Source organism: Macaca mulatta, chromosome 3, assembly GCF_049350105.2.
Source record: "Macaca mulatta isolate MMU2019108-1 chromosome 3, T2T-MMU8v2.0, whole genome shotgun sequence".
Lineage (NCBI taxonomy): Eukaryota > Metazoa > Chordata > Mammalia > Primates > Cercopithecidae > Macaca > Macaca mulatta.
In genome coordinates this window covers 62,851,770-62,995,948 of record NC_133408.1, presented here as the reverse complement: position 1 = coordinate 62,995,948, position 144,179 = coordinate 62,851,770, and positions in this window count along the sequence as shown.

The following is a 144,179-nucleotide window of genomic DNA, read 5'->3' as shown; positions in this document are numbered from 1 at the left end:
TTCCTTTTTCACCGTAGCCCTCTATGGGCTTCCAAATATCACTTTGCCAATTCCACAAGAACTATCTTAGCGAAAGGCTTCTTGAGGGGAAAGCTGTAACTCTGTGAGATGATTTCACAGAACACAAAGAAGTTTCTCAGAAAGCTTCTTTCTCTTTGTTATCGGAGGATATTTCCTTTGGCCCTATAGTCTTCAAAGGGATCCGTAATATCTGTTCTCAGATTCCACAGAAATAAGGCTAGCAAAGAGATCCACGAAATACAGATGTAACTCTGTGAGATGAATTAACAGAACAGTGAGCAGTTTCTCAGAAAGCTTCTTTCCAGCCTTCATCTGAGGATATTTCCTTTTTCACCAAAGCCCTCTAAGGGCTTCCAAATATCACTTTGCCAATTCCACAAGAACTCTGTTAGCGAAAGTCTTCCTGAGTGGAAAGCTGTAACTCTGTGAGATGATTTCACAGAACACAAAGAAGTTTCTCAGAAAGCTTCTTTCTCTTTGTTATCGGAGGATATTTCCTTTGGCCCTATAGTGTTCAAAGGAATCCGAAATATCTCTTCTCAGATTCCACAGAAATAAGGCTAGCAAAGAGATCCACGAAATACAGATGTAACTCTGTGAGATGAATTAACAGAACACTAAGCAGTTTCTCACAAAGCTTCTTTCCAGATTTCATCTGAGGATACTTCCTTTTTCACCATAGCCCTCTATGGGCTTCCAAATATCACTTTGCCAATTCCACAAGAACTGTCTTAGCGAAATTCTTAATGAGGGGAATGCTGTAACTCTGTGAGATGATTTCACAGAACACAAATAAGTTTCTCAGAAAGCTTCCTTCTCTTTGTTATCGGAGGATATTTCCTTTGGTCCTATAGTCTTCAAAGCGATCCGAAATATCTGTTCTCAGATTCCACAGAAATAAGGCTACCAAAGAGATGCACGAAATACAGCTGTAACTCTGTGAGATGACTTAACAGAACACTAAGGAGTTTCTCAGAAGGCCTTTTTCCAGATTTCATCTAAGGATATTTCCTTTTTCACCATAGCCCTCTATGGGCTTCCAAATATCACTTTGCCAATTCCACAAGAACTGTCTTAGCGAAAGGCTTCTTGAGGGGAAAGCTGTAACTCTTTGAGATGATTTCACAGAACACAAAGAAGTTTCTCAGAAAGCTTCTTTCTCTTTGTTATCGGAGGATATTTCCTTTGGCCCTATAGTCTTCAAAGGGATCCGAGATATCTGTTCTCAGATTCCACAGAAATAAGGCTAGCAAAGAGATCCACGAAATACAGATGTAACTCTGTGAGATGAATTAAAAGAACACTGCGCAGTTTCTCAGAAAGCTTCTTTCCAGATTTCATCTGAGGATATTTCCTTTTTCACCATAGCCCTCTATGGGCTTCCAAATATCACCTTGCCAATTCCACAAGAACTGTCTTAGCGAAAGGCTTCTTAAAGGGAAAGCTGTAACTCTGTGAGATGATTTCACAGAACACAAAGCAGTTTCACAGAAAGCTTCTTTCTCTTTGTTATCGGAGGATATTTCCTTTGGCCCTACAGTCTTCAAAGCGATCCGAAATATCTGTTCTCAGATTCCACAGAAATAAGGCTAGCAAGGGATCCTCGAAATAAAGATGTGACTCTGTGAGATGAATTAACAGAACAGTGAGCAGTTTCTCAGAAAGCTTCTTTCCAGATTTCATCTGAGGATATTTCCTTTTTCACCATAGCCCTCTATGGGCTTCCAAATATCACTTTGCCAATTCCACAAGAACTATCTTAGCGAAAGGCTTCTTGAGGGGAAAGCTGTAACTCTGTGAGATGATTTCACAGAACACAAAGAAGTTTCTCAGAAAGCTTCCTTCTCTTTGTTATCGGAGGATATTTCCTTTGGTCCTATAGTCTTCAAAGCGATCCGAAATATCTGTTCTCAGATTCCACAGAAATAAGGCTACCAAAGAGATGCACGAAATACAGCTGTAACTCTGTGAGATGAATTAACAGAACACTAAGCAGTTTCTCAGACAGCCTTTTTCCAGATTTCATCTAAGGATATTTCCTTTTTCACCATAGCCCTCTATGGGCTTCCAAATATCACTTTACCAATTCCACAAGAACTGTCTTATCGAAAGGCTTCTTGAGGGGAAAGCTGTAACTCTGTGAGATGATTTGATAAAACACAAAGAAGTTTCTCAGAAAGTTTCTTTCTCTTTGTTATCGGAGGATATTTCCTTTGGCCCTATAGTCTTCAAAGCGATCCGAAATATCTGTTCTCAGATTCCACAGAAATAAGGCTAGCAAAGAGATCCTCGAATTAAAGATGTAAATCTGTGAGATGAATTAACAGAACACTAAGCAGTTTCTCAGAAAGCTTCTTTCCAGATTACATCTGAGGATATTTCCTTTTTCACCATAGCCCTCTACGGGCTTCCAAATATCACTTTGCCAATTCCACAAGAACTGTCTTAGTGAAAGGCTTCTTGAAGGGAAAGCTTTAACTCTGTGAGATGATTTCACAGAACACAAAGAAGTTTCTCAGAAAGCTTCTTTCTCTTTGTTATCGGAGGATATTTCCTTTGGCCCTATAGTCTGCAAAGGGATCCGAAATATCTGTTCTCAGATTCCACAGAAATAAGGTTAGCAAAGAGATCCACGAAATACAGATGTAACTCTGTGCGATGAATTAAAGGAACACTGAGCAGTTTCTCAGAAAGCTTCTTTCCAGATTTCATCTGAGGATATTTCCTTTTTCACCATAGCCCTCTATGGGCTTCCAAATATCACTTTGCCAATTCCACAAGAACAGTCTTAGCGAAAGGCTTCTTGAGGGGAAAGCTGTAACTCTTTGAGATGATTTCACAGAACACAAAGAAGTTTCTCTGAAAGCTTCTTTCTCTTTGTTATCGGAGGATATGTCCTTTGGCCCTATAGTGTTCAAAGGAATCCGAAATATCTGTTCTCAGATTCCACAGAAATAAGGCTACCAAAGAGATCCACGAAATACAGATGTAACACTGTGAGACGAATTAAAAGAACACTGAGCAGTTTCTCAGAAAGCTTCTTTCCAGATTTCATGTGAGGATATTTCCTTTTTCACCAAAGCCCTCCATGGGCTTCCAAATATCACTTTGCCAATTCCACAAGAACTGTCTTAGCGAAAGGCTTCTTGAGGGGAAAGCTGTAACTCTGTGAGATGATTTCACAGAACACAAAGAAGTTTCTCAGAAAGCTTCTTTCTCTTTGTTATCGGAGGATATTTCCTTTGGCCTTACAGTCTTCAAAGCGATCCGAAATATCTGTTCTCAGATTCCACAGAAATAAGGCTAGCAAAGAGATCCTCGAAATAAAGATGTAACTCTGTGAGATGAATTAACAGAATACTAAGCAGTGTCTCAGAAAGCTTCTTTCCAGATTTCATCTGAGAATATTTCCTTTTTCAGCATAGCCCTCTATGGGCTTCCAAATATCACCTTGCCAATTCCACAAGAACTGTCTTAGCGAAAGGCTTCTTGAAGGGAAAGCTGTAACTCTGTGAGATGATTTCACAGAACACAAAGCAGTTTCAAAGAAAGCTTCTTTCTCTTTGTTGTCGGAGGATATTTCCTTTAGCCCTACAGTCTTCAAAGCGATCCGAAATATCTGTTCTCAGATTCCACAGAAATAAGGCTAGCAAGGGATCCTCGAAATAAAGATGTAACTCTGTGAGATGAATTAACAGAACACTAAGCAGTTTCTCAGAAAGCTTCTTTCCAGTTTTCATCTGAGGATATTTCCTTTTTCACCGTAGCCCTCTATGGGCTTCCAAATATCACTTTGCCAATTCCACAAGAACTATCTTAGCGAAAGGCTTCTTGAGGGGAAAGCTGTAACTCTGTGAGATGATTTCACAGAACACAAAGAAGTTTCTCAGAAAGCTTCTTTCTCTTTGTTATCAGAGGATATTTCCTTTGGCCCTATAGTCTTCAAAGGGTTCCGTAATATCTGTTCTCAGATTCCACAGAAATAAGGCTAGCAAAGAGATCCACGAAATACAGATGTAACTCTGTGAGATGAATTAACAGAACAGTGAGCAGTTTCTCAGAAAGCTTCTTTCCAGCCTTCATCTGAGGATATTTCCTTTTTCACCAAAGCCCTCTAAGGGCTTCCAAATATCACTTTGCCAATTCCACAAGAACTCTGTTAGCGAAAGTCTTCCTGAGTGGAAAGCTGTAAATCTGTGAGATGATTTCAAAGAACACAAAGAAGTTTCTCAGAAAGCTTCTTTCTCTTTGTTATCGGAGGATATTTCCTTTGGCCCTATAGTGTTCAAAGGAATCCGAAATATCTCTTCTCAGATTCCACAGAAATAAGGCTAGCAAAGAGATCCACGAAATACAGATGTAACTCTGTGAGATGAATTAACAGAACACTAAGCAGTTTCTCAGAAAGCTTCTTTCCAGTTTTCATCTGAGGATATTTCCTTTTTCACCGTAGCCCTCTATGGGCTTCGAAATATCACTTTGCCAATTCCACAAGAACTGTCTTAGCGAAATTCTTAATGAGGGGAATGCTGTAACTCTGTGAGATGATTTCACAGAACTCAAATAAGTTTCTCAGAAAGCTTCCTTCTCTTTGTTATCGGAGGATATTTCTTTTGGCTCTATACTCTTCAAAGCGATCCGTAATATCTGTTCTCAGATTCCACAGAAATAAGGCTAGCAAAGGGATCCTCGAAATACAGATGTAACTCTGTGAGAAGAATGAAAATAACACTGAGCAGTTTCTCAGAAAGCTTCTTTCCAGATTTCATCTGAGGATATTTCCTTTTTCACCATAGCCCTCTATGGGCTTCCAAATATCACTTTGCCAATTCCACAAGGACTGTCTTAACGAAAGGCTTCTTGAGGGGAAAGCTATAACTCTGTGAGATGGTTTCACAGAACACAAAGAAGTATCTCAGAAAGCTTTTTTCTCTTTGTTATCGGAGGATATTTCCTCTGGCCCTATAGTCTTCAAAGGGATCCGAAATATCTCTTCTCAGATTCCACAGAAATAAGGCTAGCAAAGGGATCCTCGAAATACAGATGTAACTCTGTGAGAAGAATGAAAATAACACTGAGCAGTTTCTCAGAAAGTTTCTTTCGAAATTTCATCTGAGGATATATCCTTGTTCACCGTAGCCCTCTATGGGATTCCAAATATCACTTTGCCAATTCCACAAGAACTGTCTTAGCGAAAGGCTTCTTGAGGGGAAAGCTGTAACTCTGTGAGATGATTTCACAGAACACAAAGAAGTTTCTCAGAAAGCTTCTTTCTCTTTGTTATCGGAGGATATTTCCTTTGGCCCTATAGTCTTCAAAGCGATCCGAAATATCCGTTCTCAGATTCCACAGAAATAAGGCTAGCAAATAGATCCACGAAATACAGATGTAACACTGTGAGACGAATTAAAAGAACACTGAGCAGTTTCTCAGAAAGCTTCTTTCCAGATTTCATCTGAGGATATTTCCTTTTTCACCATAGCCCTCTATGGGCTTCCAAATATCACTTTGCCAATTCCACAAGAACTGTCTTAGCGAAAGGCTTCTTGAGGGGAAAGCTGTAACTCTGTGAGATGATTTCACAGAACACAAAGAAGTTTCTCAGAAAGCTTCTTTCTCTTTGTTATCGGAGGATATTTCCTTTGGCCCTGTAGTCTTCAAAGCGATCCGAAATATCTGTTCTCAGATTCCACAGAAATAAGGCTAGCAAAGAGATCCACGAAATACAGATGTAACACTGTGAGACGAATTAAAAGAACACTGAGCAGTTTCTCAGAAAGCTTCTTTCCAGATTTCATCTGAGGATATTTCCTTTTTCACCATAGCCCTCTATGGGCTTCCAAATATCACTTTGCCAATTCCACAAGAACTGTCTTAGCGAAAGGCTTCTTGAGGGGAAAGCTGTAACTCTTTGAGATGATTTCACAGAACACAAAGAAGTTTCTCAGAAAGCTTCTTTCTCTTTGTTATCGGAGGATATTTGCTTTGGCCCTATAGTCTTCATAGGGATGCGAGATATCTGTTCTCAGATTCCACAGAAATAAGGCTAGCAAAGAGATCCACGAAATACAGATGTAACTCTGTGAGATGAATTAAAAGAACACGGAGCAGTTTCTCAGAAAGCTTCTTTCCAGATTTCATCTGAGGATATTTCCTTTTTCACCATAGCCCTCTATGGGCTTCCAAATATCACCTTGCCAATTCCACAAGAACTGTCTTAGCGAAAGGCTTCTTGAGGGGAAAGCTGTAACTCTGTGAGATGATTTCACAGAACACAAAGCAGTTTCACAGAAAGCTTCTTTCTCTTTGTTATCGGAGGATATTTCCTTTGGCCCTACAGTCTTCAAAGCGATCCGAAATATCTGTTCTCAGATTCCACAGAAATAAGGCTAGCAAAGAGATCCTCGAATTAAAGATGTAAATCTGTGAGATGAATTAACAGAACACTAAGCAGTTTCTAAGAAAGCTTCTTTACAGATTACATCTGAGGATATTTCCTTTTTCACGATAGCACTCTACGGGCTTCCAAATATCACTTTGCCAATTCCACAAGAACTGTCTTAGTGAAAGGCTTCTTGAAGGGAAAGCTTTAACTCTGTGAGATGATTTCACAGAACACAAAGAAGTTTCTCCGAAAGCTTCTTTCTCTTTGTTATCGGAGGATATTTCCTTTGGCCCTATAGTGTTCAAAGGAATCCGAAATATCTGTTCTCAGATTCCACAGAAATAAGGCTAGCAAAGAGATCCACGAAATACAGATGTAACACTGTGAGACGAATTAAAAGAACACTGAGCAGTTTCTCAGAAAGCTTCTTTCCAGATTTCATGTGAGGATATTTCCTTTTTCACCATAGCCCTCTATGGGCTTCCAAATATCACTTTGCCAATTCCACAAGAACTCTCTTAGCGAAAGGCTTCGTGAGGGGAAAGCTGTAACTCTGTGAGATGATTTCACAGAACACAAAGAAGTCTCTCAGAAAGCTACTTTCTCTTTGTTATCGGAGGATATTTCCTTTGACTCTATAGTCTTCAAAGGATCCGAAATATCTGTTCTCAGATTCCACAGAAATAAGGCTAGCAAAGAGATCCACGAAATACACATATATCTCTGTGAGATGAATTAACAGAACACTAAGCAGTTTCTCAGAAAGCCTCTTTCCAGATTTCATCTGAGGATATTTCCTTTTTCACCATAGCCCTCTAAGGGCTTCCAAATATCACTTTGCCAATTCCACAAGAACTGTCTTAGCGACAGGCTTCTTGAGGGGAAAGCTGTAACTCTGTGAGATGATTTCACAGAACACAAAGAAGTTTCTCAGAAAGCTTCTTTCTCTTTGTTATCGGAGGATATTTCCTTTGGCCCTACAGTCTTCAAAGCGATCCGAAATATCTGTTCTCAGATTCCACAGAAATAAGGATAGCAAAGAGATCCTCGAAATAAAGATGTAACTCTGTGAGATGAATTAACAGAATACTAAGCAGTGTCTCAGAAAGCTTCTTTCCAGATTTCATCTGAGAATATTTCCTTTTTCAGCATAGCCCTCTATGGGCTTCCAAATATCACTTTGCCAATTCCGCAACAACTGTCTTAGCGAAAGGCTTCTTGAGGGGAATGCTGTAATTCTGTGAGATGATTTCACAGAACACAAAGAAGTTTCTCAGAAAGCTTCTTTCTCTTTTTTATCGGAGGAGATTTTCTTTGGCCCTATAGTCTTCAAAGGGATCCGAAATATCTGTTCTCAGATTCCACAGAAATAAGGCTAGCAAAGAGATCCACGAAATACAGATGTAACTCTGTGAGATGAATTAACAGAACACTGATCAGTTTCTCAGAAAGCTTCTTTCCAGATTACATCTGAGGATATTTCCTTTTTCACCATAGCCCTCTATGGGCTTCCAAATATCACTTTGCCAATTCCACAATAACTGTCGTAGCGAAAGGCTTCTTGAGGGGAAAGCTGTAACTCTGTGAGATGATTTCACAGAACACAAAGAAGTTTCTCAGAAAGCTTCTTTCTCTTTGTTATCGGAGGATATTTCTTTTGGCTCTATACTCTTCAAAGCGATCCGTAATATCTGTTCTCAGATTCCACAGAAATAAGGCTAGCAAAGGGATCCTCGAAATGCAGATGTAACTCTGTGAGAAGAATGAAAATAACACTGAGCAGTTTCTCAGAAAGCTTCTTTCCAGATTTCATCTGAGGATATTTCCTTTTTCACCATAGCCCTCTATGGGCTTCCAAATATCACTTTGCCAATTCCACAAGGACTGTCTTAACGAAAGGCTTCTTGAGGGGAAAGCTATAACTCTGTGAGATGGTTTCACAGAACACAAAGAAGTATCTCAGAAAGCTTTTTTCTCTTTGTTATCGGAGGATATTTCCTCTGGCCCTATAGTCTTCAAAGGGATCCGAAATATCTCTTCTCAGATTCCACAGAAATAAGGCTAGCAAAGGGATCCTCGAAATACAGATGTAACTCTGTGAGAAGAATGAAAATAACACTGAGCAGTTTCTCAGAAAGCTTCTTTCCAGATTTCATCTGAGGATATTTCCTTTTTCAACATAGCCCTCTATGGGCTTCCAAATATCACTTTGCCAATTCCACAAGAACTGTGTTAGCGAAAGGCTTCTTGAGGGAAAAGCTGTAATTCTGTGAGATGGTTTCACAGAACACAAAGAAGATTCTCAGAAAGCTTCTTTCTCTTTGTTATCGGAGGATATTTCCTTTGGCCCTATAGTGTTCAAAGGGTTCCGAAATATCTGTTCTCAGATTCCACAGAAATAAGGCTAGCAAAGAGACCCACGAAATACAGATGTCACTCTGTGAGATGAATTAAGAGAACACTAAGCAGTTTCTCAGAAAGCTTCTTTCGAAATTTCATCTGAGGATATATCCTTGTTCACCGTAGCCCTCTATGGGATTCCAAATATCACTTTGCCAATTCCACAAGAACTGTCTTAGCGAAAGGCTTCTTGAGGGGAAAGCTGTAACTCTGTGAGATGATTTCACAGAACACAAAGAAGTTTCTCAGAAAGCTTCTTTCTCTTTGTTATCGGAGGATATTTCCTTTGGCCCTACAGTCTTCAAAGCGATCCGAAATATCTGTTCTCAGATTCCACAGAAATAAGGCTAGCAAAGAGATCCTCGAAATAAAGATGTAACTCTGTGAGATGAATTAACAGAATACTAAGCAGTGTCTCAGATAGCTTCTTTCCAGATTTCATCTGAGAATATTTCCTTTTTCAGCATAGCACTCTATGGGCTTCCAAATATCACTTTGCCAATTCCGCAACAACTGTCTTAGCGAAAGGCTTCTTGAGGGGAATGCTGTAATTCTGTGAGATGATTTCACAGAACACAAAGAAGTTTCTCAGAAAGCTTCTTTCTCTTTTTTATCGGAGGAGATTTTCTTTGGCCCTATAGTCTTCAAAGGGATCCGAAATATCTGTTCTCAGATTCCACAGAAATAAGGCTAGCAAAGAGATCCACGAAATACAGATGTAACTCTGTGAGATGAATTAACAGAACAGTGAGCAGTTTCTCAGAAAGCTTCTTTCCAGATTTCATCTGAGGATATTTCCTTTTTCACCATAGCCCTCTACGGGCTTCCAAATATCACTTTGCCAATTCCACAAGAACTGTCTTAGCGAAAGGCTTCCTGAGGGGAAAGCTGTAACTCTGTGAGATGATTTCACAGAACACAAAGAAGTTTCTCAGAAAGCTTCTTTCTCTTTGTTATCGGAGGATATTTCCTTTGGCCCTATAGTCTTCAAAGCGATCCGTAATATCTGTTCTCAGATTCCACAGAAATAAGGCTAGCAAAGGGATCCTCTAAATACAGATGTAACTCTGTGAGAAGAATGAAAATAACACTGAGCTGTTTCTCAGAAAGCTTCTTTCCAGATTTCATCTGAGGATATTTCCTTTTTCACCATAGCCCTCTATGGGCTTCCAAATATCACTTTGCCAATTCCACAAGGACTCTCTTAACGAAAGGCTTCTTGAGGGGAAAGCTATAACTCTGTGAGATGGTTTCACAGAACACAAAGAAGTATCTCAGAAAGCTTTTTTCTCATTGTTATCGGAGGATATTTCCTCTGGCCCTATAGTCTTCAAAGGGATCAGAAATATCTCTTCTCAGATTCCACAGAAATAAGGCTAGCAAAGGGATCCTCGAAATACAGATGTAACTCTGTGAGAAGAATGAAAATAACACTGAGCAGTTTCTCAGAAAGCTTCTTTCCAGATTTCATCTGAGGATATTTCCTTTTTCACCATAGCCCTCTATGGGCTTCCAAATATCACTTTGCCAATTCCACAAGAACTGTGTTAGCGAAAGGCTTCTTGAGGGAAAAGCTGTAATTCTGTGAGATGATTTCACAGAACACAAAGAAGATTCTCAGAAAGCTTCTTTCTCTTTGTTATCGGAGGATATTTCCTTTGGCCCTATAGTGTTCAAAGGGATCCGAAATATCTGTTCTCAGATTCCACAGAAATAAGGCTAGCAAAGAGACCCACGAAATACAGATGTAACTCTGTGAGATGAATTAAGAGAACACTAAGCAGTTTCTCAGAAAGCTTCTTTCGAAATTTCATCTGAGGATATATCCTTGTTCACCGTAGCCCTCTATGGGATTCCAAATATCACTTTGCCAATTCCACAAGAACTGTCTTAGCGAAAGGCTTCTTGAGGGGAAAGCTGTAACTCTGTGAGATGATTTCACAGAACACAAAGAAGTTTCTCAGAAAGCTTCTTTCTCTTTGTTATCGGAGGATATTTCCTTTGGCCCTATAGTCTTCAAAGCGATCCGAAATATCTGTTCTCAGATTCCACAGAAATAAGGCTAGCAAAGAGATCCACGAAATACAGATGTAACACTGTGAGACGAATTAAAAGAACACTGAGCAGTTTCTCAGAAAGCTTCTTTCCAGATTTCATCTGAGGATATTTCCTTTTTCACCATAGCCCTCTATGGGCTTCCAAATATCACTTTGCCAATTCCACAAGAACTGTCTTAGCGAAAGGCTTCTTGAGGGGAAAGCTGTAACTCTGTGAGATGATTTCACAGAACACAAAGAAGTTTCTCAGAAAGCTTCTTTCTCTTTGTTATCGGAGGATATTTCCTTTGGCCCTATAGTCTTCAAAGCGATCCGAAATATCTGTTCTCAGATTCCACAGAAATAAGGCTAGCATTGAGATCCACGAAATACAGATGTAACACTGTGAGACGAATTAAAAGAACACTGAGCAGTTTCTCAGAAAGCTTCTTTCCAGATTTCATCTGAGGATATTTCCTTTTTCACCATAGCCCTCTATGGGCTTCCAAATATCACTTTGCCAATTCCACAAGAACTGTCTTAGCGAAAGGCTTCTTGAGGGGAATGCTGTAACTCTTTGAGATGATTTCACAGAACACAAAGAAGTTTCTCAGAAAGCTTCTTTCTCTTTGTTATCGGAGGATATTTCCTTTGGCCCTATAGTCTTCATAGGGATCCGAGATATCTGTTCTCAGATTCCACAGAAATAAGGCTAGCAAAGAGATCCACGAAATACAGATGTAACTCTGTGAGATGAATTAAAAGAACACGGAGCAGTTTCTCAGAAAGCTTCTTTCCAGATTTCATCTGAGGATATTTCCTTTTTCACCATAGCCCTCTATGGGCTTCCAAATATCACCTTGCCAATTCCACAAGAACTGTCTTAGCGAAAGGCTTCTTGAGGGGAAAGCTGTAACTCTGTGAGATGATTTCACAGAACACAAAGCAGTTTCACAGAAAGCTTCTTTCTCTTTGTTATCGGAGGATATTTCCTTTGGCCCTACAGTCTTCAAAGCGATCCGAAATATCTGTTCTCAGATTCCACAGAAATAAGGCTAGCAAAGAGATCCTCGAATTAAAGATGTAAATCTGTGAGATGAATTAACAGAACACTAAGCAGTTTCTAAGAAAGCTTCTTTACAGATTACATCTGAGGATATTTCCTTTTTCACCATAGCACTCTACGGGCTTCCAAATATCACTTTGCCAATTCCACAAGAACTGTCTTAGTGAAAGGCTTCTTGAAGGGAAAGCTTTAACTCTGTGAGATGATTTCACAGAACACAAAGAAGTTTCTCCGAAAGCTTCTTTCTCTTTGTTATCGGAGGATATTTCCTTTGGCCCTATAGTGTTCAAAGGAATCCGAAATATCTGTTCTCAGATTCCACAGAAATAAGGCTAGCAAAGAGATCCACGAAATACAGATGTAACACTGTGAGACGAATTAAAAGAACACTGAGCAGTTTCTCAGAAAGCTTCTTTCCAGATTTCATGTGAGGACATTTCCTTTTTCACCATAGCCCTCTATGGGCTTCCAAATATCACTTTGCCAATTCCACAAGAACTCTCTTAGCGAAAGGCTTCTTGAGGGGAAAGCTGTAACTCTGTGAGATGATTTCACAGAACACAAAGAAGTCTCTCAGAAAGCTTCTTTCTCTTTGTTATCGGAGGATATTTCCTTTGACTCTATAGTCTTCAAATGGATCCGAAATATCTGTTCTCAGATTCCACAGAAATAAGGCTAGCAAGGAGATCCACGAAATACACATATATCTCTGTGAGATGAATTAACAGAACACTAAGCAGTTTCTCAGAAAGCCTCTTTCCAGATTTCATCTGAGGATATTTCCTTTTTCACCATAGCCCTCTAAGGGCTTCCAAATATCACTTTGCCAATTCCACAAGAACTGTCTTAGCGACAGGCTTCTTGAGGGGAAAGCTGTAACTCTGTGAGATGATTTCACAGAACACAAAGAAGTTTCTCAGAAAGCTTCTTTCTCTTTGTTATCGGAGGATATTTCCTTTGGCCCTACAGTCTTCAAAGCGATCCGAAATATCTGTTCTCAGATTCCACAGAAATAAGGATAGCAAAGAGATCCTCGAAATAAAGATGTAACTCTGTGAGATGAATTAACAGAATACTAAGCAGTGTCTCAGAAAGCTTCTTTCCAGATTTCATCTGAGAATATTTCCTTTTTCAGCATAGCCCTCTATGGGCTTCCAAATATCACTTTGCCAATTCCGCAACAACTGTCTTAGCGAAAGGCTTCTTGAGGGGAATGCTGTAATTCTGTGAGATGATTTCACAGAACACAAAGAAGTTTCTCAGAAAGCTTCTTTCTCTTTTTTATCGGAGGAGATTTTCTTTGGCCCTATAGTCTTCAAAGGGATCCGAAATATCTGTTCTTCGATTCCACAGAAATAAGGCTAGCAAAGAGATCCACGAAATACAGATGTAACTCTGTGAGATGAATTAACAGAACACTGATCAGTTTCTCAGAAAGCTTCTTTCCAGATTACATCTGAGGATATTTCCTTTTTCACCATAGCCCTCTATGGGCTTCCAAATATCACTTTGCCAATTCCACAATAACTGTCGTAGCGAAAGGCTTCTTGAGAGGAAAGCTGTAACTCTGTGAGATGATTTCACGGAACACAAAGAACTTTCTCAGAAAGCTTCTTTCTCTTTGTTATCGGAGGATATTTCTTTTGGCTCTATACTCTTCAAAGCGATCCGTAATATCTGTTCTCAGATTCCACAGAAATAAGGCTAGCAAAGGGATCCTCGAAATACAGATGTAACTCTGTGAGAAGAATGAAAAGAACACTGAGCAGTTTCTCAGAAAGCTTCTTTCCAGATTTCATCTGAGGATATTTCCTTTTTCACCATAGCCCTCTATGGGCTTCCAAATATCACTTTGCCAATTCCACAAGAACTGTCTTAACGAAAGGCTTCTTGAGGGGAAAGCTATAACTCTGTGAGATGATTTCACAGAACACAAAGAAGTTTCTCAGAAAGCTTTTTTCTCTTTGTTATCGGAGGATATTTCCTCTGGCCCTATAGTCTTCAAAGGGATCCGAAATATCTGTTCTCAGATTCCACAGAAATAGGGCTAGCAAAGGGATCCTCGAAATACAGATGTAACTCTGTGAGAAGAATGAAAATAACACTGAGCAGTTTCTCAGAAAGCTTCTTTCCAGATTTCATCTGAGGATATTTCCTTTTTCACCATAGCCCTCTATGGGCTTCCAAATATCACTTTGCCAATTCCACAAGAACTGTGTTAGCGAAAGGCTTCTTGAGGGAAAAGCTGTAATTCTGTGAGATGATTTCACAGAACACAAAGAAGATTCTCAGAAAGCTTCTTTCTCTTTGTTATCGGAGGATATTTCCTTTGGCCCTATAGTGTTCAAAGGGATCCGAAATATCTGTTCTCAGATTCCACAGAAATAAGACTAGCAAAGAGACCCACGAAATACAGATGTAACTCTGTGAGATGAATTAAGAGAACACTAAGCAGTTTCTCAGAAAGCTTCTTTCGAAATTTCATCTGAGGATATATCCTTGTTCACCGTAGCCCTCTATGGGATTCCAAATATCACTTTGCCAATTCCACAAGAACTGTGTTAGCGAAAGGCTTCTTGAGGGGAAAGCTGTAACTCTGTGAGATGATTTCACAGAACACAAAGAAGTTTCTCAGAAAGCTTCTTTCTCTTTGTTATCGGAGGATATTTCCTTTGGCCCTATAGTCTTCAAAGCGATCCGAAATATCTGTTCTCAGATTCCACAGAAATAAGGCTAGCAAAGAGATCCACGAAATACAGATGTAACACTGTGAGACGAATTAAAAGAACACTGAGCAGTTTCTCAGAAAGCTTCTTTCCAGATTTCATCTGAGGATATTTCCTTTTTCACCATAGCCCTCTATGGGCTTCCAAATATCACTTTGCCAATTCCACAAGAACTGTGTTAGCGAAAGGCTTCTTTAGGGGAAAGCTGTAACTCTTTGAGATGATTTCACAGAACACAAAGAAGTTTCTCAGAAAGCTTCTTTCTCTTTGTTATCAGAGGATATTTCCTTTGGCCCTATAGTCTTCAAAGGGATCCGAGATATCTGTTCTCAGATTAAACAGAAATAAGGCTAGCAAAGAGATCCACGAAATACAGATGTAACTCTGTGAGATGAATTAAAAGAACACTGAGCAGTTTCTCAGAAAGCTTCTTTCCAGATTTCATCTGAGGATATTTCCTTTTTCTCCATAGCCCTCTATGGGCTTCCAAATATCACCTTGCCAATTCCACAAGAACTGTCTTAGCGAAAGGCTTCTTGAGGGGAAAGCTGTAACTCTGTGAGATGATTTCACGGAACACAAAGCAGTTTCACAGAAAGCTTCTTTCTCTTTGTTATCGGAGGATATTTCCTTTGGCCCTATAGTCTTCAAAGCGATCCGAAATATCTGTTCTCAGATTCCACAGAAATAAGGCTAGCAAAGAGATCCACGAAATACAGATGTAACACTGTGAGACGAATTAAAAGAACACTGAGCAGTTTCTCAGAAAGCTTCTTTCCAGATTTCATCTGAGGATATTTCCTTTTTCACCATAGCCCTCTATGGGCTTCCAAATATCACTTTGCCAATTCCACAAGAACTGTCTTAGCGAAAGGCTTCTTGAGGGGACAGCTGTAACTCTGTGAGATGATTTCACAGAACACAAAGAAGTTTCTCAGAAAGCTTCTTTCTCTTTGTTATCGGAGGATATTTCCTTTGGCCCTATAGTCTTCAAAGGGATCCGAAATATCTGTTCTCAGATTCCACAGAAATAAGGCTAGCAAAGAGATCCACGAAATACAGATGTAACTCTGTGAGATGAATTAAGAGAACACTGAGCAGTTTCTCAGAAAGCTTCTTTCCAGATTTCATCTGAGGATATTTCCTTTTTCACCATAGCCCTCTAGGGGCTTCCAAATATCACTTTGCCAATTCCACAAGAACTGTCTTAGCGAAAGGCTTCTTGAGGGAAAAGCTGTAACTCTGTGAGATGATTTCACAGAACACAAAGCAGTTCCACAGAAAGCTTCTTTCTCTTTGTTATCGGATGATATTTCCTTTGGCCCTATCGTGTTCAAAGGGATCCGAAATATCTGTTCTCAGATTCCACAGAAATAAGGTAGCAAAGAGATCCACGAAATACAGATGTAACTCTGTGAGATGAATTCACAGACCACTAAGCACTTTCCCAGAAAGCTTCCTTCGAAATTTCATCTGAGGATATATCTTTTTTCACCATAGCCCTGTATGGGCTTCCAAATATCACTTTGCCAATTGCACAAGAACTGTCTTAGAGAAAGGTTTCTTGAGGGGAAAGCTGTAACTCTGTGAGATGATTTCACAGAACACAAAGAAGTTTCTCAGAAAGCTTTTTTCTCTTTGTTATCGGAGGATATTTCCTCTGGCCCTATAGTCTTCAAAGGGATCCGAAATATCTCTTCTCAGATTCCACAGAAATAAGGCTAGCAAAGGGATCCTCGAAATACAGATGTAACTCTGTGAGAAGAATGAAAATAACACTGAGCAGTTTCTCAGAAAGCTTCTTTCCAGATTTCATCTGAGGATATTTCCTTTTTCACCATAGCCCTCTATGGGTTTCCAAATATCACTTTGCCAATTCCACAAGAACGGTCTTAGCGAAAGGCTTCTTGAGGGGAAAGCTGTAACTCTGTGAGATGATTTCACAGAACACAAAGAAGTTTCTCAGAAAGCTTCTTTCTCTTTGCTATCGGAGGATATTTCCTTTGGCCCTATAGTCTTCAAAGCGATCCGAAATATCTGTTCTCAGATTCCACAGAAATAAGGCTAGCAAAGAGATCCTCGAAATACAGCTGTAACTCTGTGAGATGAATTAACAGAACACTAAGCAGTTTCTCAGAAAGCTTCTTTCCAGGTTTCATCTGAGGATATTTCCTTTTTCACCATAGCCCTCTATGGGCTTCGAAATATCACTTTGCCAATTCCACAAGAACTGTGTTAGCGAAAGGCTTCTTGAAGGGAAAGCTGTAATTCTGTGAGATGATTTCACAGAACACAAAGAAGATTCTCAGAAGGCTTCTTTCTCTTTGTTATCGGAGGATATTTCCTTTGGCCCTATAGTCTTCAAAGCGATCCGAAATATCTGTTCTCAGATTCCACAGAAACAAGGCTTGCAAAGGGATACTCGAAATACAGACGTAGCTCTGTGAGATGAATTAAAAGAACACTGAGGAGTTTCTCAGAAAGCTTCTTTCCAGATTTTATCTGAGGATATTTCCTTTTTCACCATAGCCCTCTAAGGGCTTCCAAATATCACTTTGCCAATTCCACAAGAACTGTCTTAGCGAAAGGCTTCTTGAGGGGAAAGCTGTAACTCTGTGAGATGATTTCAAAGAACACAAAGAAGTTTTTCACAAAGCTTCTTTCTCTTTGTTATGGGAAGATATTTCCTTTGGCCTCATAGTCTTCAAAGGGATCCAAAATATCTGTTCTCAGATTCCACAGAAATAAGGCTAGCAAAGAGATCCACGAAATACAGATGTAACTCTGTGAGATGAATTAACAGAACACTAACCAGTTTCTCAGAAAGCCTCTTTCCAGATTTCATCTGAGGATATTTCCTTTTTCACCATAGCCATCTATGGGCTTCGAAATATCACTTTGCCAATTCCACAAGAACTGTCTTAGCGAAAGGCTTCTTGAGGGGAAAGCTGTAACTCTGTGAGATGATTTCACAGAACACAAAGCAGTTTCACAGAAAGCGTCTTTCTCTTTGTTACCGGATAATATTTCCTTTGGCCCTATCGTGTTCAAAGGGATCCGAAATATCTGTTCTCAGATTCCACAGAAATAAGGCTAGCAAAGAGATCCACGAAATACAGATGTAACTCTGTGAGATGAATTAACAGAACACTAAGCAGTTTTTCAGAAAGCTTCTTTCGAAATTTCATCTGAGGATATATCTTTTTTCACCATAGCCCTGTATGGGCTTCCAAATATCACTTTGCCAATTGCACAAGAACTGTCTTAGCGAAAGGCTTCTTGAGGGGAAAGCTGTAACTCTGTGAGATGAATTCACAGAACACAAAGAAGTTTCTCAGAAAGCTTTTTTCTCTTTGTTATCGGAGGATATTTCCTCTGGCCCTATAGTCTTCAAAGTGATCCGAAATATCTCTTCTCAGATTCCACAGAAATAAGGCTAGCAAAGGGATCCTCGAAATACAGATGTAACTCTGCGAGAAGAATGAAAATAACACTGAGCAGTTTCTCAGAAAGCTTCTTTCCAGATTTCATCTGAGGATATTTCCTTTTTCACCATAGCCCTCTATGGGCTTCCAAATATCACTTTGCCAATTCCACAAGAACGGTCTTAGCGAAAGGCTTCTTGAGGGGAAAGCTGTAACTCTGTGAGATGATTTCACAGAACACAAAGAAGTTTCTCAGAAAGATTCCTTCTCTTTGTTATCGGAAGATATTTCCTTTGGCCCTATAGTCTTCAAAGCGATCTGAAATATCTGTTCTCAGATTCCACAGAAATAAGGCTAGCAAAGAGATCCTCGAAATACAGCTGTAACTCTGTGAGATGAATTAACAGAACACAAAGCAGTTTCTCAGAAAGCTTCTTTCCAGGTTTCATCTGAGGATATTTCCTTTTTCACCATAGCCCTCTATGGGCTTCCAAATATCACTTTGCCAATTCCACAAGAACTGTCTTAGCGAAAGGCTTCTTGAGGGGAAAGCTGTAATTCTGTGAGATGATTTCACAGAACACAAAGAAGATTCTCAGAAAGCTTCTTTCTCTTTGTTATCGGAGGATATTTCCTTTGGCCCTATAGTGTTCAAAGGGATCCGAAATATCTGTTCTCAGATTCCACAGAAATAAGGCTAGCAAAGAGACCCACGAAATACAGATGTGACTCTGTGAGATGAATTAACAGAACACTAAGCAGTTTCTCAGAAAGCTTCTTTCCAGATTTCATCTGAGGATACTTCCTTTTTCACCGTAGCCCTCTATGGGCTTCCAAATATCACTTTGCCAATTCCACAAGAACTGTCTTAGCGAAAGGCTTCTTGAAGGGAAAGCTGTAACTCTGTGAGATGATTTCACAGAACACAAAGCAGTTTCACAGAAAGCTTCTTTCTCTTTGTTATCGGAGGATATTTCCTTTGGCCCTATAGTCTTCAAAGCGATACGAAATATCTGTTCTCAGATTCCACAGAAACAAGGCTTGCAAAGGGATCCTCGAAATACAGATGTAACTCTGTGAGATGAATTAAAAGAACACTGAGGAGTTTCTCAGAAAGCTTCTTTCCAGATTTCATCTGAGGGTATTTCCTTTTTCACCATAGCCCTCTAAGGGCTTCCAAATATCACTTTGCCAATTCCACAAGAACTGTCTTAGCGAAAGGCTTCTTGAGGGGAAAGCTGTAACTCTGTGAGATGATTTCACAGAACACAAAGCAGTTTCACAGAAAGCTTCTTTCTCTTTGTTATCGGAGGACATTTCCTTTGGCCCTATAGTCTTCAAAGCGATCCGAAATATCTGTTCTCAGATTGCAAAGAAACAAGGCTTGCAAAGGGATCCTCGAAATACAGATGTAACTCTGTGAGATGAATTAAAAGAACACTGAGGAGTTTCTCAGAAAGCTTCTTTCCAGATTTCATCTGAGGATATTTCCTTTTTCACCATAGCCCTCTAAGGGCTTCCAAATATCACTTTGCCAATTCCACAAGAACTGTCTTAGCGAAAGGCTTCTTGAGGGGAAAGCTGTAACTCTGTGAGATGATTTCAAAGAACACAAAGAAGTTTTTCACAAAGCTTCTTTCTCTTTGTTATGGGAAGATATTTTCTTTGGCCCTATAGTCTTCAAAGGGATCCGAAATATCTGTTCTCAGATTCCACAGAAATAAGGCTAGCAAAGAGATCCACGAAATACAGATGTAACTCTGTGAGATGAATTAACAGAACACTAAGCAGTTTCTCAGAAAGCCTCTTTCCAGATTTCATCTGAGGAGATTTCCTTTTTCACCATAGCACTCTATGGGCTTCGAAATATCACTTTGCCAATTCCACAAGAACTGTCTTAGCGAAAGGCTTCTTGAGGGGAAAGCTGTAACTCTGTGAGATGATTTCACAGAACACAAAGCAGTTTCACAGAAAGCTTCTTTCTCTTTGTTATCGGATGATATTTCCTTTGGCCCTATAGTGTTCAAAGGGATCCGAAATATCTGTTCTCAGATCCAACAGAAATAAGGCTAGCAAAGAGATCCACGAAATACAGATGTAACTCTGTGAGATGAATTAACAGAACACTAAGCAGTGTCTCAGAAAGCTTCTTTCGAAATTTCATCTGAGGATATATCTTTTTTCACCATAGCCCTGTATGGGCTTCCAAATATCAATTTGCCAATTGCACAAGAACTGTCTTAGCGAAAGGCTTCTTGAGGGGAAATCTTTAATTCTGTGAGATGATTTCACAGAACACAAAGAAGTTTCTCAGAAAGCTTCTTTCTCTTTGTTATCGGAGGATATTTCCTCTGGCCCTATAGTCTTCAAAGGGATCCGAAATATCTCTTCTCAGATTCCACAGAAATAAGGCTAGCAAAGGGATCCTCGAAATACAGATGTAACTCTGTGAGAAGAATGAAAATAACACTGAGCAGTTTCTCAGAAAGCTTCTTTCCAGATTTCATCTGAGGATATTTCCTTTTTCACCATAGCCCTCTATGGGCTTCCAAATATCACTTTGCCAATTCCCCAAGAACGGTCTTAGCGAAAGGCTTCCTGAGGGCATAGCTGTAACTCTGTGAGATGATTTCACAGAACACAAAGAAGTTTCTCAGAAAGATTCTTTCTCTTTGTTATCGGAGGATATTTCCTTTGGCCCTATAGTCGTCAAAGCGATCCGAAATATCTGTTCTCAGATTCCACAGAAATAAGGCTAGCAAAGAGATCCTCGAAACAAAGATGTAACCCTGTGAGATGAATTAACAGAACACTAAGCAGTTTCTCAGAAAGCTTCTTTCCAGATTTCATCTGAGGATATTTCCTTTTTCACCATAAACCTCTATGGGCTTCCAAATATCACTCTGCCAATTCCACAAGAACTGTCTTAGCGAAAGGCTTCTTGAGGGGAAAGCTGTAACTCTGTGAGATGATTTCACAGAACACAAAGCAGTTTCACAGAAAGCTTCTTTCTCTTTGTTATCGGAGGATATTTCCTTTGGCCCTATAGTCTTCAAAGCGATCCGAAATATCTGTTCTCAGATTCCACAGAAACAAGGCTTGCAAAGGGATCCTCGAAATACAGATGTAACTCTGTGAGATGAATTAAAAGAACACTGAGGAGTTTCTCAGAAAGCTTCTTTCCAGATTTCATCTGAGGATATTTCCTTTTTCACCATAGCCCTCTAAGGGCTTCCAAATATCACTTTGCCAATTCCACAAGAACTGTCTTAGCGAAAGGCTTCTTGAGGGGAAAGCTGTAACTCTGTGAGATGATTTCACAGAACACAAAGCAGTTTCACAGAAAGCTTCTTTCTCTTTGTTATCGGAGGATATTTCCTTTGGCCCTATAGTCTTCAAAGCGATCCGAAATATCTGTTCTCAGATTGCACAGAAACAAGGCTTGCAAAGGGATCCTCGAAATACAGATGTAACTCTGTGAGATGAATTAAAAGAACACTGAGGAGTTTCTCAGAAAGCTTCTTTCCAGATTTCATCTGAGGATATTTCCTTTTTCACCATAGCCCTCTAAGGGCTTCCAAATATCACTTTGCCAATTCCACAAGAACTGTCTTAGCGAAAGGCTTCTTGAGGGGAAAGCTGTAACTCTGTGAGATGATTTCAAAGAACACAAAGAAGTTTTTCACAAAGCTTCTTTCTCTTTGTTATGGGAAGATATTTTCTTTGGCCCTATAGTCTTCAAAGGGATCCGAAATATCTGTTCTCAGATTCCACAGAAATAAGGCTAGCAAAGAGATCCACGAAATACAGATGTAACTCTGTGAGATGAATTAACAGAACACTAAGCAGTTTCTCAGAAAGCCTCTTTCCAGATTTCATCTGAGGAGATTTCCTTTTTCACCATAGCACTCTATGGGCTTCGAAATATCACTTTGCCAATTCCACAAGAACTGTCTTAGCGAAAGGCTTCTTGAGGGGAAAGCTGTAACTCTGTGAGATGATTTCACAGAACACAAAGCAGTTTCACAGAAAGCTTCTTTCTCTTTGTTATCGGATGATATTTCCTTTGGCCCTATAGTGTTCAAAGGGATCCGAAATATCTGTTCTCAGATCCAACAGAAATAAGGCTAGCAAAGAGATCCACGAAATACAGATGTAACTCTGTGAGATGAATTAACAGAACACTGAGCAGTTTCTCAGAAAGCTTCTTTCGAAATTTCATCTGAGGATATATCTTTTTTCACCATAGCCCTGTATGGGCTTCCAAATATCAATTTGCCAATTGCACAAGAACTGTCTTAGCGAAAGGCTTCTTGAGGGGAAATCTTTAATTCTGTGAGATGATTTCACAGAACACAAAGAAGTTTCTCAGAAAGCTTTTTTCTCTTTGTTATCGGAGGATATTTCCTCTGGCCCTATAGTCTTCAAAGGGATCCGAAATATCTCTTCTCAGATTCCACAGAAATAAGGCTAGCAAAGGGATCCTCGAAATACAGATGTAACTCTGTGAGAAGAATGAAAATAACACTGAGCAGTTTCTCAGAAAGCTTCTTTCCAGATTTCATCTGAGGATATTTCCTTTTTCACCATAGCCCTCTATGGGCTTCCAAATATCACTTTGCCAATTCCACAAAAACGGTCTTAGCGAAAGGCTTCCTGAGGGGATAGCTGTAACTCTGTGAGATGATTTCACAGAACACAAAGAAGTTTCTCAGAAAGATTCTTTCTCTTTGTTATCGGAGGATATTTCCTTTGGCCCTATAGTCGTCAAAGCGATCCGAAATATCTGTTCTCAGATTCCACAGAAGTAAGGCTAGCAAAGAGATCCTCGAAATAAAGATGTAACTCTGTGAGATGAATTAACAGAACACTAAGCAGTTTCTCAGAAAGCTTCTTTCCAGATTTCATCTGAGGATATTTCCTTTTTCACCATAAACCTCTATGGGCTTCCAAATATCACTTTGCCAATTCCACAAGAACTGTCTTAGCGAAAGGCTTCTTGAGGGGAAAGCTGTAACTCTGTGAGATGATTTCACAGAACACAAAGCAGTTTCACAGAAAGCTTCTTTCTCTTTGTTATCGGAGGATATTTCCTTTGGCCCTATAGTCTTCAAAGCGATCCGAAATATCTGTTCTCAGATTCCACAGAAACAAGGCTTGCAAAGGGATCCTCGAAATACAGATGTAACTCTGTGAGATGAATTAAAAGAACACTGAGGAGTTTCTCAGAAAGCTTCTTTCCAGATTTCATCTGAGGATATTTCCTTTTTCACCATAGCCCTCTAAGGGCTTCCAAATATCACTTTGCCAATTCCACAAGAACTGTCTTAGCGAAAGGCTTCTTGAGGGGAAAGCTGTAACTCTGTGAGATGATTTCAAAGAACACAAAGAAGTTTTTCACAAAGCTTCTTTCTCTTTGTTATGGGAAGATATTTTCTTTGGCCCTATAGTCTTCAAAGGGATCCGAAATATCTGTTCTCAGATTCCACAAAAAAAAGGCTAGCAAAGAGATCCACGAAATACAGATGTAACTCTGTGAGATGAATTAACAGAACACTAAGCAGTTTCTCAGAAAGCCTCTTTCCAGATTTCATCTGAGGTGATTTCCTTTTTCACCATAGCCCTCCTTGGGCTTAGAAATATCACTTTGCCAATTCCACAAGAACTGTCTTAGCGAAAGGCTTCTTGAGGAGAAAGCTGTAACTCTGTGAGATGATTTCACAGAACACAAAGAAGTTTCTCAGAAAGCTTCTTTCTCTTTGTTATCGGAGGATATTTCCTCTGGCCCTATAGTCTTCAAAGGGATCCGAAATATCTCTTCTCAGATTCCACAGAAATAAGGCTAGCAAAGGGATCCTCGAAATACAGATGTAATTCTGTGAGAAGAATGAAAATAACACTGAGCAGTTTCTCAGAAAGCTTCTTTCCAGATTTCATCTGAGGATATTTCCTTTTTCACCATAGCCCTCTATGGGCTTCCAAATATCACTTTGCCAATTCAACAAGAACGGTCTTAGCGAAAGACTTCTTGAGGGGAAAGCTGTAACTCTGTGAGATGATTTCACAGAACACAAAGAAGTTTCTCAGAAAGCTTCTTTCTCTTTGTTATCGGAGGATATTTCCTTGGGCCCTATAGTCTTCAAAGCGATCCGAAATATCTGTTCTCAGATTCCACAGAAATAAGGCTAGCAAAGAGATCCTCGAAATACTGCTGTTACTCTGTGAGATGAATTAACAGAACACGAAGCAGTTTCTCAGAAAGCTTCTTTCCAGGTTTCATCTGAGGATATTTCCTTTTTCACCATAGCCCTCTATGGGCTTCCAAATATCACTTTGCCAATTCCACAAGAACTGTGTTAGCGAAAGGCTTCTTGAGGGGAAAGCTGTAATTCTGTGAGATGATTTCACAGAACACAAAGAAGATTCTCAGAAAGCTTCTTTCTCTTTGTTATTGGAGGATATTTCCTTTGGCCCTATAGTGTTCAAAGGGATCCGAAATATCTGTTCTGAGATTCCACAGAAATAAGGTTAGCAAAGAGATCCACGAAATACAGATGTGACTCTGTGAGATGAATTAACAGAACATTAAGCAGTTTCTCAGAAAGCTTCTTTCCAGATTTCATCTGAGGATACTTCCTTTTTCACCATAGTCCTCTATGGGCTTCCAAATATCACTTTGCCAATTCCACAAGAACTGTCTTAGCGAAAGGCTTCTTGAAGGGAAAGCTGTAACTCTGTGAGATGATTTCACAGAACACAAAGAAGTTTCTCAGAAAGCTTCTTTCTCTTTGTTATCGGAGGATATTTCCTTTGGCCCTATAGTCTTCAAAGGGATCCGAAATATCTGTTCTCAGATTCCACAGAAATAAGGGTAGCAAAGAGATCCACGAAATACAGATGTAACTCTGTGAGATGAATTAACAGAACAGTGAGCAGTTTCTCAGAAAGCTTCTTTCCAGATTTCAACTGAGGATATTTCCTTTTTCACCATAGCCCTCTAAGGGCTTCCAAATATCTCTTTGCCAATTCCACAAGAACTGTCTTAGCGAAAGGCTTCCTGAGGGGAAAGCTGTAACTCTTTGAGATGATTTCACAGAACACAAAGAACTTTCTCAGAAAGCTTCTTTCTCTTTGTTATCGGAGGATATTTCCTTTGGCCCTATAGTCTTCAAACCGATCCGAAATATCTGTTCTCAGATTCCACAGAAATAAGGCTAGCAAAGAGATCCTCGAAATACATATGTAACTCTGTGAGATTAATTAACAGAACCCTAAGCAGTTTCTCAGAAAGCTTCTTTCCAGATTTCATCTGAGGATATTTCCTTTTTCACCATAGAACTCTATGGGCTTCGAAATATCGCTTTGCCAATTCAACAAGAACTGTCTTAGCGAAAGGCTTCTTGAGGGGAAAGCTGTAACTCTGTGAGATGATTTCACAGAACACAAAGAAGTTTCTCAGAAAGCTTCTTTCTCTTTGTTATCGGAGGATATTTCCTTTGGCCCTATAGTCTTCAAAGCGATCCGAAATATCTGTTCTCAGATTCCACAGAAATAAGTCTAGCAAAGAGATCCTGGAAATAAAGATGCAACTCTGTGAGATGAATTAACAGAACACTAAGCAGTTTCTCAGAAAGCTTCTTTCCAGATTTCATCTGAGGATATTTCCTTTTTCACCATAGCCCTCTATGGGATTACAAATACCACTTTGCCAATTCCACAAGAACTGTCTTAGCGATAGGCTTCTTGAAGAGAAAGCTGTAACTCTCTGAGATGATTTCACAGAACACAAAGAAGTTTCTCAGAAAGCTTCTTTCTCTTTGTTATCGGAGGATATTTCCTTTGGCCCTATAGTGTTCAAAGGCATCCGAAATATCTGTTCTCAGATTCCACAGAAATAAGGCTAGCAAAGAGATCCACGAAATACAGTTGTAACTCTGTGAGATGAATTAACAGAACACTAAGCAGTTTCTCAGAAAGCTTCTTTCCAGATTTCATCTGAGGATATTTCCTTTTTCATCATAGCCCTCTATGGGCTTCGAAATATCACTTTGCCAATTCCACAAGAACTGTCTTAGCGAAAGGCTTCTTGAGGGGAAAGCTGTAACTCTGTGAGATGATTTCACAGAACACAAAGAAGTTTCTCAGAAAGCTTCTTTCTCTTTGTTATCGGAGGATATTTCCTTTGGCCCTATAGTCTTCAAAGCGATCCGAAATATCTGTTCGCAGATTCCACAGAAATAAGTCTAGCAAAGAGATCCTCGAAATAAAGATGCAACTCTGTGAGATGAATTAACAGAACACTAAGCAGTTTCTCAGAGAGCTTCTTTCCAGATTTCATCTGAGGATACTTCCATTTTCACCATAGCCCTCTATGTGATTCCAAATATCATATTGCCAATTAAACAAGAACTGGCTTATCGAAAGGCTTATTGAGGGGAAAGCTGTAACTCTGTGAGATGATTTCACAGAACACAAAGGAGTTTCACAGAAAGCTTCTTTCTCATTGTTATCGGAGGATATTTCCTTTGGCCCTATAGTCTTCAAAGGGTTCCGAAATATCTGTTCTCAGATTCCACAGAAATAAGGCTAGCAAAGAGATCCTCGAAATACAGATGTAATTCTGTGAGATGAATTAACAGAACACTAAGCAGTTTCTCAGAAAGCTTCTTTCGAAATTTCATCTGAGGATATATCCTTATTCACCATAGCCCTCTATGGGCTTCCAAATATCACTTTGCCAATTCCACAAGAACTGTCTTAGAGAAAGGCTTCTTGAGAGGAAAGCTGTAACTCTGTGAGATGATTTCACAGAACACAAAGAAGTTTCTCAGAAAGCTTCTTTCTCTTTGTTATCGGAGGATATTTCCTTTGGCCCTATAGTCTTCAAAGGGATCCGAAATATCTGTTGTCAGATTCCACAGAAATAAGGCTAGCAAAGAGATCCTCGAAATACAGATGTAACTCTGTGAGATGAATTGACAGAACAGTGAGCAGTTTCTCAGAAAGCTTCTTTCCAGATTTCATCTGAGGATATTTCCTTTTTCACCATAGCCCTCTAAGGGCTTCCAAATATCACTTTGCCAATTCCACAAGAACTGTCTTAGCGAAAGGCTTCCTGAGTGGAAAGCTGTAACTCTGTGAGATGATTTCACAGAACACAAAGAAGTTTCTCAGAAAGCTTCTTTCTCTTTGTTATCGGAGGATTTTTCCTTTGGCCCTATAGTCTTCAAAGCGATCCGAAATATCTGTTCTCAGATTCCACAGAAATAAGGCTAGCAAAGAGATCCTCAAAATACAGATGTAACTCTGTGAGATGAATTAACAGAACACTAAGCAGTTTCTCAGAAAGCTTCTTTCCAGATTTCATCTGAGGATATTTCCTTTTTCACCATAGCCCTCTATGGGCTTCGAAATATCACTTTGCCAATTCCACAAGAACTGTCTTAGCGAAAGGCTTCTTGAGGGGAAAGCTGTAACTCTGTGAGATGATTTCACAGAACACAAAGAAGTTTCTCAGAAAGCTTCTTTCTCTTTGTTATCGGAGGATATTTCCTTTGGCCCTATAGTCTTCAAAGCGATCAGAAATATCTCTTCTCAGATTCCACAGAAATAAGGCTAGCAAAGGGATCCTCGAAATACAGATGTAACTCTGCGAGAAGAATGAAAATAACACTGAGCAGTTTCTCAGAAAGCTTCTTTCCAGATTTCATCTGAGGATATTTCCTTTTTCACCATAGCCCTCTATGGGCTTCCAAATATCACTTTGCCAATTCCACAAGAACGGTCTTAGCGAAAGGCTTCTTGAGGGGAAAGCTGTAAATCTGTGAGATGATTTCACAGAACACAAAGAAGTTTCTCAGAAAGATTCCTTCTCTTTGTTATCGGAAGATATTTCCTTTGGCCCTATAGTCTTCAAAGCGATCTGAAATATCTGTTCTCAGATTCCACAGAAATAAGGCTAGCAAAGAGATCCTCGAAATACAGCTGTAACTCTGTGAGATGAATTAACAGAACACAAAGCAGTTTCTCAGAAAGCTTCTTTCCAGGTTTCATCTGAGGATATTTCCTTTTTCACCATAGCCCTCTATGGGCTTCCAAATATCACTTTGCCAATTCCACAAGAACTGTGTTAGCGAAAGGCTTCTTGAGGGGAAAGCTGTAATTCTGTGAGATGATTTCACAGAACACAAAGAAGATTCTCAGAAAGCTTCTTTCTCTTTGTTATCGGAGGATATTTCCTTTGGCCCTATAGTGTTCAAAGGGATCCGAAATATCTGTTCTCAGATTCCACAGAAATAAGGCTAGCAAAGAGACCCACGAAATACACATGTGACTCTGTGAGATGAATTAACAGAACACTAAGCAGTTTCTCAGAAAGCTTCTTTCAAGATTTCATCTGAGGATACTTCCTTTTTCACCATAGCCCTCTATGGGCTTCCAAATATCACTTTGCCAATTCCACAAGAACTGTCTTAGCGAAAGGCTTCTTGAAGGGAAAGCTGTAACTCTGTGAGATGATTTCACAGAACACAAAGCAGTTTCACAGAAAGCTTCTTTCTCTTTGTTATCGGAGGATATTTCCTTTGGCCCTATAGTCTTCAAAGCGATACGAAATATCTGTTCTCAGATTCCACAGAAACAAGGCTTGCAAAGGGATCCTCGAAATACAGATGTAACTCTGTGAGATGAATTAAAAGAACACTGAGGAGTTTCTCAGAAAGCTTCTTTCCAGATTTCATCTGAGGATATTTCCTTTTTCACCATAGCCCTCTAAGGGCTTCCAAATATCACTTTGCCAATTCCACAAGAACTGTCTTAGCGAAAGGCTTCTTGAGGGGAAAGCTGTAACTCTGTGAGATGATTTCACAGAACACAAAGCAGTTTCACAGAAAGCTTCTTTCTCTTTGTTATCGGAGGATATTTCCTTTGGCCCTATAGTCTTCAAAGCGATCCGAAATATCTGTTCTCAGATTCCACAGAAACAAGGCTTGCAAAGGGATCCTCGAAATACAGATGTAACTCTGTGAGATGAATTAAAAGAACACTGAGGAGTTTCTCAGAAAGCTTCTTTCCAGATTTCATCTGAGGATATTTCCTTTTTCACCATAGCCCTCTAAGGGCTTCCAAATATCACTTTGCCAATTCCACAAGAACTGTCTTAGCGAAAGGCTTCTTGAGGGGAAAGCTGTAACTCTGTGAGATGATTTCAAAGAACACAAAGAAGTTTTTCACAAAGCTTCTTTCTCTTTGTTATGGGAAGATATTTTCTTTGGCCCTACAGTCTTCAAAGGGATCCGAAATATCTGTTCTCAGATTCCACAGAAATAAGGCTAGCAAAGAGATCCACGAAATACAGATGTAACTCTGTGAGATGAATTAACAGAACACTAAGCAGTTTCTCAGAAAGCCTCTTTCCAGATTTCATCTGAGGAGATTTCCTTTTTCACCATAGCATTCTATGGGCTTCGAAATATCACTTTGCCAATTCCACAAGAACTGTCTTAGCGAAAGGCTTCTTGAGGGGAAAGCTGTAACTCTGTGAGATGATTTCACAGAACACAAAGCAGTTTCACAGAAAGCTTCTTTCTCTTTGTTATCGGATGATATTTCCTTTGGCCCTATAGTGTTCAAAGGGATCCGAAATATCTGTTCTCAGATCCAACAGAAATAAGGCTAGCAAAGAGATCCACGAAATACAGATGTAACTCTGTGAGATGAATTAACAGAACACTAAGCAGTGTCTCAGAAAGCTTCTTTCGAAATTTCATCTGAGGATATATCTTTTTTCACCATAGCCCTGTATGGGCTTCCAAATATCAATTTGCCAATTGCACAAGAACTGTCTTAGCGAAAGGCTTCTTGAGGGGAAATCTTTAATTCTGTGAGATGATTTCACAGAACACAAAGAAGTTTCTCAGAAAGCTTTTTTCTCTTTGTTATCGGAGGATATTTCCTCTGGCCCTATAGTCTTCAAAGGGATCCGAAATATCTCTTCTCAGATTCCACAGAAATAAGGCTAGCAAAGGGATCCTCGAAATACAGATGTAACTCTGTGAGAAGAATGAAAATAACACTGAGCAGTTTCTCAGAAAGCTTCTTTCCAGATTTCATCTGAGGATATTTCCTTTTTCACCATAGCCCTCTATGGGCTTCCAAATATCACTTTGCCAATTCCACAAGAACGGTCTTAGCGAAAGGCTTCCTGAGGGGATAGCTGTAACTCTGTGAGATGATTTCACAGAACACAAAGAAGTTTCTCAGAAAGATTCTTTCTCTTTGTTATCGGAGGATATTTCCTTTGGCCCTATAATCGTCAAAGCGATCCGAAATATCTGTTCTCAGATTCCACAGAAATAAGGCTAGCAAAGAGATCCTCGAAATAAAGATGTATCTCTGTGAGATGAATTAACAGAACACTAAGCAGTTTCTCAGAAAGCTTCTTTCCAGATTTCATCTGAGGATATTTCCTTTTTCACCATAGACCTCTATGGGCTTCCAAATATCACTTTGCCAATTCCACAAGAACTGTCTTAGCGAAAGGCTTCTTGAGGGGAAAGCTGTAACTCTGTGAGATGATTTCACAGAACACAAAGCAGTTTCACAGAAAGCTTCTTTCTCTTTGTTATCGGAGGATATTTCCTTTGGCCCTATAGTCTTCAAAGCGATCCGAAATATCTGTTCTCAGATTCCACAGAAACAAGGCTTGCAATGGGATCCTCGAAATACAGATGTAACTCTGTGAGATGAATTAAAAGAACACTGAGGAGTTTCTCAGAAAGCTTCTTTCCAGATTTCATCTGAGGATATTTCCTTTTTCACCATAGCCCTCTAAGGGCTTCCAAATATCACTTTGCCAATTCCACAAGAACTGTCTTAGCGAAAGGCTTCTTGAGGGGAAAGCTGTAACTCTGTGAGATGATTTCAAAGAACACAAAGAAGTTTTTCACAAAGCTTCTTTCTCTTTGTTATGGGAAGATATTTTCTTTGGCCCTATAGTCTTCAAAGGGATCCGAAATATCTGTTCTCAGATTCCACAAAAAAAAGGCTAGCAAAGAGATCCACGAAATACAGATGTAACTCTGTGAGATGAATTAACAGAACACTAAGCAGTTTCTCAGAAAGCCTCTTTCCAGATTTCATCTGAGGTGATTTCCTTTTTCACCATAGCCCTCCTTGGGATTCGAAATATCACTTTGCCAATTCCACAAGAACTGTCTTAGCGAAAGGCTTCTTGAGGAGAAAGCTGTAACTCTGTGAGATGATTTCACAGAACACAAAGAAGTTTCTCAGAAAGCTTCTTTCTCTTTGTTATCGGAGGATATTTCCTCTGGCCCTATAGTCTTCAAAGGGATCCGAAATATCTCTTCTCAGATTCCACAGAAATAAGGCTAGCAAAGAGATCCTCGAAATACTGCTGTTACTCTGTGAGATGAATTAACAGAACACGAAGCAGTTTCTCAGAAAGCTTCTTTCCAGGTTTCATCTGATAATATTTCCTTTTTCACCATAGCCCTCTATGGGCTTCCAAATATCACTTTGCCAATTCCACAAGAACTGTGTTAGAGAAAGGCTTCTTGAGGGGAAAGCTGTAATTCTGTGAGATGATTTCACAGAACACAAAGAAGATTCTCAGAAAGCTTCTTTCTCTTTGTTATTGGAGGATATTTCCTTCGGACCTATAGTGTTCAAAGGGATCCGAAATATCTGTTCTGAGATTCCACAGAAATAAGGTTAGCAAAGAGATCCACGAAATACAGATGTGACTCTGTGAGATGAATTAACAGAACATTAAGCAGTTTCTCAGAAAGCTTCTTTGCAGATTTCATCTGAGGATACTTCCTTTTTCACCATAGTCCTCTACGGGCTTCCAAATATCACTTTGCCAATTCCACAAGAACTGTCTTAGCGAAAGGCTTCTTGAAGGGAAAGCTGTAACTCTGTGAGATGATTTCACAGAACACAAAGAAGTTTCTCAGAAAGCTTCTTTCTCTTTGTTATCGGAGGATATTTCCTTTGGCCCTATAGTCTTCAAAGGGATCCGAAATATCTGTTCTCAGATTCCACAGAAATAAGGGTAGCAAAGAGATCCACGAAATACAGATGTAACTCTGTGAGATGAATTAACAGAACAGTGAGCAGTTTCTCAGAAAGCTTCTTTCCAGATTTCATCTGAGGATATTTCCATTTTCACCATAGCCCTCTAAGGGCTTCCAAATATCTCTTTGCCAATTCCACAAGAACTGTCTTAGCGAAAGGCTTCCTGAGGGGAAAGCTGTAACTCTTTGAGATGATTTCACAGAACACAAAGAACTTTCTCAGAAAGCTTCTTTCTCTTTGTTATCGGAGGATATTTCCTTTGGCCCTATAGTCTTCAAAGCCATCCGAAATATCTGTTCTCAGATTCCACAGAAATAAGGCTAGCAAAGAGATCCTCGAAATACATATGTAACTCTGTGAGATTAATTAACAGAACCCTAAGCAGTTTCTCAGAAAGCTTCGTTCCAGATTTCATCTGAGGATATTTCCTTTTTCACCATAGAACTCTATGGGCTTCGAAATATCACTTTGCCAATTCAACAAGAACTGTCTTAGCGAAAGGCTTCTTGAGGGGAAAGCTGTAACTCTGTGAGATGATTTCACAGAACACAAAGAAGTTTCTCAGAAAGCTTCTTTCTCTTTGTTATCGGAGGATATTTCCTTTGGCCCTATAGTCTTCAAAGCGATCCGAAATATCTGTTCTCAGATTACACAGAAATAAGTCTAGCAAAGAGATCCTGGAAATAAAGATGCAACTCTGTGAGATGAATTAACAGAACACTAAGCAGTTTCTCAGAAAGCTTCTTTCCAGATTTCATCTGAGGATATTTCCTTTTTCACCATAGCCCTCTATGGGATTACAAATACCACTTTGCCAATTCCACAAGAACTGTCTTAGCGATAGGCTTCTTGAAGAGAAAGCTGTAACTCTCTGAGATGATTTCACAGAACACAAAGAAGTTTCTCAGAAAGCTTCTTTCTCTTTGTTATCGGAGGATATTTCCTTTGGCCCTATAGTGTTCAAAGGCATCCGAAATATCTGTTCTCAGATTCCACAGAAATAAGGCTAGCAAAGAGATCCACGAAATACAGTTGTAACTCTGTGAGATGAATTAACAGAACACTAAGCAGTTTCTCAGAAAGCTTCTTTCCAGATTTCATCTGAGGATATTTCCTTTTTCATCATAGCCCTCTATGGGCTTCGAAATATCACTTTGCCAATTCCACAAGAACTGTCTTAGCGAAAGGCTTCTTGAGGGGAAAGCTGTAACTCTGTGAGATGATTTCACAGAACACAAAGAAGTTTCTCAGAAAGCTTCTTTCTCTTTGTTATCGGAGGATATTTCCTTTGGCCCTATAGTGTTCAAAGGCATCCGAAATATCTGTTCGCAGATTCCACAGAAATAAGTCTAGCAAAGAGATCCTCGAAATAAAGATGCAACTCTGTGAGATGAATTAACAGAACACTAAGCAGTTTCTCAGAAAGCTTCTTTCCAGATTTCATCTGAGGATACTTCCATTTTCACCATAGCCCTCTATGTGATTCCAAATATCATATTGCCAATTAAACAAGAACAGGCTTATCGAAAGGCTTATTGAGGGGAAAGCTGTAACTCTGTGAGATGATTTCACAGAACACAAAGGAGTTTCACAGAAAGCTTCTTTCTCATTGTTATCGGAGGATATTTCCTTTGGCCCTATAGTCTTCAAAGGGTTCCGAAATATCTGTTCTCAGATTCCACAGAAATAAGGCTAGCAAAGAGATCCTCGAAATACAGATGTAATTCTGTGAGATGAATTAACAGAACACTAAGCAGTTTCTCAGAAAGCTTCTTTCGAAATTTCATCTGAGGATATATCCTTATTCACCATGGCCTTCTATGGGCTTCCAAACATCACTTTGCCAATTCCACAAGAACTGTCTTAGAGAAAGGCTTCTTGAGAGGAAAGCTGTAACTCTGTGAGATGATTTCACAGAACACAAAGAAGTTTCTCAGAAAGCTTCTTTCTCTTTGTTATCGGAGGATATTTCCTTTGGCCCTATAGTCTTCAAAGGGTTCCGAAATATCTGTTGTCAGATTCCACAGAAATAAGGCTAGCAAAGAGATCCTCGAAATACAGATGTAACTCTGTGAGATGAATTGACAGAACAGTGAGCAGTTTCTCAGAAAGCTTCTTTCCAGATTTCATCTGAGGATATTTCCTTTTTCACCATAGCCCTCTAAGGGCTTCCAAATATCACTTTGCCAATTCCACAAGAACTGTCTTAGCGAAAGGCTTCCTGAGTGGAAAGCTGTAACTCTGTGAGATGATTTCACAGAACACAAAGAAGTTTCTCAGAAAGCTTCTTTCTCTTTGTTATCGGAGGATTTTTCCTTTGGCCCTATAGTCTTCAAAGCGATCCGAAATATCTGTTCTCAGATTCCACAGAAATAAGGCTAGCAAAGAGATCCTCGAAATACAGATGTAACTCTGTGAGATGAATTAACAGAACACTAAGCAGTTTCTCAGAAAGCTTCTTTCCAGATTTCATCTGAGGATATTTCCTTTTTCACCATAGCCCTCTATGGGCTTCGAAATATCACTTTGCCAATTCCACAAGAACTGTCTTAGCGAAAGGCTTCTTGAGGGGAAAGCTGTAACTCTGTGAGATGATTTCACAGAACACAAAGAAGTTTCTCAGAAAGCTTCTTTCTCTTTGTTATCGGAGGATATTTCCTTTGGCCCTATAGTCTTCAAAGCGATCCGAAATATCTGTTCTCAGATTCCACAGAAATAAGTCTAGCAAAGAGATCCTCGAAATGAAGATGCAACTCTGTGAGATGAATTAACAGAACACTAAGCAGTTTCTCAGAAAGCTTCTTTCCAGATTTCATCTGAGGATATTTCCTTTTTCACCTTAGCCCTCTAAGGGATTCCAAATACCACTTTGCCAATTCCACAAGAACTGTCTTAGCGATAGGCTTCTTTAAGGGAAAGCTGTAACTCTGTGAGATGATTTCACAGAACACAAAGAAGTTTCTCAGAAAGCTTCTTTCTCTTTGTTATCGGAGGATATTTCCTTTGGCCCTATAGTGTTCAAAGGCATCCGAAATATCTGTTCTCAGATTCCACAGAAATAAGGCTAACAAAGAGATCCACGAAATACAGTTGTAACTCTGTGAGATGAATTAACGGAACACTAAGCAGTTTCTCAGAAACTTCTTTCCAGATTTCATCGGAGGATATTTCCTTTTTCACCATAGCCGTCTATGGGCTTCCAAATATCACTTTGCCAATTAAACAAGAACTGTCTTAGCGAAAGGCTTCCTGAGGGGAAAGCTGTAACTCTGTGAGATGATTTCACAGAACACAAAGGAGTTTCACAGAAAGATCTTTCTCTTTGTTATCGGAGGATATATCCTTTGGCCCTATAGTGTTCAAAGGGTTTCGAAATATCTGTTCTCAGATTCCACAGATTAAGGCTAGCAAAGAGATCCAGGAAATACAGATGTAATTCTGTGAGATGAATTAACAGAACACTAAGCAGTTTCTCAGAAACCTTCTTTCGAAATTTCATCTGAGGATATATCCTTGTTCACCCTAGCCCTCTATGGGATTCCAAATATCACTTTGCCAATTTAACAAGAACTGTCTTAGCGAAAGGCTTCTTGAGGGGAAAGCTGTAACTCTGTGAGATGATTTCACAGAACACAAAGAAGTTTCTCAGAAAGCTTCTTTCTCTTTGTTATCGGAGGATATTTCCTTTGGCCCTTTAGTCTTCAAAGCGATCCGAAATATCTGTTCTCAGATTCCACAGAAATAACGCTAGCAAAGAGATCCACGAAATACAGATGTAACTCTATGAGATTAATTAAAAGAACACTGAGCAGTTTCTCAGAAAGCTTCTTTCCAGATTTCATCTGAGGATATTTCCTTTTTCACCATAGCCCTCTATGGGCTTCCAAATTTCACATTGCCAATTCCACAAGAACTGTCTTAGCGAAAGGCTTCTTGAGGGGAAAGCTGTAACTCTGTGAGATGATTTCACAGAACACAAAGAAGTTTCTCAGAAAGGTTCTTTCTCTTTGTTATCGGAGGATATTTCCTTTGGCCCTATGGTGTTCAAAGGGATCCGAAATATCTGTTCTCAGATTCCACAGAAATAAGGCTAGCAAAGAGATGTAGGAAATACAGATGTAACTCTGTGAGATGAATTAACAGAACACTAAGCAGTTTCTCAGAAAGCTTCTTTCCAGATTTCATCTGAGCATACATCCTTATTCACCAGAGCCCTATATGGGCTTCCAAATATTACTTTCCCAATACCACAAGAACTGTCTTAGAGAAAGGCTTATTGAAGGGAAAGCTGTAACTCTGTGAGATGATTTCACAGAACACAAAGAAGTTCCTCAGAAAGCTTCTTTCTCTTTTTTATCGGAGGATATTTCCTTTGGCAATATAGTCTTCAAAGGGATCCGAAATATCTGTTCTCAGATTCCACAGAAATAAGGCTAGCAAAGAGATCCACGAAATACAGATGTAACTCTGTGAGATGAATTAACAGAACACTAAGCAGTTTCTCAGAAAGCTTCTTTCCAGATTTCATCTGAGGATATTTCCTTTTTCACCATAGCCCTCTAAGGGCTTCCAAATATCACTTTGCCAATTCCACAAGAACTGTCTTAGCGAAAGGCTTCCTGAGTGGAAAGCTGTAACTCTGTGAGATGATTTCACAGAACACAAAGAAGTTTCTCAGAAAGCTTCTTTATCTTTGTTATCGGAGGATATTTCCTTTGGTCCTATAGTGTTCAAAGGGATCCGAAATATCTGTTCTCAGATTCCACAGAAATAAGGCTAGCAAAGAGATTCTCGAAATACAGATGTAACTCTATGAGATTAATTAACAGAACACCAAGCAGTTTCTCAGAAAGCTTCTTTCCAGATTTCATCTGAGGATATTTCCTTTTTCATCATAGCCCTCTGTGGGCTTCGAAATATCACTTTGCCAATTCCACAAGAACTGTCTTAGCGAAAGGCTTCTTGAGGGGAAAGCTGTAACTCTGTGAGATGATTTCACAGAACACAAAGAAGTTTCTCAGAAAGCTTCTTTCTCTTTGTTATCGGAGGATATTTCCTTTGGCCCTATAGTCTTCAAAACGATCCGAAATATCTGTTCTCAGATTCCACAGAAATAAGGCTAGCAAAGAGATCCACGAAATACAGCTGTAACTCTGTGAGATGAATTAACAGAACACTAAGCAGTTTCTCAGAAAGCTTCTTTCCAGGTTTCATCTGAGGATATTTCCTTTTTCACCATAGTCCTCTATGGGCTTCCAAATATCACTTTGCCAATTCCACAAGAACTGTCTTAGCGAAAGGCTTCTTGAAGGGAAAGCTGTAACTCTGTGAGATGATTTCACAGAACCCAAAGAAGTTTCTCAGAAAGCTTCTTTCTCGTTGTTATCGGAGGATATTTCCTTTGGCCCTATAGTCTTCAAAGGGATCCGAAATATCTGTTCTCAGATTCCACAGAAATAACGCTAGCAAAGAGATCCACGAAATACAGATGTAACTCTATGAGATTAATTAAAAGAACACTGAGCAGTTTCTCAGAAAGCTTCTTTCCAGATTTCATCTGAGGATATTTCCTTTTTCACCATAACCCTCTATGGGCTTCCAAATTTCACATTGCCAATTCCACAAGAACTGTCTTAGCGAAAGGCTTCTTGAGGGGAAAGCTGTAACTCTGTGAGATGATTTCACAGAACACAAAGAAGTTTCTCAGAAAGGTTCTTTCTCTTTGTTATCGGAGGATATTTCCTTTGGCCCTATGGTGTTCAAAGGGATCCGAAATATCTGTTCTCAGATTCCACAGAAATAAGGCTAGCAAAGAGATGTAGGAAATACAGATGTAACTCTGTGAGATGAATTAACAGAACACTAAGCAGTTTCTCAGAAAGCTTCTTTCCAGATTTCATCTGAGCATACATCCTTATTCACCATAGCCCTATATGGGCTTCCAAATATCACTTTCCCAATACCACAAGAACTGTCTTAGAGAAAGGCTTATTGAAGGGAAAGCTGTAACTCTGTGAGATGATTTCACAGAACACAAAGAAGTTCCTCAGAAAGCTTCTTTCTCTTTGTTATCGGAGGATATTTCCTTTGGCAATATAGTCTTCAAAGGGATCTGAAATATCTGTTCTCAGATTCCACAGAAATAAGGCTAGCAAAGAGATCCACGAAATACAGATGTAACTCTGTGAGATGAATTAACAGAACACTAAGCAGTTTCTCAGAAAGCTTCTTTCCAGATTTAATCTGAGGATATTTCCTTTTTCACCATAGCCCTCTAAGGGCTTCCAAATATCACTTTGCCAATTCCACAAGAACTGTCTTAGCGAAAGGCTTCCTGAGTGGAAAGCTGTAACTCTGTGAGATGATTTCACAGAACACAAAGAAGTTTCTCAGAAAGCTTCTTTCTCTTTGTTATCGGAGGATATTTCCTTTGGACCTATAGTGTTCAAAGGGATCCGAAATATCTGTTCTCAGATTCCACAGAAATAAGGCTAGCAAAGAGATACTCGAAATACAGATGTAACTCTATGAGATTAATTAACAGAACACCAAGCAGTTTCTCAGAAAGCTTCTTTCCAGATTTCATCTGAGGATATTTCCTTTTTCATCATAGCCCTCTGTGGGCTTCGAAATATCACTTTGCCAATTCCACAAGAACTGTCTTAGCGAAAGGCTTCTTGAGGGGAAAGCTGTAACTCTGTGAGATGATTTCACAGAACACAAAGAAGTTTCTCAGAAAGCTTCTTTCTCTTTGTTATCGGAGGATATTTCCTTTGGCCCTATAGTCTTCAAAACGATCCGAAATATCTGTTCTCAGATTCTACAGAAATAAGGCTAGCAAAGATATCCTCGAAATACAGCTGTAACTCTGTGAGATGAATTAACAGAACACTAAGCAGTTTCTCAGAAAGCTTCTTTCCAGGTTTCATCTGAGGATATTTCCTTTTTCACCATAGTCCTCTATGGGCTTCCAAATATCACTTTGCCAATTCCACAAGAACTGTCTTAGCGAAAGGCTTCTTGAAGGGAAAGCTGTAACTCTGTGAGATGATTTCACAGAACCCAAAGAAGTTTCTCAGAAAGCTTCTTTCTCGTTGTTATCGGAGGATATTTCCTTTGGCCCTATAGTCTTCAAAGGGATCCGAAATATCTGTTCTCAGATTCCACAGAAATAAGGCTAGCAAAGAGATCCACGAAATACAGATGTAACTCTGTGAGATGAATTAACAGAACACTAAGCAGTTTCTCAGAAAGCTTCTTTCCAGATTTCATCTGAGGATATTTCCTTTTTCACCATAGCCCTCTATGGGCTTCCAAATATCACTTTGCCAATTCCACAAGAACTGTCTTAGCGAAAGGCTTCTTGAGGGGAAAGCTGTAACTCTGTGAGATGATTTCACAGAACACAAAGCAGTTTCACAGAAAGCTTCTTTCTCTTTGTTATCGGAGGATATTTCCTTTGGCCCTGTAGTCTTCAAAGGGATCTGAAATATCTGTTCTCAGATTCCACAGAAATAAGGCTAGCAAAGAGATCCACGACATACAGATGCATCTCTGTGAGATGAATTAACAGAACACTAAGCAGTTTCTCAGAAAGCCTCTTTCCAGATTTCATCTGAGGATATTTCCTTTTTCACCATAGCCCTCTATGGGCTTCCAAATATCACTTTGCCAATTCCACAAGAACTGTCTTAGCGAAAGCCTTCTTGAGGGGAAAGTTGTAACTCTGTGAGATGATTTCACAGAACTCAAAGAAGTTTCTCAGAAAGCTTTCTCTTTGTTATCGGAGGATATATCCTTTGGCCCTATAGTCTTCAAAGCGATCCGAAATATCTGTTCTCAGATTCCACAGAAATAAGGCTAGCAAAGAGATCCACGAAATACAGATGTAACTCTATGAGAAGAATTAACAGAACACTAAGCAGTTTCTCAGAAAGCTTCTTTCCACATTTCATCTGAGGATATTTCCTTTTTCACCATAGCCCTCTATGGGCTTCCAAATATCACTTTGCCAATTCCACAAGAACTGTGTTAGCGAAAGGCTTCTTGAGGGGAAAGCAGTAACTCTGTGAGATGATTTCACAGAACACAAAGAAGTTTCTCAGAAAGCTTCTTTCACTTTGTTATCGGAGGATATTTCCTTTGGCCTTATAGTCTTCAAAGGGATCCTAAATATCTGTTCTCAGATTCCACAGAAATAAGGCTAGCAAAGAGATCCACGAAATACAGATGTAACTCTGTGAGATGAATTAACAGTGCACTAAGTAGTTTCTCAGAAAGCTTCTTTCCAGATTTCATCTGAGGATATTTCCTTTTTCACCATAGCCCTCTATGGGCTTCCAGATATCACTTTGCCAATTCCACAAGAACTGTGTTAGCGAAAGGCTTCTTGAGGGGAAAGCTGTAACTTTGTGAGATGATTTCACAGAACACAAAGCAGTTTCACAGAAAGCTTCTTTCTCTTTGTTTTCGGAGGATATTTCCTTTGGCCCTGTAGTCTTCAAAGGGATCTGAAATATCTGTTCTCAGATTCCACAGAAATAAGGCTAGGAAAGAGATCCACGAAATACAGATGTATCTCTGTGAGATGAATTAACACAACAGTAAGCAGTTTCTCAGAAAGCCTCTTTCCAGATTTCATCTGAGGATATTTCCTTTTACACCATAGCCCTCTATGGGCTTCCAAATATCACTTTGCCAATTCCTCAAGAACTGTCTAAGCGAAAGCCTTATTGAGGGGAAAGTTGTAACTCTGTGAGATGATTTCACAGAACACAAAGAAGTTTCTCAGAAAGCTTCTTTCTCTTTGTTATCGGAGGATATTTCCTTTGGCCCTATAGTCTTCAAAGTGATCCGAAATATCTGTTCTCAGATTCCACAGAAATAAGGCTAGTAAAGAGATCCTCGAAATAAAGATGTAACTCTGTGAGATGAATTAACAGAATACTAAGCAGTTTTCAGAAAGCTTCTTTCGAAATTTCTACTGAGGATATTTTCTTTTTCACCATACCCCTCTATGGGCTTCCAAATATCACTTTGCCAATTCCACAAGAACTGTCTTAGCGAAAGGCCTCTTGAGGGGAAAGCTGTAACTCTGTGAGATGATTTCACAGAACACAAAGAAGTTTCTCAGAAAGCTTCTTTCTCTTTGTCATCGGAGGATATTTCCTTTGGCCATATAGTCTTCAAAGCGATCCGAAATATCTGTTCTCAGATTCCACAGAAATAAGGCTAGTAAAGAGATCCTCGAAATAAAGATGTAACTCTGTGAGATGAATTAACAGAACACTAAGCAGTTTCTCAGAAAGCTTCTTTCGAAATTTCAACTGAGGATATTTTCTTTTTCACCATAGCCCTCTATGGGCTTCCAAATATCACTTTGCCAATTCCACAAGAACTGTCTTAGCGAAAGGACTCTTGAGGGGAAAGCTGTAACTCTGTGAGATGATTTCACAGAACACAAAGAAGTTTCTCAGAAAGCTTCTTTCTCTTTGTTATCGGTGGATATTTCATTTGGCCATATAGTCTTCAAAGGGATCCTAAATATCTGCTCTCAGATTCCACTGAAATAAGGCTAGCAAAGAGATCCACGAAATACAGATGTCACTCTGTGAGATGAATTACCAGAACACTAAGCAGTTTCTCCGAAAGCTTCTTTCCAGATTTCATCTGAGGATATTTCCTTTTTCACCATAGCCCTCTAAGGGCTTCCAAATATCACTTTGCCAATTCCACAAGAACTGTCTTAGCGAAAGGCTTCTTGAGGGGAAAGATGTACCTCTGTGAGATGATTTCACAAAACACAAAGAAGTTTCTCAGAAAGCTTCTTTCTCTTTGTTATCGGAGGATATTTCCTTTGGCCCTATAGTCTTCTGAGGGATCCGAAATATTTGTTCTCAGATTCCACAGAAATAAGGCTAGCAAAGAGATCCACGAAATACAGATGTAACTCTGTGAGATGAATTAACAGAACACTAAGCATTTTCTCAGAAAGCTTCTTTCCAGATTTCATCTGAGGATAATTCCTTTTTCACCATAGCCCTCTATGGGCTTCCAAATATCACTTTGCCAATTCCACAAGAACTGTCTTAGCGAAAGGCTTCCTGAAGGTAAAGCTGCAACTCTGTGAGGTGATTTCACAGAACTCAAAGAAGTTTCTCAGAAAGCTTCTTTCTCTTTGTTTTCGGAGGATATTTCCTTTGGCCCTATAGTCTTCAAAGGGATCCGAAATATCTGTTCTCAGATTCCACAGTAAAAAGGCTAGCAAAGAGATCCACAAAATACAGATGTAACTCTGTGAGATGAAATAACAGAACATTGAGCAGTTTCTCAGAAAGCTTCTTTCCAGATTTCATCTGAGGATATTTCCTTTTTCACCATAGCCCTCTATGGGCTTCCAAATATCGCTTTGCCAATACCACAAGAACTGTCTTAGCGAAAGGCTTCCTGAGGCGAAAGCTGTATCTCTGTGAGATGATTTCACAGAACACAAAGAAGTTTCTCAGAAAGCTTCTTTCTCTTTGTTATCGGAGGATATTTCTTTTGGCCGTATAGTCTTCAAAGCGATCCGAATTATCTGTTCTCAGATTTCACAGAATTATCGCTAGCAAAGAGATCCTCGAAATACAGATGTAACCCTGTGAGAAGAATTAACAGAACACTGAGCAGTTTCTCAGAAAGCTTCTTTCCAGATTTCATCTGAGGATATTTCCTTTTTCACCATAGACCTCTATGGGCTTCTAAATATCACTTTGCCAATTCCACAGGAACTGTCTAAGCGAATGCCTTCTTGAGGGGAAAGTTGTAACTCTGTGAGATGATTTCACAGAACACAAAGAAGTTTCTCAGAAAGCTTCTTTCTCTTTGTTATCGGAGGTATTTCCTTTGGCCCTATAGTCTTCAAAGCGATCCGAAATATCTGTTCTCAGATTCCACAGAAATAAGGCTAGCAAAGAGATCCACGAAATACAGATGTAACTCTGTGAGATGAATTAACAGAACACTAAGCAGTTTCTCAGAAAGCTTCTTTCGAAATTTCAAATGAGGATATTTCCTTTTTCACCATAGCCCTCTATGGGCTTCCAAATATCACTTTGCCAATTCCACAAGAACTGTGTTAGCGAAAGGCTTCTTGAGGGGAAAGCTGTAACTCTGTGAGATGATTTCACAGAACAAAAAGAAGTTTCTCAGAAAGCTTCTTTCTCTTTGTTATCGGAGGATATTTCCTTTGGCCCTATGGTCTTCAAAGGGATCCTAAATATCTGTTCTCAGATTCCACAGAAATAAGGCTAGCAAAGAGATCCACGAAATACAGATGTAACTCTGTGAGATGAATTAACAGAACACTAAGCAGTTTCTCAGAAAGCTTCTTTCCAGATTTCATCTGAGGATATTTCCTTTTTCACCATAGCCCTCTATGGGCTTCAAAATATCACTTTGCCAATTCCACAAGAACTGTCTTAGCGAAAGGCTTCTTGAGGGGAAAGCTGTAACTCTGTCAGATGATTTCACAGAACACAAAGCAGTTTTACAGAAAGCTTCTTTCTCTTTGTTATCGGAGGATATTTCCTTTGGCCCTGTAGTCTTCAAAGGGTTCTGAAATATCTGTTTTCAGATTCCACAGAAATAAGGCTAGCAAAGAGATCCACGAAATACAGATGTATCTCTGTGAGATGAATTAACAGAACACTAAGCAGTTTCTCAGAAAGCTTCTTTCCAGATTTCATCTGAGGATATTTCCTTTTACACCATAGCCCTCTATGGGCTTCCAAATATCACTTTGCCAATTCCACAAGAACTGTCTTAGCGAAAGCCTTCTTGAGGGGAAAGTTGTAACTCTGTGAGATGATTTCACAGAACACAAAGAAGTTTCTCAGAAAGCTTCTTTCTCTTTGTTATCGGAGGATATTTCCTTTGGCCCTATAGTCTTCAAAGGGATCCGAAATATCTGTTCTCAGATTCCACAGAAATAAGGCTAGCAAAGAGATCCACGAAGTACAGATGTAACTCTGTGAGAAGAATTAACAGAACACTAAGCAGTGTCTCAGAAAGCTTCTTTCCAGATTTCATCTGAGGATATTTCCTTTTTCACCATAGCCCTCTATGGGCTTCCAAATACCACTTTGCCAATTCCACAAGAACTGTGTTAGCGAAAGGCTTCTTGAGGGGAAAGCAGTAATTCTGTGAAATGATTTCACAGAACACAAAGAAGTTTCTCAGAAAGCTTCTTTCTCTTTGTTATCGGAGGATATTTCCTTTGGCCATATAGTCTTCAAAGGGATCCTAAATATCTGTTCTCAGAATCCACAGAAAAAAGGCTAGCAAAGAGATCCACGAAATACAGATGTAACTCTGTGAGATGAATTAACAGAACACTAAGCAGTTTCTCAGAAAGCTTCTTTCCAGATTTCATCTGAGGATATTTCCTTTTTCACCATAGCCCTCTATGGGCTTCCAAATATCACTTTGCCAATTCCACAAGAACTGTGTTAGCGAAAGGCTTCTTGAGGGGAAAGCTGTAACTCTGTGAGATGATTTCACAGAACAAAAAGCAGTTTCTCAGAAAGCTTCTTTCTCTTTGTTATAGGAGGATATTTCCTTTGGCCCTATGGTCTTCAAAGGGATCCTAAATATCTGTTCTCAGATTCCACAGAAATAAGGCTAGCAAAGAGATCCACGAAATACAGATGTAACTCTGTGAGATGAATTAACAGAACACTAAGCAGTTTCTCAGAAAGCTTCTTTCCAGATTTCATCTGAGGATATTTCCTTTTTCACCCTAGTCCTCTATGGGCTTCAAAATATCACTTTGCCAATTCCACAAGAACTGTCTTAGCGAAAGGCTTCTTGAGGGGAAAGCTGTAACTCTGTGAGATGATTTCACAGAACACAAAGCAGTTTCACAGAAAGCTTCTTTCTCTTTGTTATCGGAGGATATTTCCTTTGGCCCTGTAGTCTTCAAAGGGTTCTGAAATATCTGTTCTCAGATTCCACAGAAATAAGGCTAGCAAAGAGATCCACGAAATTCAGATGTATCTCTGTGAGATGAATTAGCAGAACACTAAGCAGTTTCTCAGAAAGCTTCTTTCCAGATTTCTTCTGAGGATATTTCCTTTTACACCATAGCCGTCTATGGGCTTCCAAATATCACTTTGCCAATTCCAGAAGAACTGTCTTAGCGAAAGGCTTCCTGAAGGTAAACCTGCAACTCTGTGAGGTGATCAGAGAACACAAAGAAGTTTCTCAGAAAGCTTCTTTCTCTTTGTTATCGGAGGATATTTCCTTAGGCCCTATAGTCTTGAAAGGGATTCGAAATATCTGTTCTCAGATTCCACAGAAATAAGGCTAGCAAAGAGATCCACGAAATACAGATGTAACTCTGTGAGATGAAATAACAGAACACAGAGCAGTTTCTCAGAAAGCTTCTTTCCAGATTTCATCTCAGGATATTTCCTTTTTCACCATAGCCCTCTATGGGCTTCCAAATATCACTTTGCCAATTCCACAAGAACTGTGTTAGCGAAAGGCTTCCTGAGGGGAAAGCTGTATCTCTGTGAGATGATTTCACAGAACACAAAGAAGTTTCTCAGAAAGCTTCTTTCTCTTTGTTATCGGAGGATATTTCTTTTGGCCGTATAGTCTTCAAAGCGATCCGAAATATCTGTTCTCAGATACCACAGAATTAACGCTAGCAAAGAGATCCTCGAAATACAGATGTAACCCTGTGAGAAGAATTAGCAGAACACTGAGCATTTTCTCAGAAAGCTTCTTTCCAGATTTCATCTGAGGATATTTCCTTTTTCACCATAGACCTCTATGGGCTTCTAAATATCACTTTTCCAATTCCACAGGAACTGTCTAAGCGAAATCCTTCTTGAGGGGAAAGCTGTAACTCTGTGAGATGATTTCACAGAACACAAAGAAGTTTCTCAGAAAGCTTCTTTCTCTTTGTTATCGGAGGATATATCCTTTGGCCCTGTAGTCTTCAAAGCGATCCGAAATATCTGTTCTCAGATTCCACACAAATAAGGCTAGTAAAGAGATCCTCGAAATAAAGATGTAACTCTGTGAGATGAATTAACAGAACACTAAGCAGTTTCTCAGAAAGCTTCTTTCGAAATTTCAACTGAGGATATTTCCTTTTTCACCATAGCCCTCTTTGGGCTTCCAAATATCACTTTGCCAATTCCACAAGAACTGTCTTAGCGAAAGGCCTCTTGAGGGGAAAGCTGTAACTCTGTGAGATGATTTCACAGAACACAAAGAAGTTTCTCAGAAAGCTTCTTTCTCTTTGTTATCGGAGGATATTTCCTTTGGCCATATAGTCTTCAAAGGGATCCGAAATATCTGTTCTCAGATTCCACAGAAATAAGGCTAGCAAAGAAATCCACGAAATACAGATGTAACTGTGAGATGAATTACCAGAACACTAGGCAGTTTCTCAGAAAGCTTCTTTCCAGATTTCATCTGAGGATATTTCCTTTTTTACCATAGCCCTCTAAGGGCTTCCAAATATCACTTTGCCAATTCCACAAGAACTGTCTTAGCGAAAGGCTTCTTGAGGGGAAAGCTGTAACTCTGTGAGATGATTTCACAAAACACAAAGAAGTTTCTCAGAAAGCTTCTTTCTCTTTGTTATCGGAGGATATTTCCTTTGGCCCTATAGTCTTCAGAGGGATCCGAAATATCTGTTCTCAGATTCCACAGAAATAAGGCTAGCAAAGAGATCCACGAAATACAGATGTAACTCTGTGAGATGAATTAACAGAACACTAAGCATTTTCTCAGAAAGCTTCTTTCCAGATTTCATCTGAGGATAATTCCTTTTTCACCATAGCCCTCTATGGGCTTCCAAATATCACTTTGCCAATTCCACAAGAACTGTCTTAGCGAAAGGCTTCCTGAGGGGAAAGCTGTATCTCTGTGAGATGATTTCACAGAACAAAAAGAAGTTTCTCAGAAAGCTTCTTTCTCTTTGTTATCGGAGGATATTTCCTTTGGCCCTGTGGTCTTCAAAGGGATCCTAAATATCTGTTCTCAGATTCCACAGAAATAAGGCTAGCAAAGAGATCCACGAAATACAGATGTAACCCTGTAAGAGGAATTAACAGAACACCAAGCAGTTTCTCAGAAAGCTTCTTTCCAGATTTCATCTGAGGATATTTCCTTTTTCACCATAGCCCTCTATGGGCTTCAAAATATCACTTTGCCAATTCCACAAGAACTGTCTTAGCGAAAGGCTTCTTGAGGGGAAAGCTGTAACTCTGTCATATGATTTCACAGAACACAAAGCAGTTTCGCAGAAAGCTTCTTTCTCTTTGTTATCGGAGGATATTTCCTTTGGCCCTGTAGTCTTCAAAGGGTTCTGAAATATCTGTTCTCAGATTCCACAGAAATAAGGCTAGCAAAGAGATCCACGAAATACAGATGTATCTCTGTGAGATGAATAAACAGAACACTAAGCAGTTTCTCAGAAAGCTTCTTTCCAGATTTCATCTGAGGATATTTCCTTTTACACCATAGCCCTCTATGGGCTTCCAAATATCACTTTGCCAATTCCACAAGAACTGTCTTAGCGAAAGCCTTCTTGAGGGGAAAGTTGTAACTCTGTGAGATGATTTCACAGAACACAAAGAAGTTTCTCAGAAAGCTTCTTTCTCTTTGTTATCGGAGGATATTTCCTTTGGCCCTATAGTCTTCAAAGGGATCCGAAATATCTGTTCTCAGATTCCACAGAAATAAGGCTAGCAAAGAGATCCACGAAGTACAGATGTAACTCTGTGAGAAGAATTAACAGAACACTAAGCAGTTTCTCAGAAAGCTTCTTTCCAGATTTCATCTGAGGATATTTCCTTTTTCACCATAGCCCTCTATGGGCTTCCAAATATCACTTTGCCAATTCCACAAGAACTGTGTAAGCGAAAGGCTTCTTGAGGGGAAAGCAGTAACTCTGTGAGATGATTTCACAGAACACAAAGAAGTTTCTCAGAAAGCTTCTTTCTCTTTGTTATCGGAGGATATTTCCTTTGGCCATATAGTCTTCAAAGGGATCCTAAATATCTGTTCTCAGAATCCACAGAAATAAGGCTAGCAAAGAGATCCACGAAATACAGATGTAACTCTGTGGGATGAATTAACAGAACACTAAGCATTTTCTCAGAAAGCTTCTTTCCAGATTTCATCTGAGGATAATTCCTTTTTCACCATACCCTCTATGGGCTTCCAAATATCACTTTGCCAATTCCACAAGAACTGTCTTAGCGAAAGGCTTCCTGAAGGAAATGCTGCAACTCTCTGAGGTGATTTCACAGAACTCAAAGAAGTTTCTCAGAAAGCTTCTTTCTCTTTGTTTTCGGAGGATATTTCCTTTGGCCCTATAGTCTTCAAAGGGATCCGAAATATCTGTTCTCAGATTCCACAGTAATAAGGCTAGCAAAGAGATCCACAAAATACAGATGTAACTCTGTGAGATGAAATAACAGAACACTGAGCAGTTTCTCAGAAAGCTTCTTTCCAGATTTCATCTGAGGATATTTCCTTTTTCACCATAGCCCTCTAAGGGCTTCCAAATATCACTTTGCCAATTCCACAAGAAATGTCTTAGCGAAAGGCTTCTTGAGGGAAAGCTGTAACTCTGTGAGATGATTTCACAAAACACAAAGAAGTTTCTCAGAAAGCTTCTTTCTCTTTGTTATCGGAGGATATTTCCTTTGGCCCTATAGTCTTCAGAGGGATCCGAAATATCTGTTCTCAGAATCCACAGAAATAAGGCTAGCAAAGAGATCCACGAAATACAGATGTAACTCTGTGAGATGAATTAACAGAACACTAAGCATTTTCTCAGAAAGCTTCTTTCCAGATTTCATCTGAGGATAATTCCTTTTTCACCATAGCCCTCTATGGGCTTCCAAATATCACTTTGCCAATTCCACAAGAACTGTCTTAGCGAAAGGCTTCCTGAGGGGAAAGCTGTATCTCTGTGAGATGATTTCACAGAACAAAAAGAAGTTTCTCAGAAAGCTTCTTTCTCTTTGTTATCGGAGGATATTTCCTTTGGCCCTATGGTCTTCAAAGGGATCCTAAATATCTGTTCTCACATTCCACAGAAATAAGGCTAGCAAAGAGATCCACGAAATACAGATGTAACTCTGTAAGAGGAATTAACAGAACACTAAGCAGTTTCTCAGAAAGCTTCTTTCCAGATTTCATCTGAGGATATTTCCTTTTTCACCATAGCCCTCTATGGGCTTCGAAATATCACTTTGCCAATTCCACAAGAACTGTCTTAGCGAAAGGCTTCTTGAGGGGAAAGCTGTAACTCTGTCAGATGATTTCACAGAACACAAAGCAGTTTCACAGAAAGCTTCTTTCTCTTTGTTATCGGAGGATATTTCCTTTGGCCCTGTAGTCTTCAAAGGGTTCTGAAATATCTGTTCTCAGATTCCACAGAAATAAGGCTAGCAAAGAGATCCACGAAATACAGATGTATCTCTGTGAGATGAATAAACAGAACACTAAGCAGTTTCTCAGAAAGCTTCTTTCCAGATTTCATCTGAGGATATTTCCTTTTACACCATAGCCCTCTATGGGCTTCCAAATATCACTTCGCCAATTCCACAAGAACTGTCTTAGCGAAAGCCTTCTTGAGCGGAAAGTTGTAACTCTGTGAGATGATTTCACAGAACACAAAGAAGTTTCTCAGAAAGCTTCTTTCTCTTTGTTATCGGAGGATATTTCCTTTGGCCCTATAGTCTTCAAAGGGATCCGAAATATCTGTTCTCAGATTCCACAGAAATAAGGCTAGCAAAGAGATCCACGAAGTACAGATGTAACTCTGTGAGAAGAATTAACAGAACACTAAGCAGTTTCTCAGAAAGCTTCTTTCCAGATTTCATCTGAGGATATTTCCTTTTTCACCATAGCCCTCTATGGGCTTCCAAATATCACTTTGCCAATTCCACAAGAACTGTGTTAGCGAAAGGCTTCTTGAGGGGAAAGCAGTAACTCTGTGAGATGATTTCACAGAACACAAAGAAGTTTCTCAGAAAGCTTCTTTCTCTTTGTTATCGGAGGATATTTCCTTTGGCCATATAGTCTTCAAAGGGATCCTAAATATCTGTTCTCAGAATCCACAGAAATAAGGCTAGCAAAGAAATCCACGAAATACAGATGTAACTGTGAGATGAATTACCAGAACACTAGGCAGTTTCTCAGAAAGCTTCTTTCCAGATTTCATCTGAGGATATTTCCTTTTTTACCATAGCCCTCTAAGGGCTTCCAAATATCACTTTGCCAATTCCACAAGAACTGTCTTAGTGAAAGGCTTCTTGAGGGGAAAGCTGTAACTCTGTGAGATGATTTCACAAAACACAAAGAAGTTTCTCAGAAAGCTTCTTTCTCTTTGTTATCGGAGGATATTTCCTTTGGCCCTATAGTCTTCAGAGGGATCCGAAATATCTGTTCTCAGATTCCACAGAAATAAGGCTAGCAAAGAGATCCACGAAATACAGATGTAACTCTGTGAGATGAATTAACAGAACACTAAGAATTTTCTCAGAAAGCTTCTTTCCAGATTTCATCTGAGGATAATTCCTTTTTCACCATAGCCCTCTATGGGCTTCCAAATATCACTTTGCCAATTCCACAAGAACTGTCTTAGCGAAAGGCTTCCTGAGGGGAAAGCTGTATCTCTGTGAGATGATTTCACAGAACACAAAGAAGTTTCTCAGAAAGCTTCTTTCTCTTTTTTATCGGAGGATATTTCTTTTGGCCGTATAGTCTTCAAAGCGATCTGAATTATCTATTCTCAGATTCCACAGAATTAACGCTAGCAAAGAGATCCTCGAAATACAGATGTAACCCTGTGAGAAGAATTAACAGAACACTGAGCAGTTTCTCAGAAAGCTTCTTTCCAGATTTCATCTGAGGATATTTCCTTTTTCACCATAGCCCTCTATGGGCTTCCAAATATCACTTTCCCAATTCCACAAGAACTGTCTTAGCGAAAGGCTTCTTGAGGGGAAAGCTGTAACTCAGTGAGATGATTTCACAGAAGGCAAAGCAGTTTCACAGAAAGCTTCTTTCTCTTTGTTATCGGTGGATATTTCCTATGGCCCTATAGTGTTCAAAGGGATCCGAAATATCTGTTCTCAGATTCCACAGAAATAAGGCTAGCAAAGAGATCCACGAAATACAGATGTAACTCTGTGAGATGAATTAACAGAACAGTGAGCAGTTTCTCAGAAAGCTTCTTTCCAGATTTCATCTGAGGATATTTCCTTTTTCACCATAGCCCTCTATGGGCTTCCAAATATCACTTTGCCAATTCCACAAGAACTGTGTTAGCGAAAGGCTTCTTGAGGGGAAAGCTGTAACTCTGTGAGATGATTTCACAGAACAAAAAGAAATTTCTCAGAAAGCTTCTTTCTCTTTGTTATCGGAGGATATTTCCTTTGGCCCTATGGTCTTCAAAGGGATCCTAAATATCTGTTCTCAGATTCCACAGAAATAAGGCTAGCAAAGAGATCCACGAAAGGCAGATGTAACTCTGTGAGATGAATTAACAGAACACTAAGCAGTTTCTCAGAAAGCTTCTTTCCAGATTTCATCTGAGGATATTTCCTTTTTCACCATAGCCCTCTATGGGCTTCAAAATATCACTTTGCCAATTCCACAAGAACTGTCTTAGCGAAAGGCTTCTTGAGGTGAAAGCTGTAACTCTGTGAGATGATTTCACAGAACACAAAGCAGTTTCACAGAAAGCTTCTTTCTCTTTGTTATCGGAGGATATTTCCTTTGGCCCTGTAGTCTTCAAAGGGTTCTGAAATATCTGTTCTCAGATTCCACAGAAATAAGGCTAGCAAAGAGATCCACGAAATACAGATGTATCTCTGTGAGATGAATAAACAGAACACTAAGCAGTTTCTCAGAAAGCTTCTTTCCAGATTTCATCTGAGGATATTTCCTTTTACACCATAGCCCTCTATGGGCTTCCAAATATCACTTTGCCAATTCCACAAGAACTGTCTTAGCGAAAGCCTTCTTGAGGGGAAAGTTGTAACTCTGTGAGATGATTTCACAGAACACAAAGAAGTTTCTCAGAAAGCTTCTTTCTCTTTGTTATCGGAGGATATTTCCTTTGGCCCTATAGTCTTGAAAGGGATTCGAAATATCTGTTCTCAGATTCCACAGAAATAAGGCTAGCAAAGAGATCCACGAAATACAGATGTAACTCTGTGAGACGAATTAAAAGAACACTGAGCAGTTTCTCAGAAAGCTTCTTTCCAGATTTCATCTGAGGATATTTCCTTTTTCACCATAGCCCTCTATGGGCTTCCAAATATCACTTTGCCAATTCCACAAGAACTGTCTTAGCGAAAGGCTTCTTGAGGGGAAAGCTGTAACTCTGTGAGATGATTTCAGAGAACACAAAGCAGTCTCTCAGAAAGCTTCTTTCTCTTTGTTATCGGAGGATATTTCCTTTGACCCTATAGTCTTCAAAGCGATCCGAAATATCTGTTCTCAGATTCCACAGAAATAAGGCTAGCAAAGAGATCCACGAAATACAGATGTATCTCTGTGAGATGAATTACCAGAACACTAAGCAGTTTCTCAGAAAACCTCTTTCCAGATTTCATCTGAGGATATTTCCTTTTACACCATAGCCCTCTATGGGCTTCCAAATATCACTTTGCCAATTCCACAAGAACTGTCTTAGCGAAAGCCTTCTTGAGGGGAAAGTTGTAACTCTGTGAGATGATTTCACAGAACACAAAAAAGTTTCTCAGAAAGCTTCTTTCTCTTTGTTATCGGAGGATATTTCCTTTGGAACTATAGTCTTCAGAGGGATCCGAAATATCTGTTCTCAGATTCCACAGAAATAAGGCTAGCAAAGAGATCCACGAAATACAGATGTAACTCTGTGAGATGAATTAACAGAACACTAAGCATTTTCTCAGAAAGCTTCTTTCCAGATTTCATCTGAGGATAATTCCTTTTTCACCATAGCCCTCTATGGGCTTCCAAATATCACTTTGCCAATTCCACAAGAACTGTCTTAGCGAAAGGCTTCCTGAAGGTAAAGCTGCAACTCTGTGAGGTGATTTCACAGAACTCAAAGAAGTTTCTCAGAAAGCTTCTTTCTCTTTGTTTTCGGAGGATATATCCTTTGGCCCTATAGTCTTCAAAGGGATCCGAAATATCTGTTCTCAGATTCCACAGTAATAAGGCTAGCAAAGAGATCCACAAAATACAGATGTAACTCTGTGAGATGAAATAACAGAACACTGAGCAGTTTCTCAGAAAGCTTCTTTCCAGATTTCATCTGAGGATATTTCCTTTTTCACCATAGCCCTCTATGGGCTTCCAAATATCGCTTTGCCAATACCACAAGAACTGTCTTAGCGAAAGGCTTCCTGAGGGGAAAGCTGTATCTCTGTGAGATGATTTCACAGAACACAAAGAAGTTTCTCAGAAAGCTTCTTTCTCTTTGTTATCGGAGGATTTTTCTTTTGGCCGTATAGTCTTCAAAGCGATCCGAATTATCTGTTCTCAGATTCCACAGAATTAACGCTAGCAAAGAGATCCTCGAAATACAGATGTAACCCTGTGAGAAGAATTAACAGAACACTGAGCAGTTTCTCAGAAAGCTTCTTTCCAGATTTCATCTGAGGATATTTCCTTTTTCATCATAGACCTCTATGGGCTTCTAAATATCACTTTGCCAAATCCACAGGAACTGTCTAAGCGAAAGCCTTCTTGAGGGGAAAGTTGTAACTCTGTGAGATGATTTCACAGAACACAAAGAAGTTTCTCAGAAAGCTTCTTTCTCTTTGTTATCGGAGGATATTTCCTTTGGCCCTGTAGTCTTCAAAGCGATCCGAAATATCTGTTCTCAGATTCCACAGAAATAAGGCTAGTAAAGAGATCCTCGAAATAAAGATGTAACTCTGTGAGATGAATTAACAGAACACTAAGCAGTTTCTCAGAAAGCTTCTTTCGAAATTTCAACTGAGGATATTTCCTTTTTCACCATAGCCCTCTTTGGGCTTCCAAATATCACTTTGCCAATTCCACAAGAACTGTCTTAGCGAAAGGCCTCTTGAGGGGAAAGCTGTAACTCTGTGAGATGATTTCACAGAACACAAAGAAGTTTCTCAGAAAGCTTCTTTCTCTTTGTTATCGGAGGATATTTCCTTTGGCCCTATGGTCTTCAAAGGGATCCTAAATATCTGTTCTCAGATTCCACAGAAATAAGGCAAGCAAAGAGATCCACGAAATACAGATGTAACTCTGTGAGATGAATTAACAGAACACTAAGCAGTTTCTCAGAAAGCTTCTTTCCAGATTTCATCTGAGGATATTTCCTTTTTCACCATAGCCCTCTATGGGCTTCCAAATATCACTTTGCCAATTCCACAAGAAGTGTCTTAGCGAAAGGCTTCTTGAGGGGAAAGCTGTAACTCTGTGAGATGATTTCACAGAACACAAAGCAGTTTCACAGAAAGCTTCTTTCTCTTTGTTATCGGAGGATATTTCCTTTGGCCCTGTAGTCTTCAAAGGGTTCTGAAATATCTGTTCTCAGATTCCACAGAAATAAGGCTAGCAAAGAGATCCACGAAATACAGATGTATCTCTGTGAGATGAATTAACAGAACACTAAGCAGTTTCTCAGAAAGCTTCTTTCCAGATTTCATCTGAGGATATTTCCTTTTACACCATAGCCCTCTATGGGCTTCCAAATATCACTTTGCCAATTCCACAAGAACTGTCTTAGCGAAAGCCTTCTTGAGGGGAAAGTTGTAACTCTGTGAGATGATTTCACAGAACACAAAGAAGTTTCTCAGAAAGCTTCTTTCTCTTTGTTATCGGAGGATATTTCCTTTGGCCCTATAGTCTTCAAAGGGATCCGAAATATCTGTTCTCAGATTCCACAGAAATAAGGCTAGCAAAGAGATCCACGAAGTACAGATGTAACTCTGTGAGAAGAATTAACAGAACACTAAGCAGTTTCTCAGAAAGCTTCTTTCCAGATTTCATCTGAGGATATTTCCTTTTTCACCATAGCCCTCTATGGGCTTCCAAATATCACTTTGCCAATTCCACAAGAACTGTGTTAGCGAAAGGCTTCTTGAGGGGAAAGCAGTAACTCTGTGAGATGATTTCACAGAACACAAAGAAGTTTCTCAGAAAGCTTCTTTCTCTTTGTTATCGGAGGATATTTCCTTTGGTCCTATAGTCTTCAAAGGGATCCGAAATATCTGTTCTCAGATTACACAGTAATAAGGCTAGCAAAGAGATCCACAAAATACAGATGTAACTCTGTGAGATGAAATAACAGAACACTGAGCAGTTTCTCAGAAAGCTTCTTTCCAGATTTCATCTGAGGATATTTCCTTTTTCACCATAGCCCTCTATGGGCTTGCAAATATCACGTTGCCAATTCCACAAGAACTGTCTTAGCGAAAGGATTCCTGAGGGGAAAGCTGTATCTCTGTGAGATGATTTCACAGAACACAAAGAAGTTTCTCAGAAAGCTTCCTTCTCTTTGTTATCGGAGGATATTTCTTTTGGCCGTATAGTCTTCAAAGCGATCCGAATTATCTGTTCTCAGATTCCACAGTATTAACGCTATCAAAGAGATCCTCGAAATACAGATGTAACCCTGTGAGAAGAATTAACAGACAACTGAGCAGTTTCTCAGAAAGCTTCTTTCCAGATTTCATCTGAGGATATTTCCTTTTTCACCATAGACCTCTATGGGCTTCTAAATATCACTTTGCCAATTCCACAGGAACTGTCTAAGCGAAAGCCTTCTTTAGGGGAAAGCTGTAACTCTGTGAGATGATTTCACAGAACACAAAGAAGTTTCTCAGAAAGCTTCTTTCTCTTTGTTATTGGAGGATATTTCCTTTGGCCCTATAGTCTTCAAAGCGATCCGAAATATCTGTTCTCAGATTCCACACAAATAAGGCTAGTAAAGAGATCCTCGAAATAAAGATGTAACTCTGTGAGATGAATTAACAGAACACTAAGCAGTTTCTCAGAAAGCTTCTTTCGAAATTTCAACTGAGGTTATTTCCTTTTTCACCATAGCCCTCTTTGGGCTTCCAAATATCACTTTGCTAATTCCACAAGAACTGTCTTAGCGAAAGGCCTCTTGAGGGGAAAGCTGTAACTCTGTGAGATGATTTCACAGAACGCAAAGAAGTTTCTCAGAAAGCTTCTTTCTCTTTGTTATCGGAGAATATTTCCTTTAGCCATATAGTCTTCAAAGGGATCCGAAATATCTGTTCTCAGATTCCACAGAAGTAAGGCTAGCAAAGAAATCCACGAAATACAGATGTAACTGTGAGATGAATTACCAGAACACTAAGCAGTTTCTAAGAAAGCTTCTTTCCAGATTTCATCTGAGGATATTTCCTTTTTTACCATAGCCCTCTAAGGGCTTCCAAATATCACTTTGCCAATTCCACAAGAACTGTCTTAGCGAAAGGCTTCTTGAGGGGAAAGCTGTAACTCTGTGAAATGATTTCACAGAACACAAAGAAGTTTCTCAGAAAGCTTCTTTCTCTTTGTTATCGGAGGATATTTCCTTTGGCCCTATAGTCTTTAGAGGGAACCGAAATATCTGTTCTCAGATTCCACAGAAATAAGGCTAGCAAAGAGATCCACGAAATACAGATGTAACTCTGTGAGATGAATTAACAGAACACTAAGCATTTTCTCAGAAAGCTTCTTTGCAGATTTCATCTGAGGATAATTCCTTTTTCACCATAGCCCTCTATGGGCTTCCATATATCACTCTGCCAATTCCACAAGAACTGTCTTAGCGAAAGGCTTCCTGAAGGTAAACCTGCAACTCTGTGAGGTGATTTCAGAGAACACAAAGAAGTTTCTCAGAGGCTTCTTTCTCTTTGTTATCGGAGGATATTTCCTTTGGCCCTATAGTCTTGAAAGGGATTCGAAATATCTGTTCTCAGATTCCACAGAAATAAGGCTAGCAAAGAGATCCACGAAATACAGATGTACCTCTGTGAGATGAAATAACAGAACACTGAGCAGTTTCTCAGAAAGCTTCTTTCCAGATTTCATCTGAGGATATTTCCTTTTTCACCATAGCCCTCCATGGGCTTCCAAATATCACTTTGCCAATTCCACAAGAACTGTGTTAGCGAAAGGCTTCCTGAGGGGAAAGCTGTATCTCTGTGAGATGATTTCACAGAACACAAAGAAGTTTCTCAGAAAGCTTCTTCTCTTTTTTATCGGAGGATATTTCTTTTGGCCGTATAGTGTTCAAAGCGATCTGAATTATCTGTTCTCAGATTCCACAGAATTAACGCTAGCAAAGAGATCCTCGAAATACAGATGTAACCCAGTGAAAAGAATTAACAGAACACTGAGCAGTTTCTCAGAAAGCTTCTTTCCAGATTTCATCTGAGGATATTTCCTTTTTCACCATAGACCTCTATGGGCTTCTAAATATCACTTTGCCAATTCCACAGGAACTGTCTTAGCGAAAGGCTTCTTGAGGGGAAAGCTGTAACTCTGTGAGATGATTTCACAGAACACAAAGAAGTTCCTCAGAAAGCTTCTTTCTCTTTTTTATCGGAGGATATTTCCTTTGGCCCTATAGTCTTCAAAGGGATCCGAAATATCTGTTCTCAGATTCCACAGAAATAAGGCTAGCAAAGACATCCTCGAAATAAAGATATAACTCTGTGAGATGAATTAACAGGACACTAAGCAGTTTCTCATAAAGCTTCTTTCCAGATTTCATCTGAGGATATTTCCTTTTTCACCATAGCCCTCTATGGGCTTCCAAATATCACTTTCCCAATTCCACAAGAACTGTCATAGCGAAAGGCTTCTTGAGAGGAAAGCTGTAACTCTGTGAGATGATTTCACAGAACGCAAAGCAGTTTCACAGAAAGCTTCTTTCTCTTTGTTATCGGTGGATATTTCCTATGGCCCTATAGTGTTCAAAGGGATCCGAAATATCTGTTCTCAGATTCCACAGAAATAAGGCTAGAAAAGAGATCCACGAAATACAGATGTAACTCTGTGAGATGAATTAACAGACCACTAAGAAGTTTCTCAGGAAGCTTCTTTCTCTTTGTTATCGGAGGATATTTCCTTTGGCCCTATAGTCTTGAAAGGGATTCGAAAGATCTGTTCTCAGATTCCACAGAAGTAAGGCTAGCAAAGAGATCCACGAAATACAGATGTAACTCTGTGAGACGAATTAAAAGAACACTGAGCAGTTTCTCAGAAAGCTTCTTTCCAGATTTCATCTGAGGATATTTCCTTTTTCACCATAGCCCTCTATGGGCTTCCAAATATCACTTTGCCAATTCCACAAGAACTGTCTTAGCGAAAGGCTTCTTGAGGGGAAAGCTGTAACTCTGTGAGTTGATTTCAGAGAACACAAAGAAGTCTCTCAGAAAGCTTCTTTCTCTTTGTTATCGGAGGATATTTCCTTTGACCCTATAGTCTTCAAAGCGATCCGAAATATCTGTTCTCAGATTCCACAGAAATAAGGCTAGCAAAGAGATCCTCGAAATAAAGATATAACTCTGTGAGATGAATTAACAGAACACTAAGCAGTTTCTCAGAAAGCTTCTTTCCAGATTTCATCTGAGGATATTTCCTTTTTCACCATAGCCCTCTATGCGCTTCCAAATATCACTTTGCCAATTCCACAAGAACTGTCTTAGCGAAAGGCTTCTTGAGGGGAAAGCTGTAACTCTGTGAGATGATTTCACAGAACACAAAGAAGTTTCCCAGAAAGCTTCTTTCTCTTTGTTATCGGAGGATATTTCCTTTGGCCCTATAGTCTTCAAAGGGATCCGAAATATCTGTTCTCAGATTCCACAGAAATAAGGCTAGCAAAGAGATCCACGAAATACAGATGTAACTCTGTGAGAAGAATTATCAGAACAGTGAGCAGTTTCTCAGAAAGCTTCTTTCCAGATTTCATCTGAGGATAGTTCCTTTTTCACCATAGCCCTCTATGGGCTTCCAAATATCACTTTGCCAATTCCACAAGAACTGTGTTAGCGAAAGGCGTCTTGAGGGGAAAGCTGTAACTCTGTGAGATGATTTCACAGAACAAAAAGAAGTTTCTCAGAAAGCTTCTTTCTCTTTGTTATCGGAGGATATTTCCTTTGGCCCTATGGTCTTCAAAGGGATCCTAAATATCTGTTCTCAGATTCCACAGAAATAAGGCTAGCAAAGAGATCCACGAAATACAGATGTAACTCTGTGAGATGAATTAACAGAACACTAAGCAGTTTCTCAGAAAGCTTCTTTCCAGATTTCATCTGAGGATATTTCCTTTTTCACCATAGCCCTCTATGGGCTTCCAAATATCACTTTGCCAATTCCACAAGAACTGTCTTAGCGAAAGGCTTCTGGAGGGGAAAGCTGTAACTCTGTGAGATGATTTCACGGAACACAAAGCAGTTTCACAGAAAGCTTCTTTCTCTTTGTTATCGGAGGATATTTCCTTTGGCCCTGTATTCTTCAAAGGGATCTGAAATATGTGTTCTCAGATTTCACAGAAATAAGGCTAGCAAAGAGATCCACGAAATACAGATGTATCTCTGTGAGATGAATTAACAGAACACTAAGCAGTTTCTCAGAAAGCTTCTTTCCAGATTTCATCTGAGGATATTTCCTTTTACAAAATAGCCCTCTATGGGCTTCCAAATATCACTTTGCCAATTCCACAAGAACTGTCTTAGCGAAAGCCTTCTTGAGGGGAAAGTTGTAACTCTGTGAGATGATTTCACAGAACACAAAGAAGTTTCTCAGAAAGCTTCTTTCTCTTTGTTATCGGAGGATATTTCCTTTGGCCCTATAGTCTTCAAAGGGATCCGAAATATCTGTTCTCAGATTCCACAGAAATAAGGCTAGCAAAGAGATCCACGAAGTACAGATGTAACTCTGTGAGAAGAATTAACATAACACTAAGCAGTTTCTCAGAAAGCTTCTTTCCAGATTTCATCTGAGGATATTTCCTTTTTCACCATAGCCCTCTATGGGCTTCCAAATATCACTTTGCCAATTCCACAACAACTGTCTTAGCGAAAGGCTTCTTGAGGGGAAAGCTTTAACTCTGTGAGATGATTTCACAGAACACAAAGAAGTTTCTCAGAAAGCTTCTTTCTCTTTGTTATCTCAGGATAATTCCTTTGGCCCTGTAGTCTTCAAAGGGATCCGAAATATCTGTTCTCAGATTCCGCAGAAATAAGGCTAGCAAAGAGATCCACGTAATACAGATGTATCCCTGTGAGATGAATTAACAGAACACTAAGCAGTTTCTCAGAAAGCCTCTTTCCAGACTTCATCTGAGGATATTTCCTTTTTCATCATAGCCCTCTATGGGCTTCCAAATATCACTTTGCCAATTCCACAAGAACTGTCTTAGCGAAAGCCTTCTTGAGGGGGAAGGTATAACTCTTTGAGATGATTTCACAGAACACAAAGCAGTCTCTCAGAAAGCTTCTTTCTCTTTGTTATCGGAGGATATTTCCTTTGACCCTATAGTCTTCAAAGCGATCCGAAATATCTGTTCTCAGATTCCACAGAAATAAGGCTAGTAAAGAGATCCTCGAAATAAAGATGTAACTCTGTGAGATGAATTAACAGAACACTAAGCAGTTTCTCAGAAAGCTTCTTTCCAGATTTCATCTGAGGATATTTCCTTTTTCACCATAGCCCTCTATGGGCTTCCAAATATCACTTTGCCAATTCCACAAGAACTGTCTTAGCGAAAGGCTTCTTGAGGGGAAAGCTGTAACTCTGTGAGATGATTTCACAGAACACAAAGAAGTTTCTCAGAAAGCTTCTTTCTCTTTGTTATCGGAGGATATTTCCTTTGGCCCTATAGTCTTCAAAGCGATCCGAAATATCTTTTCTCAGATTCCACAGAAATAAGGCTAGTAAAGAGATCCTCGAAATAAAGATGTAACTCTGTGAGATGAATTAACAGAACACTAAGCAGTTTGTTAGAAAGCTTCTTTCGAAATTTCAACTGAGGATATTTCCTTTTTCACCATAGCCCTCTAAGGGCTTCCAAATATCACTTGTCAATTCCACAAGAACTGTCTTAGCGAAAGGCCTCTTGAGGGGAAAGCTGTAACTCTGTGAGAAGATTTCACAGAACACAAAGAAGTTTCTCAGAAAGCTTCTTTCTCTTTGTTATCGGAGGATATTTCCTCTGGCCCTATAATCTTGAAAGGGATTCAAAATATCTGTTCTCAGATTCCACAGAAATAAGGCTAGCAAAGAGATCCACGAAATACAGATGTAACTCTGTGAGACGAATTAAAAGAACACTGAGCAGTTTCTCAGAAAGCTTCTTTCCAGATTTCTTCTGAGGATGTTTCCTTTTTCACCATAGCCCTCTATGGGCTTCCAAATATCACTTTGCCAATTCCACAAGAACTGTCTTAGCGAAAGGCTTCTTGAGGGGAAAGCTGTAACTCTGTGAGATGATTTCAGAGAACACAAAGCAGTCTCTCAGAAAGCTTCTTTCTCTTTGTTATCAGAGGATATTTCCTTTGACCCTATAGTCTTCAAAGCGATCCGAAATATCTGTTCTCAGATTCCACAGAAATAAGGCAAGCAAAGAGATACTCGAAATAAAGATATAACTCTGTGAGATGAATTAACAGAACACTAAGCAGTTTCTCAGAAAGCCTCTTTCCAAATTTCATCTGAGGATATTTCCTTTTTCACCATAGCCCTCTATGCGCTTCCAAATATCACTTTGTCAATTCCACAAGAACTGTCTTAGCGAAAGGCTTCTTGAGGGGAAAGCTGTAACTCTGTGAGATGATTTCACAGAACACAAAGAAGTTTCTCAGAAACCTTCTTTCTCTTTGTTATCGGAGGATATTTCCTTTGGCCCTATAGTCTTCAAAGGGATCCGAAATATCTGTTCTCAGATTCCACAGAAATAAGGCTAGCAAAGAGATCCACGAAGTACAGATGTAACTCTGTGAGAAGAATTAACAGAACACTAAGCAGTTTCTCAGAAAGCTTCTTTCCAGATTTCATCTGAGGATATTTCCTTTTTCACCATAACCCTCTATGGGCTTCCAAATATCACTTTGCCAATTCCACAAGAACTGTGTTAGCGAAAGGCTTCTTGAGGGGAAAGCTGTAACTCTGTGAGATGATTTCACAGAACACAAAGAAGTTTCTCAGAAAGCTTCTTTCTCTTTGTTATCGGAGGATATTTCCTTTGGCCCTATAGTCTTCAAAGCGATCCGAAATATCTGTTCTCAGATTCCACAGGAATAAGGCTAGTAAAGAGATCCTCGAAATAAAGATGTAACTCTGTGAGATGAATTAACAGAACACTAAGCAGTTTCTCAGAAAGCTTCTTTGGAAATTTCAACTGAGGATAATTCCTTTTTCACCATAGACCTCTATGGGCTTCCAAATATCACTTTGCCAATTCCACAAGAACTCTCTTAGCGAAAGGCCTCTTGAGGGGAAAGCTGTAACTCTGTGAGATGATTTCACAGAACACAAAGAAGTTTCTCAGAAAGCTTCTTTCTCTTTGTTATCGGAGGATATTTCCTTTGGCCCTATAATCTTCAAAGGGATCCGAAATATCTGTTCTCAGATTCCACAGAAAAAAAAGGCTAGCAAAGAGATCCACGAAATACAGATGTAACTCTGTGAGATGAATTGAAAGAACACTGAGCAGTTTCTCAGAAAGCTTCTTTCCAGATATCATCTGAGGATATTTCCTTTTTCACCATTGCCCTCTATGGGCTTCCAAATATCACTTTGCCAATTCCACAAGAACTGTCTTAGCGAAAGGCTTCTTGAGGGGAAAGCTGTAACTCTGTGAGATGATTTCACAGAACACAAAGAAGTTTCCCAGAAAGCTTCTTTCTCTTTGTTATCGGAGGATATTTCCTTTGGCCCTATAGTCTTCAAAGGGATCCGAAATATCTGTTCTCAGATTCCACAGAAATAAGGCTAGCAAAGAGATCCACGAAATACAGATGTAACTCTGTGAGAAGAATTAACAGAACAGTGAGCAGTTTCTCAGAAAGCTTCTTTCCAGATTTCATCTGAGGATAGTTCCTTTTTCACCATAGCCCTCTATGGGCTTCCAAATATCACTTTGCCAATTCCACAAGAACTGTGTTCGCGAAAGGCTTCTTGAGGGGAAAGCTGTAACTCTGTGAGATGATTTCACAGAACAAAAAGAAGTTTCTCAGAAAGCTTCTTTCTCTTTGTTATCGGAGGATATTTCCTTTGGCCCTATGGTCTTCAAAGGGATCCTAAATATCTGTTCTCAGATTCCACAGAAATAAGGCTAGCAAAGAGATCCACGAAATACAGATGTAACTCTGTGAGATGAATTAACAGAACACTAAGCAGTTTCTCAGAAAGCTTCTTTCCAGATTTCATCTGAGGATATTTCCTTTTTTACCATAGCCCTCTATGGGCTTCCAAATATCACTTTGCCAATTCCACAAGAACTGTCTTAGCGAAAGGCTTCTTGAGGGGAAAGCTGTAACTCTGTGAGATGATTTCACGGAACACAAAGCAGTTTCACAGAAAGCTTCTTTCTCTTTGTTATCGGAGGATATTTCCTTTGGCCCTGTATTCTTCAAAGGGATCTGAAATATCTGTTCTCAGATTCCACAGAAATAAGGCTAGCAAAGAGATCCACGAAATACAGATGTATCTCTGTGAGATGAATTAACAGAACACTAAGCAGTTTCTCAGAAAGCTTCTTTCCAGATTTCATCTGAGGATATTTCCTTTTACACCATAGCCCTCTATGGGCTTCCAAATATCACTTTGCCAATTCCACAAGAACTGTCTTAGCGAAAGCCTTCTTGAGGGGAAAGTTGTAACTCTGTGAGATGATTTCACAGAACACAAAGAAGTTTCTCAGAAAGCTTCTTTCTCTTTGTTATCGGAGGATATTTCCTTTGGCCCTATAGTCTTCAAAGGGATCCGAAATATCTGTTCTCAGATTCCACAGAAATAAGGCTAGCAAAGAGATCCACGAAGTACAGATGTAACTCTGTGAGAAGAATTAACATAACACTAAGCAGTTTCTCAGAAAGCTTCTTTCCAGATTTCACCTGAGGATATTTTTTTTTTCACCATAGCCCTCTATGGGCTTCCAAATATCACTTTGCCAATTCCACAAGAACTGTGTTAGCGAAAGGCTTCTTGAGGGGAAAGCAGTAACTCTGTGAGATGATTTCACAGAACACAAAGAAGTTTCTCAGAAAGCTTCTTTCTCTTTGTTATCGGAGGATATTTCCTTTGGCCATACAGTCTTCAAAGGGATCCTAAATATCTGTTCTCAGATTCCACAGAAATAAGGCTAGCAAAGAGATCCACGAAATACAGATGTAACTCTGTGAGATGAATTAACAGAACACTAAGCATGTTCTCAGAAAGCTTCTTTCCAGATTTCATCTGAGGATAATTCCTTTTTCACCATAGCCCTCTATGGGCTTCCAAATATCACTTTGCCAATTCCACAAGAACTGTCTTAGCGAAAGGCTTCCTGAAGGTAAAGCTGCAACTCTGTGAGGTGATTTCACAGAATTCAAAGAAGTTTCTCAGAAAGCTTCTTTCTCTTTGCTTTCGGAGGATATTTCCTTTGGCCCTATAGTCTTCAAAGGCATCCGAAATATCTGTTCTCAGATTCCACAGTAATAAGGCTAGCAAAGAGATCCACAAAATACAGATGTAACTCTGTGAGATGAAATAACAGAACACTGAGCAGTTTCTCAGAAAGCTTCTTTCCAGATTTCATCTGAGGATATTTCCTTTTTCACCATAGCCCTCTATGGGCTTCCAAATATCACTTTGCCAATTCCACAAGAACTGTCTTAGCGAAAGGCTTCCAGAGGGGAAAGCTGTATCTCTGTGAGATGATTTCACAGAACACAAAGAAGTTTCTCAGAAAGCTTCCTTCTCTTTGTTATCGGAGGATATTTCTTTTGGCCGTATAGTCTTCAAAGCGATCCGAATTATCTGTTCTCAGATTCCACTGAATTAACGCTAGCAAAGAGATCCTCGAAATACAGATGTAACCCTGTGAGAAGAATTAACAGAGCACTGAGCAGTTTCTCAGAAAGCTTCTTTCCAGATTTCATCTGAGGATATTTCCTTTTTCACCATAGACCTCTATGGGCTTCTAAATATCACTTTGCCAATTCCACAGGAACTGTCTAAGCGAAAGCCTTCTTGAGGGGAAAGCTGTAACTCTGTGAGATGATTTCACAGAACACAAAGAAGTTTCTCAGAAAGCTTCTTTCTCTTTGTTATCGGAGGATATTTCCTTTGGCCCTATAGTCTTCAAAGCGATCCGAAATATCTGTTCTCAGATTCCACACAAATAAGGCTAGTAAAGAGTTCCTCGAAATAAAGATGTAACTCTGTGAGATGAATTAACAGAACACTAAGCAGTTTCTCAGAAAGCTTCTTTCGAAATTTCAACTGAGGATATTTCCTTTTTCACCATAGCCCTCTTTGGGCTTCCAAATATCACTTTGCCAATTCCACAAGAACTGTCTTAGCGAAAGGCCTCTTGAGGGGAAAGCTGTAACTCTGTGATTGATTTCACAGAACACAAAGAAGTTTCTCAGAAAGCTTCTTTCTCTTTGTTATCGGAGGATATTTCCTTTGGCCCTATAGTCTTCAGAGGGAACCGAAATATCTGTTCTCAGATTCCACAGAAATAAGGCTAGCAAAGAGATCCACGAAATACAGATGTAACTCTGTGAGATGAATTAACAGAACACTAAGCATTTTCTCAGAAAGCTTCTTTCCAGATTTCATCTGAGGATAATTCCTTTTTCACCATAGCCCTCTATGGGCTTCCAAATATCACTTTGCCAATTCCACAAGAACTGTCTTAGCGAAAGGCTTCCTGAATGTAAAGCTGCAACTCTGTGAGGTGATTTCACAGAACACAAAGAAGTTTCTCAGAAAGCTTCTTTCGTTTTGTTTTCGGAGGACATTTCCTTTGGCCCTATAGTCTTCAAAGGGATCCGAAATATCTGTTCTCAGATTCCACAGAAATAAGGCTAGCAAAGAGATCCACGAAATACAGAAGTAACTCTGTGAGATGAAATAACAGAACACTGAGCACTTTCTCAGAAAGCTTCTTTCCAGATTTCATCTGAGGATATTTCCTTTTTCACCATAGCCCTCTATGGGCTTCTAAATATCACTTTGCCAATTCCACAAGAACTGTCTTAGACAAAGGCTTCTTGAGGGGAAAGCTTTAACTCTGTGAGATGATTTCACAGAACACAAAGAAGTTTCTCAGAAAGCTTCTTTCTCTTTGTTATCGCAGGATAATTCCTTTGGCCCTGTAGTCTTCAAAGGGATCCGAAATATCTGTTCTCAGATTCCACAGAAATAAGGCTAGCAAAGAGATCCACGAAATACAGATGTAACACTGTGAGACGAATTAAAAGAACACTGAGCAGTTTCTCAGAAAGCTTCTATCCAGATTTCATGTGAGGATATTTCCTTTTTCACCATAGCCCTCTATGGGCTTCCAAATATCACTTTGCCAATTCCACAAGAGCTGTCTTAGCGAGAGGCTTCCTGAGGGGAAATCTGTAACTCTGTGAGATGATTTCACAGAACACAAAGAAGTCTCTCAGAAAGCTTCTTTCTCTTTGTTATCGGAGGTTATTTCCTTTGACTCTATATTCTTCAAAGGGATCCGAAATATCTGTTCTCAGATTCCACAGAAATAAGGCTAGCAAAGAGATCCACGAAATACAGATATATCTCTGTGAGATGAATTAACAGAACACTAAGCAGTTTCTCAGAAAGCCTCTTTCCAGATTTCATCTGAGGATATTTCCTTTTTCACCATAACCTTCTAAGGGCTTCCAAATATCACTTTGCCAATTCCACAAGAACTGTCTTAGCGAAAGGCTTCTTGAGGGGAAAGCTGTAACTCTGTGAGATGATTACACAGAACACAAAGAAGTTTATCAGAAAGCTTCTTTCTCTTTGTTATCGGAGGATATTTCCTTTGGCCCTATAGTCTTCAAAGCGATCAGAAATATCTGTTCTCACATTCCCCAGAAATAAGGCTAGCAAATAGATCCTCGAAATAAAGATGTAACTCTGTGAGATGAATTAACAGAATACTAAGCAGTGTCTCAGAAAGCTTCTTTCCAGATTTCATCTGAGGATATTTCCTTTTTCACCATAGCCCTCTATGGGCTTCCAAATATCACTTTGCCAATTCCACAAGAACTGTCTTAGCGAAAGGCTTCTTGAGGGGAATGCTGTAACTCTGTGAGATGATTTCACAGAACACAAAGAAGTTTCTCGGAAAGCTTCTTTCTCTTTGTTATCGGAGGATATTTCTTTTGGCTCTATACTCTTCAAAGCGATCCGTAATATCTGTTTTCACATTACACAGAAATAACTCTGGCAAAGAGATCCTCGTAATTCAGATGTAACTCTGTGTGATGAATTAACAGAACACTAAGCAGTTTCTCAGAAAGATTCTTTTCAGATTTCATCTGAGGATATTTCCTTTTTCACCATAGCCCTCTATGGGCTTCCAAATATCACTTTGCCAATTCCACAAGAACTGTCTTAGCGAAAGGATTCTAGGGGGAAAGCTGTAACTCTGTGAGATGATTTCACAGAACACAAAGAAGTTTCTCAGAAAGCTTCTTTCTCTTTGTTATCGGAGGATATTTCCTTTGGCTCTATAGTCTTCAAAGGGATGCGAAATATCTGTTCTCAGATTCCACAGAAATAAGGCTAGCAATGAGATCCTCGAAATAATGATGTAACTCTGTGAGATGAATAAACAGAACACTAAGCAGTTTCTCAGAAAGCTTCTTTCCAGATTTCATCTGAGGATATTTCCTTTTTCACCGTAGCCCTCTGTGGGCTTCCAAATATCACTTTGCCAATTCCACAAGAACTGTCTTAGCGAAAGGCTTCTTGAGGCGAAAGCTGTAACTCTGTGAGATGATTTCACAGAACACAAAGAAGTTTCTCAGAAAGTTTCTTTCTCTTTGTTATCGGAGGATATTTCCTTTGGCCCTATAGTCTTCAAAGGGATCCTAAATATCTGTTCTCAGATTCCACAGAAATAAGGCTAGCAAAGAGATCCACGAAATACAGATGTAACTCTGTGAGATGAATTAACAGAACACTAAGCAGTTTCTCAGAATGCTTCTTTCCAGATTTCATCTGAGGATATTTCCTTTTTCACCATAGCCCTCTATTGGCTTCCAAATATCACTTTGCCAATTCCACAAGAACTGTCTTAGCGAAAGGCTTCTTGAGGGGAAAGCTGTAACTCTGTGAGATGATTTCACAGAATACCAAGCAGTTTCACAGAAAGCTTCTTTCTCTTTGTTATCGGAGGATATTTCCTTTGGCCCTGTAGTCTTCAAAGGGATCTGAAATATCTGTTCTCAGATTCCACAGAAATAAGGCTAGCAAAGAGATCCACGAAATACAGATGTATCTCTGTGAGATGAATTAACAGAACACTAAGCAGTTTCTCAGAAAGCCTCTTTCCAGATTTCATCTGAGGATATTTCCTTTTACACCATAGCCCTCTATGGGCTTCCAAATATCACTTTGCCAATTCCACAAGAACTATCTTAGCGAAAGCCTTCTTGAGGGGAAAGTTGTAACTCTGTGAGATGATTTCACAGAACACAAAGAAGTTTCTCAGAAAGCTTCTTTCTCTTTGTTATCGGAGGATATTTCCTTTGGCCCTATAGTCTTCAAAGCGATCCGAAATATCTGTTCTCAGATTTCACAGAAATAAGGCTAGCAAAGAGATCCACGAAATACAGATGTCACTCTGTGAGATGAATTAACAGAACACTAAGCAGTTTCTCAGAAAGCTTCTTACGAAATTTCAACTGAGGATATTTCCTTTTTCACCATAGCCCTCTATGGGCTTCCAAATATCACTTTGCCAATTCCACAAGAACTGTCTTAGCGAAAGGCTTCTTGAGGGGAAAGCTGTACCTCTGTGAGATGATTTCACAGAACACAAAGAAGTTTCTCAGAAAGCTTCTTTCTCTTTGTTATCGGAGGATACTTCCTTTGGCCCTATAGTCTTCAAAGCGATCCGAAATATCTGTTGTCAGATTCCACAGAAATAAGGCTAGCAAAGAGATCCACGAAATACAGATGTAACTCTGTGAGATGAATTAACAGAACACTAAGCATTTTCTCAGAAAGCTTCTTTCCAGATTTCATCTGAGGATAATTCCTTTTTCACCATAGCCCTCTAAGGGCTTCCAAATATCACTTTGCCAATTCCACAAGAACTGTCTTAGCAAAAGGCTTCCTGAAGGTAAAGCTGTAACTCTGTGAGGTGATTTCACAGAACTCAAAGAAGTTTCTCAGAAAGCTTCTTTCTCTTTGTTTTCGGAGGATATTTCCTTTGGCCCTATAGTCTTCAAAGGGATCCGAAATATCTGTTCTCAGTTTCCACAGTAATAAGGCTAGCAAAGAGATCCACAAAATACAGATGTAACTCTGTGAGATGAAATAACAGAACACTGAGCAGTTTCTCAGAAAGCTTCTTTCCAGATTTCATCTGAGGATATTTCCTTTTTCACCATAGCCCTCTATGGGCTTCCAAATATCACTTTGCCAATTCCACAAGAACTGTCTTAGCGAAAGGCTTCCTGAGGGGAAAGCTGTATCTCTGTGAGATGATTTCACAGAACACAAAGAAGTTTCTCAGAAAGCTTCTTTCTCTTTGTTATCGGAGGATATTTCTTTTGGCCGTATAGTCTTCAAAGCGATCCGAATTATCTGTTCTCAGATTCCACAGAATAAATGCTAGCAAAGAGATCCTCGAAATACAGATGTAACCCTGTGAGAAGAATTAACAGAACACTGAGCAGTTTCTCAGAAAGCTTCTTTCCAGATATCATCTGAGGATATTTCCTTTTTCACCATTGCCCTCTATGGGCTTCCAAATATCACTTTGCCAATTCCACAAGAACTGTCTTAGCGAAAGGCTTCTTGAAGGGAAAGCTGTAACTCTGTGAGATGATTTCACGGAACACAAAGAAGTCTCTCAGAAAGCTTCTTTCTCTTTGTTATCGGAGGATATTTCCTTTGACCCTATAGTCTTCAAAGGGATCCGAAATATCTGTTCTCAGATACCACAGAAATAAGGCTAGCAAAGAGATCCACGAAATACAGATGTAGCTCTGTGAGATGAATTAACAGAACACTAAGCAGTATCGCAGAAAGCCTCTTTCCAGATTTCATCTGTGGATATTTCCTTTTTCACCATAGCCCTCTATGGGCTTCCAAATATCACTTTCCCAATTCCACAAGAACTGTCTTAGCGAAAGGCTTCTTGAGGGGAAAGCTGTTACTCTGTGAGATGATTTCACAGAACGCAAAGCAGTTTCACACAAAGCTTCTTTCTCTTTGTTATCGGTGGATATTTCCTATGGCCCTATATTGTTCAAAGGGATCCGAAATATCTGTTTTCAGATTCCACAGAAATAAGGCTAGCAAAGAGATCCACGAAATACAGATGTAATTCTGTGAGATGAATTAACAGACCACTAAGAGGTTTCTCAGAAAGCTTCTTTCTCTTTGTTATCGGAGGATATTTCCTTTGGCCATATAGTCTTCAAAGGGATCCGAAATATCTGTTCTCAGATTCCACAGAAATAAGGCTAGCAAAGAGATCCACGAAATACAGATGTAACTCTGAGAGATGAATTACCAGAACACTAAGCAGTTTCTCAGAAAGCTTCTTTCCAGATTTCATCTGAGGATATTTCCTTTTTCACCATAGCCCTCTAAGGGCTTCCAAATATCACTTTGCCAATTCCACAAGAACTGTCTTAGCGAAAGGCTTCTTGAGGGGAAAGCTGTACCTCTGTGAGATGATTTCACAGAACACAAAGAAGTTTCTCAGAAAGCTTCTTTCTCTTTGTTATCGGAGGATATTTCCTTTGGCCCTATAGTCCTCAGAGGGATCCGAAATATCTGTTCTCAGATTCCACAGAAATAAGGCTAGCAAAGAGATCCACGAAATACAGATGTAACTCTGTGAGATGAATTAACAGAACACTAAGCATTTTCTCAGAAAGCTTCTTTCCAGATTTCATCTGAGGATAATTCCTTTTTCACCATAGCCCTTTATGGGCTTCCAAATATCACTTTGCCAATTCCACAAGAACTGTCTTAGCGAAAGGATTCCTGAAGGTAAAGCTGCAACTCTGTGAGGTGATTTCACAGAACTCAAAGAAGTTTCTCAGAAAGCTTCTTTCTCTTTGTTTTCGGAGGATATTTCCTTTGGCCCTATAGTCTTCAAAGGGATCCGAAATATCTGTTCTCAGATTCCACAGTAATAAGGCTAGCAAAGAGATCCACAAAATACAGATGTAACTCTGTGAGATGAAATAACAGAACACTGAGCAGTTTCTCAGAAAGCTTCTTTCCAGATTTCATCTGAGGATATTTCCTTTTTCACCATAGCCCTCTATGGGCTTCCAAATATCACTTTGCCAATTCCACAAGAACTGTCTTAGAGAAAGGCTTCTTGAGGGGAAAGCTTTAACTCTGTGAGATGATTTCACAGAACACAAAGAAGTTTCTCAGAAAGCTTCTTTCTCTTTGTTATCGCAGGATAATTCCTTTGGCCCTGTAGTCTTCAAAGGGATCCGAAATATCTGTTCTCAGATTCCACAGAAATAAGGCTAGCAAAGAGATCCACGTAATACAGATGTATCCCTGTGAAATGAATTAACAGAACACTAAGCAGTTTCTCAGAAAGCCTCTTTCCAGACTTCATCTGAGGATATTTCCTTTTTCACCATAGCCCTCTATGGGCTTCCAAATATCACTTTGCCAATTCCACAAGAACTGTCTTAGCGAAAGCCTTCTTGAGGGGAAAGCTATAACTCTGTGAGATGATTTCAAAGAACACAAAGCAGTCTCTCAGAAAGCTTCTTTCTCTTTGTTATCGGAGGATATTTCCTTTGACCCTATAGTCTTCAAAGCGATCCGAAATATCTGTTCTCAGATTCCACAGAAATAAGGCTAGTAAAGAGATCCTCGAAATAAAGATGTAACTCTGTGAGATGAATTAACAGAACACTAAGCAGTTTCTCAGAATGCTTCTTTCCAGATTTCATCTGAGGATATTTCCTTTTTCACCATAGCCCTCTATGGGCTTCCAAATATCACTTTACCAATTCCACAAGAACTGTCTTAGCGAAAGGCTTCTTGAGGGGAATGCTATAACTCTGTGAGATGATTTCACAGAACACAAAGAAGTTTCTCAGAAAGCTTCTTTCTCTTTTTTATCGGAGGATATTTCCTTTGGCCCTATAGTCTTCAAAGAGATCCGAAATATCTGTTCTCAGATTCCACAGAAATAAGGCTAGCAAAGAGATCCACGAAATACAGATGTAACTCTGTGAGATGAATTAACAGAACACTAAGCAGTTTCTCAGAAAGCCTCTTTCCAGATTTCGTCTGAGGATATTTCCTTTTTCACCATAGCCCTCTATGGGCTTCCAAATATCACTTTTCCAATTCCACTAGAACTGTCTTAGCGAAAGGCTTCTGGAGGGGAAAGCTTTAACTCTGTGAAATGATTTCACAGAACACAAAGAAGTTTCTCAGAAAGGTTCTTTCTCTTTGTTATCGCAGGATATTTCCTTTCGCCCTGTGGTCTTCAAAGGGATCCGAAATATCTTTTCTCAGATTCCACAGAAATAAGGCTAGCAAAGAGATCCTCGAAATACCGATGTATCTCTGTAAGATGAATTAACAGAACACTAAGCAGTCTCGCAGAAAGCCTCTTTCCAGATTTCATCTGAGGATATTTCCTTTTTCACCGTAGCCCTCTATGGGCTTCCAAATATCACTTTGCCAATTCCACAAGAACTGTCTTAGCGAAAGGCTTCTTGAGGGGAAAGCTGTAACTCTGTGAGATGATTTCACAGAACACAAAGAAGTTTCTCAGAAAGCTTCTTTCTCTTTGTTATCGGAGGATATTTCCTTTGGCCCTATAGTCTTCAAAGCGATCCGAAATATCTGTTCTCAGATTCCACAGGAATAAGGCTAGTAAAGAGATCCTCGAAATAAAGATGTAACTCTGTGAGATGAATTAACAGAACACTAAGCAGTTTCTCAGAATGCTTCTTTCCAGATTTCATCTGAGGATATTTCCTTTTTCACCATAGCCCTCTATGGGCTTCCAAATATCACTTTACCAATTCCACAAGAACTGTCTTAGCGAAAGGCTTCTTGAGGGGAATGCTATAACTCTGTGAGATGATTTCACAGAACACAAAGAAGTTTCTCAGAAAGCTTCTTTCTCTTTTTTATCGGAGGATATTTCCTTTGGCCCTATAGTCTTCAAAGAGATCCGAAATATCTGTTCTCAGATTCCACAGAAATAAGGCTAGCAAAGAGATCCACGAAATACAGATGTAACTCTGTGAGATGAATTAACAGAACACTAAGCAGTTTCTCAGAAAGCCTCTTTCCAGATTTCGTCTGAGGATATTTCCTTTTTCACCATAGCCCTCTATGGGCTTCCAAATATCACTTTTCCAATTCCACTAGAACTGTCTTAGCGAAAGGCTTCTGGAGGGGAAAGCTTTAACTCTGTGAAATGATTTCACAGAACACAAAGAAGTTTCTCAGAAAGGTTCTTTCTCTTTGTTATCGCAGGATATTTCCTTTCGCCCTGTGGTCTTCAAAGGGATCCGAAATATCTTTTCTCAGATTCCACAGAAATAAGGCTAGCAAAGAGATCCTCGAAATACCGATGTATCTCTGTAAGATGAATTAACAGAACACTAAGCAGTCTCGCAGAAAGCCTCTTTCCAGATTTCATCTGAGGATATTTCCTTTTTCACCGTAGCCCTCTATGGGCTTCCAAATATCACTTTGCCAATTCCACAAGAACTGTCTTAGCGAAAGGCTTCTTGAGGGGAAAGCTGTAACTCTGTGAGATGATTTCACAGAACACAAAGAAGTTTCTCAGAAAGCTTCTTTCTCTTTGTTATCGGAGGATATTTCCTTTGGCCCTATAGTCTTCAAAGCGATCCGAAATATCTGTTCTCAGATTCCACAGAAATAAGGCTAGTAAAGAGATCCTCGAAATAAAGATGTAACTCTGTGAGATGAATTAACAGAACACTAAGCAATTTGTCAGAAAGCTTCTTTCGAAATTTCAACTGAGGATATTTCCTTTTTCACCATAGCCCTCTAAGGGCTTCCAAATATCACTTTGTCAGTTCCACAAGAACTGTCTTAGCGAAAGGCCTCTTGAGGGGAAAGCTGTAACTCTGTGAGAAGATTTCACAGAACACAAAGAAGTTTCTCAGAAAGCTTCTTTCTCTTTGTTATCGGAGGATATTTCCTCTGGCCCTATAATCTTGAAAGGGATTCGAAATATCTGTTCTCAGATTCCACAGAAATAAGGCTAGCAAAGAGATCCACGAAATACAGATGTAACTCTGTGAGACGAATTAAAAGAACACTGAGCAGTTTCTCAGAAAGCTTCTTTCCAGATTTCATCTGAGGATGTTTCCTTTTTCACCATAGCCCTCTATGGGCTTCCAAATATCACTTTGCCAATTCCACAAGAACTGTCTTAGCGAAAGGCTTCTTGAGGGGAAAGCTGTAACTCTGTGAGATGATTTCAGAGAACACAAAGCAGTCTCTCAGAAAGCTTCTTTCTCTTTGTTATCAGAGGATATTTCCTTTGACCCTATAGTGTTCAAAGCGATCCGAAATATCTGTTCTCAGATTCCACAGAAATAAGGCTAGCAAAGAGATACTCGAAATAAAGATATAACTCTGTGAGATGAATTAACAGAACACTAAGCAGTTTCTCAGAAAGCCTCTTTCCAAATTTCATCTGAGGATATTTCCTTTTTCACCATAGCCCTCTATGCCCTTCCAAATATCACTTTGTCAATTCCACAAGAACTGTCTTAGCGAAAGGCTTCTTGAGGGGAAAGCTGTAACTCTGTGAGATGATTTCACAGAACACAAAGAAGTTTCTCAGAAAGCTTCTTTCTCTTTGTTATCGGAGGATATTTCCTTTGGCCCTATAGTCTTCAAAGGGATCCGAAATATCTGTTCTCAGATTCCACAGAAATAAGGCTAGCAAAGAGATCCACGAAATACAGATGTAACTCTGTGAGAAGAATTAACAGAACACTAAGCAGTTTCTCAGAAAGCTTCTTTCCAGATTTCCTCTGAGGATATTTCCTTTTTCACCATAACCCACTATGGGCTTCCAAATATCACTTTGCCAATTCCACAAGAACTGTCTTAGCGAAAGGCTTCTTGAGGGGAAAGCTGTAACTCTGTGAGATGATTTCACAGAACACAAAGAAGTTTCTCAGAAAGCTTCTTTCTCTTTGTTATCGGAGGATATTTCCTTTGGCCCTATAGTCTTCAAAGCGATCCGAAATATCTGTTCTCAGATTCCACAGGAATAAGGCTAGTAAAGAGATCCTCGAAATAAAGATGTAACTCTGTGAGATGAATTAACAGAACACTAAGCAGTTTCTCAGAAAGCTTCTTTGGAAATTTCAACTGAGGATAATTCCTTTTTCTCCATAGCCCTCTATGGGCTTCCAAATATCACTTTGCCAATTCCACAAGAACTCTCTTAGCGAAAGGCCTCTTGAGGGGAAAGCTGTAACTCTGTGAGATGATTTCACAGAACACAAAGAAGTTTCTCAGAAATCTTCTTTCTCTTTGTTATCGGAGGATATTTCCTTTGGCCCTATAATCTTCAAAGGGATCCGAAATATCTGTTCTCAAATTCCACAGAAAAAAAAGGCTAGCAAAGAGATCCACGAAACACAGATGTAACTCTGTGAGATGAATTGAAAGAACACTGAGCAGTTTCTCAGAAAGCTTCTTTCCAGATATCATCTGAGGATATTTCCTTTTTCACCATTGCCCTCTATGGGCTTCCAAATATCACTTTGCCAATTCCACAAGAACTGTCTTAGCGAAAGGCTTCTTGAGGGGAAAGCTGTAACTATGTGAGATGATTTCACGGAACACAAAGAAGTCTCTCAGAAAGCTTCTTTCTCTTTGTTATCGGAGGATATTTCCTTTGACCCTATAGTCTTCAAAGCGATCCGAAATATCTGTTCTCAGATTCCACAGAAATAAGGCTAGTAAAGAGATAATCGAAATAAAGATGTAACTCTGTGAGATGAATTAACAGAACACTAAGCAGTTTCTCAGAAAGCTTCTTTCCAGATTTCATGTGAGGATATTTCCGTTTCCCCATAGACCTCTATGGGCTTCCAAATATCACTTTGCCAATTCCACAAGAACTGTCTTAGCGAAAGGCTTCTTGAGGGGAATGCTGTAACTTTGTGATATGATTTCACAGAACACAAAGGAGTTTCTCAGAAATCTTCTTTCTCTTTGTTATCGGAGGACATTTCCTTTGGCCCTATAGTGTTCAAAGGGATCCGAAATATCTGTTCTCAGATTCCACAGAAATAAGGCTAGCAAAGAGATCCTCGAAATAAAGATATAACTCTGTGAGATGAATTAACAGAACACTAAGTAGTTTCTCAAAAAGCTTCTTTCCAGATTTCATCTGAGGATATTTTCCTTTTCACAATAGCCCTCTATTCGCTTCTATATATCACTTTGTCAATTCCACAAGAACTGTCTTAGAGAAAGGCTTCTTGAGGGGAAAGCTGTAACTCTGTGAGATGATTTCACAGAACACAAAGAAGTTTCTCAGAAAGCTTCTTTCTCTTTGTTATCAGAGGATATTTCCTTTGGCCCTATAATCTTCAAAGGGATCCGAAATATCTGCTCTCAGATTCCACAGAAATAAGGCTAGCAAAGAGATCCACGAAATACAGATGTAACTCTATGAGATGAATTAACAGAACACTAAGCAGTTTCTCAGATAGCTTCCTTCCAGATTTCATCTGAGGATATTTCCTTTTTCACCATAGCCCTCTATGGGCTTCCAAATATCACTTTGCCAATTCCACAAGAACTGTCTTAGCGAAAGGCTTCTAGAAGGGAAAGCTGTAACTCAGTGAGATGATTTCACAGAACACAAAGCAGTTTCACAGAAAGCTTCTTTCTCTTTGTTATCGCAGGATATTTCTTTTGGCCCTATAGTGTTCAAAGGGATCCGAAATATCTGTTCTCAGATTCCACAGAAATAAGGCTAGCAAAGAGATCCACGAAATACAGATGTAACTCTGTCAGACGAATTAAAAGAACACTGAGCAGTTTCTCAGAAAGCTTCTTTCCAGATTTCATCTGAGGATATTTCCTTTTTCACCATAGCCCTCTATGAGCTTCCAAATATCACTTTGCCAATTCCACAAGAACTGTCTTAGCGAAAGGCTTCTTGAGGGGAAAGCTGTAACTCTGTGAGATGATTTCACAGAACACAAAGAAGTCTCTCAGAAAGCTTCTTTCTCTTTGTTATCGGTGGATATTTCCTTTGGCCCTATAGTCTTCAAAGCGATCCGAAATATCTGTTCTCAGATTCCACAGAAATAAGGCTAGTAAAGAGATCCTCGAAATAAAGATGTAACTCTGTGAGATGAATTAACAGAATACTAAGCAGTTTCTCAGAAAGCTTCTTTCCAGATTTCATCTGAGGATATTTCCTTTTTCACCATAGCCCTATAAGGGCTTCCAAATATCACTTTGCCAATTCTACAAGAACTGTCTCAGCGAAAGGCTTCTTGAAGGGAATGCTGTAACTCTGTGAGATGATTTCACAGAACACAAAGAAGTTTCTCAGAAAGCTTCTTTCTCTTTTTTATCGGAGGATATTTCCTTTGGCCCTATAATCTTCAAAGGGATCCGAAATATCTGTCCTCAGATTCCACAGAAATAAGGCTAGCAAAGAGATCCACGAAATACAGATGTAACACTGTGAGACGAATTAAAAGAACACTGAGCAGTTTCTCAGAAACCTTCTATCCAGATTTCATGTGAGGATATTTCCTTTTTCACCATAGCCCTCTATGGGCTTCCAAATATCACTTTGCCAATTCCACAAGAGCTGTCTTAGCGAGAGGCTTCCTGAGGGGAAATCTGTAACTCTGTGAGATGATTTCACAGAACACAAAGAAGTCTCTCAGAAAGCTTCTTTCTCTTTGTTATCGGAGGTTATTTCCTTTGACTCTATATTCTTCAAAGGGATCCGAAATATCTGTTCTCAGATTCCACAGAAATAAGGCTAGCAAAGAGATCCACGAAATACAGATATATCTCTGTGAGATGAATTAACAGAACACTAAGCAGTTTCTCAGAAAGCCTCTTTCCAGATTTCATCTGAGGATATTTCCTTTTTCACCATAACCTTCTAAGGGCTTCCAAATATCACTTTGCCAATTCCACAAGAACTGTCTTAGCGAAAGGCTTCTTGAGGGGAAAGCTGTAACTCTGTGAGATGATTACACAGAACACAAAGAAGTTTATCAGAAAGCTTCTTTCTCTTTGTTATCGGAGGATATTTCCTTTGGCCCTATAGTCTTCAAAGCGATCAGAAATATCTGTTCTCACATTCCCCAGAAATAAGGCTAACAAATAGATCCTCGAAATAAAGATGTAACTCTGTGAGATGAATTAACAGAATACTAAGCAGTGTCTCAGAAAGCTTCTTTCCAGATTTCATCTGAGGATATTTCCTTTTTCACCATAGCCCTCTATGGGCTTCCAAATATCACTTTGCCAATTCCACAAGAACTGTCTTAGCGAAAGGCTTCTTGAGGGGAATGCTGTAACTCTGTGAGATGATTTCACAGAACACAAAGAAGTTTCTCGGAAAGCTTCTTTCTCTTTGTTATCGGAGGATATTTCTTTTGGCTCTATACTCTTCAAAGCGATCCGTAATATCTGTTTTCACATTACACAGAAATAACTCTGGCAAAGAGATCCTCGTAATTCAGATGTAACTCTGTGTGATGAATTAACAGAACACTAAGCAGTTTCTCAGAAAGATTCTTTTCAGATTTCATCTGAGGATATTTCCTTTTTCACCATAGCCCTCTATGGGCTTCCAAATATCACTTTGCCAATTCCACAAGAACTGTCTTAGCGAAAGGATTCTAGGGGGAAAGCTGTAACTCTGTGAGATGATTTCACAGAACACAAAGAAGTTTCTCAGAAAGCTTCTTTCTCTTTGTTATCGGAGGATATTTCCTTTGGCTCTATAGTCTTCAAAGGGATGCGAAATATCTGTTCTCAGATTCCACAGAAATAAGGCTAGCAATGAGATCCTCGAAATAATGATGTAACTCTGTGAGATGAATAAACAGAACACTAAGCAGTTTCTCAGAAAGCTTCTTTCCAGATTTCATCTGAGGATATTTCCTTTTTCACCGTAGCCCTCTGTGGGCTTCCAAATATCACTTTGCCAATTCCACAAGAACTGTCTTAGCGAAAGGCTTCTTGAGGCGAAAGCTGTAACTCTGTGAGATGATTTCACAGAACACAAAGAAGTTTCTCAGAAAGTTTCTTTGTCTTTGTTATCGGAGGATATTTCCTTTGGCCCTATTGTGTTCAAAGGGTTCCGAAAAATCTGTTCTCAGATTCCACAGAAATAAGGCTAGCAAAGATATCCATGAAATACAGATGTAACTCTGTGAGATGAATTAATAGAACACTAAGCAGTTTCTCAGAAAGCTTCTTTCCAGATTTGATCTGAGGATATATCCTTTTTCACCATAGCCCTCTATGGGCTTCCAAATATCACTTTCCCAATTCCACAAGAACTGTCTTAGCGAAAGTCTTCTTGAGGGGAAAGCTGTAACTCTGTGAGATGATTTCACAGAACGCAAAGCAGTTTCACACAAACCTTCTTTCTCTTTGTTATCGGTGGATATTTCCTACGGCCCTATAGTGTTCCAAGGGATCCGAAATATCTGTTCAGATTCCACAGAAAAAAGGCTAGCAAAGAGATCCACGAAATACAGATGTAACTCTGTGAGATGAATTAACAGACCACTAAGAGGTTTCTCAGAAAGCTTCTTTCTCTTTGTTATCGGAGGATATTTCCTTTGGCCCTATAGTCTTGAAAGGGATTCGAAATATCTGTTCTCAGATTCCACAGAAATAAGGCTAGCAAAGAGATCCACGAAATACAGATTTAACTCTGTGAGACGAATTAAAAGAACACTGAGCAGTTTCTCAGAAAGCTTCTTTCCAGATTTCATCTGAAGTTATTTCCTTTTTCACCGTAGCCCTCTATGGGCTTTCAAATATCACTTTGCCAATTCCACAAGAACTGTCTTAGCGAAAGGCTTCTTGAGGGGAAAGCTGTAACTCTGTGAGATGATTTCAGAGAACACAAAGCTGCCTTCAGAAAGCTTCTTTCTCTTTGTTATCGGAGGATATTTCCTTTGACCCTATAGTCTTCAAAGCGATCCGAAATATCTGTTCTCAGATTCCACAGAAATAAGGCTAGCAAAGAGATCCTCGAAATAAAGATATAACTCTGTGAGATGAATTAACAGAACACTAAGCAGTTTCTCAGAAAGCTTCTTTCCAGATTTCATCTGAGGATATTTCCTTTTTCACCATAGCCCTCTATGCGCTTCCAAATATCACTTTGTCAATTCCACAAGAACTGTCTTAACGAAAGGCTTCTTGAGGGGAAAGCTGTAACTCTGTGAGATGATTTCACAGAACACAAAGAAGTTTCTCAGAAAGCTTCTTTCTCTTTGTTATCGGAGGATATTTCCTTTGGCCCTATAGTCTTCAAAGGGATCCGAAATATCTGTTCTCAGATTCCACAGAAATAAGGCTAGCAAAGAGATCCACGAAATACAGATGTAACTCTGTGAGAAGAATTAACAGAACAGTGAGCAGTTTCTCAGAAAGCTTCTTTCCAGATTTCATCTGAGGATATTTCCTTTTTCACCATAGCCCTCTATGGGCTTCCAAATATCACTTTGCCAATTCCACAAGAACTGTGTTAGTGAAAGTATTCTTGAGGGGAAAGCTGTAACTCTGTGAGATGATTTCACAGAACAAAAAGAAGTTTCTCAGAAAGCTTCTTTCTCTTTGTTATCGGAGGATATTTCCTTTGGCCCTATAGTCTTCAAAGGGATCCTAAATATCTGTTCTCAGATTCCACAGAAATAAGGCTAGCAAAGAGATCCACGAAATACAGATGTAACTCTGTGAGATGAATTAACAGAACACTAAGCAGTTTCTCAGAATGCTTCTTTCCAGATTTCATCTGAGGATATTTCCTTTTTCACCATAGCCCTCTATTGGCTTCCAAATATCACTTTGCCAATTCCACAAGAACTGTCTTAGCGAAAGGCTTCTTGAGGGGAAAGCTGTAACTCTGTGAGATGATTTCACAGAATACCAAGCAGTTTCACAGAAAGCTTCTTTCTCTTTGTTATCGGTGGATATTTCCTATGGCCCTATATTGTTCAAAGGGATCCGAAATATCTGTTTTCAGATTCCACAGAAATAAGGCTAGCAAAGAGATCCACGAAATACAGATGTAATTCTGTGAGATGAATTAACAGACCACTAAGAGGTTTCTCAGAAAGCTTCTTTCTCTTTGTTATCGGAGGATATTTCCTTTGGCCATATAGTCTTCAAAGGGATCCGAAATATCTGTTCTCAGATTCCACAGAAATAAGGCTAGCAAAGAGATCCACGAAATACAGATGTAACTCTGAGAGATGAATTACCAGAACACTAAGCAGTTTCTCAGAAAGCTTCTTTCCAGATTTCATCTGAGGATATTTCCTTTTTCACCATAGCCCTCTAAGGGCCTCCAAATATCACTTTGCCAATTCCACAAGAACTGTCTTAGCGAAAGGCTTCTTGAGGGGAAAGCTGTACCTCTGTGAGATGATTTCACAGAACACAAAGAAGTTTCTCAGAAAGCTTCTTTCTCTTTGTTATCGGAGGATATTTCCTTTGGCCCTATAGTCCTCAGAGGGATCCGAAATATCTGTTCTCAGATTCCACAGAAATAAGGCTAGCAAAGAGATCCACGAAATACAGATGTAACTCTGTGAGATGAATTAACAGAACACTAAGCATTTTCTCAGAAAGCTTCTTTCCAGATTTCATCTGAGGATAATTCCTTTTTCACCATAGCCCTCTAAGGGCTTCCAAATATCACTTTGCCAATTCCACAAGAACTGTCTTAGCGAAAGGATTCCTGAAGGTAAAGCTGCAACTCTGTGAGGTGATTTCACAGAACTCAAAGAAGTTTCTCAGAAAGCTTCTTTCTCTTTGTTTTCGGAGGATATTTCCTTTGGCCCTATAGTCTTCAAAGGGATCCGAAATATCTGTTCTCAGATTCCACAGTAATAAGGCTAGCAAAGAGATCCACAAAATACAGATGTAACTCTGTGAGATGAAATAACAGAACACTGAGCAGTTTCTCAGAAAGCTTCTTTCCAGATTTCATCTGAGGATATTTCCTTTTTCACCATAGCCCTCTATGGGCTTCCAAATATCACTTTGCCAATTCCACAAGAACTGTCTTAGCGAAAGGCTTCCTGAGGGGAAAGCTGTATCTCTGTGAGATGATTTCACAGAACACAAAGAAGTTTCTCAGAAAGCTTTTTTCTCTTTGTTATCGGAGGATATTTCTTTTGGCCGTATAGTCTTCAAATCGATCCGAATTATCTGTTCTCAGATTCCACAGAATAAACCCTAGCAAAGAGATCCTCGAAATACAGATGTAACCCTGTGAGAAGAATTAACAGAACACTGAGCAGTTTCTCAGAAAGCTTCTTTCCAGATTTCATCTGAGGATATTTCCTTTTTCACCATAGACCTCTAAGGGCTTCTAAGTATCACTTTGCCAATTCCACAGGAACTGTCTAAGCGAAAGCCTTCTTGAGGGGAAAGTTGTAACTCTGTGAGATGATTTCACAGAACACAAAGAACTTTCTCAGAAAACTTCTTTCTCTTAGTTATCGGAGGATATTTCCTTTGGCCCTATAGTCTTCAAAGGGATCCGAAATATCTGTTCTCAGATTCCACAGAAATAAGGCTAGCAAAGAGATCCACGAAATACAGATATAACTCTGTGAGATGAATTAGCAGAACACTAAGCAGTTTCTCAGAAAGCTTCTTTCCAGATTTCATCTGAGGATATTTCCTTTTTCACCATAGCCCTCTATGGGCTTCCAAATATCACTTTGCCAATTCCACAAGAACTGTCTTAGCGATAGGCTTCTTGAGGGGAAAGGTTTAACTCTGTGAGATGATTTCACAGAACACAAAGAAGTTTCTCAGAAAGCTTCGTTCTCTTTGTTATCGGAGGATATTTCCTTTGGCCCTATAGTCTTCAAAGGGATCCTAAATATCTGTTCTCAGATTCCACAGAAATAAGGCTAGCAAAGAGATCCACGAAATACAGATGTAACTCTGTGAGATGAATTAAGAGAACACTAAGTAGTTTCTCAGAAAGCTTCTTTCCAGATTTCATGTGAGGATATTTCCTTTATCACCATAGCCCTCTATGGGCTTCCAAATATCACTTTGCCAATTCCACAAGAACTGTGTTAGCGAAAGGCTTCTTGAGGGGAAAGCTGTAACTCTGTGAGATGATTTCACAGAACACAAAGCAGTTTCACAGAAAGCTTCTTTCTCTTTGTTATCGGAGGATATTTCCTTTGGCCCTGTAGTCTTCAAAGGGATCTGAAATATCTGTTCTCAGATTCCACAGAAATAAGGCTAGGAAAGAGATCCACGAAATATAGATGTATCTCTGTGAGATGACTTAACAGAACACTAAGCAGTTTCTCAGAAAGCCTCTTTACAGATTTCATCTGAGGATATTTCCTTTTACACCATAGCCCTCTATGGGCTTCCAAATATCACTTTGCCAATTCCACAAGAACTGTCTAAGCGAAAGCCTTCTTGAGGGGAAAGTTGTAACTCTGTGAGATGATTTCACAGAACACAAAGAAGTTTCTCAGAAAGCTTCTTTCTCTTTGTTATCGGAGGATATTTCCTTTGGCCCTATAGCCTTCAAAGCGATCCGAAATATCTGTTCTCAGATTCCACAGAAATAAGGCTAGCAAAGAGATCCACGAAATACAGATGTAACTCTGTGAGAAGAATTAACAGAACACTAAGCAGTTTCTCAGAAAGCTTCTTTCGAAATTTCAACTGAGGATATTTCATTTTTCACCATAGCCCTCTATGGGCTTCCAAATATCACTTTGCCAATTCCACAAGAACTGTCTTAGCGAAAGGCCTCTTGAGGGGAAAGCTGTAACTCTGTGAGATGATTTCACAGAACACAAAGAAGTTTCTCAGAAAGCTTCTTTCTCTTTGTTATCGGAGGATATTTCCTTTGGCCCTATAGTCTTCAGAGGGATCCGAAATATCTGTTCTCAGATTCCACAGAAATAAGGCTGGCAAAGAGATCCACGAAATACAGATGTAACTCTGTGAGATGAATTAACAGAACACTAAGCATTTTCTCAGAAAGCTTCTTTCCAGATTTCATCTGAGGATAATTCCTTTTTCACCATAGCCCTCTATGGGCTTCCAAATATCACTTTGCCAATTCCACAAGAACTGTCTTAGCGAAAGGCTTCCTGAAGGTAAAGCTGCAACTCTGTGAGGTGATTTCACAGAACTCAAAGAAGTTTCTCAGAAAGCTTCTTTCTCTTTGTTTTCGGAGGATATTTCCTTTGGCCCTATAGTCTTCAAAGGGATCCGAAATATCTGTTCTCAGATTCCACAGAAATAAGGCTAGCAAAGAGATCCACGAAATACAGATGTAACTCTTTGAGACGAAATAACAGAACACTGAGCAGTTTCTCAGAAAGCTTCTTTCCAGATTTCATCTGAGGATATTTCCTTTTTCACCATAGCCCTCTATGGGCTTCCAAATATCACTTTGCCAATTCCACAAGAAGTGTGTTAGCGAAAGGCTTCCTGAGGGGAAAGCTGTATCTCTGTGAGATGATTTCACAGAACACAAAGAAGTTTCTCAGAAAGCTTCTTTCTCTTTGTTATCGGAGGATATTTCTTTTGGCCGTATAGTCTTCAAAGCGATCCGAATTATCTGTTCTCAGATTCCACAGAATTAACGCTAGCAAAGAGATCCTCGAAATACAGATGTAACCCTGTGAGAAGAATTAACAGAACACTGAGCAGTTTCTCAGAAAGCTTCTTTCCAGATTTCATCTGAGGATATTTCCTTTTTCACCATAGACCTCTATGGGCTTCTAAATATCACTTTGCCAATTCCACAGGAACTGTCTTAGCGAAAGGCTTCTTGAGGGGAAAGCTGTAACTCTGTGAGATGATTTCACAGAACACAAAGAAGTTCCTCAGAAAGCTTCTTTCTCTTTTTTATCGGAGGATATTTCCTTTGGCCCTAGAGTCTTCAAAGGGATCCGAAATATCTGTTCTCAGATTCCACAGAAATAAGGCTAGCAAAGAGATCCTCGAAATAAAGATATAACTCTGTGAGATGAATTAACAGAATACTAAGCAGATTCTCAGAAAGCTTCTTTCCAGATTTCATCTGAGGATATTTTCTTTTTCACCATAGCCCTCTATGCGCTTCCAAATATCACTTTGCCAATTCCACAAGAACTGTCCTAGCGAAAGGCTTCTTGAGGGGAAAGCTGTAACTCTGTGAGATGATTTCACAGAACACAAAGAAGTTTCTCAGAAAGCTTCTTTCTCTTAGTTATCAGAGGATATTTCCTTTGGCCCTATAGTCTTCAAAGGGATCCGAAATATCTGTTCTCAGATTCCACAGAAATAAGTCTAGCAAAGAGATCCTCGAAATAAAGATTTAACTCTGTGAGATGAATTAACAGAACACTAAGCAGTTTCTCAGAAAGCTTCTTTCCAGATTTCATATGAGGATATTTCCTTTTTCACCATAGCCCTCTATGGGCTTCCAAATATCACTTTGCCAATTCCACAAGAACTGTCTTAGCGAAAGGCTTCTTGAGGGGAATGCTGTAACTCTGTGAGATGATTTCACAGAACACAAAGAAGTTTCTCAGAAAGCTTCTTTCTCTTTTTTATCGGAGGATATTTCCTTTGGCCCTATAGTCTTCAAAGGGATCCGAAATATCTGTTCTCAGATTCCACAGAAATAAGGCTAGCAAAGAGATCCACGAAATACAGATGTAACTCTGTGAAATGAATTAACAGAACACTAAGCAGTTTCTCAGAAAGCTTCTTTCCATATTTCATCTGAGGATATTTCCTTTTTCACCATAGCCCTCTATGGGCTTCCAAATATCACTTTGTCAATTCCACAAGAACTGTCTTAGCGAAAGGCCTCTTGAGGCGAAAGCTGTAACTCTGTGAGAAGACTTCACAGAACACAAAGAAGTTTCTCAGAAAGCTTCGTTCTCTTTGTTATCGGAGGATATTTCCTCTGGCCCTATAATCTTGAAAGGGATTCGAAATATCTGTTCTCAGATTCCACAGAAATAAGGCTAGCAAAGAGATCCACGAAATACAGATGTAACTCTGTGAGACGAATTAAAAGAACACTGAGCAGTTTCTCAGAAAGCTTCTTTCCAGATTTCATCTGAGGATGTTTCCTTTTTCACCATAGCCCTCTATGGGCTTCCAAATATCACTTTGTCAATTCCACAAGAACTGTCTTAGCGAAAGGCTTCTTGAGGGGAAAGCTGTAACTCTGTGAGATGATTTCACAGAACACAAAGAAGTTTCTCAGAAAGCTTCTTTCTCTTTGTTATCGGAGGATATTTCCTTTGGCCCTATAGTCTTCAAAGGGATCCGAAATATCTGTTCTCAGATTCCACAGAAATAAGGCTAGCAAAGAGATCCACGAAATACAGATGTAACTCTGTGAGAAGAATTAACAGAACACTAAGCAGTTTCTCAGAAAGCTTCTTTCCAGATTTCATCTGAGGATATTTCCTTTTTCACCATAGCCCTCTATGGGCTTCCAAATATCACTTTGCCAATTCCACAAGAACTGTGTTAGCGAAAGGCTTCTTGAGGGGAAAGCTGTAACTCTGTGAGATGATTTCACAGAACACAAAGAAGTTTCTCAGAAAGCTTCTTTCTCTTTTTTATCGGAGGATATTTCCTTTGGCCCTATAGTCTTCAAAGCGATCCGAATTATCTGTTCTCAGATTCCACAGGAATAAGGCTAGTAAAGAGATCCTCGAAATAAAGATGTAACTCTGTGAGACGAATTAACAGAACACTAAGCAGTTTCTCCGAAAGCTTCTTTGGAAATTTCAACTGAGGATATTTCCTTTTTCACAATAGCCCTCTATGGGCTTCCAAATATCACTTTGCCAATTCCACAAGAACTCTCTTAGCGAAAGGCCTCTTGAGGGGAAAGCTGGAACTCTGTGAGGTGATTTCACAGAACACAAAGAAGTTTCTCAGAAAGCTTCTTTCTCTTTGTTATCGGAGGATATTTCCTTTGGCCCTATAATCTTCAAAGGGATCCGAAATATCTGTTCTCAGATTCAACAGAAAAAAAAGGCTAGCAAAGAGATCCACGAAATACAGATGTAACTCTGTGAGATGAATTGAAAGAACACTGAGCAGTTTCTCAGAAAGCTTCTTTCCAGATTTCATGTGAGGATATTTCCTTTTCCCCATAGACCTCTATGGGCTTCCAAATATCACTTTGCCAATTCCACAAGAACTGTCTTAGCGAAAGGCTTCTTGAGGGGACTGCTGTAACTCTGTGATATGATTTCACAGAACACAAACGAGTTTCTCAGAAAGCTTCTTTCTCTTTGTTATCGGAGGACATTTCATTTGGCCCTATAGTGTTCAAAGGGATCCGAAATATCTGTTCTCAGATTCCACAGAAATAAGGCTAGCAAAGAGATCCTCGAAATAAAGATATAACTCTGTGAGATGAATTAACAGAACACTAAGTAGTTTCTCAGAAAGCTTCTTTCCAGATTTCATCTGAGGATATTTTCTTTTTCACAATAGCCCTCTATTCGCTTCTATATATCAGTTTGTCAATTCCACAAGAACTGTCTTAGCGAAAGGCTTCTTGAGGGGAAAGCTGTAACTCTGTGAGATGATTTCAGAGAACACAAAGAAGTTTCTCAGAAAGCTTCTTTCTCTTTGTTATCGGAGGATATTTCCTTTGGCCCTATAATCTTCAAAGGGATCCGAAATATCTGTTCTCAGATTACACAGAAATAAGGCTGGCAAAGAGATCCTCGTAATACAGATGTAACTCTGTGTGATGAATTAACAGAACACTAAGCAGTTTCTCAGAAAGATTCTTTTCAGATTTTATCTGAGGATATTTCCTTTTTCACCATAGCCCTCTATGGGCTTCCAAATATCACTTTGCCAATTCCACAAGAACTGTCTTATCGAAAGGATTCTAGGGGGAAAGCTGTAACTCTGTGAGATGATTTCACAGAACACAAAGAAGTCTCTCAGAAAGCTTCCTTCTCTTTGTTATCGGAGGATATTTCCTTTGGCCCTGTAGTCTTCAAAGGGATCCGAAATATCTGTTCTCAGGTTCCACAGAAATAAGGCTAGCAAAGAGATCCACGAAATACAGATGTAACTCTGTGAGATGAATTAACAGAACACTGAGTAGTTACTCAGAAAGCTTCTTTCCAGATTTCATCTGAGGATATTTTCTTTTTCACCATAGCCCTCTATGCGCTTCCAAATATCACTTTGCCAATTCCACAAGAACTGTCCTAGCGAAAGGCTTCTTGAGGGGAAAGCTGTAACTCTGTGAGATGATTTCACAGAACACAAAGAAGTTTCTCAGAAAGCTTCTTTCTCTTAGTTATCAGAGGATATTTCCTTTGGCCCTATAGTCTTCAAAGGGATCCGAAATATCTGTTCTCAGATTCCACAGAAATAAGTCTAGCAAAGAGATCCTCGAAATAAAGATTTAACTCTGTGAGATGAATTAACAGAACACTAAGCAGTTTCTCAGAAAGCTTCTTTCCAGATTTCATATGAGGATATTTCCTTTTTCACCATAGCCCTCTATGGGCTTCCAAATATCACTTTGCCAATTCCACAAGAACTGTCTTAGCGAAAGGCTTCTTGAGGGGAATGCTGTAACTCTGTGAGATGATTTCACAGAACACAAAGAAGTTTCTCAGAAAGCTTCTTTCTCTTTTTTATCGGAGGATATTTCCTTTGGCCCTATAGTCTTCAAAGGGATCCGAAATATCTGTTCTCAGATTCCACAGAAATAAGGCTAGCAAAGAGATCCACGAAATACAGATGTAACTCTGTGAAATGAATTAACAGAACACTAAGCAGTTTCTCAGAAAGCTTCTTTCCATATTTCATCTGAGGATATTTCCTTTTTCACCATAGCCCTCTATGGGCTTCCAAATATCACTTTGTCAATTCCACAAGAACTGTCTTAGCGAAAGGCCTCTTGAGGCGAAAGCTGTAACTCTGTGAGAAGACTTCACAGAACACAAAGAAGTTTCTCAGAAAGCTTCGTTCTCTTTGTTATCGGAGGATATTTCCTCTGGCCCTATAATCTTGAAAGGGATTCGAAATATCTGTTCTCAGATTCCACAGAAATAAGGCTAGCAAAGAGATCCACGAAATACAGATGTAACTCTGTGAGACGAATTAAAAGAACACTGAGCAGTTTCTCAGAAAGCTTCTTTCCAGATTTCATCTGAGGATGTTTCCTTTTTCACCATAGCCCTCTATGGGCTTCCAAATATCACTTTGTCAATTCCACAAGAACTGTCTTAGCGAAAGGCTTCTTGAGGGGAAAGCTGTAACTCTGTGAGATGATTTCACAGAACACAAAGAAGTTTCTCAGAAAGCTTCTTTCTCTTTGTTATCGGAGGATATTTCCTTTGGCCCTATAGTCTTCAAAGGGATCCGAAATATCTGTTCTCAGATTCCACAGAAATAAGGCTAGCAAAGAGATCCACGAAATACAGATGTAACTCTGTGAGAAGAATTAACAGAACACTAAGCAGTTTCTCAGAAAGCTTCTTTCCAGATTTCATCTGAGGATATTTCCTTTTTCACCATAGCCCTCTATGGGCTTCCAAATATCACTTTGCCAATTCCACAAGAACTGTGTTAGCGAAAGGCTTCTTGAGGGGAAAGCTGTAACTCTGTGAGATGATTTCACAGAACACAAAGAAGTTTCTCAGAAAGCTTCTTTCTCTTTTTTATCGGAGGATATTTCCTTTGGCCCTATAGTCTTCAAAGCGATCCGAATTATCTGTTCTCAGATTCCACAGGAATAAGGCTAGTAAAGAGATCCTCGAAATAAAGATGTAACTCTGTGAGACGAATTAACAGAACACTAAGCAGTTTCTCCGAAAGCTTCTTTGGAAATTTCAACTGAGGATATTTCCTTTTTCACAATAGCCCTCTATGGGCTTCCAAATATCACTTTGCCAATTCCACAAGAACTCTCTTAGCGAAAGGCCTCTTGAGGGGAAAGCTGGAACTCTGTGAGGTGATTTCACAGAACACAAAGAAGTTTCTCAGAAAGCTTCTTTCTCTTTGTTATCGGAGGATATTTCCTTTGGCCCTATAATCTTCAAAGGGATCCGAAATATCTGTTCTCAGATTCAACAGAAAAAAAAGGCTAGCAAAGAGATCCACGAAATACAGATGTAACTCTGTGAGATGAATTGAAAGAACACTGAGCAGTTTCTCAGAAAGCTTCTTTCCAGATTTCATGTGAGGATATTTCCTTTTCCCCATAGACCTCTATGGGCTTCCAAATATCACTTTGCCAATTCCACAAGAACTGTCTTAGCGAAAGGCTTCTTGAGGGGACTGCTGTAACTCTGTGATATGATTTCACAGAACACAAACGAGTTTCTCAGAAAGCTTCTTTCTCTTTGTTATCGGAGGACATTTCATTTGGCCCTATAGTGTTCAAAGGGATCCGAAATATCTGTTCTCAGATTCCACAGAAATAAGGCTAGCAAAGAGATCCTCGAAATAAAGATATAACTCTGTGAGATGAATTAACAGAACACTAAGTAGTTTCTCAGAAAGCTTCTTTCCAGATTTCATCTGAGGATATTTTCTTTTTCACAATAGCCCTCTATTCGCTTCTATATATCAGTTTGTCAATTCCACAAGAACTGTCTTAGCGAAAGGCTTCTTGAGGGGAAAGCTGTAACTCTGTGAGATGATTTCAGAGAACACAAAGAAGTTTCTCAGAAAGCTTCTTTCTCTTTGTTATCGGAGGATATTTCCTTTGGCCCTATAATCTTCAAAGGGATCCGAAATATCTGTTCTCAGATTACACAGAAATAAGGCTGGCAAAGAGATCCTCGTAATACAGATGTAACTCTGTGTGATGAATTAACAGAACACTAAGCAGTTTCTCAGAAAGATTCTTTTCAGATTTTATCTGAGGATATTTCCTTTTTCACCATAGCCCTCTATGGGCTTCCAAATATCACTTTGCCAATTCCACAAGAACTGTCTTATCGAAAGGATTCTAGGGGGAAAGCTGTAACTCTGTGAGATGATTTCACAGAACACAAAGAAGTCTCTCAGAAAGCTTCCTTCTCTTTGTTATCGGAGGATATTTCCTTTGGCCCTGTAGTCTTCAAAGGGATCCGAAATATCTGTTCTCAGGTTCCACAGAAATAAGGCTAGCAAAGAGATCCACGAAATACAGATGTAACTCTGTGAGATGAATTAACAGAACACTGAGTAGTTACTCAGAAAGCTTCTTTCCAGATTTCATCTGAGGATATTTCCTTTTTCACTATAGCCCTCTATGGGCTACCAAATATCACTTTGTCAATTCCACAAGAACTGTCTTAGAGAAAGGCTTCCTGAGGGGAAAGCTCAAACTCTGTGAGATGATTTCACAGAACACAAAGAAGTTTCTCAGAAAGCTTCTTTCTCTTTTTTATCGGAGGATATTTCCTTTGGCCCTATAGTCTTCAAAGGGATCCGAGATATCTGTTCTCAGATTCCACAGAAATAAGGCTAGCAAAGAGATCCACGAAATACAGATGTAACTCTGTGAGATGAATTAAAAGAACACTGAGCAGTTTCTCAGAAAGCTTCTTTCCAGATTTCATCTGAGGATATTTCCTTTTTCACCATAGCCCTCTATGGGCTTCCAAATATCACCTTGCCAATTCCACAAGAACTGTCTTAGCGAAAGGCTTCTTGAAGGGAAAGCTGTAACTCTGTGAGATGATTTCAAAGAACACAAAGCAGTTTCACAGAAAGCTTCTTTCTCTTTGTTATCGGAGGATATTTCCTTTGGCCCTACGGTCTTCAAAGTGATCCGAAATATCTGTTCTCAGATTCCACAGAAATAAGGCTAGCAAGGGATCCTCGAAATAAAGACGTAACTCTGTGAGATGAATTAACAGAACACTAAGCAGTTTCTCATAAAGCTTCTTTCCAGATTTCATCTGAGGATATTTCCTTTTTCACCATAGCCCACTATGGGCTTCCAAATATCACTTTGCCAATTCCACAAGCACTGTCTTAGCGAAAGGCTTCTTGAGGGGAAAGCTGTAACTCTGTGAGATGATTTCACAGAACACAAAGAAGTTTCTCAGAAAGCTTCTTTCTCTTTGTTATCGGAGGATATTTCCTTTGGCCCTATAGTCTTCAAAGGGATCCGTAATATCTGTTCTCAGATTCCACAGAAATAAGGCTAGCAAAGAGATACACGAAATACAGATGTAACTCTGTGAGATGAATTAACAGAACACGAAGCAGTTTCTCAGAAAGCTTCCTTCCAGCCTTCATCTGAGGATATTTCCTTTTTCACCATAGCCCTCTAATGGCTTCCAAATATCACTTTGCCAATTCCACAAGAACTGTGTTAGCGAAAGTCTTCCTGAGGGGAAAGCTGTAACTCTGTGAGATGATTTCACAGAACACAAAGAAGTTTCTCAGAAAGCTTCTTTCTCTTTGTTATCGGAGGATATTTCCTTTGGCCCTATAGTCTTCAAAGGGATCCGAAATATCTGTTCTCAGATTCCACAGAAATAAGGTTAGCAAAGAGATCCACGAAATACAGATGTAACTCTGTGAGATGAATTAAAAGAACACTGAGCAGTTTCTGAGAAAGCTTCTTTCCAGATTTCATCTGAGGATATTTCCTTTTTCACCATAGCCCTCTATGGGCTTCCAAATATCACTTTGCCAATTCCACAAGAACTGTCTTAGCGAAAGGCTTCTTGAGGGGAAAGCTGTAACTCTTTGAGATGATTTCACAGAACACAAAGAAGTTTCTCTGAAAGCTTCTTTCTCTTTGTTATCGGAGGATATTTCCTTTGGCCGTATAGTGTTCAAAGGAATCCGAAATATCTGTTCTCAGATTCCACAGAAATATGGCTAGCAAAGAAATCCATGAAATACAGATGTAACACTGTGAGATGAATTAACAGAACACTAAGCAGTTTCTCAGAAAGCCTCTTTCCAGATTTCATCTGGGGATATTTCCTTTTTCACCATAGCCCTCTATGGGCTTCCAAATATCACTTTGCCAATTCCTCAAGAACTGTCTTAGCGAAAGGCTTCTTGAGGGGAAAGCTGTAACTATGTGAGATGATTTCACAGAACACAAAGAAGTTTCTCAGAAAGCTTCTTTCTCTTTGTTATCGGAGGATATTTCCTTTGGCCCTATAGTCTTCAAAGGGATCCAAAATATCTGCTCTCAGATTCCACAGAAATAAGGCTAGCAAAGAGATCCACGAAATACAGATGTAACACTGTTAGATGAATTAACAGAACACTGAGCATTTTCTCAGAAAGCTTCTTTCCAGATTTCATCTGAGGATATTTCCTTTTACACTATAGCCCTCTTGGGGCTTCCAAATATCACTTTGCCAATTCCACAAGAACTGTCTTAGAGAAAGGCTTCCTGAGGGGAAAGCTCTAACTCTGTGAGATGATTTCACAGAACACAAAGAAGTTTCTCAGAAAGCTTCTTTCTCTTTGTTATCGGAGGATATTTCCTTTGGCCCTATTGTCTTCAAAGGGATCCGAGATATCTGTTCTCAGATTCCACAGAAATAAGGCTAGCAAAGAGATCCACGAAATACAGATGTAACTCTGTGAGATGAATTAAAAGAACACTGAGCAGTTTCTCAGAAAGCTTCTTTCCAGATTTCATCTGAGGATATTTCCTTTTTCACCATAGCCCTCTATGGGCTTCCAAATATCACTTTGCCAATTCCTCAAGAACTGTCTTAGCGAAAGGCTTCTTGAGGGGAAAGCTGTAACTATGTGAGATGATTTCACAGAACACAAAGAAGTTTCTCAGAAAGCTTCTTTCTCTTTGTTATCGGAGGATATTTCCTTTGGCCCTATAGTCTTCAAAGGGATCCAAAATATCTGCTCTCAGATTCCACAGAAATAAGGCTAGCAAAGAGATCCACGAAATACAGATGTAACACTGTTAGATGAATTAACAGAACACTGAGCATTTTCTCAGAAAGCTTCTTTCCAGATTTCATCTGAGGATATTTCCTTTTACACTATAGCCCTCTTGGGGCTTCCAAATATCACTTTGCCAATTCCACAAGAACTGTCTTAGAGAAAGGCTTCCTGAGGGGAAAGCTCTAACTCTGTGAGATGATTTCACAGAACACAAAGAAGTTTCTCAGAAAGCTTCTTTCTCTTTGTTATCGGAGGATATTTCCTTTGGCCCTATTGTCTTCAAAGGGATCCGAGATATCTGTTCTCAGATTCCACAGAAATAAGGCTAGCAAAGAGATCCACGAAATACAGATGTAACTCTGTGAGATGAATTAAAAGAACACTGAGCAGTTTCTCAGAAAGCTTCTTTCCAGATTTCATCTGAGGATATTTCCTTTTTCACCATAGCCCTCTATGGGCTTCCAAATATCACCTTGCCAATTCCACAAGAACTGTCTTAGCGAAAGGCTTCTTGAAGGGAAAGCTGTAACTCTGTGAGATGATTTCACAGAACACAAAGCAGTTTCACAGAAAGCTTCTTTCTCTTTGTTATCGGAGGATATTTCCTTTGGCCCTACAGTCTTCAAAGCGATGCGAAATATCTGTTCTCAGATTAAACAGAAATAAGGCTAGCAAGGGATCCTTGAAATAAAGATGTAACTCTGTGAGATGAATTAACAGAACACTAAGCAGTTTCTCAGAAAGCTTCTTTACAGATTTCATCTGAGGATATTTCCTTTTTCACCATAGCCCTCTATGGGCTTCCATATATCACTTTGCCAATTCCACAAGCACTATCTTAGCGAAAGGCTTCTTGAGGGGAAAGCTGTAACTATGTGAGATGATTTCACAGAACACAAAGAAGTTTCTCAGAAAGCTTCTTTCTCTTTGTTATCGGAGGATATTTCCTTTGGCCCTATAGTCTTCAAAGGGATCCTAAATATCTGTTCTCAGATTCCACAGATAAAGGCTAGCAAAGAGATCCACGAAATACAGATGTAACTCTGTGAGATGAATTAACAGAACAGTGAGCAGTTTCTCAGAAAGCTTCTTTCCAGCCTTCATCTGAGGATATTTCCTTTTTCACCATAGCCCTCTATGGGCTTCCAAATATCACCTTGCCCATTCCACAAGAACTGTCTTAGCGAAAGGCTTCTTGAAGGGAAAGCTGTAACTCTGTGAGATGATTTCACAGAACACAAAGCAGTTTCACAGAAAGCTTCTTTCTCTTTGTTATCGGAGGATATTTCCTTTGGCCCTACGGTCTTCAAAGCGATCGGAAATATCTGTTCTCAGATTCCACAGAAATAAGGCTAGCAAGGGATCCTCGAAATAAAGACGTAACTCTGTGAGATGAATCAACAGAACACTAAGCAGTTTCTCAGAAAGCTTCTTTCCAGATTTCATCTGAGGATATTTCCTTTTTCACCATAGCCCTCTATGGGCTTCCAAATATCACTTTGCCAATTCCACAAGAACTGTCTTAGCGATAGGCTTCTTGAGGGGAAAGCGGTAACTCTGTGAGATGATTTCACAGAACACAAAGAAGTTTCTCAGAAAGCTTCTTTCTCTTTGTTATCGGAGGATATTTCCTTTGGCGCTATAGTCTTCAAAGGAATCCGTAATATCTGTTCTCAGATTCCACAGAAATAAGGCTAGCAAAGAGATACACGAAATACAGATGTAACTCTGTGAGATGAATTAACAGAACACGAAGCAGTTTCTCAGAAAGCTTCTTTCCAGCCTTCATCTGAGGATATTTCCTTTTTCACCATAGCCCTCTAATGGCTTCCAAATATCACTTTGCCAATTCCAGAAGAACTGTGTTAGCGAAAGTCTTCCTGAGGGGAAAGCTGTAACTCTGTGAGATGATTTCACAGAACACAAAGAAGTTTCTCAGAAAGCTTCTTTCTCTTTGTTATCGGAGGATATTTCCTTTGGCCCTATAGTGTTCAAAGGAATCCGAAATATCTCTTCTCAGATACCACAGAAATAGGGCTAGCAAAGAGATCCACGAAATACAGATGTAAATCTGTGAGATGAATTAACAGAACACTAAGCAGTTTCTCAGAACGCTTCTTTCCAGATTTCACCTGAGGATAGTTCCATTTTCACCATAGCCCTCTATGGGTTTCCAAATATCACTTTGCCAATTCCACAAGAACTGTCTTAGCGAAAGTCTTCCTGAGGGGAATGCTGTAACTCTGTGAGATGATTTCACAGAACACAAAGAAGTTTCTCAGAAAGCTTCCTTCTCTTTGTTATCGGAGGATATTTCCTTTGGCCCTATAGTCTTCAAAGCGATCCGAAATATCTGTTCTCAGATTCCACAGAAATAAGGCTACCAAAGAGATGCTCGAAATACAGCTGTAACTCTGTGAGATGAATTAACAGAACACTAAGCAGTTTCTCAGAAAGCCTTTTTCCAGATTTCGTCTAAGGATATTTCCTTTTTCACCATAGCCCTCTATGGGCTTCCAAATATCACTTTGCCAATTCCACAAGAACTGTCTTAGCGAAAGGCTTCTTGAGGGGAAAGCTGTAACTCTGTGAGATGATTTCATAAAACACAAAGAAGTTTCTCAGAAAGTTTCTTTCTCTTTGTTATCGGAGGATATTTCCTTTGGCCCTATAGTCTTCAAAGCGATCCGAAATATCTGTTCTCAGATTCCACAGAAATAAGGCTAGCAAGAGATCCTCGAATTAAAGATGTAAATCTGTGAGATGAATTAACAGAACACTAAGCAGTTTCTCAGAAAGCTTCTTTCCAGATTTCATCTGAGGATATTTCCTTTTTCACCATAGCCCTCTACGGGCTTCCAAATATCACTTTGCCAATTCCACAAGAACTGTCTTAGCGAAAGGCTTCTTGAAGCGAAAGCTGTAACTCTGTGAGATGATTTCACAGAACACAAAGAAGTTTCTCAGAAAGCTTCTTTCTCTTTGTTATCGGAGGATATTTCCTTTTTCCCTATAGTCTTCAAAGGGATCCTAAATATCTGTTCTCAGATTCCACAGATAAAGGCTAGCAAAGAGATCCACGAAATACAGATGTAACTCTGTGAGATGAATTAACAGAACAGTGAGCAGTTTCTCAGAAAGCTTCTTTCCAGCCTTCATCTGAGGATATTTCCTTTTTCACCATAGCCCTCTATGGGCTTCCAAATATCACCTTGCCAATTCCACAAGAACTGTCTTAGCGAAAGGCTTCTTGAAGGGAAAGCTGTAACTCTGTGAGATGATTTCACAGAACACAAAGCAGTTTCACAGAAAGCTTCTTTCTCTTTGTTATCGGAGGATATTTCCTTTGGCCCTACGGTCTTCAAAGCGATCCGAAATATCTGTTCTCAGATTCCACAGAAATAAGGCTAGCAAGGGATCCTCGAAATAAAGACGTAACTCTGTGAGATGAATTAACAGAACACTAAGCAGTTTCTCAGAAAGCCTTTTTCCAGATTTCGTCTAAGGATATTTCCTTTTTCACCATAGCCCTCTATGGGCTTCCAAATATCACTTTGCCAATTCCACAAGAACTGTCTTAGCGAAAGGCTTCTTGAGGGGAAAGCTGTAACTCTGTGAGATGATTTCATAAAACACAAAGAAGTTTCTCAGAAAGTTTCTTTCTCTTTGTTATCGGAGGATATTTCCTTTGGCCCTATAGTCTTCAAAGCGATCCGAAATATCTGTTTTCAGATTCCACAGAAATAAGGCTAGCAAAGAGATCCTCGAAATAAAGATGTAAATCTGTGAGATGAATTAACAGAACACTAAGCAGTTTCTCAGAAAGCTTCTTTCCAGATTTCATCTGAGGATATTTCCTTTTTCACCATAGCCCTCTACGGGCTTCCAAATATCACTTTGCCAATTCCAAAAGAACTGTCTTAGCGAAAGGCTTCTTGAAGGGAAAGCTGTAACTCTGTGAGATGATTTCACAGAACACAAAGAAGTTTCTCAGAAAGCTTCTTTCTCTTTGTTATCGGAGGATATTTCCTTTGGCCCTATAGTCTTCAAAGGGATCCGAAATATCTGTTCTCAGATTCCACAGAAATAAGGTTAGCAAAGAGATCCACGAAATACAGATGTAACTCTGTGAGATGAATTAAAAGAACACTGAGCAGTTTCTCAGAAAGCTTCTTTCCAGATTTCATCTGAGGATATTTCCTTTTTCACCATAGCCCTCTATGGGCTTCCAAATATCACTTTGCCAATTCCACAAGAACTGTCTTAGCGAAAGGCTTCTTGAGGGGAAAGCTGTAACTCTTTGAGATGATTTCACAGAACACAAAGAAGTTTCTCTGAAAGCTTCTTTCTCTTTGTTATCGGAGGATATTTCCTTTGGCCGTATAGTGTTCAAAGGAATCCGAAATATCTGTTCTCAGATTCCACAGAAATATGGCTAGCAAAGAGATCCATGAAATACAGATGTAACACTGTGAGATGAATTAACAGAACACTAAACAGTTTCTCAGAAAGCCTCTTTCCAGATTTCATCTGGGGATATTTCCTTTTTCACCATAGCCCTCTATGGGCTTCCAAATATCACTTTGCCAATTCCTCAAGAACTGTCTTAGCGAAAGGCTTCTTGAGGGGAAAGCTGTAACTATGTGAGATGATTTCACAGAACAAAAGAAGTTTCTCAGAAAGCTTCTTTCTCTTTGTTATCGGAGGATATTTCCTTTGGCCCTATAGTCTTCAAAGGGATCCGAAATATCTGCTCTCAGATTCCACAGAAATAAGGCTAGCAAAGAGATCCACGAAATACAGATGTAACTCTGTTAGATGAATTAACAGAACACTGAGCAGTTTCTCAGAAAGCTTCTTTACAGATTTCATCTGAGGATATTTCCTTTTTCACTATAGCCCTCTAAGGGCTTCCAAATATCACTTTGTCAGTTCCACAAGAACTGTCTTAGCGAAAGGCCTCTTGAGGGGAAAGCTGTAACTCTGTGAGAAGATTTCACAGAACACAAAGAAGTTTCTCAGAAAGCTTCTTTCTCTTTGTTATCGGAGGATATTTCCTCTGGCCCTATAATCTTGAAAGGGATTCGAAATATCTGTTCTCAGATTCCACAGAAATAAGGCTAGCAAAGAGATCCACGAAATACAGATGTAACTCTGTGAGACGAATTAAAAGAACACTGAGCAGTTTCTCAGAAAGCTTCTTTCCAGATTTCATCTGAGGATGTTTCCTTTTTCACCATAGCCCTCTAAGGGCTTCCAAATATCACTTTGCCAATTCCACAAGAAATGTCTTAGCGAAAGGCTTCTTGAGGGGAAAGCTGTAACTCTGTGAGATGATTTCAGAGAACACAAAGCAGTCTCTCAGAAAGCTTCTTTCTCTTTGTTATCAGAGGATATTTCCTTTGACCCTATAGTCTTCAAAGCGATCCGAAATATCTGTTCTCAGATTCCACAGAAATAAGGCTAGCAAAGAGATACTCGAAATAAAGATATAACTCTGTGAGATGAATTAACAGAACACTAAGCAGTTTCTCAGAAAGCCTCTTTCCAAATTTCATCTGAGGATATTTCCTTTTTCACCATAGCCCTCTATGCCCTTCCAAATATCACTTTGTCAATTCCACAAGAACTGTCTTAGCGAAAGGCTTCTTGAGGGGAAAGCTGTAACTCTGTGAGATGATTTCACAGAACACAAAGAAGTTTCTCAGAAAGCTTCTTTCTCTTTGTTATCGGAGGATATTTCCTTTGGCCCTATAGTCTTCAAAGGGATCCGAAATATCTGTTCTCAGATTCCACAGAAATAAGGCTAGCAAAGAGATCCACGAAATACAGATGTAACTCTGTGAGAAGAATTAACAGAACACTAAGCAGTTTCTCAGAAAGCTTCTTTCCAGATTTCCTCTGAGGATATTTCCTTTTTCACAATAACCCACTATGGGCTTCCAAATATCACTTTGCCAATTCCACAAGAACTGTCTTAGCGAAAGGCTTCTTGAGGGGAAAGCTGTAACTCTGTGAGATGATTTCACAGAACACAAAGAAGTTTCTCAGAAAGCTTCTTTCTCTTTGTTATCCGAGGATATTTCCTTTGGCCCTATAGTCTTCAAAGCGATCCGAAATATCTGTTCTCAGATTCCACAGGAATAAGGCTAGTAAAGAGATCCTCGAAATAAAGATGTAACTCTGTGAGATGAATTAACAGAACACTAAGCAGTTTCTCAGAAAGCTTCTTTGGAAATTTCAACTGAGGATAATTCCTTTTTCTCCATAGCCCTCTATGGGCTTCCAAATATCACTTTGCCAATTCCACAAGAACTCTCTTAGCGAAAGGCCTCTTGAGGGGAAAGCTGTAACTCTGTGAGATGATTTCACAGAACACAAAGAAGTTTCTCAGAAATCTGCTTTCTCTTTGTTATCGGAGGATATTTCCTTTGGCCCTATAATCTTCAAAGGGATCCGAAATATCTGTTCTCAAATTCCACAGAAAAAAAAGGCTAGCAAAGAGATCCACGAAACACAGATGTAACTCTGTGAGATGAATTGAAAGAACACTGAGCAGTTTCTCAGAAAGCTTCTTTCCAGATATCATCTGAGGATATTTCCTTTTTCACCATAGCTCTCTATGGGCTTCCAAATATCACTTTGCCAATTCCACAAGAACTGTCTTAGCGAAAGGCCTCTTGAGGGGAAAGCTGTAATTCTGTGAGATGATTTCACAGAACACAAAGAAGTTTCTCAGAAAGCTTCTTTCTCTTTGTTATCGGAGGATATTTCCTTTGGCCATATAGTCTTCAAAGGGATCCTAAATATCTGTTCTCAGATTCCACAGAAATAAGGCTAGCAAAGAGATCCACGAAATACAGATGTAACTCTGAGAGATGAATTACCAGAACACTAAGCAGTTTCTCAGAAAGCTTCTTTCCAGATTTCATCTGAGGATATTTCCTTTTTCACCATAGCCCTCTATGGGCTTCCAAATATCACTTTGCCAATTCCACAAGAACTGTCTTAGCGAAAGGCTTCTTGAGGGGAAAGCTGTACCTCTGTGAGATGATTTCACAGAACACAAAGGAGTTTCTCAGAAAGCTTCTTTCTCTTTGTTATCGGAGGATATTTCCTTTGGCCCTATAGTCTTCAGTGGGATCCGAAATATCTGTTCTCAGATTCCACAGAAATAAGGCTGGCAAAGAGATCCACGAAATACAGATGTAACTCTGTGAGATGAATTAACAGAACACTAAGCATTTTCTCAGAAAGCTTCTTTCCAGATTTCATCTGAGGATAATTCCTTTTTCACCATAGCCCTCTATGGGCTTCCAAATATCACTTTGCCAATTCCACAAGAACTGTCTTAGCGAAAGGCTTCCTGAAGGTAAAGCTGCAACTCTGTGAGGTGATTTCACAGAACTCAAAGAAGTTTCTCAGAAAGCTTCTTTCTCTTTGTTTTCGGAGGATATTTCCTTTGGCCCTATAGTCTTCAAAGGGATCCGAAATATCTGTTCTCAGATTCCACAGAAATAAGGCTAGCAAAGAGATCCACGAAATACAGATGTAACTCTTTGAGACGAAATAACAGAACACTGAGCAGTTTCTCAGAAAGCTTCTTTCCAGATTTCATCTGAGGATATTTCCTTTTTCACCATAGCCCTCTATGGGCTTCCAAATATCACTTTGCCAATTCCACAAGAAGTGTGTTAGCGAAAGGCTTCCTGAGGGGAAAGCTGTATCTCTGTGAGATGATTACACAGAACACAAAGAAGTTTCTCAGAAAGCTTCTTTCTCTTTGTTATCGGAGGATATTTCTTTTGGCCGTATAGTCTTCAAAGCGATCCGAATTATCTGTTCTCAGATTCCACAGAATTAACGCTAGCAAAGAGATCCTCGAAATACAGATGTAACCCTGTGAGAAGAATTAACAGAACACTGAGCAGTTTCTCAGAAAGCTGCTTTCCAGATTTCATCTGAGGATATTTCCTTTTTCACCATAGACCTCTATGGGCTTCTAAATATCACTTTGCCAATTCCACAGGAACTGTCTTAGCGAAAGGCTTCTTGAGGGGAAAGCTGTAACTCTGTGAGATGATTTCACAGAACACAAAGAAGTTCCTCAGAAAGCTTCTTTCTCTTTTTTATCGGAGGATATTTCCTTTGGCCCTAGAGTCTTCAAAGGGATCCGAAATATCTGTTCTCAGATTCCACAGAAATAAGGCTAGCAAAGAGATCCTCGAAATAAAGATATAACTCTGTGAGATGAATTAAAAGAACACTAAGCAGTTTCTCAGAAAGCTTCTTTCCAGATTTCATCTGAGGATATTTCCTTTTTCACCATAGCCCTCTATGCGCTTCCAAATATCACTTTGCCAATTCCACAAGAACTGTCTTAGCGAAAGGCTTCTTGAGGGGAAAGCTGTAACTCTGTGAGATGATTTCACAGAACACAAAGAAGTTTCTCAGAAAACTTCTTTCTCTTAGTTATCGGAGGATATTACCTTTGACCCTATAGTCTTCAAAGGGATCCGAAATATCTGTTCTCAGATTCCACAGAAATAAGGCTAGCAAAGAGATCCACGAAATACAGATATAACTCTGTGAGATGAATTAACAGAACACTAAGCAGTTTCTCAGAAAGCTTCTTTCCAGATTTCATCTGAGGATATTTCCTTTTTCACCATAGCCCTCTATGGGCTTCCAAATATCACTTTGCCAATTCCACAAGAACTGTCTTAGCGAAAGGCTTCTTGAGGGGAAAGCTATAACTCTGTGAGATGATTTCACAGAACACAAAGAAGTTTCTCAGAAAGCTTCTTTCTCTTTGTTATCGGAGGATATTTCCTTTGGCCCTGTAGTCTTCAAAGGGATCCGAAATATCTGTTCTCAGATTCCACAGAAATAAGGCTAGCAAAGAGATCCACGAAATACAGATGTAACTCTGTGAGATTAATTAACAGAACACTAAGCAGTTTCTCAGAAAGCCTCTTTCCAGACTTCATCTGAGGATATTTCCTTTTTCACCATAGCCCTCTATGGGCTTCCAAATATCACTTTGCCAATTCCACAAGAACTGTCTTAGCGAAAGCCTTCTTGAGGGGAAAGCTATAACTCTGTGAGATGATTTCACAGAACACAAAGCAGTCTCTCAGAAAGCTTCTTTCTCTTTGTTATCGGAGGATATTTCCTTTGACCCTATAGTCTTCAAAGCGTTCCGAAATATCTGTTCTCAGTTTCCACAGAAATAAGGCTAGTAAAGAGATCCTCGAAATAAAGATGTAACTCTGTGAGATGAATTAACAGAACACTAAGCAGTTTCTCAGAAAGCTTCTTTCCAGATTTCATCTGAGGATATTTCCTTTTTCACCATAGCCCTCTATGGGCTTCCAAATATCACTTTGCCAATTCCACAAGAACTGTCTTAGCGAAAGGCTTCTTGAGGGGAATGCTGTAACTCTGTGAGATGATTTCACAGAACACAAAGAAGTTTCTCAGAAAGCTTCTTTCTCTTTTTTATCGGAGGATATTTCCTTTGGCCCTATAGTCTTCAAAGGGATCCGAAATATCTGTTCTCAGATTCCACAGAAATAAGGCTAGCAAAGAGATCCACGAAATACAGATGTAACTCTGTGAAATGAATTAACAGAACACTAAGCAGTTTCTCAGAAAGCTTCTATCCATATTTCATCTGAGGATATTTCCTTTTTCACCATAGCCCTCTATGGGCTTCCAAATATCACTTTGTCAATTCCACAAGAACTGTCTTAGCGAAAGGCCTCTTGAGGGGAAAGCTGTAACTCTGTGAGAAGACTTCACAGAACACAAAGAAGTTTCTCAGAAAGCTTCTTTCTCTTTGTTATCGGAGGATATTTCCTCTGGTCCTATAATCTTGAAAGGGATTCGAAATATCTGTTCTCAGATTCCACAGAAATAAGGCTACCAAAGAGATCCACGAAATACAGATGTAACTCTGTGAGACGAATTAAAAGAACATTGAGCAGTTTCTCAGAAAGCTTCTTTCCAGATTTCATCTGAGGATGTTTCCTTTTTCACCATAGCCCTCTATGGGCTTCCAAATATCACTTTGTCAATTCCACAAGAACTGTCTTAGCGAAAGGCTTCTTGAGGGGAAAGCTGTAACTCTGTGAGATGATTTCACAGAACACAAAGAAGTTTCTCAGAAAGCTTCTTTCTCTTTGTTATCGGAGGATATTTCCTTTGGCCCTATAGTCTTCAAAGGGATCCGAAATATCTGTTCTCAGATTCCACAGAAATAAGGCTAGCAAAGAGATCCACGAAATACAGATGTAACTCTGTGAGAAGAATTAACAGAACACTAAGCAGTTTCTCAGAAAGCTTCTTTCCAGATTTCCTCTGAGGATATTTCCTTTTTCACCATAGCCCTCTATGGGCTTCCAAATATCACTTTGCCAATTCCAAAAGAACTGTGTTAGCGAAAGGCTTCTTGAGGGGAAAGCTGTAACTCTGTGAGATGATTTCACAGAACACAAAGAAGTTTCTCAGAAAGCTTCTTTCTCTTTTTTATCGGAGGATATTTCCTTTGGCCCTATAGTCTTCAAAGCGATCCGAAATATCTGTTCTCAGATTCCACAGGAATAAGGCTAGTAAAGAGATCCTCGAAATAAAGATGTAACTCTGTGAGACGAATTAACAGAACACTAAGCAGTTTCTCCGAAAGCTTCTTTGGAAATTTCAACCGAGTATATTTCCTTTTTCACAATAGCCCTCTATGGGCTTCCAAATATCACTTTGCCAATTCCACAAGAACTCTCTTAGCGAAAGGCCTCTTGAGGGGAAAGCTGGAACTCTGTGAGATGATTTCACAGAACACAAAGAAGTTTCTCAGAAAGCTTCTTTCTCTTTGTTATCGGAGGATATTTCCTTTGGCCCTATAATCTTCAAAGGGATCCGAAATATCTGTTCTCAGATTCAACAGAAAAAAAAGGCTAGCAAAGAGATCCACGAAATACAGATGTAACTCTGTGAGATGAATTGAAAGAACACTGAGCAGTTTCTCAGAAAGCTTCTATCCAGATTTCATCTGAGGATATTTCCTTTTTCAGCATAGCCCTCTATGGGCTTCCAAATATCACTTTGCCAATTCCAAAAGAACTGTCTTAGCGAAAGGCTTCTTGAGGGGAATGCTGTAACTCTGTGAGATGATTTCACAGAACACAAAGAAGTTTCTCAGAAAGCTTCTTTCTCTTTGTTATCGGAGGATATTTCCTTTGGCCCTGTAGTCTTCAAAGGGATCCGAAATATCTGTTCTCAGATTCCACAGAAATAAGGCTAGCAAAGAGATCCACGAAATACAGATGTAACTCTGTGAGAAGAATTAACAGAACACTAAGCAGTTTCTCAGAAAGCTTCTTTCCATATTTCATCTGAGGATATTTCCTTTTTCAGCATAGCCCTCTATGGGCTTCCAAATATCACTTTGCCAATTCCACAAGAACTGTGTTAGCGAAAGGCTTCTTGAGGGGAAAGCTGTAACTCTGTGAGATGATTTCACAGAACACAAAGAAGTTTCTCAGAAAGCTTCTTTCTCTTTGTTATCGGAGGATATTTCCTTTGGCCCTATAGTCTTCAAAGCGATCCGAAATATCTGTTCTCAGATTCCACAGGAATAAGGCTAGTAAAGAGATCCTCGAAATAAAGATGTAACTCTGTGAGATGAATTAACAGAACACTAAGCAGTTTCTCAGAAAGCTTCTTTCGAGATTTCATGTGAGGATATTTCCTTTTCCCCATAGACCTCTATGGGCTTCCAAATATCACTTTGCCAATTCCACAAGAACTGTCTTAGCGAAAGGCTTATTGAGGGGACTGCTGTAACTCTGTGATATGATTTCACAGAACACAAAGGAGTTTCTCAGAAAGCTTCTTTCTCTTTGTTATCGGAGGACATTTCATTTGGCCCTATAGTGTTCAAAGGGATCCGAAATATCTGTTCTCAGATTCCACAGAAATAAGGCTAGCAAAGAGATCCTCGAAATAAAGATATAACTCTGTGAGATGAATTAACAGAACACTAAGTAGTTTCTCAGAAAGCTTCTTTCCAGATTTCATCTGAGGATATTTTCTTTTTCACAATAGCCCTCTATTCGCTTCTATATATCAGTTTGTCAATTCCACAAGAACTGTCTTAGCGAAAGGCTTCTTGAGGGGAAAGCTGTAACTCTGTGAGATGATTTCAGAGAACACAAAGAAGTTTCTCAGAAAGCTTCTTTCTCTTTGTTATCGGAGGATATTTCCTTTGGCCCTATAATCTTCAAAGGGATCCGAAATATCTGTTCTCAGATTACACAGAAATAAGGCTGGCAAAGAGATCCTCGTAATACAGATGTAACTCTGTGTGATGAATTAACAGAACACTAAGCAGTTTCTCAGAAAGATTCTTTTCAGATTTTATCTGAGGATATTTCCTTTTTCACCATAGCCCTCTATGGGCTTCCAAATATCACTTTGCCAATTCCACAAGAACTGTCTTATCGAAAGGATTCTAGGGGGAAAGCTGTAACTCTGTGAGATGATTTCACAGAACACAAAGAAGTCTCTCAGAAAGCTTCCTTCTCTTTGTTATCGGAGGATATTTCCTTTGGCCCTATAGTCTTCAAAGGGATCCGAAATATCTGTTCTCAGGTTCCACAGAAATAAGGCTAGCAAAGAGATCCACGAAATACAGATGTAACTCTGTGAGATGAATTAACAGAACACTGAGTAGTTACTCAGAAAGCTTCTTTCCAGATTTCATCTGAGGATATTTCCTTTTTCACTATAGCCCTCTATGGGCTACCAAATATCACTTTGTCAATTCCACAAGAACTGTCTTAGAGAAAGGCTTCCTGAGGGGAAAGCTCAAACTCTGTGAGATGATTTCACAGAACACAAAGAAGTTTCTCAGAAAGCTTCTTTCTCTTTTTTATCGGAGGATATTTCCTTTGGCCCTATAGTCTTCAAAGGGATCCGAGATATCTGTTCTCAGATTTCACAGAAATAAGGCTAGCAAAGAGATCCACGAAATACAGATGTAACTCTGTGAGATGAATTAAAAGAACACTGAGCAGTTTCTCAGAAAGCTTCTTTCCAGATTTCATCTGAGGATATTTCCTTTTTCACCATAGCCCTCTAAGGGCTTCCAAATATCACCTTGGCAATTCCACAAGAACTGTCTTAGCGAAAGGCTTCTTGAAGGGAAAGCTGTAACTCTGTGAGATGATTTCAAAGAACACAAAGCAGTTTCACAGAAAGCTTCTTTCTCTTTGTTATCGGAGGATATTTCCTTTGGCCCTACGGTCTTCAAAGCGATCCGAAATATCTGTTCTCAGATTCCACAGAAATAAGGCTAGCAAGGGATCCTCGAAATAAAGACGTAACTCTGTGAGATGAATTAACAGAACACTAAGCAGTTTCTCATAAAGCTTCTTTCCAGATTTCATTTGAGGATATTTCCTTTTTCACCATAGCCCTCTATGGGCTTCCAAATATCACTTTGCCAATTCCACAAGAACTGTCTTAGCGAAAGGCTTCTTGATGGGAAAGCTGTAACTCTGTGAGATGATTTCACAGAACACAAAGAAGTTTCTCAGAAAGCTCCTTTCTCTTTGTTATCGGAGGATATTTCCTTTGGCCCTATAGTCTTCAAAGGGATCCGTAATATCTGTTCTCAGATTCCACAGAAATAAGGCTAGCAAAGAGATACACGAAATACAGATGTAACTCTGTGAGATGAATTAACAGAACACGAAGCAGTTTCTCAGAAAGCTTCCTTCCAGCCTTCATCTGAGGATATTTCCTTTTTCACCATAGCCCTCTAATGGCTTCCAAATATCACTTTGCCAATTCCACAAGAACTGTGTTAGCGAAAGTCTTCCTGAGGGGAAAGCTGTAACTCTGTGAGATGATTTCACAGAACACAAAGAAGTTTCTCAGAAAGCTTCTTTCTCTTTGTTATCGGAGGATATTTCCTTTGGCCGTATAGTGTTCAAAGGAATCCGAAATATCTCTTCTCAGATACCACAGAAATAAGGCTAGCAAAGAGATCCACGAAATACAGATGTAACTCTGTGAGATGAATTAACAGAACACTAAGCAGTATCTCAGAAAGCTTCTTTCCAGATTTCACCTGAGGATACTTCCTTTTTCACCATAGCCCTCTATGGGTTTCCAAATATCACTTTGCCAATTCCACAAGAACTGTCTTAGCGAAAGTCTTCCTGAGGGGAATGCTGTAACTCTGTGAGATGATTTCACAGAACACAAAGAAGTTTCTCAGAAAGCTTCCTTCTCTTTGTTATCGGAGGATATTTCCTTTGGCCCTATAGTCTTCAAAGCGATCCGAAATATCTGTTCTCAGATTCCACAGAAATAAGGCTACCAAAGAGATGCTCGAAATACAGCTGTAACTCTGTGAGATGAATTAACAGAACACTAAGCAGTTTCTCAGAAAGCCTTTTTCCAGATTTCGTCTAAGGATATTTCCTTTTTCACCATAGCCCTCTATGGGCTTCCAAATATCACTTTGCCAATTCCACAAGAACTGTCTTAGCGAAAGGCTTCTTGAGGGGAAAGCTGTAACTCTGTGAGATGATTTCATAAAACACAAAGAAGTTTCTCAGAAAGTTTCTTTCTCTTTGTTATCGGAGGATATTTCCTTAGGCCCTATAGTCTTCAAAGCGAACCGAAATATCTGTTCTCAGATTCCACAGAAATAAGGCTACCAAAGAGATCCTCGAATTAAAGATGTAAATCTGTGAGATGAATTAACAGAACACTAAGCAGTTTCTCAGAAAGCTTCTTTCCAGATTTCATCTGAGGATATTTCCTTTTTCACCATAGCCCTCTACGGGCTTCCAAATATCACTTTGCCAATTCCACAAGAACTGTCTTAGCGAAAGGCTTCTTGAAGGGAAAGCTGTAACTCTGTGAGATGATTTCACAGAACACAAAGAAGTTTCTCAGAAAGCTTCTTTCTCTTTGTTAGCGGAGGATATTTCCTTTGGCCCTATAGTCTTCAAAGGGATCCGAAATATCTGTTCTCAGATTCCACAGAAATAAGGTTAGCAAAGAGATCCACGAAATACAGATGTAACACTGTGAGATGAATTAAAAGAACACTGAGCAGTTTCTCAGAAAGCTTCTTTCCAGATTTCATCTGAGGATATTTCCTTTTTCACCATAGCCCTCTATGGGCTTCCAAATATCACTTTGCCAATTCCACAAGAACTGTCTTAGCGAAAGGCTTCTTGAGGGGAAAGCTGTAACTCTTTGAGATGATTTCACAGAACACAAAGAAGTTTCTCTGAAAGCTTCTTTCTCTTTGTTATCGGAGGATATTTCCTTTGGCCGTATAGTGTTCAAAGGAATCCGAAATATCTGTTCTCAGATTCCACAGAAATATGGCTAGCAAAGAAATCCATGAAATACAGATGTAACACTGTGAGATGAATTAACAGAACACTAAGCAGTTTCTCAGAAAGCCTCTTTCCAGATTTCATCTGGGGATATTTCCTTTTTCACCATAGCCCTCTATGGGCTTCCAAATATCACTTTGCCAATTCCTCAAGAACTGTCTTAGCGAAAGGCTTCTTGAGGGGAAAGCTGTAACTATGTGAGATGATTTCACAGAACACAAAGAAGTTTCTCAGAAAGCTTCTTTCTCTTTGTTATCGGAGGATATTTCCTTTGGCCCTATAGTCTTCAAAGGGATCCGAAATATCTGCTCTCAGATTCCACAGAAATAAGGCTAGCAAAGAGATCCACGAAATACAGATGTAACTCTGTTAGATGAATTAACAGAACACTGAGCAGTTTCTCAGAAAGCTTCTTTCCAGATTTCATCTGAGGATATTTCCTTTTACACTATAGCCCTCTTGGGGCTTCCAAATATCACTTTGCCAATTCCACAAGAACTGTCTTAGAGAAAGGCTTCCTGAGGGGAAAGCTCTAACTCTGTGAGATGATTTCACAGAACACAAAGAAGTTTCTCAGAAAGCTTCTTTCTCTTTGTTATCGGAGGATATTTCCTTTGGCCCTATTGTCTTCAAAGGGATCCGAGATATCTGTTCTCAAATTCCACAGAAATAAGGCTAGCAAAGAGATCCACGAAATACAGAAGTAACTCTGTGAGATGAATTAAAAGAACACTGAGCAGTTTCTCAGAAAGCTTCTTTCCAGATTTCATCTGAGGATATTTCCTTTTTCACCATAGCCCTCTATGGGCTTCCAAATATCACCTTGCCAATTCCACAAGAACTGTCTTAGCGAAAGGCTTCTTGAAGGGAAAGCTGTAACTCTGTGAGATGATTTCACAGAACACAAAGCAGTTTCACAGAAAGCTTCTTTCTCTTTGTTATCGGAGGATATTTCCTTTGGCCCTACAGTCTTCAAAGCGATGCGAAATATCTGTTCTCAGATTAAACAGAAATAAGGCTAGCAAGGGATCCTCGAAATAAAGATGTAACTCTGTGAGATGAATTAACAGAACACTAAGCAGTTTCTCAGAAAGCTTCTTTACAGATTTCATCTGAGGATATTTCCTTTTTCACCATAGCCCTCTATGGGCTTCCATATATCACTTTGCCAATTCCACAAGCACTATCTTAGCGAAAGGCTTCTTGAGGGGAAAGCTGTAACTCTGTGAGATGATTTCACAGAACACAAAGAAGTTTCTCAGAAAGCTTCTCTCTCTTTGTTATCGGAGGATATTTCCTTTGGCCCTATAGTCTTCAAAGGGATCCTAAATATCTGTTCTCAGATTCCACAGATAAAGGCTAGCAAAGAGATACACGAAATACAGATGTAACTCTGTGAGATGAATTAACAGAACAGTGAGCAGTTTCTCAGAAAGCTTCTTTCCAGCCTTCATCTGAGGATATTTCCTTTTTCACCATAGCCCTCTATGGGCTTCCAAATATCACCTTGCCCATTCCACAAGAACTGTCTTAGCGAAAGGCTTCTTGAAGGGAAAGCTGTAACTCTGTGAGATGATTTCACAGAACACAAAGCAGTTTCACAGAAAGCTTCTTTCTCTTTGTTATCGGAGGATATTTCCTTTGGCCCTACGGTCTTCAAAGCGATCCGAAATATCTGTTCTCAGATTCCACAGAAATAAGGTTAGCAAGGGATCCTCGAAATAAAGACGTAACTCTGTGAGATGAATCAACAGAACACTAAGCAGTTTCTCAGAAAGCTTCTTTCCAGATTTCATCTGAGGATATTTCCTTTTTCACCATAGCCCTCTATGGGCTTCCAAATATCACTTTGCCAATTCCACAAGAACTGTCTTAGCGATAGGCTTCTTGAGGGGAAAGCGGTAACTCTGTGAGATGATTTCACAGAACCCAAAGAAGTTTCTCAGAAAGCTTCTTTCTCTTTGTTATCGGAGGATATTTCCTTTGGCGCTATAGTCTTCAAAGGAATCCGTAATATCTGTTCTCAGATTCCACAGAAATAAGGCTAGCAAAGAGATACACGAAATACAGATGTAACTCTGTGAGATGAATTAACAGAACACGAAGCAGTTTCTCAGAAAGCTTCTTTCCAGCCTTCATCTGAGGATATTTCCTTTTTCACCATAGCCCTCTAATGGCTTCCAAATATCACTTTGCCAATTCCACAAGAACTGTGTTAGCGAAAGTCTTCCTGAGGGGAAAGCTGTAACTCTGTGAGATGATTTCACAGAACACAAAGAAGTTTCTCAGAAAGCTTCTTTCTCTTTGTTATCGGAGGATATTTCCTTTGGCCCTATAGTGTTCAAAGGAATCCGAAATATCTCTTCTCAGATACCACAGAAATAGGGCTAGCAAAGAGATCCACGAAATACAGATGTAAATCTGTGAGATGAATTAACAGAACACTAAGCAGTTTCTCAGAAAGCTTCTTTCCAGATTTCACCTGAGGATAGTTCCTTTTTCACCATAGCCCTCTATGGGTTTCCAAATATCACTTTGCCAATTCCACAAGAACTGTCTTAGCGAAAGTCTTCCTGAGGGGAATGCTGTAACTCTGAGAGATGATTTCACAGAACACAAAGAAGTTTCTCAGAAAGCTTCCTTCTCTTTGTTATCGGAGGATATTTCCTTTGGCCCTATAGTCTTCAAAGCGATCCGAAATATCTGTTCTCAGATTCCACAGAAATAAGGCTACCAAAGAGATGCTCGAAATACAGCTGTAACTCTGTGAGATGAATTAACAGAACACTAAGCAGTTTCTCAGAAAGCCTTTTTCCAGATTTCGTCTAAGGATATTTCCTTTTTCACCATAGCCCTCTATGGGCTTCCAAATATCACTTTGCCAATTCCACAAGAACTGTCTTAGCGAAAGGCTTCTTGAGGGGAAAGCTGTAACTCTGTGAGATGATTTCATAAAACACAAAGAAGTTTCTCAGAAAGTTTCTTTCTCTTTGTTATCGGAGGATATTTCCTTTGGCCCTATAGTCTTCAAAGCGATCCGAAATATCTGTTCTCAGATTCCACAGAAATAAGGCTAGCAAGAGATCCTCGAATTAAAGATGTAAATCTGTGAGATGAATTAACAGAACACTAAGCAGTTTCTCAGAAAGCTTCTTTCCAGATTTCATCTGAGGATATTTCCTTTTTCACCATAGCCCTCTACGGGCTTCCAAATATCACTTTGCCAATTCCACAAGAACTGTCTTAGCGAAAGGCTTCTTGAAGGGAAAGCTGTAACTCTGTGAGATGATTTCACAGAACACAAAGAAGTTTCTCAGAAAGCTTCTTTCTCTTTGTTATCGGAGGATATTTCCTTTGGCCCTATAGTCTTCAAAGGGATCCGAAATATCTGCTCTCAGATTCCACAGAAATAAGGCTAGCAAAGAGATCCACGAAATACCGATGTAACTCTGTTAGATGAATTAACAGAACACTGAGCAGTTTCTCAGAAAGCTTCTTTCCAGATTTCATCTGAGGATATTTCCTTTTTCACTATAGCCCTCTTGGGGCTTCCAAATATCACTTTGCCAATTCCACAAGAACTGTCTTAGAGAAAGGCTACCTGAGGGGAAAGCTCTAACTCTGTGAGATGATTTCACAGAACACAAAGAAATTTCTCAGAAAGCTTCTTTCTCTTTGTTATCGGAGGATATTTCCTTTGGCCCTATTGTCTTCAAAGGGATCCGAGATATCTGTTCTCAGATTCCACAGAAATAAGGCTAGCAAAGAGATCCACGAAATACAGATGTAACTCTGTGAGATGAATTAAAAGAACACTGAGCAGTTTCTCAGAAAGCTTCTTTCCAGATTTCATCTGAGGATATTTCCTTTTTCACCATAGCCCTCTATGGGCTTCCAAATATCACCTTGCCAATTCCACAAGAACTGTCTTAGCGAAAGGCTTCTTGAAGGGAAAGCTGTAACTCAGTGAGATGATTTCACAGAACACAAAGCAGTTTCACAGAAAGCTTCTTTCTCTTTGTTATCGGAGGATATTTCCTTTGGCCCTACAGTCTTCAAAGCGATCCGAAATATCTGTTCTCAGATTAAACAGAAATAAGGCTAGCAAGGGATCCTCGAAATAAAGATGTAACTCTGTGAGATGAATTAACAGAACACTAAGCAGTTTCTCAGAAAGCTTCTTTCCAGATTTCATCTGAGGATATTTCCTTTTTCACCATAGCCCTCTATGGGCTTCCATATATCACTTTGCCAATTCCACAAGCACTATCTTAGTGAAAGGCTTCTTGAGGGGAAAGCTGTAACTCTGTGAGATGATTTCACAGAACACAAAGAAGTTTCTCAGAAAGCTTCTTTCTCTTTGTTATCGGAGGATATTTCCTTTGGCCCTATAGTCTTCAAAGGGATCCTAAATATCTGTTCTCAGATTCCACAGATAAAGGCTAGCAAAGAGATCCACGAAATACAGATGTAACTCTGTGAGATGAATTAACAGAACAGTGAGCAGTTTCTCAGAAAGCTTCTTTCCAGCCTTCATCTGAGGATATTTCCTTTTTCACCATAGCCCTCTATGGGCTTCCAAATATCACCTTGCCAATTCCACAAGAACTGTCTTAGCGAAAGGCTTCTTGAAGGGAAAGCTGTAACTCTGTGAGATGATTTCACAGAACACAAAGCAGTTTCACAGAAAGCTTCTTTCTCTTTGTTATCGGAGGATATTTCCTTTGGCCCTACGGTCTTCAAAGCGATCCGAAATATCTGTTCTCAGATTCCACAGAAATAAGGCTAGCAAGGGATCCTCGAAATAAAGACGTAACTCTGTGAGATGAATTAACAGAACACTAAGCAGTTTCTCAGAAAGCCTTGTTCCAGATTTCGTCTAAGGATATTTCCTTTTTCACCATAGCCCTCTATGGGCTTCCAAATATCACTTTGCCAATTCCACAAGAACTGTCTTAGCGAAAGGCTTCTTGAGGGGAAAGCTGTAACTCTGTGAGATGATTTCATAAAACACAAAGAAGTTTCTCAGAAAGTTTCTTTCTCTTTGTTATCGGAGGATATTTCCTTTGGCCCTATAGTCTTCAAAGCGATCCGAAATATCTGTTCTCAGATTCCACAGAAATAAGGCTAGCAAAGAGATCCTCGAATTAAAGATGTAAATCTGTGAGATGAATTAACAGAACACTAAGCAGTTTCTCAGAAAGCTTCTTTCCAGATTTCATCTGAGGATATTTCCTTTTTCACCATAGCCCTCTACGGGCTTCCAAATATCACTTTGCCAATTCCACAAGAACTGTCTTAGCGAAAGGCTTCTTGAAGGGAAAGCTGTAACTCTGTGAGATGATTTCACAGAACACAAAGAAGTTTCTCAGAAAGCTTCTTTCTCTTTGTTATCGGAGGATATTTCCTTTGGCCCTATAGTCTTCAAAGGGATCCGAAATATCTGTTCTCAGATTCCACAGAAATAAGGTTAGCAAAGAGATCCACGAAATACAGATGTAACTCTGTGAGATGAATTAAAAGAACACTGAGCAGTTTCTCAGAAAGCTTCTTTCCAGATTTCATCTGAGGATATTTCCTTTTTCACCATAGCCCTCTATGGGCTTCCAAATATCACTTTGCCAATTCCACAAGAACTGTCTTAGCGAAAGGCTTCTTGAGGGGAAAGCTGTAACTCTTTGAGATGATTTCACAGAACACAAAGAAGTTTCTCTGAAAGCTTCTTTCTCTTTGTTATCGGAGGATATTTCCTTTGGCCGTATAGTGTTCAAAGGAATCCGAAATATCTGTTCTCAGATTCCACAGAAATATGGCTAGCAAAGAGATCCATGAAATACAGATGTAACACTGTGAGATGAATTAACAGAACACTAAACAGTTTCTCAGAAAGACTCTTTCCAGATTTCATCTGGGGATATTTCCTTTTTCACCATAGCCCTCTATGGGCTTCCAAATATCACTTTGCCAATTCCTCAAGAACTGTCTTAGCGAAAGGCTTCTTGAGGGGAAAGCTGTAACTATGTGACATGATTTCACAGAACACAAAGAAGTTTCTCAGAAAGCTTCTTTCTCTTTGTTATCGGAGGATATTTCCTTTGGCCCTATAGTCTTCAAAGGGATCCGAAATATCTGCTGTCAGATTCCACAGAAATAAGGCTAGCAAAGAGATCCACGAAATACAGATGTAACTCTGTTAGATGAATTAACAGAACACTGAGCAGTTTCTCAGAAAGCTTCTTTCCAGATTTCATCTGAGGATATTTCCTTTTTCACTATAGCCCTCTTGGGGCTTCCAAATATCACTTTGCCAATTCCACAAGAACTGTCTTAGAGAAAGGCTACCTGAGGGGAAAGCTCTAACTCTGTGAGATGATTTCACAGAACACAAAGAAGTTTCTCAGAAAGCTTCTTACTCTTTGTTATCGGAGGATATTTCCTTTGGCCCTATTGTCTTCAAAGGGATCCGAGATATCTGTTCTCAGATTCCACAGAAATAAGGCTAGCAAAGAGATCCACGAAATACAGATGTAACTCTGTGAGATGAATTAAAAGAACACTGAGCAGTTTCTCAGAAAGCTTCTTTCCAGATTTCATCTGAGGATATTTCCTTTTTCACCATAGCCCTCTATGGGCTTCCAAATATCACCTTGCCAATTCCACAAGAACTGTCTTAGCGAAAGGCTTCTTGAAGGGAAAGCTGTAACTCAGTGAGATGATTTCACAGAACACAAAGCAGTTTCACAGAAAGCTTCTTTCTCTTTGTTATCGGAGGATATTTCCTTTGGCCCTATAGTCTTCAAAGGGATCCTAAATATCTGTTCTCAGATTCCACAGATAAAGGCTAGCAAAGAGATCCACGAAATACAGATGTAACTCTGTGAGATGAATTAACAGAACAGTGAGCAGTTTCTCAGAAATCTTCTTTCCAGCCTTCATCTGAGGATATTTCCTTTTTCACCATAGCCCTCTATGGGCTTCCAAATATCACCTTGCCAATTCCACAAGTACTGTCTTAGCGAAAGGCTTCTTGAAGGGAAAGCTGTAACTCTGTGAGATGATTTCACAGAACACAAAGAAGTTTCTCAGAAAGCTTCCTTCTCTTTGTTATCGGAGGATATTTCCTTTGGCCCTATAGTCTTCAAAGCGTTCCGAAGTATCTGTTCTCAGATTCCACAGAAATAAGGCTACCAAAGAGATGCTCGAAATACAGCTGTAACTCTGTGAGGTGAATTAACAGAACACTAAGCAGTTTCTCAGAAAGCCTTTTTCCAGATTTCATCTAAGGATATTTCCTTTTTCAACAAAGCCCTCTATGGGCTTCCAAATATCACTTTGCCAATTCCACAAGAACTGTCTTAGAGAAAGGGTTCCTGAGGGGAAAGCTGTAACTCTGTGAGATGATTTCACAGAACATAAAGGAGTTTAACAGAAAGCTTCTTTCTCTTTGTTATCGGAGGATATTTCCTTTGGCCGTATAGTGTTCAAAGGGATCCGAAATATCTGTTCTCAGATTCCACAGAAATAAGGCTAGCAAAGAGACCCACGAAATACAGATGTAACTCCGTGAGATGAATTAAGAGAACACTAAGCAGTTTCTCAGAAATCTTTTTCGAAATTTCATCTGAGGATATATCCTTGTTCACCATAGCCCTCTATGGGATTCCAAATATCACTTTGCCAATTCCACAAGAACTGTTTTAGCGAAAGACTTCTTGAGGGGAAAGCTGTAACTCTGTGAGATGATTTCACAGAAAACAAAGCAGTTTCACAGAAAGCTTCTTTCTCTTTGTTATCGGATGATATTTCCTTTGGCCCTATCGTGTTCAAAGGGATCCGAAATATCTGTTCTCAGATTCCACAGAAATAAGGCTAGCAAAGAGATCCACGAAATACAGATATAACTCTGTGAGATGAATTAGCAGAACACTAAGCAGTTTCTCAGAAAGCTTCTTTCCAGATTTCATCTGAGGATATTTCCTTTTTCACCATAGCCCTCTATGGGCTTCCAAATATCACTTTGCCAATTCCACAAGAACTGTCTTAGCGATAGGCTTCTTGAGGGGAAAGCTTTAACTCTGTGAGATGATTTCACAGAACACAAAGAAGTTTCTCAGAAAGCTTCGTTCTCTTTGTTATCGGAGGATATTTCCTTTGGCCCTATAGTCTTCAAAGGGATCCTAAATATCTGTTCTCAGATTCCACAGAAATAAGGCTAGCAAAGAGATCCACGAAATACAGATGTAACTCTGTGAGATGAATTAAGAGAACACTAAGTAGTTTCTCAGAAAGCTTCTTTCCAGATTTCATGTGAGGATATTTCCTTTATCACCATAGCCCTCTATGGGCTTCCAAATATCACTTTGCCAATTCCACAAGAACTGTGTTAGCGAAAGGCTTCTTGAGGGGAAAGCTGTAACTCTGTGAGATGATTTCACAGAACACAAAGCAGTTTCACAGAAAGCTTCTTTCTCTTTGTTATCGGAGGATATTTCCTTTGGCCCTGTAGTCTTCAAAGGGATCTGAAATATCTGTTCTCAGATTCCACAGAAATAAGGCTAGGAAAGAGATCCACGAAATACAGATGTATCTCTGTGAGATGACTTAACAGAACACTAAGCAGTTTCTCAGAAAGCCTCTTTACAGATTTCATCTGAGGATATTTCCTTTTACACCATAGCCCTCTATGGGCTTCCAAATATCACTTTGCCAATTCCACAAGAACTGTCTAAGCGAAAGCCTTCTTGAGGGGAAAGTTGTAACTCTGTGAGATGATTTCACAGAACACAAAGAAGTTTCTCAGAAAGCTTCTTTCTCTTTGTTATCGGAGGATATTTCCTTTGGCCCTATAGCCTTCAAAGCGATCCGAAATATCTGTTCTCAGATTCCACAGAAATAAGGCTAGCAAAGAGATCCACGAAATACAGATGTAACTCTGTGAGAAGAATTAACAGAACACTAAGCAGTTTCTCAGAAAGCTTCTTTCGAAATTTCAACTGAGGATATTTCCTTTTTCACCATAGCCCTCTATGGGCTTCCAAATATCACTTTGCCAATTCCACAAGAACTGTCTTAGCGAAAGGCCTCTTGAGGGGAAAGCTGTAACTCTGTGAGATGATTTCACAGAACACAAAGAAGTTTCTCAGAAAGCTTCTTTCTCTTTGTTATCGGAGGATATTTCCTTTGGCCATATAGTCTTCAAAGGGATCCTAAATATCTGTTCTCAGATTCCACAGAAATAAGGCTAGCAAAGAGATCCACGAAATACAGATGTAACTCTGAGAGATGAATTACCAGAACACTAAGCAGTTTCTCAGAAAGCTTCTTTCCAGATTTCATCTGAGGATATTTCCTTTTTCACCATAGCCCTCTATGGGCTTCCAAATATCACTTTGCCAATTCCACAAGAACTGTCTTAGCGAAAGGCTTCTTGAGGGGAAAGCTGTACCTCTGTGAGATGATTTCACAGAACACAAAGGAGTTTCTCAGAAAGCTTCTTTCTCTTTGTTATCGGAGGATATTTCCTTTGGCCCTATAGTCTTCAGAGGGATCCGAAATATCTGTTCTCTGATTCCACAGAAATAAGGCTGGCAAAGAGATCCACGAAATACAGATGTAACTCTGTGAGATGAATTAACAGAACACTAAGCATTTTCTCAGAAAGCTTCTTTCCAGATTTCATCTGAGGATAATTCCTTTTTCACCATAGCCCTCTATGGGCTTCCAAATATCACTTTGCCAATTCCACAAGAACTGTCTTAGCGAAAGGCTTCCTGAAGGTAAAGCTGCAACTCTGTGAGGTGATTTCACAGAACTCAAAGAAGTTTCTCAGAAAGCTTCTTTCTCTTTGTTTTCGGAGGATATTTCCTTTGGCCCTATAGTCTTCAAAGGGATCCGAAATATCTGTTCTCAGATTCCACAGAAATAAGGCTAGCAAAGAGATCCACGAAATACAGATGTAACTCTTTGAGACGAAATAACAGAACACTGAGCAGTTTCTCAGAAAGCTTCTTTCCAGATTTCATCTGAGGATATTTCCTTTTTCACCATAGCCCTCTATGGTCTTCCAAATATCACTTTGCCAATTCCACAAGAAGTGTGTTAGCGAAAGGCTTCCTGAGGGGAAAGCTGTATCTCTGTGAGATGATTTCACAGAACACAAAGAAGTTTCTCAGAAAGCTTCTTTCTCTTTGTTATCGGAGGATATTTCTTTTGGCCGTATAGTCTTCAAAGCGATCCGAATTATCTGTTCTCAGATTCCACAGAATTAACGCTAGCAAAGAGATCCTCGAAATACAGATGTAACCCTGTGAGAAGAATTAACAGAACACTGAGCAGTTTCTCAGAAAGCTTCTTTCCAGATTTCATCTGAGGATATTTCCTTTTTCACCATAGACCTCTATGGGCTTCTAAATATCACTTTGCCAATTCCACAGGAACTGTCTTAGCGAAAGGCTTCTTGAGGGGAAAGCTGTAACTCTGTGAGATGATTTCACAGAACACAAAGAAGTTCCTCAGAAAGCTTCTTTCTCTTTTTTATCGGAGGATATTTCCTTTGGCCCTAGAGTCTTCAAAGGGATCCGAAATATCTGTTCTCAGATTCCACAGAAATAAGGCTAGCAAAGAGATCCTCGAAATAAAGATATAACTCTGTGAGATGAATTAACAGAATACTAAGCAGATTCTCAGAAAGCTTCTTTCCAGATTTCATCTGAGGATATTTTCTTTTTCACCATAGCCCTCTATGCGCTTCCAAATATCACTTTGCCAATTCCACAAGAACTGTCCTAGCGAAAGGCTTCTTGAGGGGAAAGCTGTAACTCTGTGAGATGATTTCACAGAACACAAAGAAGTTTCTCAGAAAGCTTCTTTCTCTTAGTTATCAGAGGATATTTCCTTTGGCCCTATAGTCTTCAAAGGGATCCGAAATATCTGTTCTCAGATTCCACAGAAATAAGGCTAGCAAAGAGATCCTCGAAATAAAGATATAACTCTGTGAGATGAATTAAAAGAACACTAAGCAGTTTCTCAGAAAGCTTCTTTCCAGATTTCATCTGAGGATATTTCCTTTTTCACCATAGCCCTCTATGCGCTTCCAAATATCACTTTGCCAATTCCACAAGAACTGTCTTAGCGAAAGGCTTCTTGAGGGGAAAGCTGTAACTCTGTGAGATGATTTCACAGAACACAAAGAAGTTTCTCAGAAAACTTCTTTCTCTTAGTTATCGGAGGATATTTCCTTTGACCCTATAGTCTTCAAAGGGATCCGAAATATCTGTTCTCAGATTCCACAGAAATAAGGCTAGCAAAGAGATCCACGAAATACAGATATAACTCTGTGAGATGAATTAACAGAACACTAAGCAGTTTCTCAGAAAGCTTCTTTCCAGATTTCATCTGAGGATATTTCCTTTTTCACCATAGCCCTCTATGGGCTTCCAAATATCACTTTGCCAATTCCACAAGAACTGTCTTAGCGAAAGGCTTCTTGAGGGGAAAGCTGTAACTCTGTGAGATGATTTCACAGAACACAAAGAAGTTTCTCAGAAAGCTTCTTTCTCTTTGTTATCGGAGGATATTTCCTTTGGCCCTGTAGTCTTCAAAGGGATCCGAAATATCTGTTCTCAGATTCCACAGAAATAAGGCTAGCAAAGAGATCCACGAAATACAGATGTAACTCTGTGAGATTAATTAACAGAACACTAAGCAGTTTCTCAGAAAGCCTCTTTCCAGACTTCATCTGAGGATATTTCCTTTTTCACCATAGCCCTCTATGGGCTTCCAAATATCACTTTGCCAATTCCACAAGAACTGTCTTAGCGAAAGCCTTGTTGAGGGGAAAGCTATAACTCTGTGAGATGATTTCACAGAACACAAAGCAGTCTCTCAGAAAGCTTCTTTCTCTTTGTTATCGGAGGATATTTCCTTTGACCCTATAGTCTTCAAAGCGTTCCGAAATATCTGTTCTCAGTTTCCACAGAAATAAGGCTAGTAAAGAGATCCTCGAAATAAAGATGTAACTCTGTGAGATGAATTAACAGAACACTAAGCAGTTTCTCAGAAAGCTTCTTTCCAGATTTCATCTGAGGATATTTCCTTTTTCACCATAGCCCTCTATGGGCTTCCAAATATCACTTTGCCAATTCCACAAGAACTGTCTTAGCGAAAGGCTTCTTGAGGGGAATGCTGTAACTCTGTGAGATGATTTCACAGAACACAAAGAAGTTTCTCAGAAAGCTTCTTTCTCTTTTTTATCGGAGGATATTTCCTTTGGCCCTATAGTCTTCAAAGGGATCCGAAATATCTGTTCTCAGATTCCACAGAAATAAGGCTAGCAAAGAGATCCACGAAATACAGATTTAACTCTGTGAAATGAATTAACAGAACACTAAGCAGTTTCTCAGAAAGCTTCTTTCCACATTTCATCTGAGGATATTTCCTTTTTCACCATAGCCCTCTATGGGCTTCCAAATATCACTTTGTCAATTCCACAAGAACTGTCTTAGCGAAAGGCCTCTTGAGGGGAAAGCTGTAACTCTGTGAGAAGACTTCACAGAACACAAAGAAGTTTCTCAGAAAGCTTCTTTCTCTTTGTTATCGGAGGATATTTCCTCTGGTCCTATAATCTTGAAAGGGATTCGAAATATCTGTTCTCAGATTCCACAGAAATAAGGCTACCAAAGAGATCCACGAAATACAGATGTAACTCTGTGAGACGAATTAAAAGAACACTGAGCAGTTTCTCAGAAAGCTTCTTTCCAGATTTCATCTGAGGATGTTTCCTTTTTCACCATAGCCCTCTATGGGCTTCCAAATATCACTTTGTCAATTCCACAAGAACTGTCTTAGCGAAAGGCTTCTTGAGGGGAAAGCTGTAACTCTGTGAGATGATTTCACAGAACACAAAGAAGTTTCTCAGAAAGCTTCTTTCTCTTTGTTATCGGAGGATATTTCCTTTGGCCCTATAGTCTTCAAAGGGATCCGAAATATCTGTTCTCAGATTCCACAGAAATAAGGCTAGCAAAGAGATCCACGAAATACAGATGTAACTCTGTGAGAAGAATTAACAGAACACTAAGCAGTTTCTCAGAAAGCTTCTTTCCAGATTTCATCTGAGGATATTTCCTTTTTCACCATAGCCCTCTATGGGCTTCCAAATATCACTTTGCCAATTCCACAAGAACTGTGTTAGCGAAAGGCTTCTTGAGGGGAAAGCTGTAACTCTGTGAGATGATTTCACAGAACACAAAGAAGTTTCTCAGAAAGCTTCTTTCTCTTTTTTATCGGAGGATATTTCCTTTGGCCCTATAGTCTTCAAAGCGATCCGAAATATCTGTTCTCAGATTCCACAGGAATAAGGCTAGTAAAGAGATCCTCGAAATAAAGATGTAACTCTGTGAGACGAATTAACAGAACACTAAGCAGTTTCTCCGAAAGCTTCTTTGGAAATTTCAACTGAGGATATTTCCTTTTTCACAATAGCCCTCTATGGGCTTCCAAATATCACTTTGCCAATTCCACAAGAACTCTCTTAGCGAAAGGCCTCTTGAGGGGAAAGCTGGAACTCTGTGAGATGATTTCACAGAACACAAAGAAGTTTCTCAGAAAGCTTCTTTCTCTTTGTTATCGGAGGATATTTCCTTTGGCCCTATAATCTTCAAAGGGATCCGAAATATCTGTTCTCAGATTCAACAGAAAAAAAAGGCTAGCAAAGAGATCCACGAAATACAGATGTAACTCTGTGAGATGAATTGAAAGAACACTGAGCAGTTTCTCAGAAAGCTTCTATCCAGATTTCATCTGAGGATATTTCCTTTTTCAGCATCGCCCTCTATGGGCTTCCAAATATCACTTTGCCAATTCCAAAAGAACTGTCTTAGCGAAAGGCTTCTTGAGGGGAATGCTGTAACTCTGTGAGATGATTTCACAGAACACAAAGAAGTTTCTCAGAAAGCTTCTTTCTCTTTGTTATCGGAGGATATTTCCTTTGGCCCTGTAGTCTTCAAAGGGATCCGAAATATCTGTTCTCAGATTCCACAGAAATAAGGCTAGCAAAGAGATCCACGAAATACAGATGTAACTCTGTGAGAAGAATTAACAGAACACTAAGCAGTTTCTCAGAAAGCTTCTTTCCATATTTCATCTGAGGATATTTCCTTTTTCAGCATAGCCCTCTATGGGCTTCCAAATATCACTTTGCCAATTCCACAAGAACTGTGTTAGCGAAAGGCTTCTTGAGGGGAAAGCTGTAACTCTGTGAGATGATTTCACAGAACACAAAGAAGTTTCTCAGAAAGCTTCTTTCTCTTTGTTATCGGAGGATATTTCCTTTGGCCCTATAGTCTTCAAAGCGATCCGAAATATCTGTTCTCAGATTCCACAGGAATAAGGCTAGTAAAGAGATCCTCGAAATAAAGATGTAACTCTGTGAGATGAATTAACAGAACACTAAGCAGTTTCTCAGAAAGCTTCTTTCCAGATTTCATGTGAGGATATTTCCTTTTCCCCATAGACCTCTATGGGCTTCCAAATATCACTTTGCCAATTCCACAAGAACTGTCTTAGCGAAAGGCTTATTGAGGGGACTGCTGTAACTCTGTGATATGATTTCACAGAACACAAAGGAGTTTCTCAGAAAGCTTCTTTCTCTTTGTTATCGGAGGACATTTCATTTGGCCCTATAGTGTTCAAAGGGATCCGAAATATCTGTTCTCAGATTCCACAGAAATAAGGCTAGCAAAGAGATCCTCGAAATAAAGATATAACTCTGTGAGATGAATTAACAGAACACTAAGTAGTTTCTCAGAAAGCTTCTTTCCAGATTTCATCTGAGGATATTTTCTTTTTCACAATAGCCCTCTATTCGCTTCTATATATCAGTTTGTCAATTCCACAAGAACTGTCTTAGCGAAAGGCTTCTTGAGGGGAAAGCTGTAACTCTGTGAGATGATTTCAGAGAACACAAAGAAGTTTCTCAGAAAGCTTCTTTCTCTTTGTTATCGGAGGATATTTCCTTTGGCCCTATAATCTTCAAAGGGATCCGAAATATCTGTTCTCAGATTACACAGAAATAAGGCTGGCAAAGAGATCCTCGTAATACAGATGTAACTCTGTGTGATGAATTAACAGAACACTAAGCAGTTTCTCAGAAAGATTCTTTTCAGATTTTATCTGAGGATATTTCCTTTTTCACCATAGCCCTCTATGGGCTTCCAAATATCACTTTGCCAATTCCACAAGAACTGTCTTATGGAAAGGATTCTAGGGGGAAAGCTGTAACTCTGTGAGATGATTTCACAGAACACAAAGAAGTCTCTCAGAAAGCTTCCTTCTCTTTGTTATCGGAGGATATTTCCTTTGGCCCTATAGTCTTCAAAGGGATCCGAAATATCTGTTCTCAGGTTCCACAGAAATAAGGCTAGCAAAGAGATCCACGAAATACAGATGTAACTCTGTGAGATGAATTAACAGAACACTGAGTAGTTACTCAGAAAGCTTCTTTCCAGATTTCATCTGAGGATATTTCCTTTTTCACTATAGCCCTCTATGGGCTACCAAATATCACTTTGTCAATTCCACAAGAACTGTCTTAGAGAAAGGCTTCCTGAGGGGAAAGCTCAAACTCTGTGAGATGATTTCACAGAACACAAAGAAGTTTCTCAGAAAGCTTCTTTCTCTTTTTTATCGGAGGATATTTCCTTTGGCCCTATAGTCTTCAAAGGGATCCGAGATATCTGTTCTCAGATTCCACAGAAATAAGGCTAGCAAAGAGATCCACGAAATACAGATGTAACTCTGTGAGTTGAATTAAAAGAACACTGAGCAGTTTCTCAGAAAGCTTCTTTCCAGATTTCATCTGAGGATATTTCCTTTTTCACCATAGCCCTCTAAGGGCTTCCAAATATCACCTTGCCAATTCCACAAGAACTGTCTTAGCGAAAGGCTTCTTGAAGGGAAAGCTGTAACTCTGTGAGATGATTTCAAAGAACACAAAGCAGTTTCACAGAAAGCTTCTTTCTCTTTGTTATCGGAGGATATTTCCTTTGGCCCTACGGTCTTCAAAGCGATCCGAAATATCTGTTCTCAGATTCCACAGAAATAAGGCTAGCAAGGGATCCTCGAAATAAAGACGTAACTCTGTGAGATGAATAAACAGAACACTAAGCAGTTTCTCATAAAGCTTCTTTCCAGATTTCATCTGAGGATATTTCCTTTTTCACCATAGCCCACTATGGGCTTCCAAATATCACTTTGCCAATTCCACAAGAACTGTCTTAGCGAAAGGCTTCTTGAGGGGAAAGCTGTAACTCTGTGAGATGATTTCACAGAACACAAAGAAGTTTCTCAGAAAGCTTCTTTCTCTTTGTTATCGGAGGATATTTCCTTTGGCCCTATAGTCTTCAAAGGGATCCGTAATATCTGTTCTCAGATTCCACAGAAATAAGGCTAGCAAAGAGATACACGAAATACAGATGTAACTCTGTGAGATGAATTAACAGAACACGAAGCAGTTTCTCAGAAAGCTTCCTTCCAGCCTTCATCTGAGGATATTTCCTTTTTCACCATAGCCCTCTAATGGCTTCCAAATATCACTTTGCCAATTCCACAAGAACTGTGTTAGCGAAAGTCTTCCTGAGGGGAAAGCTGTAACTCTGTGAGATGATTTCACAGAACACAAAGAAGTTTCTCAGAAAGCTTCTTTCTCTTTGTTATCGGAGGATATTTCCTTTGGCCCTATAGTGTTCAAAGGAATCCGAAATATCTCTTCTCAGATACCACAGAAATAAGGCTAGCAAAGAGATCCACGAAATACAGATGTAACTCTGTGAGATGAATTAACAGAACACTAAGCAGTATCTCAGAAAGCTTCTTTCCAGATTTCACCTGAGGATACTTCCTTTTTCACCATAGCCCTCTATGGGTTTCCAAATATCACTTTGCCAATTCCACAAGAACTGTCTTAGCGAAAGTCTTCCTGAGGGGAATGCTGTAACTCTGTGAGATGATTTCACAGAACACAAAGAAGTTTCTCAGAAAGCTTCCTTCTCTTTGTTATCGGAGGATATTTCCTTTGGCCCTATAGTCTTCAAAGCGATCCGAAATATCTGTTCTCAGATTCCACAGAAATAAGGCTACCAAAGAGATGCTCGAAATACAGCTGTAACTCTGTGAGATGAATTAACAGAACACTAAGCAGTTTCTCAGAAAGCCTTTTTCCAGATTTCGTCTAAGGATATTTCCTTTTTCACCATAGCCCTCTATGGGCTTCCAAATATCACTTTGCCAATTCCACAAGAACTGTCTTAGCGAAAGGCTTCTTGAGGGGAAAGCTGTAACTCTGTGAGATGATTTCATAAAACACAAAGAAGTTTCTCAGAAAGTTTCTTTCTCTTTGTTATCGGAGGATATTTCCTTAGGCCCTATAGTCTTCAAAGCGAACCGAAATATCTGTTCTCAGATTCCACAGAAATAAGGCTAGCAAAGAGATCCTCGAATTAAAGATGTAAATCTGTGAGATGAATTAACAGAACACTAAGCAGTTTCTCAGAAAGCTTCTTTCCAGATTTCATCTGAGGATATTTCCTTTTTCACCATAGCCCTCTACGGGCTTCCAAATATCACTTTGCCAATTCCACAAGAACTGTCTTAGCGAAAGGCTTCTTGAAGGGAAAGCTGTAACTCTGTGAGATGATTTCACAGAACACAAAGAAGTTTCTCAGAAAGCTTCTTTCTCTTTGTTAGCGGAGGATATTTCCTTTGGCCCTATAGTCTTCAAAGGGATCCGAAATATCTGTTCTCAGATTCCACAGAAATAAGGTTAGCAAAGAGATCCACGAAATACAGATGTAACACTGTGAGATGAATTAAAAGAACACTGAGCAGTTTCTCAGAAAGCTTCTTTCCAGATTTCATCTGAGGATATTTCCTTTTTCACCATAGCCCTCTATGGGCTTCCAAATATCACTTTGCCAATTCCACAAGAACTGTCTTAGCGAAAGGCTTCTTGAGGGGAAAGCTGTAACTCTTTGAGATGATTTCACAGAACACAAAGAAGTTTCTCTGAAAGCTTCTTTCTCTTTGTTATCGGAGGATATTTCCTTTGGCCGTATAGTGTTCAAAGGAATCCGAAATATCTGTTCTCAGATTCCACAGAAATATGGCTAGCAAAGAAATCCATGAAATACAGATGTAACACTGTGAGATGAATTAACAGAACACTAAGCAGTTTCTCAGAAAGCCTCTTTCCAGATTTCATCTGGGGATATTTCCTTTTTCACCATAGCCCTCTATGGGCTTCCAAATATCACTTTGCCAATTCCTCAAGAACTGTCTTAGAGAAAGGGTTCCTGAGGGGAAAGCTGTAACTCTGTGAGATGATTTCACAGAACATAAAGGAGTTTAACAGAAAGCTTCTTTCTCTTTGTTATCGGAGGATATTTCCTTTGGCCGTATAGTGTTCAAAGGGATCCGAAATATCTGTTCTCAGATTCCACAGAAATAAGGCTAGCAAAGAGACCCACGAAATACAGATGTAACTCCGTGAGATGAATTAAGAGAACACTAAGCAGTTTCTCAGAAATCTTTTTCGAAATTTCATCTGAGGATATATCCTTGTTCACCATAGCCCTCTATGGGATTCCAAATATCACTTTGCCAATTCCACAAGAACTGTTTTAGCGAAAGACTTCTTGAGGGGAAAGCTGTAACTCTGTGAGATGATTTCACAGAAAACAAAGCAGTTTCACAGAAAACTTCTTTCTCTTTGTTATCGGATGATATTTCCTTTGGCCCTATCGTGTTCAAAGGGATCCGAAATATCTGTTCTCAGATTCCACAGAAATAAGGCTAGCAAAGAGATCCACGAAATACAGATGTAACTCTGTGAGATGAATTAACAGAACACTAAGCAGTTTCTCAGAAAGCTTCCTTCGAAATTTCCTCTGAGGATATATCTTTTTTCACCATAGCCCTGTATGGGCTTCCAAATATCAGTTTGCCAATTGCACAAGAACTGTCTTAGCGAAAGGCTTCTTGAGGGGAAAGCTGTAACTCTGTGAGATGATTTCACAGAACACAAAGAAGTTTCTCAAAAAGCTTTTTTCTCTTTGTTATCGGAGGATATTTCCTCTGGCCCTATAGTCTTCAAAGGGATCCGAAATATCTCTTCTCAGATTCCACAGAAATAAGGCTAGCAAAGGGATCCTCGAAATACAGATGTAACTCTGTGAGAAGAATGAAAATAACACTGAGGAGTTTCTCAGAAAGCTTCTTTCCAGATTTCATCTGAGGATATTTCCTTTTTCACCATAGCCCTCTATGGGCTTCCAAATATCACTTTGCCAATTCCACAAGAACGGTCTTAGCGAAAGGCTTCTTGAGGGGAAAGCTGTAATTCTGTGAGATGATTTCACAGAACACAAAGAAGATTCTCAGAAAGCTTCTTTCTCTTTGTTATCGGAGGATATTTCCTTTGGCCCTATAGTGTTCAAAGGGATCCGAAATATCTGTTCTCAGATTCCACAGAACTAAGGCTAGCAAAGAGACCCACGAAATACAGATGTAACTCTGTGAGATGAATTAAGAGAACACTAAGCAGTTTCTCAGAAAGCTTCTTTCGAAATTTCATCTGAGGATATATCCTTGTTCACCATAGCCCTCTATGGGATTCCAAATATCACTTTGCCAATTCCACAAGAACTGTCTTAGCGAAAGGCTTCTTGAGGGGAAAGCTGTAACTCTGTGAGATGATTTCACAGAAAACAAAGAAGTTTCTCAGAAAGCTTCTTTCTCTTTGTTATCGGAGGATATTTCCTTTGTCCCTAGAGTCTTCAAGGCGATCCGAAATATCTGTTCTCAGATTCCACAGAAATAAGGCTAGCAAAGAGATCCTCTAAATAAAGATGTAACTCTGTGAGATGAATTAACAGAACACTAAGCAGTTACTCAGAAAGCTTCTTTCCAGATTTCATCTGAGGATATTTCCTTTTTCACCATAGACCTCTACGGGCTTCCAAATATCACTTTGCCAATTCCACAAGAACTGTCTTAGCGAAAGGCTTCTTGAGGGGAAAGCTGTAACTCTGTGAGATGATTTCACAGAACACAAAGAAGTTTCTCAGAAAGCTTCTTTCTCTTTGTTATCGGAGGATATTTCCTTTGGCCCTATAGTCTTCAAAGCGATCCGAAATATCTGTTCTCAGATTCCACAGAAACAAGGCTTGCAAAGGGATCCTCGAAATACAGATGTAACTCTGTGAGATGAATTAAAGGAACACTGAGGAGTTTCTCAGAAAGCTTCTTTCCAGATTTCATCTGAGGATATTTCCTTTTGCACCATAGCCCTCTAAGGGCTTCCAAATATCACTTTGCCAATTCCACAAGAACTGTCTTAGCGAAAGGCTTCTTGAGGGGAAAGCTGTAACTCTGTGAGATGATTTCAAAGAACACAAAGAAGTTTTTCACAAAGCTTCTTTCTCTTTGTTATGGGAAGATATTTCCTTTGGCCCTATAGTCTTCAAAGGGATCCGAAATATCTGTTCTCAGATTCCACAGAAATAAGGCTAGCAAAGAGATCCACGAAATACAGATGTAACTCTGTGAGATGAATTAACAGAACACTAAGCAGTTTCTCAGAAAGCCTCTTTCCAGATTTCATCTGAGGATATTTCCTTTTTCACCATAGCCCTGTATGGGCTTCGAAATATCACTTTGCCAATTCCACAAGAACTGTCTTAGCGAAAGGCTTCTTGAGGGGAAAGCTGTAACTCTGTGAGATGATTTCACAGAACACAAAGCAGTTTCACAGAAAGCTTCTTTCTCTTTGTTATCGGATGATATTTCCTTTGTCCCTATCGTGTTCAAAGGGATCCGAAATATCTGTTCTCAGATTCCACAGAAATAAGGCTAGCAAAGAGATCCACGAAATACAGATGTAACTCCGTGAGATGAATTAACAGAACACTAAGCAGTTTCTCAGAAAGCTTCTTTCGAAATTTCATCTGAGGATATATCTTTTTTCATCATAGCCCTGTATGGGCTTCCAAATATCACTTTGCCAATTGCACAAGAACTGTCTTAGCGAAAGGCTTCTTGAGGGGAAAGCTGTAACTCTGTGAGATGATTTCACAGAACACAAAGAAGTTTCTCAGAAAGCTTTTTTCTCTTTGTTATCGGAGGATATTTCCTCTGGCCCTATAGTCTTCAAAGGGATCCGAAATATCTCTTCTCAGATTCCACAGAAATAAGGCTAGCAAAGGGATCCTCGAAATACAGATGTAACTCTGTGAGAAGAATGAAAATAACACTGAGCAGTTTCTCAGAAAGCTTCTTTCCAGATTTCATCTGAGGATATTTCCTTTTTCACCATAGCCCTCTATGGGCTTCCAAATATCACTTTGCCAATTCCACAAGAACTGTCTTAGCGAAAGGCTTCTTGAGGGGAAAGCTGTAACTCTGTGAGATGATTTCACAGAACACAAAGAAGTTTCTCAGAAAGATTCTTTCTCTTTGTTATCGGAGGATATTTCCTTTGGCCCTATAGTCTTCAAAGCGATCCGAAATATCTGTTCTCAGATTCCACAGAAACAAGGCTTGAAAAGGGATCCTCGAAATACAGATGTAACTCTGTGAGATGAATAAAAAGAACACTGAGGAGTTTCTCAGAAAGCTTCTTTCCAGATTTCATCTGAGGATATTTCCTTTTTCACCATAGCCATCTAATGGCTTCCAAATATCACTTTGCCAATTCCACAAGAACTGTCTTAGCGAAAGGCTTCTTGAGGGGAAAGCTGTAACTCTGTGAGATGATTTCAAAGAACACAAAGAAGTTTTTCACAAAGCTTCTTTCTCTTTGTTATGGGAAGATATTTCCTTTGGCCCTATAGTCTTCATAGGGATCCGAAATATCTGCTCTCAGATTCCACAGAAATAAGGCTAGCAAAGAGATCCACGAAATACAGATGTAACTCTGTGAGATGAATTAACAGAACACTAAGCAGTTTCTCAGAAAGCTTCTTTCGAAATTTCATCTGAGGATATATCTTTTTTCACCATAGCCCTGTATCTTCTTCCAAATATCACGTTGCCAATTGCACAAGAACTGTCTTAACGAAAGGCTTCTTGAGGGGAAAGCTGTAACTCTGTGAGATGATTTCACAGAACACAAAGAAGTTTCTCAGAAAGCTTTTTTCTCTTTGTTATCGGAGGATATTTCCTCTGGCCCTATAGTCTTCAAAGGGATCCGAAATATCCCTTCTCAGATTCCACAGAAATAAGGCTGGCAAAGGGATCCTCGAAATACAGATGTAACTCTGTGAGAAGAATGAAAATAACACGGAGCAGTTTCTCAGAAAGCTTCTTTCCAGATTTCTTCTGAGGATATTTCCTTTTTCACCATAGCCCTCTATGGGCTTCCAAATATCACGTTGCCAATTCCACAAGAACGGTCTTAGCGAAAGGCTTCTTGAGGGGAAAGCTGTAACTCTGTGAGATGATTTCACAGAGCACAAAGAAGTTTCTCAGAAAGCTTCTTTCTCTTTGTTATCGGAGGATATTTCCTTTGGCCCTATAGTCTTCAAAGGGATCCGAAATATCTGTTCTCAGATTCCACAGAAATAAGGCTAGCAAAGAGATCCTCGAAATACAGCTGTAACTCTGTGAGATGAATTAACAGAACAGTGAGCAGTTTCTCAGAAAGCTTCTTTCCAGATTTCATCTGGGGATATTTCCTTTTTCACCATAGGCCTCTAAGGGCTTCCAAATATCACTTTGCCAATTCCACAAGAACTGTCTTAGCGAAAGGCTTCCTGAGGGGAAAGCTGTAACTCTGTGAGATGATTTCACAGAACACAAAGAAGTTTCTCAGAAAGCTTCCTTCTCTTTGTTATCGGAGGATATTTCCTTTGGCTCTATAGTCTTCAAAGCGATCTGAAATATCTGTTCTCAGATTCCACAGAAATAAGGCTACTAAAGAGATGCTCGAAATACAGCTGTAACTTTGTGAGATGAATTAACAGAACACTAAGCAGTTTCTCAGAAAGCCTTTTTCCAGATTTCGTCTAAGGATATTTCCTTTTTCACCATAGCCCTCTATGGGCTTCCAAATATCACTTTGCCAATTCCACAAGAACTGTCTTAGCGAAAGGCTTCTTGAGGGGAAAGCTGTAACTCTGTGAGATGATTTCATAAAACACAAAGAAGTTTCTCAGAAAGTTTCTTTCTCTTTGTTATCGGAGGATATTTCCTTTGGCCCTATAGTCTTCAAAGCGATCCGAAATATCTGTTCTCAGATTCCACAGAAATAAGGCTAGCAAGAGATCCTCGAATTAAAGATGTAAATCTGTGAGATGAATTAACAGAACACTAAGCAGTTTCTCAGAAAGCTTCTTTCCAGATTTCATCTGAGGATATTTCCTTTTTCACCATAGCCCTCTACGGGCTTCCAAATATCACTTTGCCAATTCCACAAGAACTGTCTTAGCGAAAGGCTTCTTGAAGGGAAAGCTGTAACTCTGTGAGATGATTTCACAGAACACAAAGAAGTTTCTCAGAAAGCTTCTTTCTCTTTGTTATCGGAGGATATTTCCTTTGGCCCTATAGTCTTCAAAGGGATCCGAAATATCTGCTCTCAGATTCCACAGAAATAAGGCTAGCAAAGAGATCCACGAAATACAGATGTAACTCTGTGAGATGAATTAACAGAACACTGAGCAGTTTCTCAGAAAGCTTCTTTCCAGATTTCATCTGAGGATATTTCCTTTTTCACTATAGCCCTCTTGGGGCTTCCAAATATCACTTTGCCAATTCCACAAGAACTGTCTTAGAGAAAGGCTACCTGAGGGGAAAGCTCTAACTCTGTGAGATGATTTCACAGAACACAAAGAAGTTTCTCAGAAAGCTTCTTTCTCTTTGTTATCGGAGGATATTTCCTTTGGCCCTATTGTCTTCAAAGGGATCCGAGATATCTGTTCTCAGATTCCACAGAAATAAGGCTAGCAAAGAGATCCACGAAATACAGATGTAACTCTGTGAGATGAATTAAAAGAACACTGAGCAGTTTCTCAGAAAGCTTCTTTCCAGATTTCATCTGAGGATATTTCCTTTTTCACCATAGCCCTCTATGGGCTTCCAAATATCACCTTGCCAATTCCACAAGAACTGTCTTAGCGAAAGGCTTCTTGAAGGGAAAGCTGTAACTCAGTGAGATGATTTCACAGAACACAAAGCAGTTTCACAGAAAGCTTCTTTCTCTTTGTTATCGGAGGATATTTCCTTTGGCCCTACAGTCTTCAAAGCGATCCGAAATATCTGTTCTCAGATTAAACAGAAATAAGGCTAGCAAGGGATCCTCGAAATAAAGATGTAACTCTGTGAGATGAATTAACAGAACACTAAGCAGTTTCTCAGAAAGCTTCTTTCCAGATTTCATCTGAGGATATTTCCTTTTTCACCATAGCCCTCTATGGGCTTCCATATATCACTTTGCCAATTCCACAAGCACTATCTTAGTGAAAGGCTTCTTGAGGGGAAAGCTGTAACTCTGTGAGATGATTTCACAGAACACAAAGAAGTTTCTCAGAAAGCTTCTTTCTCTTTGTTATCGGAGGATATTTCCTTTGGCCCTATAGTCTTCAAAGGGATCCTAAATATCTGTTCTCAGATTCCACAGATAAAGGCTAGCAAAGAGATCCACGAAATACAGATGTAACTCTGTGAGATGAATTAACAGAACAGTGAGCAGTTTCTCAGAAAGCTTCTTTCCAGCCTTCATCTGAGGATATTTCCTTTTTCACCATAGCCCTCTATGGGCTTCCAAATATCACCTTGCCAATTCCACAAGAACTGTCTTAGCGAAAGGCTTCTTGAAGGGAAAGCTGTAACTCTGTGAGATGATTTCACAGAACACAAAGCAGTTTCACAGAAAGCTTCTTTCTCTTTGTTATCGGAGGATATTTCCTTTGGCCCTACGGTCTTCAAAGCGATCCGAAATATCTGTTCTCAGATTCCACAGAAATAAGGCTAGCAAGGGATCCTCGAAATAAAGACGTAACTCTGTGAGATGAATTAACAGAACACTAAGCAGTTTCTCAGAAAGCCTTTTTCCAGATTTCGTCTAAGGATATTTCCTTTTTCACCATAGCCCTCTATGGGCTTCCAAATATCACTTTGCCAATTCCACAAGAACTGTCTTAGCGAAAGGCTTCTTGAGGGGAAAGCTGTAACTCTGTGAGATGATTTCATAAAACACAAAGAAGTTTCTCAGAAAGTTTCTTTCTCTTTGTTATCGGAGGATATTTCCTTTGGCCCTATAGTCTTCAAAGCGATCCGAAATATCTGTTCTCAGATTCCACAGAAATAAGGCTAGCAAAGAGATCCTCGAATTAAAGATGTAAATCTGTGAGATGAATTAACAGAACACTAAGCAGTTTCTCAGAAAGCTTCTTTCCAGATTTCATCTGAGGATATTTCCTTTTTCACCATAGCCCTCTACCGGCTTCCAAATATCACTTTGCCAATTCCACAAGAACTGTCTTAGCGAAAGGCTTCTTGAAGGGAAAGCTGTAACTCTGTGAGATGATTTCACAGAACACAAAGAAGTTTCTCAGAAAGCTTCTTTCTCTTTGTTATCGGAGGATATTTCCTTTGGCCCTATAGTCTTCAAAGGGATCCGAAACATCTGTTCTCAGATTCCACAGAAATAAGGTTAGCAAAGAGATCCACGAAATACAGATGTAACTCTGTGAGATGAATTAAAAGAACACTGAGCAGTTTCTCAGAAAGCTTCTTTCCAGATTTCATCTGAGGATATTTCCTTTTTCACCATAGCCCTCTATGGGCTTCCAGATATCACTTTGCCAATTCCACAAGAACTGTCTTAGCGAAAGGCTTCTTGAGGGAAAAGCTGTAACTCTTTGAGATGATTTCACAGAACACAAAGAAGTTTCTCTGAAAGCTTCTTTCTCTTTGTTATCGGAGGATATTTCCTTTGGCCGTATAGTGTTCAAAGGAATCCGAAATATCTGTTCTCAGATTCCACAGAAATATGGCTAGCAAAGAGATCCATGAAATACAGATGTAACACTGTGAGATGAATTAACAGAACACTAAACAGTTTCTCAGAAAGCCTCTTTCCAGATTTCATCTGGGGATATTTCCTTTTTCACCATAGCCCTCTATGGGCTTCCAAATATCACTTTGCCAATTCCTCAAGAACTGTCTTAGCGAAAGGCTTCTTGAGGGGAAAGCTGTAACTATGTGAGATGATTTCACAGAACACAAAGAAGTTTCTCAGAAAGCTTCTTTCTCTTTGTTATCGGAGGATATTTCCTTTGGCCCTATAGTCTTCAAAGGGATCCGAAATATCTGCTCTCAGATTCCACAGAAATAAGGCTAGCAAAGAGATCCACGAAATACAGATGTAACTCTGTTAGATGAATTAACAGAACACTGAGCAGTTTCTCAGAAAGCTTCTTTCCAGATTTCATCTGAGGATATTTCCTTTTTCACTATAGCCCTCTTGGGGCTTCCAAATATCACTTTGCCAATTCCACAAGAACTGTCTTAGAGAAAGGCTACCTGAGGGGAAAGCTCTAACTCTGTGAGATGATTTCACAGAACACAAAGAAGTTTCTCAGAAAGCTTCTTTCTCTTTGTTATCGGAGGATATTTCCTTTGGCCCTATTGTCTTCAAAGGGATCCGAGATATCTGTTCTCAGATTCCACAGAAATAAGGCTAGCAAAGAGATCCACGAAATACAGATGTAACTCTGTGAGATGAATTAAAAGAACACTGAGCAGTTTCTCAGAAAGCTTCTTTCCAGATTTCATCTGAGGATATTTCCTTTTTCACCATAGCCCTCTATGGGCTTCCAAATATCACCTTGCCAATTCCACAAGAACTGTCTTAGCGAAAGGCTTCTTGAAGGGAAAGCTGTAACTCAGTGAGATGATTTCACAGAACACAAAGCAGTTTCACAGAAAGCTTCTTTCTCTTTGTTATCGGAGGATATTTCCTTTGGCCCTACAGTCTTCAAAGCGATCCGAAATATCTGTTCTCAGATTAAACAGAAATAAGGCTAGCAAGGGATCCTCGAAATAAAGATGTAACTCTGTGAGATGAATTAACAGAACACTAAGCAGTTTCTCAGAAAGCTTCTTTCCAGATTTCATCTGAGGATATTTCCTTTTTCACCATAGCCCTCTATGGGCTTCCATATATCACTTTGCCAATTCCACAAGCACTATCTTAGTGAAAGGCTTCTTGAGGGGAAAGCTGTAACTCTGTGAGATGATTTCACAGAACACAAAGAAGTTTCTCAGAAAGCTTCTTTCTCTTTGTTATCGGAGGATATTTCCTTTGGCCCTATAGTCTTCAAAGGGATCCTAAATATCTGTTCTCAGATTCCACAGATAAAGGCTAGCAAAGAGATCCACGAAATACAGATGTAACTCTGTGAGATGAATTAACAGAACAGTGAGCAGTTTCTCAGAAAGCTTCTTTCCAGCCTTCATCTGAGGATATTTCCTTTTTCACCATAGCCCTCTATGGGCTTCCAAATATCACCTTGCCAATTCCACAAGTACTGTCTTAGCGAAAGGCTTCTTGAAGGGAAAGCTGTAACTCTGTGAGATGATTTCACAGAACACAAAGAAGTTTCTCAGAAAGCTTCCTTCTCTTTGTTATCGGAGGATATTTCCTTTGGCCCTATAGTCTTCAAAGCGTTCCGAAGTATCTGTTCTCAGATTCCACAGAAATAAGGCTACCAAAGAGATGCTCGAAATACAGCTGTAACTCTGTGAGGTGAATTAACAGAACACTAAGCAGTTTCTCAGAAAGCCTTTTTCCAGATTTCATCTAAGGATATTTCCTTTTTCAACAAAGCCCTCTATGGGCTTCCAAATATCACTTTGCCAATTCCACAAGAACTGTCTTAGAGAAAGGGTTCCTGAGGGGAAAGCTGTAACTCTGTGAGATGATTTCACAGAACATAAAGGAGTTTAACAGAAAGCTTCTTTCTCTTTGTTATCGGAGGATATTTCCTTTGGCCGTATAGTGTTCAAAGGGATCCGAAATATCTGTTCTCAGATTCCACAGAAATAAGGCTAGCAAAGAGATCCACGAAATACAGATGTAACTCCGTGAGATGAATTAAGAGAACACTAAGCAGTTTCTCAGAAATCTTTTTCGAAATTTCATCTGAGGATATATCCTTGTTCACCATAGCCCTCTATGGGATTCCAAATATCACTTTGCCAATTCCACAAGAACTGTTTTAGCGAAAGACTTCTTGAGGGGAAAGCTGTAACTCTGTGAGATGATTTCACAGAACACAAAGCAGTTTCACAGAAAGCTTCTTTCTCTTTGTTATCGGATGATATTTCCTTTGGCCCTATCGTGTTCAAAGGGATCCGAAATATCTGTTCTCAGATTCCACAGAAATAAGGCTAGCAAAGAGATCCACGAAATACAGATGTAACTCTGTGAGATGAATTAACAGAACACTAAGCAGTTTCTCAGAAAGCTTCCTTCGAAATTTCCTCTGAGGATATATCTTTTTTCACCATAGCCCTGTATGGGCTTCCAAATATCAGTTTGCCAATTGCACAAGAACTGTCTTAGCGAAAGGCTTCTTGAGGGGAAAGCTGTAACTCTGTGAGATGATTTCACAGAACACAAAGAAGTTTCTCAAAAAGCTTTTTTCTCTTTGTTATCGGAGGATATTTCCTCTGGCCCTATAGTCTTCAAAGGGATCCGAAATATCTCTTCTCTGATTCCACAGAAATAAGGCTAGCAAAGGGATCCTCGAAATACAGATGTAACTCTGTGAGAAGAATGAAAATAACACTGAGGAGTTTCTCAGAAAGCTTCTTTCCAGATTTCATCTGAGGATATTTCCTTTTTCACCATAGCCCTCTATGGGCTTCCAAATATCACTTTGCCAATTCCACAAGAACGGTCTTAGCGAAAGGCTTCTTGAGGGGAAAGCTGTAATTCTGTGAGATGATTTCACAGAACACAAAGAAGATTCTCAGAAAGCTTCTTTCTCTTTGTTATCGGAGGATATTTCCTTTGGCCCTATAGTGTTCAAAGGGATCCGAAATATCTGTTCTCAGATTGCACAGAACTAAGGCTAGCAAAGAGACCCACGAAATACAGATGTAACTCTGTGAGATGAATTAAGAGAACACTAAGCAGTTTCTCAGAAAGCTTCTTTCGAAATTTCATCTGAGGATATATCCTTGTTCACCATAGCCCTCTATGGGATTCCAAATATCACTTTGCCAATTCCACAAGAACTGTCTTTGCGAAAGGCTTCTTGAGGGGAAAGCTGTAACTCTGTGAGATGATTTCACAGAAAACAAAGAAGTTTCTCAGAAAGCTTCTTTCTCTTTGTTATCGGAGGATATTTCCTTTGTCCCTATAGTCTTCAAGGCGATCCGAAATATCTGTTCTCAGATTCCACAGAAATAAGGCTAGCAAAGAGATCCTCTAAATAAAGATGTAACTCTGTGAGATGAATTAACAGAACACTAAGCAGTTACTCAGAAAGCTTCTTTCCAGATTTCATCTGAGGATATTTCCTTTTTCACCATAGACCTCTACGGGCTTCCAAATATCACTTTGCCAATTGCACAAGAACTGTCTTAGCGAAAGGCTTCTTGAGGGGAAAGCTGTAACTCTGTGAGATGATTTCACAGAACACAAAGAAGTTTCTCAAAAAGCTTTTTTCTCTTTGTTATCGGAGGATATTTCCTCTGGCCCTATAGTCTTCAAAGGGATCCGAAATATCTCTTCTCAGATTCCACAGAAATAAGGCTAGCAAAGGGATCCTCGAAATACAGATGTAACTCTGTGAGAAGAATGAAAATAACACTGAGGAGTTTCTCAGAAAGCTTCTTTCCAGATTTCATCTGAGGATATTTCCTTTTTCACCATAGCCCTCTATGGGCTTCCAAATATCACTTTGCCAATTCCACAAGAACGGTCTTAGCGAAAGGCTTCTTGAGGGGAAAGCTGTAATTCTGTGAGATGATTTCACAGAACACAAAGAAGATTCTCAGAAAGCTTCTTTCTCTTTGTTATCGGAGGATATTTCCTTTGGCCCTATAGTGTTCAAAGGGATCCGAAATATCTGTTCTCAGATTCCACAGAACTAAGGCTAGCAAAGAGACCCACGAAATACAGATGTAACTCTGTGAGATGAATTAAGAGAACACTAAGCAGTTTCTCAGAAAGCTTCTTTCGAAATTTCATCTGAGGATATATCCTTGTTCACCATAGCCCTCTATGGGATTCCAAATATCACTTTGCCAATTCCACAAGAACTGTCTTAGCGAAAGGCTTCTTGAGGGGAAAGCTGTAACTCTGTGAGATGATTTCACAGAAAACAAAGAAGTTTCTCAGAAAGCTTCTTTCTCTTTGTTATCGGAGGATATTTCCTTTGTCCCTATAGTCTTCAAGGCGATCCGAAATATCTGTTCTCAGATTCCACAGAAATAAGGCTAGCAAAGAGATCCTCTAAATAAAGATGTAACTCTGTGAGATGAATTAAGAGAACACTAAGCAGTTACTCAGAAAGCTTCTTTCCAGATTTCATCTGAGGATATTTCCTTTTTCACCATAGACCTCTACGGGCTTCCAAATATCACTTTGCCAATTCCACAAGAACTGTCTTAGCGAAAGGCTTCTTGAGGGGAAAGCTGTAACTCTGTGAGATGATTTCACAGAACACAAAGAAGTTTCACAGAAAGCTTCTTTCTCTTTGTTATCGGAGGATATTTCCTTTGGCCCTATAGTCTTCAAAGCGATCCGAAATATCTGTTCTCAGATTCCACAGAAACAAGGCTTGCAAAGGGATCCTCGAAATACAGATGTAACTCTGTGAGATGAATTAAAAGAACACTGAGGAGTTTCTCAGAAAGCTTCTTTCCAGATTTCATCTGAGGATATTTCCTTTTGCACCATAGCCCTCTAAGGGCTTCCAAATATCACTTTGCCAATTCCACAAGAACTGTCTTAGCGAAAGGCTTCTTGAGGGGAAAGCTGTAACTCTGTGAGATGATTTCAAAGAACACAAAGAAGTTTTTCACAAAGCTTCTTTCTCTTTGTTATGGGAAGATATTTCCTTTGGCCCTATAGTCTTCAAAGGGATCCGAAATATCTGTTCTCAGATTCCACATAAATAAGGCTAGCAAAGAGATCCACGAAATACAGATGTAACTCTGTGAGATGAATTAACAGAACACTAAGCAGTTTCTCAGAAAGCCTCTTTCCAGATTTCATCTGAGGATATTTCCTTTTTCACCATAGCCCTGTATGGGCTTCGAAATATCACTTTGCCAATTCCACAAGAACTGTCTTAGCGAAAGGCTTCTTGAGGGGAAAGCTGTAACTCTGTGAGATGATTTCACAGAACACAAAGCAGTTTCACAGAAAGCTTCTTCCTCTTTGTTATCGGATGATATTTCCTTTGGCCCTATCGTGTTCAAAGGGATCCGAAATATCTGTTCTCAGACTCCACAGAAATAAGGCTAGCAAAGAGATCCACGAAATACAGATGTAACTCTGTGAGATGAATTAACAGAACACTAAGCAGTTTCTCAGAAAGCTTCCTTCGAAATTTCCTCTGAGGATATATCTTTTTTCACCATAGCCCTGTATGGGCTTCCAAATATCAGTTTGCCAATTGCACAAGAACTGTCTTAGCGAAAGGCTTCTTGAGGGGAAAGCTGTAACTCTGTGAGATGATTTCACAGAACACAAAGAAGTTTCTCAAAAAGCTTTTTTCTCTTTGTTATCGGAGGATATTTCCTCTGGCCCTATAGTCTTCAAAGGGATCCGAAATATCTCTTCTCAGATTCCACAGAAATAAGGCTAGCAAAGGGATCCTCGAAATACAGATGTAACTCTGTGAGAAGAATGAAAATAACACTGAGGAGTTTCTCAGAAAGCTTCTTTCCAGATTTCATCTGAGGATATTTCCTTTTTCACCATAGCCCTCTATGGGCTTCCAAATATCACTTTGCCAATTCCACAAGAACGGTCTTAGCGAAAGGCTTCTTGAGGGGAAAGCTGTAATTCTGTGAGATGATTTCACAGAACACAAAGAAGATTCTCAGAAAGCTTCTTTCTCTTTGTTATCGGAGGATATTTCCTTTGGCCCTATAGTGTTCAAAGGGATCCGAAATATCTGTTCTCAGATTCCACAGAACTAAGGCTAGCAAAGAGACCCACGAAATACAGATGTAACTCTGTGAGATGAATTAAGAGAACACTAAGCAGTTTCTCAGAAAGCTTCTTTCGAAATTTCATCTGAGGATATATCCTTGTTCACCATAGCCCTCTATGGGATTCCAAATATCACTTTGCCAATTCCACAAGAACTGTCTTAGCGAAAGGCTTCTTGAGGGGAAAGCTGTAACTCTGTGAGATGATTTCACAGAAAACAAAGAAGTTTCTCAGAAAGCTTCTTTCTCTTTGTTATCGGAGGATATTTCCTTTGTCCCTATAGTCTTCAAGGCGATCCGAAATATCTGTTCTCAGATTCCACAGAAATAAGGCTAGCAAAGAGATCCTCTAAATAAAGATGTAACTCTGTGAGATGAATTAACAGAACACTAAGCAGTTACTCAGAAAGATTCTTTCCAGATTTCATCTGAGGATATTTCCTTTTTCACCATAGACCTCTACGGGCTTCCAAATATCACTTTGCCAATTGCACAAGAACTGTCTTAGCGAAAGGCTTCTTGAGGGGAAAGCTGTAACTCTGTGAGATGATTTCACAGAACACAAAGAAGTTTCTCAAAAAGCTTTTTTCTCTTTGTTATCGGAGGATATTTCCTCTGGCCCTATAGTCTTCAAAGGGATCCGAAATATCTCTTCTCAGATTCCACAGAAATAAGGCTAGCAAAGGGATCCTCGAAATACAGATGTAACTCTGTGAGAAGAATGAAAATAACACTGAGGAGTTTCTCAGAAAGCTTCTTTCCAGATTTCATCTGAGGATATTTCCTTTTTCACCATAGCCCTCTATGGGCTTCCAAATATCACTTTGCCAATTCCACAAGAACGGTCTTAGCGAAAGGCTTCTTGAGGGGAAAGCTGTAATTCTGTGAGATGATTTCACAGAACACAAAGAAGATTCTCAGAAAGCTTCTTTCTCTTTGTTATCGGAGGATATTTCCTTTGGCCCTATTGTCTTCAAAGGGATCCGAGATATCTGTTCTCAGATTCCACAGAAATAAGGCTAGCAAAGAGATCCACGAAATACAGATGTAACTCTGTGAGATGAATTAAAAGAACACTGAGCAGTTTCTCAGAAAGCTTCTTTCCAGATTTCATCTGAGGATATTTCCTTTTTCACCATAGCCCTCTATGGGCTTCCAAATATCACCTTGCCAATTCCACAAGAACTGTCTTAGCGAAAGGCTTCTTGAAGGGAAAGCTGTAACTCAGTGAGATGATTTCACAGAACACAAAGCAGTTTCACAGAAAGCTTCTTTCTCTTTGTTATCGGAGGATATTTCCTTTGGCCCTACAGTCTTCAAAGCGATCCGAAATATCTGTTCTCAGATTAAACAGAAATAAGGCTAGCAAGGGATCCTCGAAATAAAGATGTAACTCTGTGAGATGAATTAACAGAACACTAAGCAGTTTCTCAGAAAGCTTCTTTCCAGATTTCATCTGAGGATATTTCCTTTTTCACCATAGCCCTCTATGGGCTTCCATATATCACTTTGCCAATTCCACAAGCACTATCTTAGTGAAAGGCTTCTTGAGGGGAAAGCTGTAACTCTGTGAGATGATTTCACAGAACACAAAGAAGTTTCTCAGAAAGCTTCTTTCTCTTTGTTATCGGAGGATATTTCCTTTGGCCCTATAGTCTTCAAAGGGATCCTAAATATCTGTTCTCAGATTCCACAGATAAAGGCTAGCAAAGAGATCCACGAAATACAGATGTAACTCTGTGAGATGAATTAACAGAACAGTGAGCAGTTTCTCAGAAAGCTTCTTTCCAGCCTTCATCTGAGGATATTTCCTTTTTCACCATAGCCCTCTATGGGCTTCCAAATATCACCTTGCCAATTCCACAAGTACTGTCTTAGCGAAAGGCTTCTTGAAGGGAAAGCTGTAACTCTGTGAGATGATTTCACAGAACACAAAGAAGTTTCTCAGAAAGCTTCCTTCTCTTTGTTATCGGAGGATATTTCC